The 144,179-nt window shown below is 40.6% G+C and overlaps 2 protein-coding genes, 2 long non-coding RNA genes and 6 pseudogenes across 6 annotated transcripts; 4 read left to right on the top strand and 6 right to left on the bottom strand.

The window, feature by feature from the left end:
• The first annotated feature begins 11,268 nt into the window (after nucleotides 1–11,268).
• Nucleotides 11,269–14,762, top strand: LOC143570156 (serine/threonine-protein kinase SAPK1-like). 2 transcript variants are annotated; one of them, XM_077055887.1, is made up of 9 exons: nucleotides 11,269–11,660; nucleotides 12,259–12,333; nucleotides 12,854–12,955; nucleotides 13,325–13,378; nucleotides 13,465–13,557; nucleotides 13,643–13,735; nucleotides 13,953–14,057; nucleotides 14,148–14,246; nucleotides 14,486–14,762. In XM_077055887.1, the coding sequence occupies exons 1-9, from the start codon at nucleotides 11,541–11,543 to the stop codon at nucleotides 14,759–14,761; spliced, it is 1,017 nt and encodes a 338-aa protein (XP_076912002.1). In that variant the 5' UTR covers nucleotides 11,269–11,540; the 3' UTR covers nucleotide 14,762. The 2 variants fall into 2 exon arrangements, with proteins under 2 accessions (XP_076912002.1, XP_076912003.1); XM_077055888.1 differs by lacking the exon at nucleotides 11,269–11,660 and adding an exon at nucleotides 11,693–11,912.
• Nucleotides 14,763–15,487: 725 nt separating this feature from the next.
• Nucleotides 15,488–18,425, bottom strand: LOC143570170 (putative wall-associated receptor kinase-like 16 pseudogene; annotated as a pseudogene).
• A 14,293-nt stretch (nucleotides 18,426–32,718) lies between these two features.
• On the bottom strand, nucleotides 32,719–35,379 carry LOC143570169 (putative wall-associated receptor kinase-like 16 pseudogene; annotated as a pseudogene).
• Nucleotides 35,380–35,766: 387 nt separating this feature from the next.
• LOC143570167 (putative wall-associated receptor kinase-like 16 pseudogene) lies at nucleotides 35,767–36,546 on the top strand (annotated as a pseudogene).
• Nucleotides 36,547–41,278: 4,732 nt separating this feature from the next.
• On the top strand, nucleotides 41,279–44,711 carry LOC143570155 (small ribosomal subunit protein eS6-like). The gene is made up of 6 exons (XM_077055886.1): nucleotides 41,279–41,350; nucleotides 41,456–41,520; nucleotides 43,131–43,188; nucleotides 43,277–43,385; nucleotides 43,464–43,736; nucleotides 44,276–44,711. Exons 1-6 carry the CDS (start codon nucleotides 41,345–41,347, stop codon nucleotides 44,512–44,514), a joined length of 750 nt encoding a protein of 249 aa, XP_076912001.1. The 5' UTR covers nucleotides 41,279–41,344; the 3' UTR covers nucleotides 44,515–44,711.
• A 1,780-nt stretch (nucleotides 44,712–46,491) lies between these two features.
• On the bottom strand, nucleotides 46,492–48,609 carry LOC143570166 (phospho-2-dehydro-3-deoxyheptonate aldolase 2, chloroplastic-like; annotated as a pseudogene).
• Nucleotides 48,610–48,664: 55 nt separating this feature from the next.
• LOC143570164 (uncharacterized) lies at nucleotides 48,665–53,501 on the top strand. The gene is made up of 2 exons (XR_013141881.1): nucleotides 48,665–48,841; nucleotides 53,131–53,501. It is a non-coding gene; the product is annotated as an uncharacterized LOC143570164 (long non-coding RNA).
• On the bottom strand, nucleotides 50,887–53,004 carry LOC143570160 (phospho-2-dehydro-3-deoxyheptonate aldolase 2, chloroplastic-like; annotated as a pseudogene).
• Nucleotides 53,502–55,278: 1,777 nt separating the features above from the next.
• LOC143570163 (phospho-2-dehydro-3-deoxyheptonate aldolase 1, chloroplastic-like) lies at nucleotides 55,279–62,886 on the bottom strand (annotated as a pseudogene). Its single transcript, XR_013141880.1, has 5 exons — nucleotides 62,452–62,886; nucleotides 58,310–58,587; nucleotides 57,288–57,564; nucleotides 56,412–56,657; nucleotides 55,279–55,592 (listed from the first exon to the last, which is right to left on the bottom strand). The product of XR_013141880.1 is annotated as a phospho-2-dehydro-3-deoxyheptonate aldolase 1, chloroplastic-like (transcript).
• Nucleotides 62,887–65,799: 2,913 nt separating this feature from the next.
• Nucleotides 65,800–67,731, bottom strand: LOC143570162 (uncharacterized). Its single transcript, XR_013141879.1, has 3 exons — nucleotides 67,625–67,731; nucleotides 66,579–67,008; nucleotides 65,800–65,963 (listed from the first exon to the last, which is right to left on the bottom strand). It is a non-coding gene; the product is annotated as an uncharacterized LOC143570162 (long non-coding RNA).
• Nucleotides 67,732–144,179: the final 76,448 nt, after the last annotated feature.

The raw sequence follows: 144,179 nt of genomic DNA, 5'->3' as shown, positions 1-144,179 counted from the left end.
AAGGCTCAGACTCGTAATAATTCAGTAGTCACCTGAAGAAGGAATGAGCAAAGCCGGGAACATTCCCGCATAAAGGCGGGAGGGGGAAAACTCCCGCCTAAATGAGCCAGTCCGTATAATAATGGAGGATCTTTTGTGTGATACCTGACGAGGTATGGACAAAAGATCTGACCAACGATACGACAGCTCACTGACAGCAGCATGGCAGACAACACGCCACAGCACTGTGACCAATAGCCGCCGCCTGCTCACCAACTCCTGCCATACCACGTGCCTAGCCTGTAGTTGGTGGAAAAGGAAAAGTGAACAGCACGCCTGGTCACTGTCAGCCGCTGCCTATCCACCAATTACCAGCAGAGCACGTGCGTAGGCCACAGTTGGCAGAGTAGTAGGCCGGCTAAACCTCCTTGGAAACCCACCTTCGGCTATAAAAGACATCAAATGGTATTATCATTTCATCATCTAATATCTTGTATAATTTACCTGATAACTGCTCTAGTATTAATAATATACTTTTATATTCAAAGAGTAATATAGACTGATTCTCACGCCGGAGGGTGGTCACAAGGAGGAACCCCCCCCCCCTTTCTTAGTGACGAGCTCACGGTGTCTGTTTTGCAGGTTATCGGAAGAACCATCTTGCCGGAATTAACCCCTCGTGGGAAACGTCTATCTAACCCTCAGGTTACTCGTAATCTGTCGGGGTTCGACTGGTGTTTCTTCATTGGCGCCATCCGTGCATAAAGCTAGAACTTTATTTTTCTCCAGTTTTTTCAAAACTTCTGGAAAGATGGTTAAGGATACTCCGGTCCCAAAACCGAGTAACCAAGAGACTCCGGTAATTATGACCCCAGCTACAAGGGGGAATACCGAGTACACAAACTTTACGAACACTACCCCAGCTACCCAAGCCGGGGCAAGTGAAGTAAATAATCAGACACTGGGATTCACCGATACCCAGTTAGAAAATCAACAGACGAGGCTCCCCTGCCAAACACTCGATGAGGTTAAAGCGTGGGCCGAAGCACGTCAAAAAGAGTTCCAAGCTGAGTTGGATGAACGTTTACGTTCACTCCAACAAGTGGAAGAATTCGAATACGACGATGATTCGGAGGAATCCGAGGAAGACGCGAACCCTCGTCATAGGGCGAAAGGGAAGCGTAAAGAAACGGATTCCCAACCGAGAAGGCGTTTTGGAGAAGCATTCAGTCCAATAAACGTGGGCAACAGCCCACGGGACTTCTCCAAAACATTCACGCCAACTGCGGCAAGGGCGGGAACGTCCAAATTCGCAAGGGACATTGCGGAAGCAATCGCCCCAAGAAGTGCCAAACAAATGTCCAACATAGGCACGTATGATGGTATTTCTGACCCTGACGATCACTTGAACAGATTCATCGCGGGGGCGACCGTCAGTAACTGGACGGAACCCACGTGGTGTTATATGTTCCAAATGACGCTGGTCGGGGCAGCTAGAGCGTGGTTCGACCGTCTGCCGGTCCACCACATCTACGATTGGGCAGACTTCCAACAGAAGTTCAGCCAACACTTTAGTCAGCAAAGAAAGTACACTGAGGAGCAGTGGACAATCCTCAAGTGCGTCCGAGAGGAGGAAGAATCTTTGCCTGACTTCATCACTCGCTTCAACTCGAAGAAGCTAAGCCTGGGCAACGTTAGCGAAGATCTCGTTCGCGCCGCTTTCATCCAGGGCGCAAACGACCCGGAACTCATCCGCACCCTGACGGGCAAAGATGGCATGCCATCCACATGGGATGCCATCATGACCGCAGCTAAACGCTTTGCGGAAACCGAGAGGCAACTGGGTAGAGATCTTCCACAGAGCACGAACCTCTACACCCAGAAGACGAGGGAAAACAACGTCCTTACCGCCCGATTAAACAAAAAGCGGAAGCTGGGCATTTGGCAGTCAAGGGTAAACTTTGACACCCCGTCCGGTTTCCAACATCGGTTGGGCGGAAGAGATAACGTGAAACCGGAGAAGAACTCCAGGTGGACGCCACTCACAAAGAGTGTGTCCGAGATATTCGCCACGGAGGAGCTCCCGTGGCCAAAGGCTCCGTTTATCCGGCATCGCCACAACGCTGATCGGAGAAAGTATTGTGATTTTCACAAAACCAAAGGCCACAACACTGAAGAATGCTTAGACGTAAAGGACTTGGTCGAAGCATTTGTCAAGGACGGGACACTGGCGCACCTTATGGCGAAGTGAGCGTCGAGCAGGCTGATGCGTGAACCCCAGCTGGGGAAACGCACGAATAAAAATCGCAGCTTCAACGGAGACTACATACTGCGTAAACAACGAGATCCCGAACAAGATACATGTCGGCTCGATGGTGCTCCCATCCAAGCCACGCCTAATGGGAGCTCAATTACACAGTTTGTATGTAGATCAATTCCAAATTTGTAAAGAAAAGGCCTAGAGCCACTTCTAATGGAAACGATTATCCTTCAAATTGAAGCTGATGATTTTACATTTATATTTTATGAACTTTGCACATGGAGATGCCGGTATCCGCCGCATCAAGTGAAGAATCGTTGCGCAGGGAAGGCGGCAAAACCCGCGCAAACCCAAAAGCATCAAACCTTCACGCAGGTCAGTTAAAGGGGAAAGGTTCAGCCATCCCACTATGTGAAAGTGCCGGTATATCCGCATGAATCCTGGTAGAGGAAGCTGAACACTAACCTATTAACAACCACACGTTGAACGGTCGATTCGAACACTAATGCCGGTAGTCATCGCATCAAGAAGAGTCATTGCGTGGAGAAGGCGGCAAAACCCGCATAAACCCAAAAAACGACAGAACCTTCACGCAGGTCAGTTAAAGGGGAAAGGTTCAGCCATCCCACTATGTGAAAGTGCCGGTATATCCGCATGAATCCTGGTAGAGGAAGCTGAACACTAACCTATTAACAACCACGCGTTGAACGGTCGATTCGAACACTAATGCCGGTAGTCATCGCATCAAGAAGAGTCATTGCGTGGGGAAGGCGGCAAAACCCGCATAAACCCAGAAAATGACAAGACCTTCATGCAGGATAGTTAAAGGGGAAGAGTTCAGCCATCCCACTATGTGAAAGTGCCGGTATACCCGCATGAATCCTGGTAGCGGAAGCTGAACACTAACTCATTAACAACCGCGCGTCGAACGGTTAAAAGTCATTCTGAAAGGATAAGGAAAAACCTACGTGCAGGTCAGACATAGGTAAAGTTTAGCCATCCTACCAAGTGCAAGTGCCGGTCCTATCCGCACACTCACAAAGGGGGAAGCAAAACTTCAACCTACTGTCAACCACATTCAAGGTTAACTTATTCTAAACACTTGGGAAATCGCTAATTTAAACTAAGTATGCAAGTCATATAAGGTTTATAAAGCAATGAACCCAAAGGAAATAACAGTCTTATCCACAAAAAGATTTGTATTTCACAAAAGATATATTACAAGAATGGCCGGGTAACTACCCGCCTACAAAACAAAATCTAGTCTATCCTAGCAGCGGGAAGGGATCTTCAGAATCAAGCTTCAGGACCACTTCCACTTGGACCCGCCCCATCAGTAGAGCGTGGCGGTTCAAGGAAAGCCTTGAGGATAGCAAGTCCATCATCAGCAGCAGCGACTTCCTTCACCTTCTCTACCACCGGATGCGGGAAGGCGGCATATTGGTTCACCGCTTGGTCATATGCAGCTTCGGTGTCCACATCGAACAAAGGGAAGTTGGAAGGCGGGACGCCTTTCTCAACGAACCCTAGACCAAGCAGGAAGCCGGTCTTTTCCCCATCCTCATGAGAAGCGTTGAGGGCTGCGCTCATGGCATCATCGTAAGTAGTCTCTGAGAAGACCCGATGCACAACCTACAAAGAAAATACAAGTGTCAAACACCTTTTCTATGTACAAAGGAAAGCGTGAAGACGTAAAGCTAAACATACCTGAGACAACGCTTCTCGAAGAAGCCATTCCTTGGCAACCAGAGCTTCTTGGAGGGCGGCTTGAGCTTGGGTGCGGGCGCGTTCGGCTTCGCTCTTGTTAAGGTTGGCAAGTAGCACTTCCTTTGCAGCAGCCTCTTCAACGCCCTTAAGCTTCCGCTCGGTGTGGTCAAGCACGCCCCTCTGGTCCAGGATCTCTTGGAGCTTCTTGGCATCTTCCATTGCCAAGGCATCATGAGCACGTTGAAGAGCCTCTAGTTTGGCCTTGAGCTCCTCGTTCTCCACGCGTAAAGGCTCAGCAACGGCTTCAGCCTTGGTGGCCCTCTCGGTTGCGTTCCTCGCAGTCTCCTTAGCCAGCCGAAGCTGTTCGTTAACAGCTTGGGCAGCCTTGGAGCGGGCCTCGAGTCGCGCTTGAACCTCAACCTCGAGGGCCTTGAAGGCCTTCTCCTTCTCCGCAGCAGCTGCGGCCAACTGTTGGTTCTCCTCCCGAAGAGCCCGCGCTTGAGATACTTCCTTGGCGCGAGCTGCTTTCAACTTGTCGTTTTCACGACAAAGCAGCTCGACGCGCGGCTGCATCCGGGCCTGGAGAACCCGAAGCTCATTGGTTAGCCTACCCTCCTGGTAGCTAGCCATGGCTTCCCCCAACGCACCATGGGGAGCAGCGTGGCGAGCCCATTCCACGCACTCCACAGGGGTACGAAGGGTTGTTCCTCGGCGGATGTTCCATCGCGGAACATACACTTCATTGGAATCCGACACTGCAAAAGAAACAAAGCAGTTAGGAAAAAGATGAAGAGATATATAAGGCCAAAAGAACCCTACGCACCTGTAGGGTCGATCACAGGCCGATAGCCACCAAACCCATCGCCTGAACCTAAGGGAAATCCATCCAAAAGGTCGGGCAGATGGGAAGGTGACAAAGATTGGCGAGAAGCCCCGCGCGTACCTGATGGGCCGGCCGTCGTTGCCGGTGGCGGAGGCATAGTAGCGGCCGCCTTGGTCGCCTCCGCGGTCGCCGCCGCAGAATCCGCAGCAATCGTAACCGCCGGCCCGGTGAAAGATGCTGTAAAAATCGCACTTACCACCGGCGGTGACGTCATCTCAGCTGGAACAGTCGGCTCAAGGGAGTGAGCAACTGATCCAGCGGAAGCAGGCGCAGGCGCCTGGGTCGACGCCTCAGGTAGGCTGACCGAGCCTACCGTCATTGGCGGAGAGGTACTCCTCTGCGCTCCACCCTGGAATGCGTCAACATCCACGCCTACACAAGAAGATAAGTGTTTCAATAAATTTATAAAGTGATAAATCTACAAGGATAAAGATGTTTGTACTTACGGGTTTTCTTGAGCCTGAACGTACGGACGGGCGGGGACGAGCCCGATGGAGCCGGTCTCTTGATGCCGGTCACCGCCGTCGTCGTTGGTTCTCCGGAGGTAACAGTCGTAGCCTCCGGAGCAGTGGTCTTCTCACCACCGGGATTCCCCGCCACCTCTTCACTATCTGACTCGGTGTCAGATAGAAGCACCGGATCAGCTGTGGAGGCCACCTTCTCCTTCCCTTTCCCGCCGGCAGCCCTCTTCTTCCGCACCAACGGAGGACCATCTGCGGATTCCTCAGAAGAAGACAGGATGTCAAGAATTCCAGCAGCGGGTACAGCATTGAGGGGTTGAGGATAGAGTATCGCCTTACCTGGCCGCCGGTGGCTTAGGATCTCGTGGCCCAGCGGATAGACCTCCACAAACCGACCCGCCGTTTGTTCCAGGATGGGCAACTCGTTCTCGTCTAGAGCACGAGTACCCACCCGCACGGGACCGTCAGCTTCCCGCGGGTATAGGAGCGACTCCAAATCGTTCCCCTCTGAAAGAAAAGAAACAGTTAGAAGACAAACTCATATCAGCAAGAAAGACAAGACATACCATAAGGAATAGAGTTCAAACCGTATTCGAGAAGGATGGGAAACCGAGACGCCTCCTTCCATACCCGGCTCATCCCCAGCATCACCATCCCGGACTCCGGAAACCGGTAAACCGGAGATTGGACCCGAGATATCTTCGCGAACCATTCCGCCTCCTGGTAGTTGGAAGCGTGAAGGCTCGGAAGCGCTTGCCCCTTCTTAAACTTCATGGCAATGGGGATGGCGCGGGCAGAAATGTAGAAGAACTCCTGCTTCCACGATCAGAGACTGCGCTCGGTCGCGCAAATCTTCAAACCCTTGATCCGGGTTGTCAGGGTGTACCACCCCTGGATGCACCTCCAAGTATAGAAGGTCATCAGGCGGTCCACATAGGGCTCAATGCCCAGAATTCGGCACACCCACTCGAAGTGCCGAATCTTGGCAATCGCCATCGGATGCACCTCGGTCAGGTGCACACCGTGCCTCTCCAGGACACGGTACACAAACTTTGTTAATGGGAACCTAAGGTTCCCATAAACAAAGAATGCAGCATATACCCCGATCTTGCCGCTGGGGGCATCGTACACAGTCTGCTGGGGTTCAGGAAACTCAGGCTCAAGAGACTCAAGCATGAATTTCCTGACGACGTACTGGTACAGATCGACAGGTAGAGCACACTGGCACTCGCCAGCAGTACTCCTATCGTCGGCTACAGCTTCAGCATCATGGGAAGATATATTGCAGAGGAAGAAGAAACGATTTCGGAGGAATGCTCAACTAAATAAGGGAGTATTCACCAGAAATCGCCTTAGAGATGAAGAGAAGAAGTGAAGGTGTGAATTACAAAGGACCCTCTTCCCCTTTATATAGTGATCGCAATTAATGCGATGAATTTAATGCGGAGGAGAGAGAAATTGAAGGTGCAATGAAACCGTGACATGTGGCACCAGGCAAGCTGGCAACAGCTGTTGAAAGGACGAGTGCCATTAATTTTGCGGCCACGCGCCCGAAAAATCGCGCCCACGCGCCGTAAAAAACGTCTGGAATGACCATATAATGTCACGTCACCATAACTTCCAGCACGTCCTGACACAGTCAGAAGAAACCGTCGCACGACGACTGTTCTTATCCTTTCACCAACTTTTCAAATTTCAGAGATTCAAAAAGATTCGAAAAGTAAGCGGGAAAAACCCCTTACCCTGGCTATCCAGTTGTCCGTAAGACGGCTGCGGGTACAGTGTTAAGGCAAAACCCTTCACATACCTAGCACCCGCAGGGAACAGAGGCCAAGAAAACCCAACTATGAAGTCGGGTGCGGGTACAGTGTTAAGGCAAAACCCTTCACATACCTAGCACCCGCAGGGCACGGAAACCGGAAAAACCCAACTATGAAGTCGGGTGCGGGTACAGTGTTAAGGCAAAACCCTTCACATACCTAGCACCCGCAGGGAACGGAAACCGGAAAAAACCCGACTATAAAGCCGGGTGCGGGTACAGTGTTAAGGCAAAACCCTTCACATACCTAGCACCCGTAGGGAAGTGAAGCCGAGAAAATCTTGGCATTCCACCCAACTACAAAACGGGCACAGGTACAGTGTTAAGGCAAAACCCTCCACATACCTAACACCCGTAAAAAGTCATACCTCGGCACCCAATTGTAAGTCGGGCGCGGGTACAGTGTTAAGGCAAAACCCTTCACATACCTAGCGCCCGCAGGGGATTAAACGCCAGGAACACCTCGGCAACCATAAGTCAGGTGCGGGTACAGTGTTAAGGCAAAACCCTTCACGCACCTAGCCCTGCAGGGATTTAACGCCAGGGATACCTTGGGAGTAAAGTAACTAATAAGACGAAGTGCGGGTACAGCGTCAAGGCAAAACCCTTCGCATACCGAGCACTCCATGGGAATTGAAACCAAGAAGGATCTTCTGGGCCATGCTTGCAGAAACGGGATTAACATCCCCGCATAGCGGGAACGTCAAGAACTAGATTGTTTGAAACTTCAGGATGGAATTGGTGGTTATAACATGATTGATCACTATGTTCAAAACCACCAAGACCTCATGGAGAATCTACACAAAAGGTTCTAAACGCTCCTGACTTGCGGGGAGGTTACAGACCTATCCGCATCATCCCAGAGATCAAGCAGAACATTGGGAAATTCTGCGTGACATTGGGAAACCCGTGGGTAAGACTTCCCGCGGAAAACCCATAAAACTAAACCCTTTTCAAAAACCCCTAGTTTAAGTCCAAAAGTTCACCTCACTTTATTAAACATTCATGAGAAGAACATTGGACTGGGGGGACTTGAAGAGGTAGGTCCCAGCAAAGGTGGTTAGGACCCGCAAGACTTCCTTAAAAGGAGACGTCTGCGCAGTTGAACACGCAAGACTCCTTAAACGGACGTCTGCGCAGTTGAACCCGCAGACTTCACCATAGGGACGTCTGCGCCGCGACCTACCAAACCCGCAGGACCCACCACGCTCAGAGTTGTGACGACCTCACATGCGGTACGCAAGCTGGTCCCGCAGGAAATGCCTCCCTATGGTTTCCAAGTATCCGCCTGTTCCCGCAGGTGCGGATACCCGCCATTAGGGACTGGCCACCCGCGCAGCATGGCTACACGCATAAGGCTCAGACTCGTAATAATTCAGTAGTCACCTGAAGAAGGAATGAGCAAAGCCGGGAACATTCCCGCATAAAGGCGGGAGGGGGAAAACTCCCGCCTAAATGAGCCAGTCCGTATAATAATGGAGGATCTTTTGTGTGATACCTGACGAGGTATGGACAAAAGATCTGACCAACGATACGACAGCTCACTGACAGCAGCATGGCAGACAACACGCCACAGCACTGTGACCAATAGCCGCCGCCTGCTCACCAACTCCTGCCATACCACGTGCCTAGCCTGTAGTTGGTGGAAAAGGAAAAGTGAACAGCACGCCTGGTCACTGTCAGCCGCTGCCTATCCACCAATTACCAGCAGAGCACGTGCGTAGGCCACAGTTGGCAGAGTAGTAGGCCGGCTAAACCTCCTTGGAAACCCACCTTCGGCTATAAAAGACATCAAATGGTATTATCATTTCATCATCTAATATCTTGTATAATTTACCTGATAACTGCTCTAGTATTAATAATATACTTTTATATTCAAAGAGTAATATAGACTGATTCTCACGCCGTAGGGTGGTCACAAGGAGGAACCCCCCCTTTCTTAGTGACGAGCTCACGGTGTCTGTTTTGCAGGTTATCGGAAGAACCATCTTGCCGGAATTAACCCCTCGTGGGAAACGTCTATCTAACCCTCAGGTTACTCGTAATCTGTCGGGGTTCGACTGGTGTTTCTTCATAAGTTATTAAAACACTGACCACAATCATTTAATAACTAACAAATCGACATATTCTTTAAAGCACTTGTATAGCTGGATGCAAAGAATAACATGTCAGATATGACAAGATTTTGTAACCATAGCTCATGAGTAACGACTAACAACGACCCGTTTTTCTACTTATTTGGTTTTCTATATTCTTAAGTCGAACATTTGGAATGCTTATTTAAGTTATTATTATTTCACATTTTTAGATAAATCAATTGATCATGACTCATAAGATAAACAATAGGCATATTTGTTTAGAGTATTTATTATATTTCCTACGCGTGTAACATAAATATCACAAAATGATTAAAATATGAAAAGACATCATATAATAAAACAAATTCCTCCATAATTGTAGGTTGTGTCATGTGTGCTCCTTCGTTCTTTCCAAAGAGTTTATTTTGTCCCCTTTATAACACTTTCCACATAATCTTTAGGCTACTCAAAAGGTTTTTTAAAATGAATTTATAGATTTATATACTAAAGTATACACATTTGTAGTCACATTTACAAGAGGAATGATATTGTAATAACAAATGTTTCTATAGAAATTACACTTTTATGTGTGTGTGACAATACCTCTGTAGTTTCCGGTTGGTCGTTGCTTTACAAAAAAACAATACCTCTATAGTCATGCTAGAGCATATTCACGAATATATCCATGCCTTGTGAGAATAAATAGTTGCCTATCAAATTTAGTTCACATGTTCACCTTACTCTCACATATTGACTTAAATCCATTTTGGCTCGCATTGACTTAATCATATTAAATTGTCATCTTATATCCTACTTTAATTACGTTATAGAAAAAGCGTATTGTTATTTGCGTGGTAATATATTGCTAAAGGTATGAGAACTAAAAATGTTAGATTATACATTCTTAAAGATTATGTTACCTATTTCGTTCATACTATTTTTATACATTGTTGAAAGTATAAAAACACCACTACATACAAGTCATGCAATGTTATGATCATATGGGAACTATTAACCATAACTTCACACATTTCACTATATGTGTATAATACATTGTGGTCAAGTAGCCAACTTTACAAGCTTTTATATATGCGTGCACACTATTATCATTCTAATGACTTGATTTTTAGTTTAGACATTTGAAAAATAAACGAATGATAATCTATGTGCTGCATTCCGAAAACCAATTTTAAAATGATATAATAATCCATGTGAGAAGTAAGAAAAAACACAAATACTTTGATTTTGAGAATTTAAGTAATTAAGTGATAATATTACGATTTAGTTTATATATATATCGTCAATGTTGACATAAGAAGGTTTAACAAAGACAATGACACGTCAAATAAACGAATTTCACAAATACCATAATCATCGCGTAAAATAAAAACTTAGACGGAACTAAAATCAAATCACACTATAAACTTGTCATAGTCAGCTCCTTGATATATATAACAAAGGTTATTCATCATCAGAAAAAAAAACTGAAAAGAAAAGAAAATTTTTTCTTTATATATGTAAGCACCAACTCTATCTTACCTAATCTGCTTTTAAGATAATGAAGTGAGTGACACTTCATACTTCCTTATTTAGTTATTAAACTATTAAAGTTTCTAGAAAAATCCTTTCATATAATATCCTAAACAAATCAACAAATCAGTTAGTGTGATGGATTACAAATTTTTTTTAAAAAGAACAACTTTCTTGTATTTAAGTTATTGCATTCTTCAAATTTAAATACCTGTTGACTCATTCTAGTCAGATTATATTGTCTTAACTGGGCCCACGCTGGCTTCAGATTTAGGCTTGGACGTTCCCCCGGGTCGTCGACTGCCACGTGACAGTCGTTGCGCCGCTACAAGAACAGAACTCTCTGGCGTAACACACTGTTTGACGAAAATCCAAGTAGGCTCGGGATTCGAATTGACAACCTTGTACAATGCCTAATTCAAATCCCGCATTTCTATAATCCACCAAAAATGATAAGTAATGAATTAAACTTAGCTTTTCATTGAAAACCCCAAACATCCTACTAGGAGATCACAAATGATAGATCATCAAATAATAGTTAACACACTGACTAGTTTAGTTTGTACCCCTAGTTTTATCATCCAATAATAGCAAGGTATGGGCCAATATATTAAGAAAAAAAATTCTGCTCAGAATTCTTTATGTCCATCTGCTTTCTATATATAGCAAGTCACCACTAAAGTCTACTCACACTAACCCATAAAACACTTCATCATCCACCACCTAACCTTAGCAAGTTCCATTTTTGCTTGCTCATATCTTACAAACAAGAAAACTTTGTGGGTCTTTATGATTTGAGTTTCTTGATTATATTAAGTCAAACATGGAGAGATATGAAATGGTTAAAGAGATAGGGTCTGGTAATTTTGGGGTAGCCAAGCTTGTTAAGGACAAGGGGACCAATGAGTTGTTTGCTGTCAAGTTTATTGAAAGAGGCCAAAAAGTTTGTCCATTTTTTGTTCTAACAAGTTGTGTTTTTTTTGTGTGGATATTTTGATGTTTTTATTGAGTTGAATCTTAACTAATGCAAAATAATTTGTGGGTTTGATCAAGATTTCTGAAATTTGGCATTTTTTTTTAGTTTCTTTGAATCTTTGTGATGTTTTTATGCAAAATACTTTGTGGGCTTGATCAATTTCTTCATAAAGTTTTGATTTTTCTGGGCACTTGAAGCTTGATTAATGCAAAATAATTTGTGGGTTTCATCAAGATTTCTGAACTTCTGCATTTGTTGATAAAGTTTTGTTTTTTATTGAATTTTTTGATGTTTTAATTCACTCCATGTCTTGATTAAAATAGAATATTTTTGTGGGCTTGATCAAGATTTTTGAAAATTTGTAATTTTTAGTATAGTTTGTTTTTTTTCTTGAAGCTTTTGTTGTATATCATGTATTGATGCCCTTGATGTCTTGATTAATGCATAATATATGGGTTTGACCAAGATTTTTGAAATTTTGCATTTTAATGTTTTTATGCAATTCATGTTATAAGCTTGATGCAAATATTTTCTGGGCTTGATCAAGATTTTTGAACATTTTCAGATTGATGAGCATGTAGAGAGGGAGATACTTAATCATAGATCTTTGAGGCATCCAAATATTATCAGATTCAAAGAGGTAAATATTTATTCTTTATAAGATACACACCTCTTTATTCGGGCTCCTAGCTACTGGATAGGAGGTTCCGTTTTTTTGTTTTAATATATTCGGCCTTTCAAAAAAAAAAACCTCTTTATTCACTTTGTGTGTTTGTGGATTTGAATCTACTGATTACATTATTATTGTTAAGTGGTTAAAATATAGCAATTTTCATACTATTTAAATTTCAGACAATTTTGCACCTATTCTGTCCCCTTGTTAAAGATAACACCCAAAAAATAAAGGTTCAGTTGATTTCTGATAATTGGTTCTATTAGTTACAGGTGTACACATCCTCAATCCCAAAAAGTCAAAGTTTGACTTTATATAAAAATCAAAAGCTCAAACAAGAGTTTTTCAAACTCAGAATCCAAATATGTACAAACATTTTTCTCTACATATATAAAAACAAATTCTTGTTGATTTTGAAGTTAAAATAGTAAATAAAATGTGCAATTATATATATATTTTATATAGGTTCACATATTTCCTTTTTCAGGTCTTACTAACTCCTACTCATTTAGCAATAGTCATGGAGTATGCTGCAGGAGGAGAGCTTTTCCAAAGAATATGCAATGCGGGCAAATTCAGCGAGAACGAGGCATGTTTTATAAGTTTTTAATAATTTTAGAGGTTATGGAATAAGGGGTAAGATCCGGTACAAATAAAATTAACATACTAAACATACAAATAACTATAGTAATTACAGTTGTAAACTAGAGTAATTTTGTAATATAAAATAAAATAGTGTAATAATTACTCTAGTTCAAAAGTTACAGTGTAATAATAATTACTGTAGTGTTAATATAATTACTCTAGTTATTTATATGTTTAGTATGTTAATTTTATTTGTATTTGTTCCAAACGCATGGAATAAACTTTATATATTATTCACCTATAAGTTGCTTATTAAAAGTCAAATGTCAAGATTTGTTATTTTGACTTTGTTTTTTCCTGTCATTTACACCAGGCAAGATTTTTCTTTCAGCAACTTATATCAGGAGTTAGCTATTGCCATTCAATGGTAAAAACTTTATTCATTCAATTTACCATTCTACCCTTTCCATTGACAACAATATCACCTCTAGTTTCAATTTTATTTTATTGCAGGAAATTTGTCATAGAGATCTTAAGCTTGAAAACACATTGCTAGACGAAAGCATAGCGCCACGTGTTAAAATATGTGATTTCGGGTACTCAAAGGTAACAAATTTACCACATTTTCATATTTAATTTCCATACCAGAGTTATAAGATTTAGTGATTAAGTTACTTCTAATTCAATCCAGTCGTCGGTTCTACATTCGCAACCGAAGTCAGCAGTTGGAACACCGGCGTACATTGCACCCGAAGTTCTTTCAAGAAAAGAATATGATGGAAAGGTGCTGCCTTTGAGCTTTTACTTGATTAATAATAAACGGGCCGTTGACCATTTTAGCAGTCATAGTTGACTTTTCTTTACAAACATCATTAAATTTTCTTTTTGCATAATAAAATCTTTTTAACTTTTAAAATCTCAATAAGAAGATTCTTTATATATATATATAGGGATTTAATACATATTTCTTTTATAATTTTAGTTTTTTTTTTCATTTGTAGCTTGCAGATGTATGGTCATGTGGGGTAACTTTATATGTGATGCTAGTTGGGGAGTATCCGTTTGGAGATCCGGATGATCCAAAGAACTTTAGAACAACTATTTGTGTGAGTAATATTAAAAATACTACAGATTTCCAAAAATCTCATATCATGATCTTTATTTAATTATTTAAACTTGTTTTCGGTTTATGACAGCGGATACTTAGTGCTCAATACGTTATACCGGACAGTGTAGAAATATCATTGGAATGCAAGCATCTTCTTTATCGGATATTCGTTGCCAACCCTGAAAAGGTAAGAATTTCATGCATTTCTTGTTCATTTCTTTTTTAACGTCATAAATAATTAATGTATCAAACATCATTAAATATAACCAAAATGAATATCATTTTTTTCTAAGTAAACGGGTCAGAATTGCCACTTTTGCGCAATAGAAACTTGCAAAGATTACTCTTATTGTAGTCATTTTGATAATGCAAGTAAATGTTGCAACTTTATGTGTATTTATTTATCTTTAATACTTTTTTATGCAGAGAATTACCATTCAGGAAATCCAAATGCACCCATGGTTCTTAAAAAACTTGCCTATAGATTTAACGGAAGGCGCAAGCTCTCACAGCACAAGTTCAAATTATGCAAGTCAAAACGCTGATGAAATATTGACGATAATACAAGAGGCAAGAACGCGTCCTGGGCTGCTAAATGATGGATCACCTCAACTTCTTGGTGATAGTGTGGACTTTGATGATTTGGATGATTCAGATGTTGAAGACATAGACATAAGTGATGATTATGATTGCTCATTGTGAAAGATCAACATTTAATTTCAACAATCATCAATAGAGGATAACTATTGAGCTTTTATATGAATTGTTATCAGGTTTATATAATATATGCTGTAATAAGATCCGGAATCATGTAAAGATTTATCATTCAGAAACTTTTGAACAGTATATGATGATATATTTAGCAGATTCTTATTACTGATAAATTTTAGACCCTTTTTACTTCTGATCTATGCAGTCGATATCGCTGATATATCAGTGATATATTGGTTATCGGTCCTTGGCGATATATAAATCAGAATATCGGTTCAAAATATCGGTACCGATAATATCAATGATATTGGACTTATATTTGACCGATATATCACCGATATTCCTGATATCAGTGTTTTAAGTCTCAATTATCAACTTTTAGTGTTCAATAATTTTAAGTCTTAATCAATTCTAACTTGCTACGATTGTTAGTGTTTTGCAATTTGCAAAAGGTTAATTTGTTAATGGTAGATTGGTAGGAGATTATACTAAGTTATCAATTTTAAAATTGCTATATATATATAAATTTTACATGATATTAAAACTACTGATATCTCACTGTGATAACCGATATTTTTCCGCATTAACTGCTTAGCTTCTGATACATAGTTTATAGGTTTTTAAAAAAATATCTATCATACAACCTCTTTTTATGTATTATATGGCATTCTAAACCAAGTAGACAGTAGTTAAATCAAAACAAACCAGATGGACAATTCACGGATAGAAATCATTATGAACGATCGATCGTCTTAGTTGTTCAAGCTCCTCTTTCACCGCCTTCATGTTCGGCCTTTTCTTTCCCTCTAGCTTGATACAGTCTTTTGCAAGCTTGGCGACGTATTTAATATGCTCATTAATCCCATCTTTCCTAACTTGATCATCAAGAATTTGTATCAAGCAACCCCTTTCCAACGACGAGACAAAAAACATTGCCAAACCCAAATCACTTTCACTTCCATCACACGAAAAGACTTTTCTACCCGTGAGCAACTCCACAAGAACCATGCCAAAGCTATAAACGTCACTCTTCTCCGTCAAAATTCCTGATCGAAAGTACTCGGGATCTATGTACCCAAGAGTCCCATGCACCATTGTTTGTATGTGAGTCTGATCCATAGGAATGAACCGCGAGATCCCAAAATCAGAAACTTTAGCAGTGTAATCATCGGATAAAAGTATGTTCAACGATTTAATATCTCTATGAATGATTTGTGTGGTTGAGTGTATATGAGCAATGGCTTCTGCCGTCTGTGTGGCTATATTAAGACGTCTTTCGAATGTCATGGAAGATGCATAGTCCTTTTCATGTAGGTGGTGAAAGACGGTTTTATTGGTTACAAAATCATAAACAAGAAGAGGAGTCGGTGTTTCTAGGCAACAACCCAAGAGCCTTACAATATTCGGATGGCTAGTTTCCGATAGCATGATCACCTCGTTAATAAATTGCTCGATTTGGTGGTTGTCAATGGACTTGGATTTTTTAATGGCAACCATTGTCTTATCTTCTAATATACCTTTATAAACCGTACCATAGCCTCCTTGACCTATGACATTGGTTTTATGAAAGTTATTCGTTGCTTTTTCAAGAACTCTTGCTGCAAAAATCTTGGCCATGTGGGAGGATTGTTTAGATTCGAAGAGTATTTTCTGCAAAATTAAGCCGCCGTTTTTCTTGAAACACATCTCCCTACTCTTCATGATCTTCCTTTGTTTGAGACTCCAATATAAGATAACAGTTAGCATAACTGAAGTTGCTGTGCCCGTGACGATGCCTACCAATGGATAGAACTTCCATTAAAAAATGTTAGATAACTTAGTATAATTGTATGACTTGTCAACCAATGTGAATCATAATACACATCAAACAAGTTAGGAGGTGCGTAATGCACCATTATTGAGTTTATTATGCTCTTCGGGGCAAAGCCCCTGAGCAAGGGGTTCCAACCCCCTTGTCAAGGGCTCGATGGTAGCACCCAAAACAATACGGTGTAATATTCAAAATTGTGACATACGAAATTGCGCCATCTCCTTCTCACACTTTAGGTACGTGGATGAGATTGACTTCTCTCCACCAATTAATCACATGCTAAACACAGACACTTTCATTTATTTATTTATTTATTTAAATATTGTTAAACCACAAGGCGATAGTTAAGATTGCGTTAGTTAATTAAAGCCTCACTGTATGTTTGCCATTTATGTGACGCTTTAACCAACACTTTATAGTTAACTCACTACACATAGCCATAGCCAGATGTTTAACCAATCAGACCCATTTCCGGTTCCAATGACACAAATTTTATGGATCGTGTAAGCTATATAAAAAATGCGTTTACACTCACCGATATATAAGGTCTTTCCAAGTGACCTAGCAGCTTGTATATAAGAACAACCACTTCCATGTTTACTGCCGTCACCACTCTTACCTAAGGGGCATGGACAATCGTAACTCCCATTCGTGTTAATACAGCCATATATGCAATCATGTAGATCTCCTTCACACTCATTGATATCTCAATAAACGAAAAAAACATTAAAAACCCGTCCTCAACATAAAGTGCATTTTTTCTTGAAATCTTGTTGTAGTATTAAACTACTAGGGTTGGAATCAGATACAAATGAAATTAACGTGTTAAACATGAGAATCAAGTAGAGTAATTATATATACAAGTAGAGTAATTATGTAATAATTTCTTTATACATAATTACTCTACTTGTATATATAATTACTCTACTTGATTCTCACGTTTAGCACGTTAATTTCATTTGTACGTTAACCTTCCCCTAAACTACTATTAACTAAATGCATACACGAATTACCTTGACAACCATTTGGGAGGTATGGGTTACCTTGGTACCCTGTAGCACAACGACAATTATACCCATTGTTGTATTCTTTTGAAATGCATACACTATTCTCTTTACAAACATGGCTCATTGTATTCTTTTGTGAATTTAGACAACCAGTAGTCCCAACTGCCCATTCAAGAACCGCAGGCAAAGACCGATTTAGCATGCTATCAAAATCTGTATGGTGAAACGTGTATTGATCTTTCTGAACAATAAACGCGTATGAGCAGTTATTGAAACTCCAATTCCCTAGTTTCCCTTTATTACTTTGCGAGCGGATAAGAAATCTTGACATAGTATATGGGAGTGGTAGCTGCCTGCAGCCATAGCCAAAACATGTTGCATCATATGAAGAGTGACATTTGCTCATTGATGCACCTCCTGTTATGTACTCTTCACCGTCGATGGTCATGATGTCAGCTCTAGTGTCGCAACCGACAGTAGTTAAGAGGTTCTTGTCTCTTGAGAGAGAGAACTTTCTCAACCATATTTGCAAGTCTGATCCGCTACGTTTATGAGTGCTATTGTAACATGAGTAGGTCATGACTGGAAAATCGCCACGCATAAAACCGTCTAGTGAGATGTCTAAAAGTGTGAAAGGGTTTCCATACAACCTTAGAGTTGTACAATTTACCCAATAGTCTTTGTTCAGATAGCAGTTCTCTTCTATCCCGAAAGGATATGGAATCGTAATATTCCCACATTTATCTGAGCAGCCAGGCAGTGATTGAACTACTTGAGATTCTGCTAATTTCACCCTTAATAGTATCACGATCAGTACTGCGAAATATTGCTGAAGCATTTTGTGCAACAAGGGGACAAAGGTGTTTTTATTCACCAAGAGAAATACGCCCACCAAATTATGAGTTCACCAGCTTTGGATCGTTTGTCGTTCCATGGCTAAAGACCAGTGCTAGCTCCTGATCCTACGGGGGAGTCCGATAATGTGTTGGAACGCTGAGAATTAGTAAAAGATCTGCCTATGCAAATAGTTCCGATTATGTTAGTACAACATGTACAGGTTCAGTACAGGTAGTGTGCAAGAATACCGTAAACAAGTTGTATCGAAACCAAAAAGAATAAAAAATAATGTTGATGGTGAGAGAGAGAACTCCATGATGGTGAACTCCTAAGAAGTGTCTACTTAGGCAACCAAAAACAAATCGACGAGCTACCCGTGAGCAAATTAATTAAGAGGACTATATTGGTGATATCAAGGCCGGACGGACAAATCTTTCACACATATATGCATATATTTTGAAAGAAACGATATAACCAATGTTGATTTGTTTTATTCTAGCTCTTAAACTCTTAAATTTAAGTGCCTACCTCGGAGGTTGCTAAAACAAATTAAGATGCATTTGACTGTTTGCTTTGTGTTTTTAAGATAAGAACATGAATCTTTTGTCCCAAAGTGCATTTAAGGTGAAAATTTGTCTGCTCATTCATCAATACTTAATTTTGTATTATTTTAAATTAATATTTCATTGTTATCATCAAGAAATGTTGACAGCCTTGTCATCACTATCCCAATGTTATCGATTAATTATATTATTAGGGATATTTTATTTTAGAAATTTCAAAAGTAATTGCGTGTAACCAATTTACATAGAAAAGCCCTATGTTTTCTAGTAGTGAAATGCGTATCCATGCAAATGAGTTAATCACAATGGGGGTATATTCTTGAAACTGTTTTACATCTATGGGTAATCACTATTTCAATCCGCGAAGAGTTTTCTCCCACATAGCCCTGTACATGTGTCAAAAACGGTCGTTACGAGGTTAAACTGATCGTCAAACCATTTCCCAATCAGCTTTAAGAATATACCACCTTTTGATTAACTCATCGCATGTATATAATGAAGGTATTAGAAACAGATTAACAAACTAAACACGAGATTGAACAAGGCTTTTTAATTATCAATAAACTGAAGCAAGATTGCATACATACGAATGAATAGAAACTCTCTTAAATAGAGAGATACATAACAGATCTACCCTTAGTGAAGAGGTATGTACCCGCCTTAACATCGAGCGGGGCGGGTCAACCCACAAGATATAGACAAAAGGCTTGAAATCAAGATATCATGAAGGCACAAAGCCAAAACCTATGCGCATGGCGCATATCACATATGCTCACGCATCACATATGCTCACGCATCATATATGCTCACGCATATCACATCTGCGCGTGGCGCATCTGCGCGTGGCGCATATCACATGCTCACGCATCATATATGCTCACGCATATCACATCTGCGCGTGGCGCATATTACATCTGCTTGCGCATATCACATCTGCGCATGAAACATCTGCGCGTGAGAATAAAGAGAAGACCTCGCGCATCCTCAGGATAGGCGCATATCACACATGCATATAATCAACCTCGTCCTTATCCAAATCAGGATAAGGACAACCTTGATTGTGCTCGTCAGACAACCTTCCAGAAGGTATCCTTTAAGGAATAAAGAATATGCTGATGTTGACAGCTGCCAATGAAAGGTGGACAACTCAGCAAAACCCATGTGCTACCACGTGATTGCACATGGGTCAGGTGAAATACCTGGGTCAGAGAATAATCAATGAAAAAGCACCAGGTGTCCTAAGGACACGTGGCGCAAAGCAATAGGAGGAGGCCAAAAAGGCCCTAATGGGATCTGAGCCCAATCATTGGAAACCCTAACACTATAAATACCACACCACCTCCACAAGGGGAGGTAAGTAAGAAAATACATTCCAATTCCTTACTCACTCTCAGATTGTTATTATCTTCTCCTACAATCTCTTATTCTCACACCGGAGGGTTACCCCAAAGAGGACCCCTCTGTCCCTTTCTGAGGGGTAAGTTCACGGTGCTGCTCGTTTTGTAGGTGGAAGAATTCATACTCCGGAGAACCATCGGTGAAATAGCATACTCATACCCGAGGAAAGTTGATCGTCTACCAGTGAGCCGATCCACGTTTCTTCATTGGCGCCATCACCTGTTACAACGGCAACAAAACCACTATCTCATCAGTTCTCTCTGAAAAACTTCACCATGGTTTCTGGTGTTCGAAACAGCGATCAAGTTCTGGAGGATAATGAGCTTGAGGATGTTAATGAGGGACAGCAGTTTCTGAGGGTGCCGCGTGATTCTGCGCGCACCACCAGTAACCATCCCTTCATCACAACTCCTCATAGCCAGACTGAAACTCCTCCAGACGATCTCACGTTCCAAAATCTGACTGGCGCGAAACAAAAAGGACCAATGGATCCAGAAGTTGAAACCAATGACCCTAAAGAATGGCTCATAAACGAACAACGACGTTTAATGGACAAATACAATGAGCTGGTCAAACACAAAAAGTTAGCCGACTTAACACAAAGGCTCGTATTTGATAAGCAAACCATTCAAGGAACAACAAAAAGGGCGCGCGCGCCGGAAGATGGTCACTCTGTTCACACTGAACACGCTAATTTTAGTGATGAAGAAGTGCACAGCATGAGGAAGACGCGAGATACTCATGCAGGAGGCTCACAGCTCCGCGCGCACATGAACATAGCGCCTGGAGCCAAAGCCGATATGGATCTGTACACACCGTACAACCCACCAGCGAGAGGGCAAGTGGACGTAACCACACCATACAGGCCAGCCATCTTGGTGAAGCATTCAAAATTCACTGAGCGCATCGCGAAGGCTCCCATTCAGCACAAAACCAAGATGCCAAGTGGTTTGGGCAAGTACGACGGCACAACAGATCCAGACGATTTCTTACAAGGTTTTTACAACACTGGAAACCTAGAAAGCTGGACGATGCCAACATGGTGTCACATGTTTGCTCGCTGCCTCACGGGCGCAGCGCGTGTCTGGTTGGAAAGCTTGCCGACTGGGCAAATCGATGGGTTCGAAGAGCTATTGGAGAAGTTCCAGGCTCACTTCGTACAGCAGCGCAGACACACGCGCGACCCCGATGACATCATGCACTGCGTGCGTAGGAATGATGAAACCATTGAAGACTACATAACCCGTTTCAATCAGGAATCTCTCGCAATTGGAGGTATCACTGAGCAACTCTTGCGCGTGGCCTTTATACAAGGTGCGCGCAGTGATCAACTCCGCAGAGCTCTCGTGAGCAGAGATGGCATGCCAACCACTTGGGCCAAGCTAATGGAAGCATCGCGAGTCTTCGCGCGAAATGAAAAACAAATTGCCCAAGATAGAGCAAGAGATAGAGGGCATCAAACAGAAGCACCGCGCAACAATGAAAGGAGGGGCAAACAAAACTCTGTATGGTCCAGGTTGCAACAAACCAGTTTTTCTCCCGCAGAAAAGCAGGCGCAACCAAGTTCACCCCAGCCCCAAAAAGACATTCGTAATCGCGGAGAAAGTGATAAGAGGGAAGGCGGCAGAGAGCCTAACAGACCTCTACCAAGAATATGGACTCCCCTCACTAAAACGCCTTCACAAGTGTTAAGCACAGAGAATGTCCAGTTTAAAAGCCCCAAGCCATTACTCCATAAGGGACCATCAAACAGTGGCAAGTATTGTGAGTTTCACAAGTCCACAGGGCACAACACTGATGCATGCCACCATTTGAAGGATGCGATTGAAAGAGATGTGAAATCAGGCAAGTTGGCTCACCTGGTGAAAAACCCAAGACCAGAGAATGAACAACCAGATGGAGCCTCAGCCAGCAAAAAGTTCAAAAGAATCTGTGTAGCCGAGGGAGGAAGGCAAGGGCAAAGATCGAGAAAGAGAAGCGCGCAAGTCCAAGGAGATTGGCGCGAGCAACAAGTAATCTTCCCAAGAATCAGGGGAGGCCCGTCTATCAGTAGTCCTCTAGTCATCACTACACACATTGCTCATTATGAAGTGTCAAAAGTCCTGGTGGACACTGGCAGTGAATCAGACATCATGTATGAGCAATGTTTCAGGAAGTTGGATCCAGCAGACCAAGCAAGGCTCGAAATTGTGAATGCACCAATCTCGGGTGTTTCAAATGAAATCATTCACCCCCTAGGTCAGATACAATTTGAACTAACTATGGGGGATGAGAAACACAAGCGAGCTGAAATTGTCAACTTCTTGGTCTTGCCCACCACTTCATGCCACAATATGATCTTGGGTAGATGAACGATTGCCCAATTCAACGCCATACCGTCACCAGCGCACGGCGCGTTGGGGTTCCCAACACCAACAGGTGTAACATTTGTATACCGAGATCATTTGTGCGCAGTGACAAGTATACCGCGGGAAGGGAGAATGAAACTTCCAATGGCAAACAACGCGCCAGAGGAATGGATTCTCAACCCAAAATTCCCAGAGCAAACAATCACAATTGGAGCTACGATATCGGACGACACAAGGTTGAGAATGAAAAGATTGCTCACAACGTATATGTCGGTCTTCGCGTGGCAACATTCTGATATGACTGGGGTTCCGCGAGACCTGGCGCAGCATTCTCTCAACACCTTCAAGTTTGTAGAGCCAATTGCTCAAAAGAAGAGAGTCATGGGGGATGAGAAGGCAAAGGCCATGAATGCGCAAGTAGAAGATCTACTGCGCGCAAATATCATCCGCCCAATACGATACCAAACATGGGTAGCCAATCCTGTGATGGTAAAGAAGAGCAACGGGTCATGGAGGATGTGCATTGATTTCAAGGACCTCAACAAAGCATGTCCAAAAGATTGTTACCCCCTCCCAAACATTGACGCGAAGGTGGACTCTGTGGCGCCATTTAAGCTCAAATGTTTCCTGGACGCCTACAAGGGCTATCACCAAATTCAAATGGCACCACAAGACGAGGACAAGACTGCCTTCAGAACTGACAAGGGTGTTTTTCGTTACACAAAAATGCTCTTTGGTTTGAAGAATGCAGGAGCCACTTACCAAAGACTCATGGATGCGGTTTTCAACGAGCAAATTGGAAGAAACCTAGAATTCTACGTGGATGATTTGGTGATTAAAAGCAGGGAGGAAAAACAAATGCTCAAAGACATCGAGGAAACCCTTTGGCGCCTAAAGGAAGTAAACATGAAGCTCAACCCGAGCAAATGCACATTCGGCGTAGAAGAAGGGAAATTTCTTGGTGTAATGGTCACCAAGGATGGTTTCAAGGTGAACCCAGAAAAGGTGGAGGCTATCCTTGACATGCCCTCACCATCCACCATGAAGGAAGTTCAAAAGTTGAATGGTAGATTGGTATCAATCAACAGGTTCCTAGCGAACCATGCAAGCAAATCTACCCCATTCGTTAACACATTGAGAAATTGCTTAAAGAAAAGCCAATTCAAGTGGACGCCCGAGGCCGAGCAAGCTTTCAATGAGATAAAAGAATGTCTGATAAATCTGCCTGCGCTCACAGCTCCACTTCCTGGCGAAACTCTAACATTGTACCTGTCAGCAGGAGAGCGCGCCATTGGCGCAGTGTTGTTGGTGGATCGCAAGGGAATCCAAACACTAATCTATTATGTAAGTCGGGTGCTGACAGATCCTGAGACGCGCTACTCCATCATGGAAAAGTTAGTTTTATCACTAACACATGCGTCGCGCAAGCTTCATAGATATTTCAATGGTCATCCCATTGAAGTCCTGACTGATTACAACATCCAGCAAGTCTTGCGACGTCCCGCGCTCTCAGGAAGGCTGACAAAATGGGCGCTGGAATTGGGAGAGCACACGATCGCCTATTAGCCCCGTCCAGCAATAAAGGGACAAGTCTTAGTTGATTTCATCGCAGAAATCCCTGAAGGAAAAATTGAAGAGGCTCAGCGCGAGGTAGACCCTCCGCAAGCCAATAATGAAGAAAATGTTTGGAGATTATTCACTGATGGAGCTTCAAACAACGAAGGGTCCGGCGCAGGCCTCAAACTGGTGGATCCAGAAAATCATGAGTATACTTACGCAATCAGGTTGGATTTCAAGAGCACCAACAATGAAGCTGAGTATGAAGCCCTGCTGGCTGGTCTGCGCATCGCGCACAAGTTCGGAGTTAAAAAGCTAGAGGCCCATGTTGATTCATACTTGGTAGCAGCACAGGTCAATGGCCTTTATGATGCCAAGGAGAACACCATGCCTCTGTATCTAGAGCAGGCGAAAAAACTCATCGAGCAATTTGACTTCTTCAGAATCATACATATTCCGCGCAGTCAAAACAAGTCTGCCGACGCGCTGAGTAAGATGGCATCAACCAGCTTCGATCACTTTGGCAAAGATGTCAGGGTGGAAGTAATGAGCAACCCGTCGGTGGGAGCGAAGTCTGTCCTTGTAATTCATACAACACCTTCATCATGGATAACTCCATTAATGGAATTCTTGAAGGAGGGAAAGATACCGGACGATCGCGCACAGGCGAGGAATATAAGACACAAGTCGCAAAACTACGAACTGCTTGATGGTACGTTATATCGACGCTCTTATCTTGGACCGCTCATGAAATGCCTAGATGCTGAGGAAGCAAGCTATGTGATCAGAGAGATACACGAAGGAATCTGTGGAATACATGCTGGCCCGCGCATGGTGGTTGCCAAGGCAATGAGCGCAGGTTACTATTGGCCAGGCATGTACTTGGACACGTTAAAAGAGATCCAAAAATGCAAAGCGTGTCAGAGCTATGCGCCAAACACCATGCGGCCAAAGAACAACTTGATTCCGGTGACCTCCGCATGGCCTTTCCACAAATGGGCAATCGATATTGTGGGTCCCTTACCGCAAGCGCAAGGGCGAGTAAAATTTTTGGTAGTGGCAGTAGACTATTTCACAAAATGGGTTGAAGCCAAGCCACTAGCAAAAATCACAGCCGAGGCGATGAAGCAATTTATTTGGAGCCACATCATATGCCGTTTTGGCCTGCCCATGGAAATTGTGAGCGACAATGGCAAACAATTCACCGACAGGAAGATATCCAGTTGGCTCAAGGAATTGCGCATCAACCAAATCTTCACTTCAGTATACCACCCTCAGGGGAATGGCCAAGTGGAGCGCGCGAACAAAAGCTTGCTGAATGGGCTGAAGAAAAGGTTGGAGGGAGAATCCCATTCATGGGTCGAGGAGCTACCTAATGTCCTGTGGGCGCACAGGACATTAAGCAAAACCAGCAATGGCGAATCCCCGTTCAGCCTAACCTATGGAACGGAGGCTATGATTCCAGCAGAAATTGGATGCCCATCCCATAGAGTGCTCATGATGAGTAAGATTGATAACGAGCGCGAAAGGAGGTTGGATCTCAACTTACTTGAAGGGCGCAGAGAGGCGGCTATCATCAGTGAAGCCAAATACAAGAAAAAACTAGAAAAATATTATAATCAGCGCGTGAAAGAATGCCACTTCAAGAAGAATGACTTTGTCCTTCGGAACAATGAAGCTAGCCGCGCGATACCCCCGGGAAAAATGTCCCCCAACTGGGAGGGACCTTATCAAGTCTCGGAAGAATTGGGAAAAGGCGCATACGCTTTAAAAGATTTGAATGGAAAGAAGATCCCGCGCGCATGGAACGCAGCACAGCTCAGAAAATGTTTCATGTAAAAATTGTCAAGTTTGTAATCAAGGCTTTTTAAGCCATTATGAATAATGATAAGCGCTATTTTCTCTTAATGTGTGTTCTATTACCTTTTGCATACATGTTTCACACTTCCCTTTATTAATTTTGAGCAATATGACAACATTGTAATGACATCAAAACTAAAAATAAAACGAAGTAAAACATACATGCGCGAGCTTCAAGCTCAAACGCGTTAACGAGTTTTAACTCTAAAACGTCAGGGCCTTAGCCCAATAATATGAGCCTTAGCTCAGGGCCTTAGCCCAATAATACGAGCCTTAGCTCAAATCACTCACAACATCCATCCTACATGATGCGCAGCTAGACCATAAAAATACCTAAGCACAACTAAGGCAAAGCACATGCCAAAACATAGTTGTTAAGGTCTCAGGTCGAGGTCGCGCATGGAATTGTAATGGATATCAGAGTAACACATACTGACACGTAAAGGCTAAAAAACTCATAATTCCCTATAATAAATGCGCGATAACGTCGCGCAAAAGAGGAATAATGAAATGCCAAGGCACGTGTCAGCATAGTCAGGATATTGCAAAATCACTTAAAATATAACAAGGATTAAGTAAAATAATTTCCTTACAACCTTGTTCAAATTTCAACGTGCAAGCATATCTTATATTCAACAAGCAAACATGCAATATAAAGAGATGAATGGGGAATGCGCAAGATGCGAATAAGGGAAAAACAAAATTTCATTCCAAAACATAGAAGTTTACAAATTTACAAAATGATGAGATACAAACTACAAATAAAAAAAAACATGAAGGGCTTCTCAAGGCTCTATATCAACGTCAGCCTCTTCATCGCCCTCATCATTACCTCCCTCAGCATCTGGCGCAGCCCGCTCCTCGTCATCTCCAAACTTGCCATAGTCAAGCTGTTCGTCTTGAATGGAGTCGTCTTCTATCACAATAGTGTCAGGAGCGGGTCCTTTGGCCACGCCAGAGCCGCTAGCAGAGGCAGCATTGCCCGCGCCATCATCGCCGCCACCAGCCCCTTCACACTCGTCAAGTAATTTCTTTAGAGCGCCGAGATCGGGCTGGTCAGCAAGCGAGGCTATCTGCAAATCATAAGGAAAAGTATGAGTACAAAAAGACTAGGAAAATAAGTCAAGGTAAACACATTAAGGTTAAAATACCTGCTCAAGGATGGGAATGGGAGTATTCAAATACTTCTCCCCCACCTCGGCCATGTCAGCGCAGACAACGTCGAGCTGATAAGGGTAGTCGGATGGGTTCTTCTTCAGCATGCTATATTCACAGCCATCCTTAAACCCCTCAGCTCGACCCACCAAGCGCGAGGCAGCGTTGCAATCCATCACAAGGGTCTGAAACTCGTCTGAGTATTTCATCGCATAAGCGCAACGAGTCATACCCTGTGAGACTAGCCATTGGCGATCCTGCGCGAGGGAAGAAACATACGTCTCAAGAGCAGGAATCTGAGAGTTTAACAACTCAACAGTTTCCTTGGTCTGTTTTAGCTCTTCTCTGTCGGACGCTGCTGCCGCCAAGGCCTCATTCCTTTCCGCTCGCGCAGCATCGAGCTCTTCTTGGCCAGACGCTGCCGTCGCCAGGGCTTCATCCTTCTCTGCCCGCGCGGCCTCAAGCTCTTTCTTCAGGCGCGCAACCTCACTCTCTAATAAAGATTTGTCAGTGATAGCCTGCACAAGAGTTTGGTCACGCGCCTCTGCATCTAGCTCCAGATCGCGCACTCGCCGCGCGTACCTGGCTGCATCCGCCTCTGCCGCCTGCAGCTTCTCCCGCGCAGCCTGCAGCTCATGCCCACGCTTCACAAAGGCAGCGTTGGCACTTGCTCAGTTCTCGCTGAGTTCTGCTTGGAGTTTCTCAGCTCTCTCTCGAGCGTCAGAAAGATTCCAAGCAGAAACCTTAGCCTCTTGCTTGGCCTCCACAAGAGCATCACGCACTTATATATAATCATTGCGAAGCTCTTGGAAGGCAGCAAAGAAACTCCAAGCAGAACTCAGCGAGAACTGAGCAAGTGCCAACGCTGCCTTTGTGAAGCGCGGGCATGAGCTGCAGGCTGCCTTTGTGAAGTGCCAACGCTGCCTTTGGAAGGCAGCAAAGACCCAGCAAAAAGATGGTCGTTGAGCAAGTCCACGCGGGCGCGGTCCTCCTGAAACCTCCTTTCAGCCGGAGGCACAGAGTGAGCCCAGAAGTCTTCACACACACCCATTGACTGAAATGAGCTATCCTCAGTAATATTCCATTTCGGGCGGTATATGTGATCGGCTTCCTGCAAACACAAAGCAACGTTTTAGTCATCTAAACACTAATATGGAAGTCCGCACAGCGGAGCAAAACGAACTTATACCTGCGGAGAGCAAGCAGAAAAGTCAGCGCCAGCCCCACGGGAAGGCTGCGCCACGAAATCTCGCGGCGCTACAGGGCTTGCGCGGCCGCCATCGGAGTCTTCAAAATTGACCTCCTCATCCTCCTTTGTAACAGGTCTTTTCTCCTGCGACTTGGAAAAATCAAAACCAGTCTCGCGAGGAGGGCTGCGCGCAGGAGGAGGTGAGGGAGGTCTCGACGCCGCTAGATCAGCGCGTAAAATAGTCTCCTGCTCCTTAGTAATCCCAATAAGAGGAGATTCAGTGCTTGTCGGAGCAGGAGCAGAGCTAACGGCGCCGGCGCCGGCGCCTGCAGTGCCGCCAGCAGCTTGTGTGCCAGCTATAATTCCTATGAAAAAACCGACAAAGAGAAATGATTCATGACTTGATCTAAATGAAAAAAGTCAGAAAATCAAAGCGCAATATATACCTTGGCGCACCGCCGTCCGCGAGTTGAACATCGCCATGAAGTCCATTTTCCCCCTTTTCGAGGGTAAAACAGGTGACTTCAAAGCAACCTTCGGCGCAGCCTCGGTACCTTGCTGCGCCTGATGTTGATCCACCAAGGTCGCCGGCTCTACAAACATTTGAGTGAGCAAAGATTCATTAATAACTCTATCGGAATCACGCTCATAAAACCACAAAATATAAACAAAGTATACCTGTTGGAGAAGAGGAAACAGCAGGCGCAGCGCCGCTTCCCTTGTCCGCCGCGCGAAGAGATGAGGTGGCGGCACCATACCTCGTGTGGACAGGAGGACTGCCCACACCTTGAGGCAAAGAAGACAAGGAAAACTTGGAGGTAAACCCCTTGGTTTTCTCAAGTCCCTTCGCTTGAGTAGGAGGATCCTGAGCAACAGGGGCATCATTTTTCTTCTGTTTTTTACTGGCCCCTGCGCCAGTTTTCCCTTTAGCTTTACGCTTGAGTTGTGGCACCTCAGCTTCCTCCTCCACCTCTTCTTCCGCGAGCTCCAACTCATAGTTCTCGAGCGCATCTACAATACGTGCAACAGAAATGTTAAACAAATTTGGTATTCTAAAGGCATAAGCATAAGTACAAAGGCCTACCAGGCGCATCGCTGTCAAAGCAAAATCCCAAATCAACAGGGATGAACATATCATCGAAGCGATCGGGGAAACCAACTTCCCCAGCGCCCAGCGCGACAGAGCCACCCTCCATATGCTCATCATAGGCGGCGTGGACGTACTCCTTGCTTACTGCATAAAACAAGACAAATGATATCAGCAAAACGAATTATATTCGCGCAGAAATAATGCAATGAGCTAATAACTCACATAAGCCATCAACTTGGATAACAGGCTCAGTCGCGCTGTCGGTCCACCTCCTGCTCATACCAACCCCCACCAGCGCCTCCTCGCAAATATTCTTGGCGGGGGATGGTTCAGCAGTCAACTTATTAACCCATGCGCCAGTTGGGTTTTTAAGAACATTCACATCCGCGGGCGCAGAAGTGATCGCGCGCATGGTCATCTGGATGGGAATCACACCAGCCTTAATATAAAAAAATTTCTCAGACCAGTCATGAAAGCTTTTGAAGGAAACAGTGCAGCACTTGACCTTCTGACTGCGAGGAATGAATGAGAACCAAGAATCTTGGATTTTTGGCTTATAAAAATATTGAAAGCGCCGAGGGGTGGGCTCCTCGCGCTGAGCTTTGCACATGAACTCAAAATGAGTCATGCGCACAAGCCCAAAAGGATGGACTTGGGATATGTGAATCCCATGAAATTGAAGCAGCGCACCCATAAACCTTGTCATCGGGAGACGAAGGTTACAGTGAGTGAAAAAATGGCAGTATAAGGAGATATAGCCGGTGGGCGGATCTGCCGCCGTTTGCCCGGCCGCCGGGAGCAGACAGTCGTACTCAGGGAGAAAACCCTGAGAGGCGATGAGACTGTCGAAATCAGACTGTCTCAATTTGCAGGGAATCTCATCCCACCTCTTCACGGTCTTGCCCTTCCCCACCTCCTCCGACGAGGCCTCGGCAGCCCGTTTTCCCTTGCCGGTCTTCTTCAAAGTGGACATGACTAATGATTTTACACGGCGTTTGCTGGGGGAAATTGTGGTGTCTGGGTTATCAGACATACAACTGTGAATCAAACAGAGGCTACTTCAAGAACGGAAATCGGGAAACAAAAGACAGGCTCTTAATCGGAATAAAAATGGAAGGAAAGAAAAAGCTCTGAAATAACAATGAAGATGAAGAATAACAACTCAAAAGGCTTGCTTTTATAGGCCCAGGAGAGAGAGAAACAGGTACTGATCAGAGTTCACGCGCCCCCACTCGCAGGTGCAGGCCAACGCGAGCGCGACACGTGTTCCTGACACTGTGTGAGGGGACATGAAAGGGAACGAAACAGGTACTGATCAGAGTTCACGCGCCCCCACTCGCAGGTGCAGGCCAACACAAGCGCGACACGTGTTCCTGACACTGTGTGAGGGGACAGGAAAGGCAACTGTAGCACCTCGAGCACACGAAAAGTCTGACACATGTCTCCATCTCTGACGCATGTCAGCACCAACCAACCACGTACATGGACGATTCATTTCAACCAAAAGGATAGAATTTCGCGCAACGATGAGAAATAAAAAAGGAAAAGACAAACCCTATTAAAAGAGAAAACTATTAAGTCTAATATCTATCTTACCTCGCTCGCGCGAGACAAGACACACATTAGACTGGGGGGGCTTGAAGAGGTATGTACCCGCCTTAACATCGAGCGGGGCGGGTCAACCCACAAGATATAGACAAGAGGCTTGAAATCAAGATATCATGAAGGCACAAAGCCAAAACCTATGCGCATGGCGCATATCACATATGCTCACGCATATCACATATGCTCACGCATCACATATGCTCACGCATATCACATATGCTCACGCATCATATATGCTCACGCATATCACATCTGCGCGTGGCGCATCTGCGCGTGGCGCATATCACATGCTCACGCATCATATATGCTCACGCATATCACATCTGCGCGTGGCGCATCTGCGCGTGGCGCATATTACATATGCTTGCGCATATCACATCTGCGCATGAAACATCTGCGCGTGAGAATAAAGAGAAGACCTCGTGCATCCTCAGGATAGGCGCATATCACACATGCACATAATCAACCTCGTCCTTATCCAAATCAGGATAAGGACAACCTTGATTGTGCTCGTCAGACAACCTTCCAGAAGGTATCCTTTAAGGAATAAAGAATATGCTGATGTTGACAGCTGCCAATGAAAGGTGGACAACTCAGCAAAACCCATGTGCTACCACGTGATTGCACATGGGTCAGGTGAAAAACCTGGGTCAGAGAATAATCAATGAAAAAGCACCAGGTGTCCTAAGGACACGTGGCGCAAAGCAATAGGAGGAGGCCAAAAAGGCCCTAATGGGATCTGAGCCCAATCATTGGAAACCCTAACACTATAAATACCACACCACCTCCACAAGGGGAGGTAAGCAAGAAAATACATTCCAATTCTTTACTCACTCTCGGATTGTTATTATCTTCTCCTACAATCTCTTATTCTCACACCGGAGGGTTACCCCAAAGAGGACCCCTCTGTCCCTTTCTGAGGGGTAAGTTCACGGTGCTGCTCGTTTTGTAGGTGGAAGAATTCATACTCTGGAGAACCATCGGTGAAATAGCATACTCATACCCGAGGAAAGTTGATCGTCTACCAGTGAGCCGATCCACGTTTCTTCACTTAGGATTCAGACTCAACTAGAAGACCGAGTTTACAACAGACTTATTCAAATGAAAAACAAACTTAACGTTACAAAGCCTTGTAAAATAAAAACGTGCATGGATCAATTTTCATCATATAAAAATGTATATTTGAAGTTATTAACAAACGAGAATCCTTCATGTAATAAGTTATATATATTAGACTAATCATAAACTAAACTTCAATAGAATTTATGTATTTGTTTATTTTATTATCAATGTTATGTATTTCTTTACTAGATAAGTGGTTGTGATGCGAATTTGACGGCCTAAGAATGAAAGACACTGAATTGGTTAAAGATCACTCTAACCGATTATAATTTTCAATCCATTACGTTTGAATGAAGAGAAAATTGATGCAAGTCATACTGTCGAAAAAAATTTAAATAATAAGAGTGGGAATCTAGGAATACAAATAACAAAGTGAAGACTTTGCCAATAGAAAAAGAATACAATGGTCACGGTAACGATTGTCTCAATCGTTCAAGCTCCTCTTTCACTGCCTTCATGTTCGGCCTTTTCTTTCCCTCTAGCTCGATACAGTCTTTTGCAAGCTTCGCAACGTATTTAATATGCCCATCGTTCTTAACTTGATCATCAAGAATTTGTATTAAGCTACCCCTTTCCAAAGATGAAACAAAAAACATTGCCAAACCCAAATCACTTTCAGTCCCATCACATGAAAAGACTTTTCTACCCGTGAGCAGCTCCACAAGAACCATGCCAAAGCTATAAACGTCACTCTTTTCTGTCAAAATTCCTGATCGAAAGTACTCGGGATCTATGTACCCAAGAGTCCCATGCACCATTGTTTGTATGTGAGTCTGGTCCATAGGAATGAACTGCGAGATCCCAAAATCAGAAACTTTAGCAGTATAATCATCGGATAAAAGTATGTTCAACGATTTAATGTCTCTATGAATGATTTGTGTGGTTGAGTGTATATGAGCAATGGCTTCTGCCGTCTGTGTGGCTATATTAAGACGCCTTTTGAATGCCATGGAAGATGCATTTTCTTTTTCATGTAGGTGGTGAAAGACGGTTTTATTGGTTACAAACTCATATACAAGAAGAGGAGTCTGTGTTTCTAGACAACAACCCAAGAGCCTTACAATATTCGGATGGCTAGTTTCCGATAGCATGATTACCTCATTAATAAATTGCTCGATTTGGTGGTTGTCAATGGACTTGGATTTTTTAATGGCAACCATTGTCTTATCTTCTAATATACCTTTATAAACCGTACCATAGCCTCCTTGACCTATGACATTGGTTTTATGAAAGTTATTCGTTGCTTTTTCAAGAACTCTTGCTGCAAAAATCTTGGCCATATGGGAGGAATGTTTAGACTCAAAGAGTATTTTCTGCAAAATTAAGCCGCTGTTTTTCTTGAAAAACATCTCCTTTGTCTTCGCGATCCTCCTTTGTTTGAGTCCCCAGTACAAGATAAGTGTTAACATAACCGAAGTAGCAGTACCCATGATGATGCCTGCAAATTGATAAACATTCTTATTAGAAACAGTTATTACATCACAATGTTGTTAAGTGATCATAAAAAGCTTCTGATACCCTTATTAATAAATTAGACCGAGTCCGATTTTTTCTACCTAAATAGTGAGCTAGTGTAACAGTATATTTTTAAGCCTCTAGTTTTGTTCATTTGCGTGTTGATCATGTATATGTATGCTTTTAGAAGTTATATGAAAAACAAAAATTAGACTCACCGGTATATAAGGTCTTTCCAAATGACTTAGCAGCTTCTAAATAAGAACAACCACTTCCATGCTCTCTACCGTCACCCCCTTTCCCGATGGGGCAAAAGCAATTGTAGCTCCCGTTTGTGTTAACACAACGATATGTCCCATATATGCAATCATTTAGAGCGCCTTCACACTCGTTTATATCTGAAAAAACATCAAAACCCATCCTAATGGTGCATTTGTTTATTGAAATCTTTTAATAATATTAACTAAACAGTAGAATCACGGTCTCAGTGGAAACAACCTATCTATCAGGGGAAATATATGCCATCATCCCACCTTCGCCTAACCCTACGAGTAGCTTATGTTATTAATGAGATTTTACTAGGCACGTTTGTTTGTTTGTTATGTTAATATCATGATCATCATTGTACTCAGTAAATCCCACCAATAGCTCCCCCCCCCGGTCTCGATAGTAGTTTTGCATCAAGCCTTGGACGTAAGGCACATAACACTCAACCATTGGGACACTGACTGATTGGTGCGTGTACCTTTGTCTTTCGGCCATCAACGCCACCACATGATGCCTGATTAACCTTCCATCACTTTTAACGTTATTTTCATGAAATTAGTAAAATAACGTCAAATTAATGTAATTTCACGAAATTTGTTATATTAATGCATATAACGCTTACCTTGGCAGCCATTTGGGAGGTAGGGGTTACCTTGGTACCCTTGAGCACAAACACAAGTATAACCCCTCTTCTTTTTGGAATAATAGTGATCAATACATACACTATTCTCTTTACACATATGGCTTGCTTTATTTTTTTGTGAATGTTCACAATCATTACTCCCAACTGACCATTCGAGAGCCACTGGGAGAGGCCGATTTAGCATGTTATCAAAATCGGTTTTGTAGAATGTGTATTGATGTCTCTGAACAATAAACGCGTATGAACACTTATTAAAACCCCAAGTCCCTACTTTCCCCGTGTTTCTTTGCGAGCGGATACGAAATTTTGACATTCTCGAAGGGAGTGGTACCTGCCTACACCCATATCCATTACACGAACCGTTATGTAACTTGTGACACCTGCCCCATGATGTACCTCCTGCTACATAGTCTTCACCTCTAAACGACATGATGTCGGCTCTAGTATCACAACCGACAGTAGTTAAGAGGTTCAATACTTTTGATATGAAGAACTTTTTCATCCATATTATCGAGTCTGATCCGTTGAGTTTATGAGTGTGATTGTAACACGAATAGGCCATTGGCAGAACACCATGTATAACACCATCTAGCGATATGTCTAAGAGTACAACGTTAGTGTCGTACAATTTACCTGGTAGTGTTTGTTCAGGTAGCAGCCCTCTTCTATCCCAAATGGATATGGAATAGTAATGTTCCCACATTTATCCGAACAGCCGGGCAGTGATTGAACTGCTTGGGATACCGCTTTCTTTCTTGATAGTATTGCGATCAGTATTGTTAAATGCTGAAGCAGCAACATCGTCGTCATCGCCATTAGTAACTCAAGAAAAACTAACTACTGTTCTAGATTCACATCAGTTGTATTTGTTATTTAAAGCCTATAGAAACGATATAACATATATAGATTGGCCTGTTTTTGTTTTGCTTCTTGGATATTAACAGTTAAGATTTAGTGGCTTGGAGTTACTAAACAAAGATGGATTTGGCTGTTGTGCATGTTCTTTTGTATGTTGGATGTATTATTGTTGCCGATCATCGGTCAAGGAGGCTACGGTACGGTTTATAAAGGTACATCAGAAGATAAGGCAATGGCTGCCATTAAAAAGTCCAAGTCTATTGACAACAACCAAATCGAGCAATTTATTAACGAGGTGATCATGCTATCGGAAACTAGCCACCCAAATATTGTAAGGCTCTTGGGTTGTTGCCTAGAAACACGGACTCCTCTTCTTGTTTACGAGTTTGTAACCAATAAAACCGTCTTTCACCACCTACATGAAAAAGACTATGCATCTACCATGACATTCGAAAGACGTCTTAATATAGCCACACAGACGGCAGAAGCCATCGCTCATATACACTCAACCACACAAATAATTCATAGAGACATTAAGTCGTCAAACATACTTTTATCCGATGACTACACTGCTAAAGTTTCTGATTTTGGGATCTCACGGTTCATTCCTATGGACCAGACTCACATACAAACAATGGTGCATGGGACTCTTGGGTACATAGATCCTGAGTACTTTCGATCAGGAATTTTGACAGAGAAGAGCGACGTTTATAGCTTTGGCATGGTTCTTGTGGAGCTGCTCACGGGTAGAAAAGTCTTTTCGTGTGATGGAACTGAAAGTGATTTGGGTTTGGCAATGTTTTTTGTCTCGTCGTTGGAAAGGGGTTGCTTGATACAAATTCTCGATGATCAAGTTAAAAAAGATGGGATCAATGAGCGTATTAAATACGTCGCTAAGCTTGCAAAAGACTGTATCGAGCTAGAGGGAAAGAAAAGGCCGAATATGAAGGCAGTGAAAGATGAGCTTGAACAACTAAGACGATCGATCGTTCATAATGATTTCCATCAATGAGCTGTGATATTGTATTTTTTTTATGTAACGTTCCTACAAGTAGCTAGATAAGTTTAAAGAGCAGTCATGACTCACGCAACCTTTTAACTAATAGTAAATTAAATTACAGGAAACTTATACTGTTAAAATCCGTGTTAGCATGAAATCGATTTAATAAAAAAAATCTGTTACAATGAATTAGATGAATAGTGTTTATATTAACTTCCTTAAGATATTAACTTGCTTTATATGAATAGAGTAAATAAAATTGATAATTAACTTGCTTTAAATAAAATCTTGGGTGTTGGTAAATCAAGAACAATCATACAACAAAGTGATATGAACAAGTGAAGAAGAACAAGAATTGAACAATAAACTTTCTGATATTGTATTGATGTATTGATCTGAAATTTTTACAATCGGTTTGATGAGTTTATATAGCCATCCAACGGACACAATGTTTCATTGAAACGTCGTGACTCTAACCCTAATAAACAGTTTCTAATTTTCAAATATACATACCAGACCATTCTACTTTTAACAAGTACATAAAATATACTACTAATGACACATGGACCCCTATATTTAGTTTAACTTTCAATATTGGGAAGTTAAACCGATATGCAATTGATAAAAAACAAGTAGCATAACGTGGATTAATGGCTATTTAAGAACCTTTCGGTTGCGGTTAACGAATCATACAAAAGAACCACGAGATCCATCAAGCGTGGTGTCTCGTTGATTACAAACTCGCAACCTAAGTTAGTAAAAGAACATTTGTTTATAGGCAGCATTCTACGAGCTTTGACTATAATAATTGTGACACAAATTTGATGGCCTAAGAATGTGATAGGAATCGTATGTTAGTTTTTCACTTAAATAGTATTTTGCAATTGTGGGAGGGGGTGTATGTAACTTTTATAGTTATAAATAAAGAGGACTAGTAGCTTGGGGAAGGGGGAATAGAATTGGTTAGTTGGGGAAGGGGGAATAGAATTGGTTAGTTGTTAGGCTCATTGCCATGTGCATGAGAAGGGCATAGCCCGAGACCACTTGTGGTTATTATCCTTGTAGATCCTTGTGATCAAATCTTTCAATTAAATACAATTATTATCTTTTGATTTTCATCATCGTTGTTATAAACATACCAAAACCCTATCATTGGTCCGACCTGCCTCACCACCTCTGCTCAGATTTCAATTTCCGTTTTCCTTTCCGATCTAGATCTGATTACTATTACCTGTTCAATCTCCAAATTCCTCCACCTATTTCTTCAATTTCTAATTTCATCATGGTGAGTCAATCCTCTCGATTAGATGCTCACGAACAACAAATTATTCAACTCCAATCTAATGTTACCGAGATCAAGGCATCTCTCGGTATTGAATGCCGATCGTGCAGAATCCGCTGAATTCCGCAAAGTTGTTTTAGCATGGATGAAATCACAGGAGAAGCAACCTCTTGATGATTCTTCTGGATCTGGATCATCAGGTATGGTATTCTCACCGTTCGGGCCCAAATTGGACCCTTCTGATCCTTCGTCTGGTTTACCCTGGACTGTGAAGAAAGTTAAATTACCCGAGTTTTCGGGTTTCGATCCTCAAGGCTGGATCCAAAAGGCGAACCTGTTTTTCGATCTCGATCAGACTCCGGATGCTTCTCGCCTCCAGCTCGCTCGAGTGAGTATGATTGGTGTTGCTCATCACTGGTTTACGGTCCTCACTCAGGTTCGACCATCTCTTTTGTGGATTGATTTTCAATCAGAACTGTTGCAACGGTTTAGTGGTCTCACGATTCAGAATCCGTATGAACAATTGGCAACTATTAAACAATTTGATTCCATTTTTGACTTTATTTATGATTTCGAGTATTTGTTGTCTTTGGTTCCTCGTTTACCCGAGCCTCAAGTTATTGGTTATTTTCTTGCGGGATTGAAGGATGATGTCAAACAGAGGGTTCGTTTACATCGCCCAACCTCATGTATTGATGCGATGTCGTTGGCTAAGTATGTTGAGTTGATGCTTCGGCCATTAGATTCTCATACGTTGTCGTCTCGTTTTCGCTATGTTCAACAGCCGGGATTATTGGGCTACGGGTTCGGGCACCGTTTGGATGGTACGTCGAAGTCTAAACCTACCGGAAACTCCCTTTTGTATTCTGCAAGTGGTCAAGCGGGTCAAAGTGATCGCGGTGTGCGTTTCTTATCTCGCACCGAGTGGGAGGAACGTCGGAAAAAGGGTCAATGCTACAAGTGGGGACAACTCTATAGTCCAACTCATAAATGTCCCGAGGGTAGACTTCGTGTGATGTTGCTCGACGATGATGAACCGGATGGATTCGAGGGGCTGCATTTTCAGTTGGAACATATGGACGATTTCCACCCGAATGGGGGTATTTTCTCCGCGTCGGGGTCTTCTACCAAGCCTTGAGGACAAGGCTTGTGTTATGGGGAGTATTGATAGGAATCGTATGGAAGTTTTTCACTTAAATAGTATTTTGCAATTGTGGGAGGGGGTATATGTAACTTTTATAGTTATAAATAAAGAGGACTAGTAGCTTGGGGAAGGGGGAATAGAATTGGTTAGTTGTTAGGCTCATTGCCATGTGCATGAGAAGGGCATAGCCCGAGACCACTTGTGGTTATTATCCTTGTAGATCCTTGTGATCAAATCTTTCAATTAAATACAATTATTATCTTTTGATTTTCATCATCGTTGTTATAAACATACCAAAACCCTATCAGAATGCAAGACACTGAATCAGTTGAAGACTATTTTATCGTGGTGATTGTAATTGTCAATCAATTATGATGAAGTGAAGAGAAAATTGATGACAGTCGTACTATCGAGATTTTTTTAATGATTCCTGCAAATTGATAACAATACATCACAATAGTGAGCTAGTGTAACTCATATATTTTTAACCCTCTGGTTTTGTTCATTTGTGCTTTGATCGCCTATCTGCATCCGTAACGAACAAATGACCATCGAAACGAACAAATGGCCTACGAAACGAACAAATGACCTCCGCAATGAACAAATGACATTCATTTATGCGTTTTGACGTCCCTTTATGCGTTTTGACGTCCATTTATGCGTTTTGACCTCCGTTAAGCGTTTTGAAATCCATTTATTCTCTTTAATATGAGTATAATATTGTTATAGATTTTTTTTTTTTTGTAAAAAACAACATTTTACGTAGGGGTGTTTGCAATCTGATATTGATAGTTTTAAATTAAACCATGAGCCAAACTGTCAATAACGGTTATATGTCAACGAAACCCGAAACCAAACCATTGAAAATTGAAATCAGCTAGCCAAAAGTTAAAGAAAAAAATCCACCGCGACATCTAACCAATGACTTGTCTAAACATGTTCAAACCAATGTCTATGTTTTCCGCCTCATATTATAATTATAATTATATTATAATTATAAATTATATTACAATTATAAATATATATAATTTACAACTTTGGTGCCGCTAAGCCCCTATTGGGCCAAGTGGCGGCACCAAAGCGGTCCATATCATCTTGGTTTTTTTACTAGATAACTAAAAGGTTATTCGTCTTGACTTAACGATGAAATGCCCAGGACATACAATCTTTGGTATTTACCAACATCTGAGTTGTATCAACCTTTTTGTTTACATGTATCGTAACAAACATAACCGACTGAATTCGTGTCGACTCATTGTCGTAACGCCTGGGACCGAAAACGCATACGATTTACTAATGCCTGATCTTTACAGACTCACATTCGCAACGCCCGAGACCGACAACACTTGGGTTTTACCGATCGAACATATGTCGTTCTTTTTATATTTTAGTGGTTTATATGTTGACCAATCAAACCCACATTAGTGCACAACTGACACGCAAAGGGTACATAAATATATCTGACCTACCCGGTGCGTTATCCAATATGCCCCGCGTGTTATTATATAAAACTAGTTATTATAAAAGAGGTGTTAGAATAACAAACAAATATAGCCTCCAAGGGGTCTAATAGTAATAAGAAACTAAAACAAGGACCTATACAGACTCTATATATACATATACAGAGAAATGATCAAATAAGAAGTTTGATTATCCTAAGAAGGCTAGGAAGGAGGGTATTTTTGTCTAATACCTTAATATTGAAAACCCACTTAATTTAATTTCAAAACCCACTTAATTAAAACCCACTTAATTAAAACACACTTAAATTTTCACTTATCTCCTACAACCACCACCGCCCACCGCCACCCACCGCCACCACCTTGCCGGAAAAGTCTTCGGAAATTTCGTCGGAAAACAAAACACCATGAAAAAGACACAACGCAAAAAACACAATTAAATTACACAATGTAAAAAACACTATGAAAAAATAAAACACACTTGTATAACACAATTTTGTAAAACACAATTTTGGTAAAACACACTATGTAAAAAACCCATGAATTTTTTTTATTTTTATATTGCAATATGGTACTCATATAAAAGATAAAAAAACACTCGTTATTATGATGAAATTGTTTTGAAAAAAAATGTCGTATAAAAAAGTTATGGGCATTTGAAAATGATGAGTGTATTTGACCTGTGCCTTGCATGTGGGGAGAGAAAGTCAACAAATGTGTTATCCCTATTATACCCGTAACATTGTTTTACACTTTATGATCCCTCTAATCTATTCTCAACCATTCAATTTTAATATGAGTGGACAAGGTTATTTCCTGTCCTTAAGACTAATTTTCTTATTACAACCAGACCTACATATATATCACTTTAACTGGTGAGAGCATAAAACCCTAATTCTCTTGGCCGCCATTTGAGTGAAGAAGATGAAGGTATGCATTATTATTAATATTAAAGATCTGCATCAATTAAGTTACTGTTTTCACTAATACATACGATTATTATGATTATTATTAATTTAATTTACGTAATTGCAGTTCAGTATTGCTAATCCGACCACTGGTTGCCAGAAGAAGCTCGAAATTGACGATGATCAGAAGCTGTAAGCCTAATTGGATATAATAATATTAAGCATTTGCATGTTAATGTTATTGAATTTATTAGTTTTAATATGTTTATTGTGTATTGCGTATTGTTTGAGAATAAAGGTTTTGTTTTTGTAGTTTAGATTCTATTTTTAGATCTTAGTTCAAAAAGCTCGGGCTTGTGGCTCGCTCGATAATGGCTCGAATAAAACAACCTGAGCTGAGTTTATTGTTAATTGTTTTTCATAGAGAACTTTTATAATTATTTACATTAACATATATGTTTGTAAAGTTTTATTTTTGAAGCTCATTTTGACTTGAGAGCTTGAGCTTGGCTCATGAGTTGTTTTTTCAAGCTTGAGCTTGGCTCGTTTATTATTATGTATTAAGTAATTTAGATTCTTGGGCTTGTGGCTTGCTCAATAAAAGCTTGAATAAAATTAGCTAAAAGAAACTTGATTTGAAACAACCCGAGCTGAGTTGGCTTGTTTTTGTAACCTGAACACGATCCTAGCTGATCTGCATCGTTTAATTTCGAGCTCGAGCTCAGACTCACCTTGGCTCGACTCGGTCTAGGGGTGTAAATGAGCTAATTCTAAGCTCGTTAAGGCTCGAGTTTGGCTTGTTTAAGTTTAAGATGGCTCGAGCTTGAGGTCGGCTCGTTTATTGTTAATTGTTTTTTTATGGATAATTTTTATAATTATTTACATGTATGTTTGTATAGTATTATTTTTAAAGTTCATTTTGACTTACGAGAGCTCGAGCTCAGCTCATGAGTTGTTTTTTCAAGCTTGAGCTTGGCTCGTTTATTATGCATTAAGTAATTTGGATTCTGTTTTGGTTTAGTTGTTGATATGTATAGTTTTTAGATGTTAGATTATATGCTTAGGGCTTTAAAATAATTGTCATAAGTTAGGGGTGTAAACGAGTTGAGTTCGAGTTTGGCTTGTTTATATTTAAATTGGCTCGAGGTCGAGGTCTACTCCTTTATTGTTAATTGTTTTCTAAATTTTATAATTATTTACATATATGTTTGTAAAGTATTATTTTTAAAGCTCGTTTTGACTTACGAGAGCTCGAGCTCGAGCTCGAGCTCGGCCTCTTTATTATGAATTAAGTAATTTTTGTACGTTTTTGTAATTATTTTGAGGAAAACCTTTAATGAGGCTAAGCGTGGCTTGAGCTTGTGTAGTACCTTAAACGAGCCAAAGCTTGGCTCGTGCAGCGTGACATTGATACATAGAAGGCCAAAGGAGGTAAAACTTAAAAATACACAAGGCACGAGCTCGGGTTTGATAACAAAACAAGCTTTGGATAAGGCTTGGCCCAAGCTTGAAAAAGCTTGGCTTATTTTGAGCTTTTCATATAGGTGCAAGCAGCTTGAGCTTGTTTGCACCTATATGCTGATATATAACAATAGCTATTATGTAACCAGTTTTTACTTCATATTTGTTTACTACATTTGATGAATCTGACTCTCAAATATCAGAATCAAATTAATTTGTTCATGAAGCTTGTACATAGCACAAATTGGTTTGTTTGCTGATAAAATCTGTATTTTCTTATTTCATTATAGTTTTATTATGTTAAACAACATATTTAAAGTTGTTTTTTTATTATTTTGTAGCCGAGCATTTTTCGACAAGAGGATCTCACAAGAAGTTAGCGGAGATGCTCTTGGCGAGGTAAAACAGTTTATTTCTAATATAATTAAATATTATTGGTCATTTTCTTAATTAATAACTAAAGTTTCATCATTTTTATATCTTCCAGGAATTCAAAGGTTATATTTTCAAGATCATGGGCGGCTGCGATAAGCAAGGCTTCCCAATGAAACAGGGAGTCTTAACTCCAGGGCGTGTTCGCCTTCTTCTTGTTCGAGGTTCATATTTTTATCATCATCATAAATATTTATTTTCATTTCTTCATCTAAATTACTAGATTTACGAACAAATTACAGGAACGCCCTGCTTCCGTGGGTACGGAAGAAGGAACGGTGAGAGGAGACGAAAGTCGGTTCGCGGTTGCATCGTAAGCCAAGACCTTTCGGTTTTGAACTTGGTGATTGTGAAGAAGGGTGAAAATGATCTTCCGGGGTTGACTGATGTTGAAAAGCCGAGGATGAGAGGTCCAAAACGGGCTTCCAAAATCCGCAAGCTTTTCAATCTTTCCAAAGAAGATGATGTTAGAAAGTATGTTAATACATACCGAAGAACCTTCACAAACAAAGCTGGTAACTTTTTGTTCATTTAGTGCCACATCAGCAAGTTAGTTTTCCGAAATGTTTTAAAAACCGGTTGAACCGGGTTATATCGGAAGGTCTAACCGGTTGAATAGTTTAACTTATACTTTTCTATAAATGTAACTTCAATTCAAAAATAACCCAAAAGTAAATGATTCCATAACAAAAAATAATAAAAAAATTAATCCATATTAAAAAAATAATGCAAAATCACTCAATTTTAAAAAAAAAGTTCTAAAGTAAAAAAAAAGTTCTAAAGTTTACACGTTTGAATGTTAATTGTTGGGTTAAAAGTAATTTTGAAAAAATGTGGGCCGCAAATATCAAAAATTTCTCGGACATAGAACCGGTGTTTTAGACAAAAACCGCCAGTACGATGTTCTAGCAAACTGGCCAAAAAAGCCGGACTCAAAATACCGTTCTGCTGTGCGAAATCTGGTTTAACCGGTTCAACCGCGGTTTGAACCCGTTTTTAAAACAACGAGTTTTCGCAAACTCGGTGATAAATTGTTGATTTTTTTATTTAACAGGAAAGGAAGTTAGCAAGGCACCGAAGATTCAAAGATTGGTGACTCCGTTGACTTTACAAAGGAAGCGTGCGAGAATTGCTGATAAGAAGAAGAGAATCGCGAAGGCGAAATCCGAGGCTGCGGAGTACCAGAAGCTTTTGGCTACAAGATTGAAGGAACAGAGAGAAAGGCGTAGCGAGAGCTTAGCTAAGAAAAGGTCTCGGCTTTCTGCTGCATCGAAGCCGTCTATTGCAGCGTAAGGTAACGAGTTTTGAATTGATAGTTTGATAATGATTTGGATATGAGAGGATTTGATTATGATTTTCTTGTGTTTTTTTTTTTGTGGTTGTAAGTTGGATTATTGTTTGGTTTTTGTTATTGATATGATTTTGTTATATGTTTTCTGGATCATTGATGTTTTATTGGTAAGATTTTATTATATGGTGATGTTTTTTTCTTTGTGATGTTGGTGTCAAAACATGTTAAGGCTATGTGTAGTTTTCATATAAAATTTAGTCTTTTTAAGAGAAAAGTGAGTTTATCAAAAAAATTATTAAATGGTTTCTAATGCTGTAATTTTTAAGGATCTGTTTATTTTTTTTTACTTTAAATGACTGACAAATAAAGTCTAGCTATATGGGTAATTCAATGACAAACTATAAGTTGGGATTGCATACAGACTACAACGCCGGGTAGGAAAAACCTACATCTCTTCTTCCGGGTAAAATTTGCCTCCCAAAAACCGACTGTGTGTAAGCCTGGTTGAGATCGAATTTAATCTCTAGCCTAAATTTTCGCTTCACTTTTAGGCTAAGGGTAGTGGGGCTTTATCCACCCACAAGTGATCCAATATATTTATGACACATAGGTGCTGACGTGACACAGGATCAAGCCCAAGAGGGTGTAGTGGTCCAGATGATCCGAGGCTTGATTGATTTTTTTTTGTTAAACCCTAAAAATACTAAATTAAAATATTTCACTAAAACATAAATAAAAAGGAAAATAAAAACATAAATTTAAAATACATAAAAATAGCGTTTTTATTTTTTTCCGCAATTCCTTCCGAATACGATCTTTTTCTTCCTCCATTATCGCTTGGTCTGATGGCGATAAGTGGCTAAAGTCTTTGGCTAGAAAAGCCAAACTCTTGAACTGGTTTTTTTATGTCAAGCTTTACCAATCGAGATGAGGCTACTTGACAATTCCTTAACTTGTATCTCGAGCTTCACCAATCCCGCTTCTCCGGTTTTTTTTTCCTTACCTTTGTGGGATTGTTCTGCGGGTTTAGCCGGCTCCGGTTGTGTGTTGATATTACCGTAACCCAAGCCCGACATGGTTTTAAATTTGAGAAACTTAAAAAGAGGTTTTTTAAATTAGTAGAGAGAAAGAGAGTGAGAATGGTGTGTTATTTTTATAAAATGAGGTTGTTATTTATAGTGAAAGTGGTAGAGTTTGTAATTAAAAAAAATGTTTTTACATTTTTGGCCTTTCAAACGGCTATTTTTTTAATTTTCCCCACACTCCAACGGCTACAAGCCCCGCGATCAACTCCACGGCGGCCGTCCGCGCCCGTCGTCCACGCAAGGGTGTAGTGGTGTGCGCGGCGGCTACGTCGTCCACGCCCGGCCAACCGCGCCCCCACTACCCTCAGTCTTAGAACTTGTTGAATTGAAGCTAATCTTTTCACTTGAATATATAATCTAAGGTAGCTTGTTTATTGATTTGAGTTGAGGTAATACAAAACTAGACTTTGAAATCACAGTTAGATCATACCTACTTAAAACACTTAATTTGAGATAAAGTTATTGTTACCTAACAATTGTATCATTTCAAGATCCATTTTGTCACTTAATATAGTCCATCTACTGCCATGTATAACCAAGAAACATGTTAACTTCCACGTGCCATTGTTTTCTTTTATTAATACGTTTGAATCTACCTCAATATCTAAATGAATCTGTCTAAAACAGGATGTCAATCATCTATACCGGTTTTAACGTTTCTGTCCCGATCATATCATATATGAAGTATTATATGTATAAACAAGACAAAAGCCTTGGATGATTAAATATATAATGTTATATTATTTTATATTTTTTATAAAATTTATAATGATTAATAACAAAAACCAGAAATGTAGTCAAACCAAAGTTAAACTCACTAACATGTAAACTTTTATATTATTGATGCATATAACTTTTGATATTACTATCTCATCACATACAAGATCATGATTCCTTTTTATTAGAAAAAACTTATATAACAAGAAACTTAACATAACAAAATGAACTAGAAAGGGGACAAAGATTGTGTAGCTCCCATTCTTCGCTTTCTGAGCCGCTCGGCTATGATGAAGGCGAGCTCCAAAGACTGGGATGCATTAAGCCGAGGGTCACAATGGGTGGTAACGTGAACTAAGGTCATCAAAAGTCACGGTTCTTGAACCGCCAATACATTCAGTCACGTTTTGACCCGTCATTTCAAGATGAACACCACCTGGGTGACTTCCTTCTTGCTCGTGCACGTCAAAGAACGCTCTCACTTCCGCCTGTTATAGTAAACTCGTTATTACACATTTATACTTCACATTAACGAAAAATTCATATACAGGTAAAACGGATATGACGCCCTGCTTGCGGTGCCCACATCTATACTCTCTAATAAAAGGCTACAAGTTTTGTCACTTGTTACTATTACATTAAACCTCACCCTTATTAACAAATTTTTAATAGTCTAATAATAGTTACCATTCTTAAAATTTGTGCTTCAAATTTGTTAATTTAATATTTACTTCCTATATTTTTTTTCAAACATTTGATATTTATAATTATCTTTTACTTTAAAATTGTTTTAAAGACTATTGTACAACAACTATATTAATAGTGTTTAGCGAGTTTATTGTTTCTTGTATACTGATTATTTATTAAATATTGTATTTTCAATAACTACTTGTGTAATACACGGCCTCAAACTAGTATATGTATATATGTGTGGGCCCTCGAGTGGGCAAAAGTGAAATTGCACTAATTTTGACGTTATTTTACTAATTTCATGAAAATAACATTAAAAGTGGCGGAATGTTAATCAGCCATCATGTGGTGGCGTTGATAGCCGAAAGACAAGGGTACATGCACCAATCGGTGGTGTCCCGATAGTTGAGTGTTATGTGCCTTATGTCCAAGGCTTGATGCAAAACTACTATCGAGTCGAGGGTCTCACCAGAAGCAGCCTCTCTATTCCTATGGGGTAGAGGTAAGGCTGCCTATATCTTACCCTCCTCAGATCCTATCATAACTTTGCTATTGGTGGGATTTATTGAGTATGATGATGATGATGCAAAACGGATATGAGTAATGACAAAAGTTACCCTAATAGCATCAAACGGGCGAGTTTTGAGGCCAGACGGAGCCTTGATGGTGTTGCCATGCATAGGATCACTAACCCATGTGACAATGTGACCCGCCCTTCTAACGGCTCTAATAAGATGAGGAAGTTTGACTCTCATGTTTTCGGCTCCCATTCTCGTTATGATCGTAATCCTCCCCGGCTTGTTTTGAGGGTTCAAGATATCAATGAGCTTGACCAACTCGTTCGGGTCCATCTTGTCACTCACCTACGTGGCCCAAAAAATATATATTTTAGCGACTCATTCATTAGGGGTGTGCACAAACCGAAAAAACCAAACCGAATTAGAAACCGGCGGTTCGGTTTTGAACTTCAGCAAAAATCGAAATATTGGTTTTGGCTCGGTTTTGTATTTTTGTTAAGAACCAAAAAAACCGAACCGGACCAAAATAACCAAAAAATCGAAATAACGATAGCATCTTAACCATAACTAATAATACTGGTACTTTTAGTTTTGATTTTGAATTCTGATTTTAATGTCTTTTATTTTCTTTTAATATTTAAGTCCAAATATTCGATATTCTATTAATCATTAGTTTAACGGAAAAAAAATATCTAGCCCAATTTCAATATGCTGGGTCAAGTTTTTTTATTTTTTTATTTTGCCTAAAAAGTTTTGGCTCGATTAGCCAAACCGAAAAAACCGCATCCAAATCCGAGCCGAACCCAAAAACCAGAAACCGAAACCGAACAGTTTTAAAATATCATAAAACGAAAGTTTGGTTTCGGTTCGGTTTTAGTCAAAAAGCGTACCGAACCGCACCACACACACCCTTAGTGTTGATGTTTTTCAAACCAAAGGGTGTAAGAAAAACGAATCAAAAAATAAAATTTACTTTAATCCCGAGTGGGTTGGCGATTCCTCTAAGGAACTCAACGTGTGCACCATCAAGTTGGCGAGTTCTCTGTGCGAAATCTGGTTTAACCGGTTCAACCGCGGTTTGAACCCGTTTTTAAAACAACGAGTTTTCGCAAACTCGGTGATAAATTGTTGATTTTTTTATTTAACAGGAAAGGAAGTTAGCAAGGCACCGAAGATTCAAAGATTGGTGACTCCGTTGACTTTACAAAGGAAGCGTGCGAGAATTGCTGATAAGAAGAAGAGAATCGCGAAGGCGAAATCCGAGGCTGCGGAGTACCAGAAGCTTTTGGCTACAAGATTGAAGGAACAGAGAGAAAGGCGTAGCGAGAGCTTAGCTAAGAAAAGGTCTCGGCTTTCTGCTGCATCGAAGCCGTCTATTGCAGCGTAAGGTAACGAGTTTTGAATTGATAGTTTGATAATGATTTGGATATGAGAGGATTTGATTATGATTTTCTTGTGTTTTTTTTTTTGTGGTTGTAAGTTGGATTATTGTTTGGTTTTTGTTATTGATATGATTTTGTTATATGTTTTCTGGATCATTGATGTTTTATTGGTAAGATTTTATTATATGGTGATGTTTTTTTCTTTGTGATGTTGGTGTCAAAACATGTTAAGGCTATGTGTAGTTTTCATATAAAATTTAGTCTTTTTAAGAGAAAAGTGAGTTTATCAAAAAAATTATTAAATGGTTTCTAATGCTGTAATTTTTAAGGATCTGTTTATTTTTTTTTACTTTAAATGACTGACAAATAAAGTCTAGCTATATGGGTAATTCAATGACAAACTATAAGTTGGGATTGCATACAGACTACAACGCCGGGTAGGAAAAACCTACATCTCTTCTTCCGGGTAAAATTTGCCTCCCAAAAACCGACTGTGTGTAAGCCTGGTTGAGATCGAATTTAATCTCTAGCCTAAATTTTCGCTTCACTTTTAGGCTAAGGGTAGTGGGGCTTTATCCACCCACAAGTGATCCAATATATTTATGACACATAGGTGCTGACGTGACACAGGATCAAGCCCAAGAGGGTGTAGTGGTCCAGATGATCCGAGGCTTGATTGATTTTTTTTTGTTAAACCCTAAAAATACTAAATTAAAATATTTCACTAAAACATAAATAAAAAGGAAAATAAAAACATAAATTTAAAATACATAAAAATAGCGTTTTTATTTTTTTCCGCAATTCCTTCCGAATACGATCTTTTTCTTCCTCCATTATCGCTTGGTCTGATGGCGATAAGTGGCTAAAGTCTTTGGCTAGAAAAGCCAAACTCTTGAACTGGTTTTTTTATGTCAAGCTTTACCAATCGAGATGAGGCTACTTGACAATTCCTTAACTTGTATCTCGAGCTTCACCAATCCCGCTTCTCCGGTTTTTTTTTCCTTACCTTTGTGGGATTGTTCTGCGGGTTTAGCCGGCTCCGGTTGTGTGTTGATATTACCGTAACCCAAGCCCGACATGGTTTTAAATTTGAGAAACTTAAAAAGAGGTTTTTTAAATTAGTAGAGAGAAAGAGAGTGAGAATGGTGTGTTATTTTTATAAAATGAGGTTGTTATTTATAGTGAAAGTGGTAGAGTTTGTAATTAAAAAAAATGTTTTTACATTTTTGGCCTTTCAAACGGCTATTTTTTTAATTTTCCCCACACTCCAACGGCTACAAGCCCCGCGATCAACTCCACGGCGGCCGTCCGCGCCCGTCGTCCACGCAAGGGTGTAGTGGTGTGCGCGGCGGCTACGTCGTCCACGCCCGGCCAACCGCGCCCCCACTACCCTCAGTCTTAGAACTTGTTGAATTGAAGCTAATCTTTTCACTTGAATATATAATCTAAGGTAGCTTGTTTATTGATTTGAGTTGAGGTAATACAAAACTAGACTTTGAAATCACAGTTAGATCATACCTACTTAAAACACTTAATTTGAGATAAAGTTATTGTTACCTAACAATTGTATCATTTCAAGATCCATTTTGTCACTTAATATAGTCCATCTACTGCCATGTATAACCAAGAAACATGTTAACTTCCACGTGCCATTGTTTTCTTTTATTAATACGTTTGAATCTACCTCAATATCTAAATGAATCTGTCTAAAACAGGATGTCAATCATCTATACCGGTTTTAACGTTTCTGTCCCGATCATATCATATATGAAGTATTATATGTATAAACAAGACAAAAGCCTTGGATGATTAAATATATAATGTTATATTATTTTATATTTTTTATAAAATTTATAATGATTAATAACAAAAACCAGAAATGTAGTCAAACCAAAGTTAAACTCACTAACATGTAAACTTTTATATTATTGATGCATATAACTTTTGATATTACTATCTCATCACATACAAGATCATGATTCCTTTTTATTAGAAAAAACTTATATAACAAGAAACTTAACATAACAAAATGAACTAGAAAGGGGACAAAGATTGTGTAGCTCCCATTCTTCGCTTTCTGAGCCGCTCGGCTATGATGAAGGCGAGCTCCAAAGACTGGGATGCATTAAGCCGAGGGTCACAATGGGTGGTAACGTGAACTAAGGTCATCAAAAGTCACGGTTCTTGAACCGCCAATACATTCAGTCACGTTTTGACCCGTCATTTCAAGATGAACACCACCTGGGTGACTTCCTTCTTGCTCGTGCACGTCAAAGAACGCTCTCACTTCCGCCTGTTATAGTAAACTCGTTATTACACATTTATACTTCACATTAACGAAAAATTCATATACAGGTAAAACGGATATGACGCCCTGCTTGCGGTGCCCACATCTATACTCTCTAATAAAAGGCTACAAGTTTTGTCACTTGTTACTATTACATTAAACCTCACCCTTATTAACAAATTTTTAATAGTCTAATAATAGTTACCATTCTTAAAATTTGTGCTTCAAATTTGTTAATTTAATATTTACTTCCTATATTTTTTTTCAAACATTTGATATTTATAATTATCTTTTACTTTAAAATTGTTTTAAAGACTATTGTACAACAACTATATTAATAGTGTTTAGCGAGTTTATTGTTTCTTGTATACTGATTATTTATTAAATATTGTATTTTCAATAACTACTTGTGTAATACACGGCCTCAAACTAGTATATGTATATATGTGTGGGCCCTCGAGTGGGCAAAAGTGAAATTGCACTAATTTTGACGTTATTTTACTAATTTCATGAAAATAACATTAAAAGTGGCGGAATGTTAATCAGCCATCATGTGGTGGCGTTGATAGCCGAAAGACAAGGGTACATGCACCAATCGGTGGTGTCGCGATAGTTGAGTGTTATGTGCCTTATGTCCAAGGCTTGATGCAAAACTACTATCGAGTCGAGGGTCTCACCAGAAGCAGCCTCTCTATTCCTATGGGGTAGAGGTAAGGCTGCCTATATCTTACCCTCCTCAGATCCTATCATAACTTTGCTATTGGTGGGATTTATTGAGTATGATGATGATGATGCAAAACGGATATGAGTAATGACAAAAGTTACCCTAATAGCATCAAACGGGCGAGTTTTGAGGCCAGACGGAGCCTTGATGGTGTTGCCATGCATAGGATCACTAACCCATGTGACAATGTGACCCGCCCTTCTAACGGCTCTAATAAGATGAGGAAGTTTGACTCTCATGTTTTCGGCTCCCATTCTCGTTATGATCGTAATCCTCCCCGGCTTGTTTTGAGGGTTCAAGATATCAATGAGCTTGACCAACTCGTTCGGGTCCATCTTGTCACTCACCTACGTGGCCCAAAAAATATATATTTTAGCGACTCATTCATTAGGGGTGTGCACAAACCGAAAAAACCAAACCGAATTAGAAACCGGCGGTTCGGTTTTGAACTTCAGCAAAAATCGAAATATTGGTTTTGGCTCGGTTTTGTATTTTTGTTAAGAACCAAAAAAACCGAACCGGACCAAAATAACCAAAAAATCGAAATAACGATAGCATCTTAACCATAACTAATAATACTGGTACTTTTAGTTTTGATTTTGAATTCTGATTTTAATGTCTTTTATTTTCTTTTAATATTTAAGTCCAAATATTCGATATTCTATTAATCATTAGTTTAACGGAAAAAAAATATCTAGCCCAATTTCAATATGCTGGGTCAAGTTTTTTTATTTTTTTATTTTGCCTAAAAAGTTTTGGCTCGATTAGCCAAACCGAAAAAACCGCATCCAAATCCGAGCCGAACCCAAAAACCAGAAACCGAAACCGAACAGTTTTAAAATATCATAAAACGAAAGTTTGGTTTCGGTTCGGTTTTAGTCAAAAAGCGTACCGAACCGCACCACACACACCCTTAGTGTTGATGTTTTTCAAACCAAAGGGTGTAAGAAAAACGAATCAAAAAATAAAATTTACTTTAATCCCGAGTGGGTTGGCGATTCCTCTAAGGAACTCAACGTGTGCACCATCAAGTTGGCGAGTTCTCTGTGCGAAATCTGGTTTAACCGGTTCAACCGCGGTTTGAACCCGTTTTTAAAACAACGAGTTTTCGCAAACTCGGTGATAAATTGTTGATTTTTTTATTTAACAGGAAAGGAAGTTAGCAAGGCACCGAAGATTCAAAGATTGGTGACTCCGTTGACTTTACAAAGGAAGCGTGCGAGAATTGCTGATAAGAAGAAGAGAATCGCGAAGGCGAAATCCGAGGCTGCGGAGTACCAGAAGCTTTTGGCTACAAGATTGAAGGAACAGAGAGAAAGGCGTAGCGAGAGCTTAGCTAAGAAAAGGTCTCGGCTTTCTGCTGCATCGAAGCCGTCTATTGCAGCGTAAGGTAACGAGTTTTGAATTGATAGTTTGATAATGATTTGGATATGAGAGGATTTGATTATGATTTTCTTGTGTTTTTTTTTTTGTGGTTGTAAGTTGGATTATTGTTTGGTTTTTGTTATTGATATGATTTTGTTATATGTTTTCTGGATCATTGATGTTTTATTGGTAAGATTTTATTATATGGTGATGTTTTTTTCTTTGTGATGTTGGTGTCAAAACATGTTAAGGCTATGTGTAGTTTTCATATAAAATTTAGTCTTTTTAAGAGAAAAGTGAGTTTATCAAAAAAATTATTAAATGGTTTCTAATGCTGTAATTTTTAAGGATCTGTTTATTTTTTTTTACTTTAAATGACTGACAAATAAAGTCTAGCTATATGGGTAATTCAATGACAAACTATAAGTTGGGATTGCATACAGACTACAACGCCGGGTAGGAAAAACCTACATCTCTTCTTCCGGGTAAAATTTGCCTCCCAAAAACCGACTGTGTGTAAGCCTGGTTGAGATCGAATTTAATCTCTAGCCTAAATTTTCGCTTCACTTTTAGGCTAAGGGTAGTGGGGCTTTATCCACCCACAAGTGATCCAATATATTTATGACACATAGGTGCTGACGTGACACAGGATCAAGCCCAAGAGGGTGTAGTGGTCCAGATGATCCGAGGCTTGATTGATTTTTTTTTGTTAAACCCTAAAAATACTAAATTAAAATATTTCACTAAAACATAAATAAAAAGGAAAATAAAAACATAAATTTAAAATACATAAAAATAGCGTTTTTATTTTTTTCCGCAATTCCTTCCGAATACGATCTTTTTCTTCCTCCATTATCGCTTGGTCTGATGGCGATAAGTGGCTAAAGTCTTTGGCTAGAAAAGCCAAACTCTTGAACTGGTTTTTTTATGTCAAGCTTTACCAATCGAGATGAGGCTACTTGACAATTCCTTAACTTGTATCTCGAGCTTCACCAATCCCGCTTCTCCGGTTTTTTTTTCCTTACCTTTGTGGGATTGTTCTGCGGGTTTAGCCGGCTCCGGTTGTGTGTTGATATTACCGTAACCCAAGCCCGACATGGTTTTAAATTTGAGAAACTTAAAAAGAGGTTTTTTAAATTAGTAGAGAGAAAGAGAGTGAGAATGGTGTGTTATTTTTATAAAATGAGGTTGTTATTTATAGTGAAAGTGGTAGAGTTTGTAATTAAAAAAAATGTTTTTACATTTTTGGCCTTTCAAACGGCTATTTTTTTAATTTTCCCCACACTCCAACGGCTACAAGCCCTGCGATCAACTCCACGGCGGCCGTCCGCGCCCGTCGTCCACGCAAGGGTGTAGTGGTGTGCGCGGCGGCTACGTCGTCCACGCCCGGCCAACCGCGCCCCCACTACCCTCAGTCTTAGAACTTGTTGAATTGAAGCTAATCTTTTCACTTGAATATATAATCTAAGGTAGCTTGTTTATTGATTTGAGTTGAGGTAATACAAAACTAGACTTTGAAATCACAGTTAGATCATACCTACTTAAAACACTTAATTTGAGATAAAGTTATTGTTACCTAACAATTGTATCATTTCAAGATCCATTTTGTCACTTAATATAGTCCATCTACTGCCATGTATAACCAAGAAACATGTTAACTTCCACGTGCCATTGTTTTCTTTTATTAATACGTTTGAATCTACCTCAATATCTAAATGAATCTGTCTAAAACAGGATGTCAATCATCTATACCGGTTTTAACGTTTCTGTCCCGATCATATCATATATGAAGTATTATATGTATAAACAAGACAAAAGCCTTGGATGATTAAATATATAATGTTATATTATTTTATATTTTTTATAAAATTTATAATGATTAATAACAAAAACCAGAAATGTAGTCAAACCAAAGTTAAACTCACTAACATGTTAACTTTTATATTATTGATGCATATAACTTTTGATATTACTATCTCATCACATACAAGATCATGATTCCTTTTTATTAGAAAAAACTTATATAACAAGAAACTTAACATAACAAAATGAACTAGAAAGGGGACAAAGATTGTGTAGCTCCCATTCTTCGCTTTCTGAGCCGCTCGGCTATGATGAAGGCGAGCTCCAAAGACTGGGATGCATTAAGCCGAGGGTCACAATGGGTGGTAACGTGAACTAAGGTCATCAAAAGTCACGGTTCTTGAACCGCCAATACATTCAGTCACGTTTTGACCCGTCATTTCAAGATGAACACCACCTGGGTGACTTCCTTCTTGCTCGTGCACGTCAAAGAACGCTCTCACTTCCGCCTGTTATAGTAAACTCGTTATTACACATTTATACTTCACATTAACGAAAAATTCATATACAGGTAAAACGGATATGACGCCCTGCTTGCGGTGCCCACATCTATACTCTCTAATAAAAGGCTACAAGTTTTGTCACTTGTTACTATTACATTAAACCTCACCCTTATTAACAAATTTTTAATAGTCTAATAATAGTTACCATTCTTAAAATTTGTGCTTCAAATTTGTTAATTTAATATTTACTTCCTATATTTTTTTTCAAACATTTGATATTTATAATTATCTTTTACTTTAAAATTGTTTTAAAGACTATTGTACAACAACTATATTAATAGTGTTTAGCGAGTTTATTGTTTCTTGTATACTGATTATTTATTAAATATTGTATTTTCAATAACTACTTGTGTAATACACGGCCTCAAACTAGTATATGTATATATGTGTGGGCCCTCGAGTGGGCAAAAGTGAAATTGCACTAATTTTGACGTTATTTTACTAATTTCATGAAAATAACATTAAAAGTGGCGGAATGTTAATCAGCCATCATGTGGTGGCGTTGATAGCCGAAAGACAAGGGTACATGCACCAATCGGTGGTGTCCCGATAGTTGAGTGTTATGTGCCTTATGTCCAAGGCTTGATGCAAAACTACTATCGAGTCGAGGGTCTCACCAGAAGCAGCCTCTCTATTCCTATGGGGTAGAGGTAAGGCTGCCTATATCTTACCCTCCTCAGATCCTATCATAACTTTGCTATTGGTGGGATTTATTGAGTATGATGATGATGATGCAAAACGGATATGAGTAATGACAAAAGTTACCCTAATAGCATCAAACGGGCGAGTTTTGAGGCCAGACGGAGCCTTGATGGTGTTGCCATGCATAGGATCACTAACCCATGTGACAATGTGACCCGCCCTTCTAACGGCTCTAATAAGATGAGGAAGTTTGACTCTCATGTTTTCGGCTCCCATTCTCGTTATGATCGTAATCCTCCCCGGCTTGTTTTGAGGGTTCAAGATATCAATGAGCTTGACCAACTCGTTCGGGTCCATCTTGTCACTCACCTACGTGGCCCAAAAAATATATATTTTAGCGACACATTCATTAGGGGTGTGCACAAACCGAAAAAACCAAACCGAATTAGAAACCGGCGGTTCGGTTTTGAACTTCAGCAAAAATCGAAATATTGGTTTTGGCTCGGTTTTGTATTTTTGTTAAGAACCAAAAAAACCGAACCGGACCAAAATAACCAAAAAATCGAAATAACGATAGCATCTTAACCATAACTAATAATACTGGTACTTTTAGTTTTGATTTTGAATTCTGATTTTAATGTCTTTTATTTTCTTTTAATATTTAAGTCCAAATATTCGATATTCTATTAATCATTAGTTTAACGGAAAAAAAAAATATCTAGCCCAATTTCAATATGCTGGGTCAAGTTTTTTTATTTTTTTATTTTGCCTAAAAAGTTTTGGCTCGATTAGCCAAACCGAAAAAACCGCATCCAAATCCGAGCCGAACCCAAAAACCAGAAACCGAAACCGAACAGTTTTAAAATATCATAAAACGAAAGTTTGGTTTCGGTTCGGTTTTAGTCAAAAAGCGTACCGAACCGCACCACACACACCCTTAGTGTTGATGTTTTTCAAACCAAAGGGTGTAAGAAAAACGAATCAAAAAATAAAATTTACTTTAATCCCGAGTGGGTTGGCGATTCCTCTAAGGAACTCAACGTGTGCACCATCAAGTTGGCGAGTTCTCTCACCGGCCCATAGGAAATGGGCCGAACAATCATAGTATAAGCTTGAAGTTGAATCCAATCTAGTGAGAGATTGTTCATAAGGCAAGTGTAAACATTCATGTGATGTCCAAAAATCGGTGGTGGTCATGATCGGGAAGTCTGTTGTAAGCCCGATAGCTGACATGAACCCTAGTGCCTCGTCAACTCGGCTAGCTAGCTCTTGATACCTATGACACCAAACCAAAACTTTTATCATCAATATGTCCAAATCATACACATAAGCAAAGAGACGAAAATCATATAGAGGTTGGCGGTTTATGTCACTCCATCACTTAAACGTCTATTATAATTATACCCTTCATCAATTTCAAATTTTGGGACTCCAAGATTCAATAAAGAGTAAATAGCGGTTTTTGTCCCTGTGGTTTGTCTAAATCTGCGGTTTTAGTCCAATTGTTTCAAATTTGCGATTTTCGTCCCTGTGGTTTCATTTCACTTGCAATCAAACCCGACTACACTAACCCCGTTAAGCCTTGTTCTTAAACCCATCAACATGCCCATCATGTGAGGGGCAGTTTTGTCTTTTTTCTCCCCGAATAATCCCCGGTCCTAATTCGCAAGCCCCCTCACGTGAGGGGTTAGGGTGTATTTGGGGAAAAAAGACAAAACTGCCCCAACGTGAGGGCACGCTGATGGGTTTAACGACCAGACTTAACGGGGTTAGTAGGGTCGGGTTTAATTGCAAGTAAATGAAACCACAGGGACGAAAATCGCAAATTTGAAACTATTGGACTAAAACCGTAGATTTAGACAAACCACGTGACGAAAACCGCAGTTTGCTCTTCGATAAAAGATCTTAACTGTCTATTCTACACTTAAAAGAATAACTATTTCAACTCAATTCACTTCCCATATGCTTATCCTTATTATCAAGGACTCGTATGCTTGAAATAACTTAATAAAGCAACATACCGATCACCGGCTTCGCTATGCTCGGTGAAATCAAGATTCCACTGAGTAACCCTTTGCATAGAAGCATAACCACCAGTGGCAAAAGCCCTCAAAAGATTAAGAGTGGCTGCAGATTGACAATATGCCCGAATTAACCTTTGCGGGTCCGGTGTTCTTGATTTCAAATCAAATGCATCACCATTTATATTATCCCCTCTATAACTTGGTAACTTCACACCATCTTTCTCCTCGAAAGCATCCGATCTTGGCTTCGCAAACTGACCCGCCATTCGTCCAACCTGTTTTCAACAAATCAAGATCATCCATAATATGATCAAATTCAAACAAGATTTTCATAAAGATTATAACTTTACAATCTTTTTATGTTCTTCATGACTCCCAATTATCATTAAACTGAATGAACCAACAAGAAAATTGTTAAGGGTCGGTTAAAAATCCGAAAAAGATTTGACCTTGATGACAGGAATCTGACCACCAAACATCAACACTAGGGGGTGGGGGGTGGGGGGGGGGGGGGTGCAAATGAGCTGAGCCACTCGAGCTCGAATCAGTAAAAAGCTCAAAATGGGCTGAGCTTTTTCGAGCTCGGGGCGAGCCTCAAATACAACTTGTTTAGTTATCTTATCGAGCCCGAGACTGAGCCTTGTGTATTTATAAGTTTGACCTCTTTTGGACTTCTATATACTAATTTCACACTGCACAACCGAGCTTGAGCTGAACTTTGTCTCGTTTAAGGCTTGTTTAATGTTTCTCTCAAAATATACAAAATAATTAAAAAGGTATACAAATTAATTAATAAATAATATACAAGCCAAGCTCAAGCTTTAAACGGTCCAACCTTGAGCCTAGTCAAGCTTGAGCTCAGCTCGTTTAGACCCCATATAGATAAAGATTTTAACTTATAATCCCTTCATGTTCTTTATGCCTCATTTATCATCAAACTTAACAAATTACCAATAAACTTGTTAAGGGCCAGTTCAAAATCATAAAAAGATTCCAACTTTACAATAAAACTAAAAAGGGTCAGTTCAAAATCATAAAAGGACTTAACCTTGATAACATGCATTTGACCACCAAACATCAAGACAGCATCCAAACATCAAGGCTACTCGAGCTCGGATCGATAAAAAGCTCGAAAGGAGCCAAAGCCTCAAATACAACTGTTTAGTTATGGAGCCCAACTGCCCAAGCTCGAGCCTAGTATGGGAAGCTCGTATAGGCTTGTCGAGCCTTGTGTAGTTTTAAATTTTACCTCTTTTGGACTTCTATGTGTTAATTTCACATTGCATAGCCGAGTGGCTTGTTTCAGTAGGTAAGCTCTCACTTATCTTCTTCATTTACGAAAATAGATAGATAAGAAAAGATGTCAGCCTCTCTTTTCTCGCGGAACACTCACTTAATGGGGCTCTTTGATTTGGAAGACAACGACAAAAGTGAAAGAAGGAGGTCTATTTCGTTGATCGATGTCAATGGACCAAGAAATCTGTCCTTTGCTGAAAGCTCCTAGGGTAAGAAGAAATGAAAGGTAGGTTTTGTCAGTGATTAAAGGGAAAGGTCAGCTAGAGCGAAAACCAATCAAACTCAGAAAGATAGGTAGATCGAGCGCGCTGAGGGAAATTCGAGAGATCCGGAGACATGGCCACTACTGGCCTACGGTCCTTGCATGCAGATTACGTAGCACATGCTAAGAGCTGCGATGCCTGCCAGAGGTTTGCAGGAATCCAGCACAAGCCGGCTTCCGAGTTATACCCGATTATAAAGCCTTGGCCGTTTCGAGGGTGGGCCATGGATATCATCGGAAAGATCTATCCCAGATCTTAAAGAGGTCATACTTTTCTCCTAGTATAGTAGCTACGGCCCAGCCTTCTCCACCTTCTGCCCTGTAAAACTTTCTCTGCCCAGAGATAAACCACTCCCCTGGCCTCCTGGTCTCGACTATTCAAAGTTCTGTCCATTTCACCGATACGCAGGCCGTACCATCGAAGAGTGTCATACTTTGCGTCCGTACCATCGAAGAGTGTCATACTTTGCGTGATGTCATCTAGATGAAAATCTTCTCAATTGGAACGAAGTTAAGGCATACCTTAAAGCCGCCAATGTCACTGAAGCTACTGGGGATCTATACTAATCCAATGCCACAACCTCAAGGGGGACAAGTCACCACTCAGGGACCTACACCGGTACAAACTAATCCAGGACTTTCTGCCAGCGCTAACACCATCCGAGCTTGCACTGCCGCTCGAAGAGAGATGCATGTGAGAACCTCTCAAGTTCTTTCATTCGAAGGAGGTTCTGAGAATTCAAAAGTCCGAAGTCAGTTTCTTTGTCCCTAGGAATCTAAGTTCCAAAAGCAGACGAAATCACTATGGAATCGGACCTCCTCGCTGCCGCTTAATTCATTACCAGGAATAGGCAAATTCGTTTTTTTAGTAAGCCCTATTAGCTAGTAAGGAATATCAGATCTATCCTATAAAGGTAGTCCAACACAAGTAATCGATACTACGCCTTCGCCCTTTGAGAAGTTACTTTGTGAAATAGGATTGCTCCCTTGTACAATTTCTTCATTTTAGATAGCTAGAGCTAAGCCTGTCCTAAGTATGAGTCAGGTAGGACCTTTCAGTCAAGTGCCTTGCCTTCCTTGCCTATTCATTTAGTCCAACAATTGAAATATCTATTCGCATTCCTTCCCAGTCCATTTCGAAAGTTACTTTGTTCAGTCGATAAATGCAATGCTGCGATGGAGAAATCTCATATGCTCTCCAACTTGAAAGACCTTCTCTTCCCCCTCTTGGAAACAGGCTAGCGATGAGGAGAAAAGATGATGACAAACGAACTGAAAACTACGAATGCTTCTAATTTATTGAATCTTATTTTAGAATCCAATTATATATATATATATATATATATATATATATATATAAAGCAGAGTGATGTCTTTATGACAATTCGTCAAGTCCGATCGAGAAACCTGCGCCCAAAGTGCTTACGTAGCCGGTCCCCGTTTGGCTAAGATCCTTGATGACTGATTCATAAACCACTCTAGCTTGATTTCAGTCTTGTGTTAAGTGTTCGCATAGCGACTCAGGTCCTAACAACTTGATGTCAGACTGTTCAACATGAGGGACATCTAACTCCTCTAACACAGAGAACATAAAGACTAGGATTAGATGCTTAACATAACGACTCGTATGCTTTCACGAAAGAAGAAGGAGCTCGCAGACATTTAACAAAGGATTGTGTTGGTGTTCCGCGCGCTATCTCAACTCAGGGACTAGACGAGCTCGTTTAATGTGTTTTTTAATATAATAATTAAAATCGTATATAAATTAATTAATAAATAATACGCGAGCCGAACCTAAGCTTGAAAATACAGCTCACCAGTTGAGCTCGAGCTTTACAAAAAGAACTTGAAACGATCTGACCTCGGGCTCGGCTCGTTTACACCCATAAATTACCATCAACACATGCATAAAGATTTTAACTTTACAATCCCCTTATGTTCTTTATGCCTCAATTATCATCAAATTAAACAAATTACCAAGAAAACTAAAAAAGGGTCAGTTCAAAATAAAAAGACTAAAAAAGGGTCAGCTTAATGTGTTTTTCTTTTAATATATAAAAATAATTTAAAACGTACATAAATTAATTAATAAATAACATATGAGCTCGAGCTTCGAGCTTTGGAAAAAGAGCTCGAAATGATCCGAGCTCGAGCCTAATCGAGCTCGGGCTCAATTTTCATCATGAATTGCCAATAAAAAAAAGTTTCTAACTTAACAATAAAATTGAAAAAGGGTTAGTTCAAAATCATAAAAAGAGCTAATGCTTTTTTTAAATATATAAAAATAATAAAAAAAACATATATAAACTATAATATAGTTTATATTTTATAAATAATATACGAGTTGAGCTCGATCTTAAAAAAACAACTCACGAACTGTGCTCGAGCACAGCTAGTCTATCATCAAATTGAATGAATTAACAAAAAAAAAAAAAAAAAAAAACTCAACTCAAAACTAAAAAGGGTCAGTTCAAAATTATAACAAGATTATAACTTTACAACAAAACTAAAAAAAGAGTCAGTCCAAAATCATTAATAATAATAATAATAATAATAATAATAATAATAATAATAACTCAACCTTGATAACAGGCATTTGACCAAACATCAAGACAACACCCATTTGCAGAACCACCCTAAAAGTATCTCTAATATTATTAGCATTAAACTCCTTAAAGCTCTCAGCACAATCACCACCTTGAAGCAAAAAAGCATTGCCCATGGCAGCCTCAGCTAGTCTATCCTCCAGGTGTCTTGCTTCTCCTGCAAACACAATTGGTGGGAAAGAATCAAGGGTTTGGAGGACAGAGTCAAGGTCTTTTTGGTCTGGGTATACCGGTAGTTGAAGTGCTTTCTTGGTTTTCCAACTGTCAACTGTCCAGTTTGGTTTGGTGGTGAGTTTTGAAGTGGTTGATGGGTTGGCTGAGTGCATGGCTGAGATGGGGTTGAATGATTTGAGATGGGTTTGGAAGGATTTGGTGGGTAATAGAGAGTTGGTGGTGGGTGAGAGTGCCATTGTTTTTTGTAAAGTTGTGTGATCAAATGGTGTAGCTTTGAAGAAGTGAAGAAGAAGTGAGGTGGTATATAATGAGGAGGTGGTGGTTTGGTAGGAAAAGAGAAAAAATCCAAATCTTTTTTTTTAAGGATGTAGCACTAAAAGTGGGAATGATTTGAGCCACGCGTTGTCCTGTTCATGTTTAAGTTTTAGCGTATGTTACGTTAGAGAGTTATGCTCTTATGGTGCCACACGAACCTTATAAGGTTGTTAGTTTCTATTTCTAGTCTACCCAGGTTTTAAATTCACCGTGTGTTGCGTTAGAAAGTTTTGTTCTTAAGGTGGCACAACGACTGTCAAGTGGCAGTCGACGATATGGATTCTTGGAGGAATGAATGTCAAGTGACAGTCGGCGGTATGGATTCTTGGAGGAACACTCAATCCAAACTCTGAAGAAGCGTGGGCCGGTTAAGATAACGTAGTCTGGCAAGAGTAGGGCAACAGGGTTCTCCGAATTAGATAGTGTGGTGGCCTAATATAAAAGAAAGAAAGAAAGAAAGAAAGTCGTTCTAAGAAAAGTAAAAGCGGTATCGATTGTTAGTTGATAATCGTATGATAGGGATTAATCAAGATTAATTGGTTTCTATTCGAGATGTAAAACAAATATTAGGCTCATTATTTAAACATACGGTGATTATTTTTTTTTATTTAAAGTTAAAACATTACTCATTGTTTATTTATCTCACATTAATGGAGAAACAAAAGTAGTACTCTATAAATGTAGTTAAACCCTTGCAAGATTAATAAACTGTGTAACTTATATACTTAGCCAAAGCTAAGTATTTTTATTTTTTAACACCTTGACAACAACAAATTATATATTTGGCTCTCATTACAAATAAGTTGTAATGCCGTGCTAATTGAGAAGAACGAGTCAAATCGAGTTTAATTTGGAGCCTAGCTAAGCCACATTGGAATGAAGTTCGAGTTAACCTTGGCTTAGCTTATTAACAACCTTTTTAAGGGTTGTTATCCGTCGTATCGCCGGACACCCCACTAGTAATGATTAAACAAATTGCATGGCAAACGTAATGTATGCTCTTAGACTATATATTTGATTATTGTGACGGGTTGTATTCATTTGTATATAGAAAGAAAAAAAAACTATCATACGATCGTTAAAAATGTATTTTTTTCAATAACCATGTATGTTGAACCTTTATCGCCTACTTTGTCGCCCCGGGACAGTGTTCACACCCCTTATCGCCCTTGTCGCCCCCTTTTAGTCGCCCACTACAGGTGGTCTTAGGTTTATCTCAAAACCCCTTCAATGAGTAGGTAGATACATCAAATGGAAAAGTTATAATACCCTAAACACATTATATAATTTAACATGCTGCCAATAAATATATTTTTTCTTTTAATAATCAAAATTTAAAAAATCTACTCTAAAAATTACAAAATACATAATAATATTTAAGAGACCATAGTCATTATATAATCACAAAGAAACAAGCATGATATAGAGTAGAGGGTTAGGTGGAAGGATAATTTATGGTAAATTACTAAAAATGAAAAGGACAACAATATGTGGTGGAATTAATAAGCATGACTATAATGTTTGTCAAGTCAACTGATTATTTGGTACTCCGGTTTGTGTCAAAGTGTACCTACTCCCCGTTTGGCTTCTATTTTAGAAGTATTTACTTATATCTTTATATTCATTAATAAAAGTAGTTGTTTTAAACTCACGCTTTGTGATGTAGTCGTGTCAAAAACTCAATCGGTATCGGCTCGGTTTGTAGTAATATCAGTCCGTAGTTCGTACCATATTTAAAACTTGTAGGGTTGTTTGTGTAACGTAATAGGACTTGAGGGTCGCCTTACTTAAAAGTTGTGAGGTTAATGGTTTAATTAATTGAAATTATCGAGCAATCAAACAAACTAAAGTGCGGAACATGAGGGGTTACCATAGTCCATAGCGGTACCATATATAATTAGGTGCGTGGTTAACTGTATAATCATTGAAATTTAAAGTCACCATATTAAAAACTTGTGGGGTTAATTGTGTAACTAATTGAAACTCGTAGAATATCGCTATTAAAAAAGACACGCGAGCTTACTTGTATAACTAATCAAAACTTGTGAGGTAAGATATGTAATTTAAAAAGTGTACAAATATTTCAAAATAGTTCTTTCTAAAACTTAGTAAAATATATTATTTATTTTTATTTAATTGTAGCCTAATCTTTTTAAAGCTTAAAATGATTTTTTTTCTATAACATAAAAAGAGAATCCGGTACATGGAGTATGTATTTTAAAGAGAACACCCGGACCCAGAACCGACTCAGATATGACCAATACTCGATTTTTCAACACCTAATCATATCCAAACCCGGTTCGAAAAAAACTTTCTGTCCCTTGCCCTTTCTTTTATAATTTGGAAGATAAAATAAAAGAAATACATATTTGATTGAAGAAAAGTATAAAATAAAATAAAAGAAATTATAATAATATTATAGAAAGGTCGGTTTAATTGAAGAATTAAAAAAGTAACGGCTCTCGCTAGACTGAGAAACCCAACGCCGTTCATCGAATTTCCGCTCAAATCCATTCTTATTTTCCGATTCGTTCGTCGATTACACGGTTCATCATCAGGTAAACTCAAACCTACACTCTGTTATTGCTATTATTATTACTTAGGGTTACAGTTCTATTTAGTGTTTTAAGTTAATTAGCTTTTGACCTACACTACACTCTGTTATTGCTATTATTACTTAGGGTTACAATTCTGTTTAGTGTTTTAACTTACTTGTTTTAGGTAATATAATAATATGATAGTCGACTTATGGTGGGCGTAATTACCGACTGCTGAATACTGAACTTGTGTTGTGCCTGAAAATCGAATCTCAAAAGTTACGTTACGTACAAGCACTACACTCTGTTATTGCTATTATACTTAGTGTCACAACTGTGTTGAGTGTGTTAAGTTAGTTGTTGAGATTAATGTAACAACGATTTCGTTAGTCATCATACATTCTGCCATTACTTAGGGTTACAACTGTTTTTCAATGTCAAATTATACTATGATGGTGGACCTATGGTAGGCAGTTAGGCGTAAGTACAAACCGGTACATACTGGACTTGTGTTTTTGGCTGAAATTTGAATGTTATAGACTACTTTAATGTTGTATATATATATGGCGATGTTAACTATACAACACTAAATTAATGCGAGAACGAAAAACCAAACTAGATTGTTTAGTTTTTAATCAGTGGCTTATGTTTTTCTGAAAGTTTTTTACTTCATACATGCAAATGTTAATGTTGTATATATCTTTAATCATTGAACTGATTTGTTTCATTTCACAATTTTTTGCAAGTTGGTTCAGTGATTTTTTTATGTATATGACATATGTGTTTGTATGTAAAATGCATAAGCTCAAAAGAAAAATATGAGTTATTAATGAAAATTAAACAATTTAGTTTTTTTTTTGTTTTCGCCATAACTTAGTGTTCTATAGTAACCTCCTATTATATGTATGCATCAAGTAGTTTAAAATGTTCATTTTTCAATGTAAAATGGTGATAAGGGAATTATGGTAGTAGTTAGGCATTAGTGCAGACCGATGATATATGGTAGTAGCTTTTAACTGGTTAATGATAGACGATACAATAAGTGCAAATATGATTCGATAATAATGATAGTGGACTTATGGTAGGCAGTTAGGCGTAAGTACGGATCGGTGAATACTGGACTTGTGATTTCCCTGAAATTTGAATGCTATAAACTACTTTAATGTTGTATATATATGGCGATGTTAACTATACATCACTAAATTAAAGCGAGAACGAAAAAGCAAACTAGATTGTTTAGTTTTTAATCAGTGGCTTATATTTTTCTGAAAGTATTTTACTTCATACATGGAAATGTTTATGTTATATATATTTTTAGTCGTTGAACTGATTTGTTTCATTTCACAATTTTTTGCAAGTTGGTTCAGTGATTTTTCTATGTATACGGCATAGTTGTTTGTATGTAAGATGTATAAGCTCAAAAGAAAAATATGAGTTATTAATGAAAAAGTAAACAATTTAGTTTTTTTCTTTGTTTTTGCCATAACTTAGTGTTCTAATAGTAACCTCCTATTATATATATGCATCAAGTAGTTTAAAATGTTCATTTTTCAATGTAAAATGGTGATAAGGGAACTATGGTAATAGTTTGGCATTAGTGCAGACCGATGATATATGGTAGTGGCTTTTAACTGGTTAATGATAGACGATACAATAAGTGCAAATGTGATTCGATAATAATGATAGTGGACTTATGGTAGGCAGTTAGGCGTAAGTACGGATCGGTGAATACTGGACTTGTGGTTTTCCTGAAATTTGAATGCTATAAACTACTTTAATGTTGTATATATGTACGGCGATGTTAACTATACAACACTAAATTAACTCGAGAACGAAAAAGCAAACTAGATTGTTTAGTTTTTAATCAGTGGCTTATATTTTTCTGAAAGTTTTTTACTTCATACATGCAAATGTTTATGTTATATATATTTTTAATCGTTGAACTGATTTGTTTCATTTCACAATTTTTTGCAAGTTGGTTCAGTGATTTTTTTATGTATATGACATATGTGTTTGTATGTAAGATGTATAAGCTCAAAAGAAAAATATTACTTACTAATGAAAAATTACACAATTTAGTTTTTTTATGGTTTTTGCCATAACTTAGTGTTCTAATAGTAACCTCCTATTATATATATATATGCATCAAGTAGTTTAAAATGTTCATTTTTCACTGTAAAATGGTGATAAGGGACTTATGGTAGTAGTTATGCGTAAGTATGGATAATCGCTTTTAGGTGGTTAATGATAGTCGATACAATTCTGTTTAGTGTTTTAAGTTAGTTGTTTAGGTTAGTTTAACAACGATTTGGTTAGTCATTCTTTCTAGGAGTTGTAATCATACATTCTGCCATTACTTAGGCTTACAACTGTTTTTGCAATGGAAAGTAATAATATGATAGTCGACTTATAGGCGTAATTACCGACCGCTGAATACTCGACTTGTGTTTTGCCTGAAAATCGAATATCAAACGTTACGTTACGTACAAGCACTGCACTTTGTTATTGTTATTATACTTAGTGTCACAACTGTGTTGAGTGTGTTAAGTCAGTTGTTGTGATTAATTTAACAACAATTGCATTAGTCGTCATACATTCTGCCATTACTTAGGCTTACAACTGTTTTTTCAATGTAAAATCATAATAATGATGGTGGACTTATGGAGTTATGGTAGGCAGTTAGGCGTAAGTACGGACCGGTGGATACTGGACTTGTGTTTTGCCTGAAAATCGAATCTCAAACGTTACGTTACGTACAAGCACTACACTCTGTTATTGTGATAATACTTAGGTTTACAATTGTGTTTAGTGTTTTAAGTTAGTCGTTGAGCTTAATTCAAAGCTACTTTCTAGGGTACTTACAGTTACAGGTTTCGAGAGTTGGAGTTGTAGTCATACATTCTGCTATTACTTAGGGTTACAACTGTTTTTTCAATGTCAAATTATAATATGATGGTGGACTTATGGTAGGCAGTTAGGCGTAAGTGCGGACCGGTGAATACTGTACTTGTGTTTTCCCGGAAATCTGAATGCTATAAACTACTTTAATGTTGTGTATATATATATGGCGATGTTAACTATACAACACTAAATTAATGTGAGAACGAAAAAGCAAACTAGATGGTTTGGTTTTTAATTAGTGGCTTATATTTTTCTGAAAGTTTTTTCCTTCATACATGCAAATGTTTGTGTTATATATATTTTTAATCGTTGAACTGATTTGTTTCATTTCACAATTTTTTGCAAGTTGGTTCAGTGTTTTTTTTTTTATGTATATGACATATGTGTTTGTATGTAAGATGTATAAGCTCAAAAGAAAAATATTACTTACTAATGAAAAATTACACAATTTAGTTTTTTTATGGTTTTTGCCATAACTTAGTGTTCTAATAGTAACCTCCTATTATATATATACATGCATCAAGTAGTTTAAAATGTTCATTTTTCAATGTAAAATGGTGATAAGGGACTTATGGTAGTAGTTAGGCGTAAGTACGGACCGATGATCTATGGTAATAGATTTTAGGTGGTTAATGATAGTCGATACAATAAGTGTAAATATGATTCGGTAATAGCGTGGAGTAAATGATCATGATGCTATGGTGATAAACTCATGCAAATAATGGTAGGGGACTTATGGTAAAAGCTTTTAAGTGGTTAATGATAGATGTAATTACCGACTAGCGAGCCATGGTAATAGCTTTTAATTGCTGGATTATTGTGCCTGATTTTGGAATAGTGAAAGCGTAGGATAATGATTGTATCTCCTTTTGTTCAATGCCCATCGTTGAAAAAACTAATAAAATAACAGAATAGTACTTGTTAGCTACTTATTTTGTGTCTAGATTGCTTTGTCATTATCTGCTTGAAACTATACGCTTGTGATATCAATAGCTAACAGATCAATATTTTTTATTTCGCCTGAAAATTGAATGCTATAAACTACTTTAATGTTGTGTGTATATATATATATGGTGATGTTCATTATTCAAAATGCGAGAACGAAAAAGCAAACCAGATTGTTTAGTTTTTGATCAGTGGTTTATATTTTTTTCCAAAGTTTTTACTTCATACATGTGAATGGTGTTGCTATATATATTTATAATCATTGAACTGATTTGTTTCATTTAACAATTTTTTGCAAGTTGGTTTAGTGATTTTTTTATATATATAACATATGTGTTTGTATCTAAGATGTATAAATTCAAATAAAAATATATGAAACACTAGTAGAAAATTAAACAATTTAGATTATTTTTTGTTCTCGCCATAACTTGTTCTATAGTAAACTTCTTATTTTATATATATATACATTAGCATCCATTGTTTTACTTTAATTATTTTTTTTTCAATCTTATTTTTATAACTTTTATACGCAGTTTAGTCAAATCTATGTTTAAGTGAAAGTCTTCTATCAAAATTAAACTTATGTTTATTTAACATAAAACAAAACAAGTTTAAGTTTGAAAAAAAAATATAAAACAAGTTTGAGAAATCAGTTCCTATTAGTTTACCTGCTAAGATAGAATAATTAATTAGCTCATTTTATTGTATTGATACGATACTAATCCATTTTCATTGTTTGTTTTTTTTTGGGTGTGACACATCGGAGATGGAGGTGCTAAACATCTTACTACTGTGGATGCATATGTTGCTGCATGCTAATGTTTGAAATATCTCCCTCTCTGTTAAGGTTTGTCGCTTTGAAATAATCAGTTTACCGTGGATTGTCTCTTTAAGAATTTATTGACTTTTTCAGTACTTGGGTGCAGGCCATTTTATGACATAAGCAGTTATTATTCTGCTGTATCAGCTTCAACCTCTGCTCAGGTACGTAATAACTTTAATTTGAGTTGACTTTTATGAGGGGCTTTACGGGTCATCGAATGTGTAATTAACCAGAAATATCTCTGAGTTAAATAGAATGCCCTTTGACCCGTATAACAAACTTGTTAAATAAACCAACCCGTATCCCAAATGCCTTGTGATTATGTGCTGGGAACTATATGCTTGTGATTGATGGCATAGACAGCTTGTGTTTTGTCTGTAGATTGAATATTATAGACTACTTAAAGGTTGTATATATATGGTTCATTATAGAACACTGACTTTATGCGAGAACGAAAAAGCAAACTAGATCGTTTAGTTTTTATTAGTGGTTTATATTTTTTTTAAAAGTTTTTTATTTCATACATGCAAATGTCTATGTTATATATATTTGTAATAACTAAACTGATTTGTTTCATTTAACAATTTTTTGCAAGTTGGTTTAGTGGTTTTTTTTATGTATATAGCGTATGTGTTTGTATGTAAGATGTATAAATTCAAAAAAGAAAATGAATCATTAATAGAAAATTAAAAAATTTAGATTTTTTTTGGTTCTCGCAATAACTTAGTATTCTATCGTAAACTTTTATTTTATATAAACATTAAAGTCCATTGTTCTACTTTAATTATTTTTGTTCTTATTATTAAAATTTTTATATACAGTTTAGTAAAATCTATATTTAAGCAAAAATCTATTATGAAATTAAATTTATGTTTATTCTAATATAAAACAAAAGTAATTTAAGTTTGAAAAAACAATATAAAACAAGTTAGTTTGAGAAAACTGTTCCTAATAGTTTACCTGCTAAGAAAGAATAATTAATTCGCATTTATCGTATTGATACGATACTAAACGAGTTTCATTGGTTTCATATTTGGGGTGTGACACACTGACACATCGGAGATGGAGGTGCTAGACATCGTAACTGAGACCCTGAGACACACTACTGTGGATGTGTGTGTGTCGCTGCTTGCATATGTTTGAATAATCTCTCCCTCGGTAAAGGTTTGTCCTCTATTGCAACTTTCATATTTGCTCTTATTGCAAACAGCAGCTGAACTTGAAAATTCTGGTTACAACTCAACTATCCTTGTATGTGTCTTTAATATCTTCATATTTGTAATCATGTCAGTTTTCCCATTCTTGCAGGTTCAGGGTAATGCATTACATCTCTACATGAAACATCTTCTGGTGACACTGATCATACACCAAATGTACATTTCCCTTTTGCCAGATATACCAAGTTTAAGTGCCGTTTTACCCCATCATTGAGTTGATAACCGACCCACTCGACCTGCATATTTGCTAGTTCAATATATTTCATCCCGTTACCTAATTATTTTTCTTTACAATTGGCTTATAACATTATTATTAAATTTCACTATTGGTTAATGTTTTTCTCTGTGCAACATCCCTTTGTTATTTTCGTGTTTTCTAATTTTCCATTCTTGCATGTTCAGGGCGGTCTACGGGGACCTGCTTCTAATCCTCCATTATTGAATTTTGAAGATCTCAGCTGAACATGGATGGTCACTTTCACGTTGATGGTTCTATCTCTAAGAACTGCTTGTTTTTGTAGTTTCACAGCTCCGTCGCACAAAGGAAGTCGACTGTTTCTCTTTCGGCAGTGACTCAAGGCCCGAAGCAGTTTCGGGTTTTTGCCTGCGTTACCAGGTTTAGAAACCCAACTGTCATCTCATGGTGTTCCAGCTTGTTACAGTTTCTACAAACCCGTAAGGTACAATTTTCTTACTTTTCTACGGTTGTGTATCCAAGTTTTATTGTATTCGCATCTGAACCGCCGATGGTCATTCGTACACAAGATTTCCAAGGTTGTTAATTTCAAAAATCTGTGTACGAATCCCAACGGTGGTATTTTGAGCCACTTTTGCGAATCTTTAAAATGACTCTCGGTTATACCGATTAAAGCAATTTAGATTTACTTTGCCAAAACTTTCTTTTGGCAAAAGGTTGCTTCCTTAACGTTTTTTAATGAATGATTTGTGTTGTTGGTTGCAAATCGAGCCCTAGACCCGTGGTTGTGTTTATATGGTTGTATGCATTTTATTTATTTTTGTATTTGTTTTATGCTGTATTTTTAGTTGTTTTAAAATACTTGTTGTAATAGTTAGGTTTTTTTTTTCTTCAAATTATGATAATTGTAATTAAATCAAACCAAGAGAAGACCAAATTTTAAGATGGAAACATGAAGATCGAGAAGCGGAGGAACAAAGATGATACAGAGAACGAGATGGACATCTTGAAGCAAGTGAGATCGGTTCAAATGTAGTTTTTTTAATGTGAAATGTCCCCTTGGCCCGTTTGATGTTGTTAATTGGCTCTAGCAATATCAAACATTATGTGGCTTGATTTGCAACCTGTGGTGGTTTAAACATAAGGTTTAAAATATACAAATATACATTAAAACAATGAAGATGTTTTAAAATGGTTTTAGAGCTAAACAATACATACTAAACCTGCGAGGTATTAAAATTAATTAATTTACCTCGTATACGGTTTTAATTAGTTTATAACTAAAAGAAGAGTTTTTGAAATGATAAAAAAATCGAGACTTTAATTATTTATAATTCACATAAATAAAATAGCTTTTTTTGTACGAACAACAAAAATAAGTATTATTAAAAACCTGCCGGTGTCAGCAAGAAGCTACAACCGCCAACCACCACACATTACAACTTTCGTACATACTTTACTCGTACGTTGAATTATGTAACCACCCAAAATTACAATAAAAATCAAACTTTCACCACGCCTCCCACGTCACGCCCGACTGTTTTCGCTCAATTACATACCCATAAAAAACTTAAAAGCCTTTACTTCGCCCACCACGACGTGGTGACCATGTTGCTTAAACTTATTGTTTTCTTCTCTTGTATCATCAAGTTTCCACCCTTCCAATACACAATAGGTGTGGCAAGGCAAATTGCATGGAAAATCATCCTTTCTCATGAGTGTATTGGGGCAAGATTTATATAGTTCCAGTATATCACGTATATCGATTCCAAGCGCTTGATCATCATCCACCTTATTTAAGAAGGATCCTAGCAAAAAGTTACGCATCAAAATAAAATCAAAGCCTGACCAAAACAAGCCAAAAATCCATTTTCTTCTTTAAACTCATTCCCTCAGTTTCGTGTTTTTCATACCTGTTACTAATCATCATGAACCAACTAAGTGTATTAGTTCTCATAATTCCAACCTTTCCCCCCTTGACTTGTATAATTAAAGCCGATAATAACTAAGATAATTCAACCTTACATTAATCAAAATAGGCCAAACCTACTAAACATTCATTTTACTACTAACGGCTCGTCTACTCACATCGTTATACCCACTCCTACTCAAGTAATTGTTTGCTAATCTTATGATACCAATGAATCATTAAAACATAATCATTAACAATACTTTTAAAAAAACTTATTTTTCTTTAACAAACTAAAATCTTACATTGTTTTTTATTTAATAACATTGTGTTTTATTTAATAACCGACATTACAAATAAAACATAATGTGTTTTATTTGTTAAGAATCATTAACAAACATTGTGTATTGTTTAATAACAGATATTACAAATAAAACATAATCATTAACAATACTTTTAAAAAATCTTGGAAAGAAATAACAATATTTAAAATCTTACAATTGCTTCTCAAATATATAACCATCTTGATTTAATCACAACTTCAAACAGCACGTGTTACGATCTATAGATAAACATTTCATCACTTAAATCACTTTACCATGTGGGCTTTTCGTATAATAATTCTAACATCTTAAGCATACAACGATCATATGAGCTAGATACACGATACATCTAAACTAGAGTACGTGACACACACACACCTTTGCCCGTTGAATGATATAAATCATGAAGTTTCTCCTCGACCCATCGGCTTCCATGCTTCAATTATATAACTATATTGAAAGCCAATAGACAACATTAAGCTCAAAAAGTTCATGAGCGTGTTATTTAAACTCCACATAAATTGTAAATCATACAAATATCTTGGCATCTCGCTTATCATTTCAATCTACATGCATAAATCTCAATTCAAGTTAAATACAAGTTTTAATGGCGTATACTAAGATCGTTAATTATAATCTAATTGTTACCAACATTAATTCCTTCAAATTTTGTCTAGCATTTCATCACACTTGGTGTGCACGTTATATTTCAATTTTGAGTTAACTATGTTATTATAAAAATTACATTCTTCAAGTTCAATTCCTTCTAATTGAGAAATATAAATCACAATCACGGATCTAGATGATAACTCTGATCAATACATAAATATAATCATTTTCATTATAAAATTATCATTATAAAATTAAAGTCGAGAGCATGCACTAGGCCTAAAATCCCAAATCATCATACACACGCTTATTATTCAACAATGGCGTGTAGATGTTCACTACACTTTTGAGGCATGAAAAGATCATTACTAACATATCTAAACAAAGGCTAACATCATTACTCACCAATTGTCATACATGAAATCTAAAACCCACAACCCAATTTACACCTATTCCATCATAATAATGTGGCTTAGGTAAATTCATAATCTTTTAATCATAGTAACTAAATGCTTAATCCTTTATGTTTTTATTTTTTATTTTCAACACTCTAAACTACAACTAAGACCATATCTTTATAAGATTGCATCTCAAATAATAAATATCAAATTTAAGAAAATCAAAATGTTACAAATCGTCCCCCCCCTCCCCTACACAGGTTTCGTCCTCGAAACCTAGTCGTACTTACTCCATATGCTAACGATTTCAAAAATTCATGGTTTTACGTGATGATATCATGCTTTCGATCATCAATAAAGTCAACACCCAATCTCCGTGCGTACTAGTTACAACTCAAAAAGTTCATCACATAAGTTTATAAATACTAAGTTTAATAGTTCAAAAATCTAGCATAGCACATCAATCATAATTTCACTATTGATTCCATCCAATTCTTATGAAGTCTAACAAATCTTCAATGTAATCATTAAGAAGTCTACTTGAATAAGTTAACCCATTTTCTATAGCAGCTTGATATCATGAAAACATAAAATTTGAGAAACTCTTATTAATCATCATAATAAATAATCCACCAATACAACAAATAAAATATTTTAACGATTAATCTTAGTACTTTCTTTGTATCTAAGAGATCTACAAATGTATCTGCTTAGGGCCTAAATCATTTAATGTATTGGAATACGTTAGTAAATACTAAACATGGTGATCTCATATCTAAAGGGAAACAAAATCAAAATTCCAAACAAGTGTAAAATACTCTCAACCTACAAAACTTTTAATCATTTGCATTTTTTTTGGCTTAATCGAGTCATTCCAATCTTGATCAATCTACGAATCCCTCTATCTTGACAACTTCGTTTCTAATATGTTTGTGAGGTTTATTTCATGAGTTTAAGCATGAATCTAAATTCCAATATTTGTATTATCATGGCTCTAAGTCTCCAACTGAATTTGACAAATCAAACCTTTTAACACTATTGGGTTTATTTCCTTTCCATAAAGCAACTTTCTCTATTCTATTTACCTTTTAGCTCATTTACATATCATGACCAAAAGATGATGATGAGTTAAGAATAAATGTAGTTATATAAATCCTTCAGCTCCCATATTTACATATTTACCTTTTGTAGTGGTAAAGCTCCCATCCTTTGCCTTGTGGCACTTGATGTCCCAGTCAGCAATAATGTTTTTTACAAATAAATGTAGTTACATAAATCTTCATAACCCCCTTGTAATCGTTAATTTTCTCTCTTTTTCTCTCACACAAACAAAACTATGGGTGTTTCCTACAAAACGACTTGAACAGAACACTGTCTTCAAACGCCCCCAATAAAGGTCCTAGGGACGGTTTTTTTTTTGGGGGGGGGGGGGACACTTTAGGTAGTCAAAAAGCCCCACTACGCGTGGTCTAAGTAATTTGAGGGTTGAGTAGAGACATCTGGTTGACTTAACAAATTTTGAAAGGGACATTAGTTACTAAGTTTGTTCAAGCATCGAATTTTGTAAATCTCTCTTATCTTCTGTACTAAATGTGTTTTAACTACAAACAATTTTCTACACTTCAGCCACTCGCTTTGGTCTCTTTTGTACATAGAGAAACCCAACTGCTGCCAAAGAGGACAAAAAATTTTATGTTCTATGAAACCTATTTGGGAACAAGTTGCTGCCAAAGGAGTTGTCAAAGAAGCTTGAAATGAACTCGTGGATGACTCATCTTGTCATTTGATGTGTCATGTTAACAACTCGTCAACCTGTTTTTCTTTTTTACTAATTCATCCTTTCTGATAGCTAATTGAGTAAGTGTTCCCTTTACTACTCTTTCAACGTTTTCTCTTTCTGTGCAAATTGTGGGCATCTTTCTACTACTTTATCAAGTCAACTTGAAAATCTAGTTGTATGGCACGAGTGCGAATTCATTTCACTCTTTCATTTCAACTAAAAGCATCATCAACTAAATTCGATCTCATAATCTTTAGCCACTTAAGATTTCCGTCTTATTTGTCTCATCTTTAGATCTTTCTAATAATTAAATTTATGCTTTAAATTCTTGGTACGCATAGACAATATCTCCATAATTTTAAGAAGATAACTGCTCGGAGTCGTGAGTTGTATATCATTTATAGAATTGATCGATTCGTGTCATAGCAAAACCACTTCTCGCGTGGAATGGTTCACATATAAGAAACCATTCATGTGTCATTACATGACGCGACTCAAAGACCTCCTGCCCCTTTTTAAGTCATTAACATTCTGTTCGCGTTTGATCAATGAAGCTGTTAAAAATAATCTTTAGCTCAATCCAAGTTTCTTTAACTCTTCCTTTTTAGCTTTTGGAGTCACAAGTTTCTTTAACTCTTCCCACTTCTTTCTCTAGATAGCTCTTTACTTATTTCCTTTTACTTTAGACCTTTACTTCACCCACCACGTTGCTAAAACTTATTGTTTTCCTCTCGTTTACCATCAAGTTTCTACCCTTCCAATTTCACCTGTGGTAATGACAATTGCATGGAAAACCTTCGTAACTTATGAGTGTATTGGGGCAAATTGTTATAGTTCCAGTATATCGCGTATTGAAAACACGAAAACTAACGGAATTCTACACAACCTCGCTTGAGCGAATCTACATGATACGAAAAGGTGTTCCACTGATTCTTCATAATGTCCATCAGAAGTACATAAAACCGACTCCACCACTAAATGTCGTCTGGCCAAAGGTATTAAGGAGGGGATTCGTTTAATTTCCGCTCTCCAAGCAAATATACCAACCTTGAGGATGGGTCGAACCACTGAATCAGATCATAAATTCGGTCTAGGAGAGTGTCATACAATATTTTATGACCATAAGAAAGAATCGGATCAATAATTATGCCCTCACCCCACCTCGTGGACCGTTCGAAATTTTGGTCGAATTGCCAAAGGGGGTAGTACACTAACCGGAGGAAAAACTTACGATGGGTCGAACCACTGAATCGACTGCCATACAATATTTTATGACCATATGAAAGAATGGGATCAATAATTATGACTCACGCCACCCCGTGGCCCGTTCGAAATTTTGGTCGTATTGCCAAAGGGTAGTACACGAGCCGGAGGAAAAACTGAGGATGGGTCTAACCACTGAATCGGATCATAAATTCGGTCTAGAAGACTGCCATACAAGATTTTATGATAATAAGAAAGAATCGAATCAATAATTATGCCCTTATGCCACCTCGTGGACCGTTCGAAATTTTTGTCGTATTACCAAAGGGGGTAGTACATGTGACGGAGCAAAACTGAGGATGGGTCGACAACTGAATCGGATCATAAATTCGGTCTAGGAGACTACCATACAATATTTTATGACCTTAAGAAAGAATCGGATCAATAATAATGCCCTCAATCCACCTCGTGGCCCGTTCGAAATTTTGGTCGTATTGCCAAAGGGGGTAGTACACGAGCCGGAGGAAAAACTGAGGATGGGTCGAACCACTGAATCGTATCATAAATTCGGTCTAGCAGACTGCCATACAAGATTTTATGACCATAAGAAAGAATCGGATCAATAATTATGCCCTGACGCCACCTTGTGGCCCATTCGAAATTTTGGTCGTATTGCCAAAGGGGGTAGTACACGAGCCGGAGGAAAAACTGAGGATGGGTAGAACCACTGAATCGGATCATAAATTCGGTCTAGAAGACTGCCATACAATATTTTATGACCATAAGAAAGAATGGGATCAATAATTATGCCCTTACGCCACCCCGTGGACTGTTCGAAATTTTTGTCGTATTACCAAAGGGGGTAGTACACGTGACGGAGCAAAACTGAGGATGGGTCGACAACTGAATCGGATCATAGATTCGGCCTACGAGACTGCCATACAATATTTTATGACCATCAGAAAGAATCGGATCAGTAATTATGCCCTCACTCCACCTCGTGGCCCGTTCGAAATTTTGGTCGTATTGCCAAAGGGGTAGTACACGAGCCGGAGGAAAAACTGAGGATGGGTCGAACCACTGAATCAGATCAAAAATTCGGTCTAGGAGAGTGTCATACAATATTTTATGACCATAAGAAAGAATCGGATCAATAATTATGCCCTCACGCCACCCCGTGGACCGTTCGAAATTTTGGTCGTATTGCCAGTACACGAACCGGAGGAAAAACTGACGTTGGGTCGAACCACTGAATCGGATTATAAATTCAGTCTAGGAGACTGCCATACAATATTTTATGACCATAAGAAAGAATGGGATCACTAATTATGACTCACGCCACCCCGTGGCCCGTACGAAATTTTTTGTAGTATTGCCAAAGGGGTAGTACACGAGTCGGAGGAAAAACTGAGGATGGGTCGAACCACTGAATCGGATCATAGATTCGGCCTACGAGACTGCCATACAATATTTTTTGACCATAAGAAAGAATCGGATCAATAATTATGCCCTGACGCCACTTCGTGGCCCGTTCGAAGTTTTGGTCGAATTGCCAAAGGGGGTGGTTCACGAGCCGGAGGAATAACTGACGATGGGTCGAACCACTGAATCGGATTATAAATTCGGTCTCGGAGACTGCCATACAATATTTTATGACCATAAAAAAAAATGGGATCAGTAATTATGACTCACGCCACCCCGTGGCCCGTTCGAAATTTTTGTCGTATTACCAAAGGGGTAGTACACGAGCCGGAGGAAAAACTGAGGATGGGTCGAACCACTGAATCGGATCATAGATTCGGCCTACGAGACTGCCATACAATATTTTATGACCATAAGAAAGAATCGGATCAATAATTATGCCCTGACGCCACTTCATGGCCCGTTCGAAATTTTGGTTGAATTGCCAAAGGGGGTAATACACGAGCCGGAGGAAAAACTTAAGATGGGTCGAATCACTGAATCAGATCATAAATTCGGTCTAGGAGAGTGCCATACAATATTTTATGACCATAAGAAAGAATCTGATCAATAATTATGCCCTCACGCCACCCTGTGGAGCGTTCTAAATTTTTTGTCGTATTGCCAGAGGGGGTAGTACACGTGCCGGAGGAAAACTGAGGATGGGTCAAACCACTGAATCAGATCTTAAATTCGGTCTAGGAGAGTGTCATACAATATTTTATGACCATAAGAAAGAATCGGATCAATAATTATGCCCTCACGCCACCCCGTGGACCATTCGAAATTTTGGTCGAATTGCCAAAGGAGGTAGTACACTAACCGGAGGAAAAACTTACGATGGGTCGAACCACTGAATCGGATCATAAATTCGGTCTAGGAGACTGCCATACAATATTTTATGACCATAAGAAAGAATGGGATTAATAATTATGACTCACGCCACCCCGTGGCCCGTTCGAAATTTTGGTCATATTGCCAAAGGGGTAGTACACGAGCCGGAGGAAAAACTGAGGATGGGTCGAACCACTGAATCAGATCATAAATTCGGTCTAGAAGACTGCCATACAAGATTTTATGATAATAAGAAAGAATCGAATCAATAATTATGCCCTGACGCCACCCCCGTGGACTGTTCAAAATTTTTGTCGTACTACCAAATGGGGTAGTACATGTGACGGAGCAAAACTGAGGATGGGTCGACAACTGAATCGGATCATAGATTCGGTCTAAGAGACTACCATACAATATTTTATGACCTTAAGAAAGAATCGGATCGATAATAATGCCCTCACTCCACCTCGTGGCCCGTTTCCAAATTTTGGTCGTATTGCCAAAGGGAGTAGTACACGAGCCGGAGGAAAAACTGAGGATGGGTCGAACCACTGAATCGGATCATAAATTTGGTCTAGGAGACTGCCATACAAGATTTTATGACCATAAGAGAGAATCGGATCAATAATTATGCCCTGACGCCACCTCGTGGCCCCTTCGAAATTTTGGTCGTATTGCAAAAGGGGGTAGTACACGTGCCGGAGGAAAAACTGAAGATGGGTAGAACCACTGAATCGGATCATAAATTTGGTCTAAGAGAGTGCCATACAATATTTTATGACCATAAGAAAGAATCAGATCAATAATTATGCCATCACGTCACCCCGTGGACCGATCGAAATTTTTATCGTATTGCCAAAGGGGGTAGTACACGAGCCGGAGGAAAAACTTAAAATGGGTCGAACCACTGAATCGGATCATAAATTCGGTCTAGGTGAGTGCCATACAATATTTTATAACCATAAGAAAGAATCGGATCAATAATTATGCCCTCACGCAACCCCGTGGAGCGTTCAAAATATTTTGTCGTATTGCCATAGGGGGTAGTACACGTGCCGGAGGAAAACTGAGGATGGGTCGAACCACTGAATCAGATCATAAATTCGGTCTAGGAGAGTGTCATACAATATTTTATGACCATAAGAAAGAATCGGATCAATAATTATGCCCTCACCCCACCTCGTGGACCGTTCGAAATTTTGGTCGAATTGCCAAAGGGGGTAGTACACTAACCGGAGGAAAAACTTACGATGGGTCGAACCACTGAATCGACTGCCGTACAATATTTTATGACCATAAGAAAGAATGGGATCAATAATTATGACTCACGCCACCCCGTGGCCCGTTCGAAATTTTGGTCGTATTGCCAAAGGGTAGTACACGAGCCGGAGGAAAAACTGAGGATGGGTCTAACCACTGAATCGGATCATAAATTCGGTCTAGAAAACTGCCATACAAGATTTTATGATAATAAGAAAGAATCGAATCAATAATTATGCCCTTATGCCACCTCGTGGACTGTTCGAAATTTTTGTCGTATTACCAAAGGGGGTAGTACATGTGACGGAGCAAAACTGAGGATGGGTCGACAACTGAATCGGATCATAAATTCGGTCTAGGAGACAACCATACAATATTTTATGACCTTAAGAAAGAATCGGATCAATAATAATGCCCTCAATCCACCTCGTGGCCCGTTCGAAATTTTGGTCGTATTGCCAAAGGGGGTAGTACACGAGCCGGAGGAAAAACTGAGGATGGGTCGAACCACTGAATCGTATCATAAATTCGGTCTAAGAGACTGCCATACAAGATTTTATGACCATAAGAAAGAATCGGATCAATAATTATGCCCTGACGCCACCTTGTGGCCCATTCGAAATTTTGGTCGTATTGCCAAAGGGGGTAGTACACGAGCCGGAGGAAAAACTGAGGATGGGTAGAACCACTGAATCGGATCATAAATTCGGTCTAGAAGACTGCCATACAATATTTTATGACCATAAGAAAGAATGGGATCAATAATTATGCCCTTACGCCACCCCGTGGACTGTTCGAAATTTTTGTCGTATTACCAAAGGGGGTAGTACACGTGACGGAGCAAAACTGAGGATGGGTCGACAACTGAATCGGATCATAGATTCGGCCTACGAGACTGCCATACAATATTTTATGACCATCAGAAAGAATCGGATCAGTAATTATGCCCTCACTCCACCTCGTGGCCCGTTCGAAATTTTGGTCGTATTGCCAAAGGGAGTAGTACACGAGCCGGCAGGAAAAACTGAGGATGGGTCGAACCACTGAATTGGATCATAAATTCGGTCTAGGAGACTGCCATACAAGATTTTATGACCATAAGAAAGAATCGGATCAATAATTATGACTCACGCCACCCCGTGGCCCGTTCGAAATTTTGGTCGTATTGCCAAAGGGGTAGTACACGAGCCGGAGGAAAAACTGAGGATGGGTCGAACCACTGAATCAGATCAAAAATTCGGTATAGGAGAGTGTCATACAATATTTTATGACCATAAGAAAGAATCGGATCAATAATTATGCCCTCACGCCACCCCGTGGACCGTTCGAAATTTTGGTCGTATTGCAAAAGGGGATAGTACACGAACCGGAGGAAAAACTGACGATGGGTCGAACCACTGAATCGGATTATAAATTCAGTCTAGGAGACTGCCATACAATATTTTATGACCATAAGAAAGAATGGGATCACTAATTATGACTCACGCCACCCCGTGGCCAGTTCGAAATTTTTGTCGTATTACCAAAGGGGTAGTACACGAGCCGGAGGAAAAACTGAGGATGGGTCGAACCACTGAATCGGATCATAGATTCGGCCTACGAGACTGCCATACAATATTTTATGACCATAAGAAAGAATCGGATCAATAATTATGCCCTGACGCCACTTCATGGCCCGTTCGAAATTTTGGTTGAATTGCCAAAGGGGGTAGTACACGAGCCGGAGGAAAAACTTAAGATGGGTCGAACCACTGAATCAGATCATAAATTCGGTCTAGGAGAGTGCCATACAATATTTTATGACCATAAGAAAGAATCTGATCAATAATTATGCCCTCACGCCACCCTGTGGAGCGTTCTAAATTTTTTGTCGTATTGCCAGAGGGGGTAGTACACGTGCCGGAGGAAAACTGAGGATGGGTCAAACCACTGAATCAGATCTTAAATTCGGTCTAGGAGAGTGTCATACCATATTTTATGACCATAAGAAAGAATCGGATCAATAATTATGCCCTCACGCCACCCCGTGGACCATTCGAAATTTTGGTCGAATTGCCAAAGGAGGTAGTACACTAACCGGAGGAAAAACTTACGATGGGTCGAACCACTGAATCGGATCATAAATTCGGTCTAGGAGACTGCCATACAATATTTTATGACCATAAGAAAGAATGGGATTAATAATTATGACTCACGCCACCCCGTGGCCCGTTCGAAATTTTGGTCATATTGCCAAAGGGGTAGTACACGAGCCGGAGGAAAAACTGAGGATGGGTCGAACCACTGAATCGGATCATAAATTCGGTCTAGAAGACTGCCACACAAGATTTTATGATAATAAGAAAGAATCGAATCAATAATTATGCCCTGACGCCACCCCGTGGACCGTTCAAAATTTTTGTCGTACTACCAAAGGGGGTAGTACACGTGACAGAGCAAAACTGAGGATGGGTCGACAACTGAATCGGATCATAGATTCGGTCTAAGAGACTACCATACAATATTTTATGACCTTAAGAAATAATCAGATCGATAATAATGCCCTCACTCCACCTCGTGGCCCGTTTCCAAATTTTGGTCGTATTGCCAAAACTGAGGATGGGTCGAACCACTGAATCGGATCATAAATTTGGTCTAGGAGACTGCCTTACAAGATTTTATGACCATAAGAGAGAATCGGATCAATAATTATGCCCTGACGCCACCTCGTGGCCCCTTCGAAATTTTGGTCGTATTGCAAAAGGGGGTAGTACACGTGCAAGAGGAAAAACTGAAGATGGGTAGAACCACTGAATCGGATCATAAATTTGGTCTAAGAGAGTGCCATACAATATTTTATGACCATAAGAAAGAATCAGATCAATAATTATGCCATAACGCCACCCCGTGGACCGATCGAAATTTTTATCGTATTGCCAAAGGGGGTAGTACACGAGCCGGAGGAAAAACTTAAAATGGGTCGAACCAATGAATCGGATCATAAATTCGGTCTAGGTGAGTGCCATACAATATTTTATAACCATAAGAAAGAATCAGATCAATAATTATGCCCTCACGCAACCCCGTGGAGCGTTCAAAATATTTTGTCGTATTGCCATAGGGGGTAGTACACGTGCCGGAGGAAAACTGAGGATGGGTCGAACCACTGAATCAGATCATAAATTCGGTCTAGGAGAGTGTCATACAATATTTTATGACCATAAGAAAGAATCGGATCAATAATTATGCCCTCACCCCACCTCGTGGACCGTTCGAAATTTTGGTCGAATTGCCAAAGGGGGTAGTACACTAACCGGAGGAAAAACTTACGATGGGTCGAACCACTGAATCGACTGCCATACAATATTTTATGACCATAAGAAAGAATGGGATCAATAATTATGACTCACGCCACCCCGTGGCCCGTTCGAAATTTTGGTCGTATTGCCAAAGGGTAGTACACGAGCCGGAGGAAAAACTGAGGATGGGTCTAACCACTGAATCGGATCATAAATTCGGTCTAGAAGACTGCCATACAAGATTTTATGATAATAAGAAAGAATCGAATCAATAATTATGCCCTTATGCCACCTCGTGGACCGTTCGAAATTTTGGTCGTATTGCCAAAGGGGGTGGTTCACGAGCCGAAGGAATAACTGACGATGGGTCGAACCACTGAATCGGATTATAAATTCGGTCTCGGAGACTGCCATACAATATTTTATGACCATAAGAAAGAATGGGATCACTAATTATGACTCACGCCACCCCGTGGCCCGTACGAAATTTTTTGTAGTATTGCCAAAGGGGTAGTACACGAGTCGGAGGAAAAACTGAGGATGGGTCGAACCACTGAATCGGATCATAGATTCGGCCTACGAGACTGCCATACAATATTTTTTGACTATAAGAAAGAATCGGATCAATAATTATGCCCTGACGCCACTTCGTGGCCCGTTCGAAGTTTTGGTCGAATTGCCAAAGGGGGTGGTTCACGAGCCGGAGGAATAACTGACGATGGGTCGAACCACTGAATCGGATTATAAATTCGGTCTCGGAGACTGCCATACAATATTTTATGACCATAAAAAAAATGGGATCAGTAATTATGACTCACGCCACCCCGTGGCTCGTTCGAAATTTTTGTCGTATTACCAAAGGGGTAGTACACGAGCCGGAGGAAAAACTGAGGATGGGTCGAACCACTGAATCGGATCATAGATTCGGCCTACGAGACTGCCATACAATATTTTATGACCATAAGAAAGAATCGGATCAATAATTATGCCCTGACGCCACTTCATGGTCCGTTCGAAATTTTGGTTGAATTGCCAAAGGGGGTAGTACACGAGCCGGAGGAAAAACTTAAGATGGGTCGAACCACTGAATCAGACCATAAATTCGGTCTAGGAGAGTGCCATACAATATTTTATGACCATAAGAAAGAATCTGATCAATAATTATGCCCTCACGCCACCCTGTGGAGCGTTCTAAATTTTTTGTCGTATTGCCAGAGGGGGTAGTACACGTGCCGGAGGAAAACTGAGGATGGGTCGAACCACTGAATCAGATCTTAAATTCAGTCTAGGAGAGTGTCATACAATATTTTATGACCATAAGAAAGAATCGGATCAATAATTATGCCCTCACGCCACCCCGTGGACCGTTCGAAATTTTGGTCGAATTGCCAAAGGAGGTAGTACACTAACCGGAGGAAAAACTTACGATGGGTCGAACCACTGAATCGGATCATAAATTCGGTCTAGGAGACTGCCATACAATATTTTATGACCATAAGAAAGAATGGGATTAATAATTATGACTCACGCCACCCCGTGGCCCGTTCGAAATTTTGGTCATATTGCCAAAGGGGTAGTACACGAGCCGGAGGAAAAACTGAAGATGGGTCGAACCACTGAATCGGATCATAAATTCGGTCTAGAAGACTGCCATACAAGATTTTATGATAATAAGAAAGAATCGAATCAATAATTATGCCCTGACGCCACCCGGTGGACCGTTCAAAATTTTTGTCGAATTGCCAAAGGGGGTAGTACACTAACCGGAGGAAAAACTTACGATGGGTCGAACCACTGAATCGACTGCCATACAATATTTTATGACCATAAGAAAGATTAGGACCATAAGAAAGAATGGGATTAATAATTATGACTCACGCCACCCCGTGGCCCGTTCGAAATTTTGGTCATATTGCCAAAGGGGTAGTACACGAGCCGGAGGAAAAACTGAGGATGGGTCGAACCACTGAATCGGATCATAAATTTGGTCTAGGAGACTGCCATACAAGATTTTATGACCATAAGAAAAAATCGGATCAATAATTATGCCCTGACGCCACCTCGTGACCCCTTCGAAATTTTGGTCGTATTGCCAAAGGGGGTAGTACACGTGCCGGAGGAAAAACTGAGGATGGGTAGAATCACTGAATCGGATCATAAATTTGGTCTAAGAGAGTGCCATACAATATTTTATGAACATAAGAAAGAATCATATCAATAATTATGCCATCACGCCACCCCGTGGACCGATCTAAATATTTATCGTATTGCCAAAGGGGGTAGTACACGAGCCGGAGGAAAAACTTAAAATGGGTCGAACCACTGAATCGGATCATAAATTCGGTCTAGGAGAGTGCCATACAATATTTTATAACCAAAAGAAAGAATCGGATCAATAATTATGCCCTCACGCCACCCCGTGGAGCGTTCAAAATATTTTGTCGTATTGCCATAAGGGGTAGTACACGTGCCGGAGGAAAACCGAGGATGGGTCGAACCACTGAATCAGATCATAAATTCGGTCTAGGAGAATGTCATACAATATTTTATGACCATAAGAAAGATTAGGATCAATAATTATGCCCTCAAGCCACCTCGTGGACCGTTCGAAATTTTGGTCGTATTGCCAAAGGGGGTAGTACACGAACCGGAGGAAAATTGACGATGGGTCGAACCACTGAATCGGTTCATAAGTTCGGTCTAGGAGACTGTCATACAAGGTTTTATGACCATAAGAAAGAATCGGATCAATAATTATGCCCTGACGCCACCTCGTGGCCCCTTCGAAATTTTGGTCGTATTGCCAAAGGGAGTAGTACACGAGCCGGAGGAAAAACTTAAGATGGGTCGAACCACTGAATCGGATCATAATTTCGGTCTAGGAGAGTGCCATACAATATTTTATAACCATAAGAAAGAATCGGATCAATATTTATGCCCTCACGCCACCCCGTGGAGCGTTCTAAATTTTTTGTCGTATTGCCATAGGGGGTAGTACACGAGTCGGAGGAAAACCTGAGGATGGGTCGAACCACTGAATCGGATCATAGATTCGGCCTACGAGACTGCCATACAATATTTTATGACCATAAGAAAGAATCGGATCAATAATTATGCCCTGACGCCACTTCGTGGCCCGTTCGAAGTTTTGGTCGAATTGCCAAAGGGGGTGGTACACGAGCCGGAGGAAAAACTGACGATGGGTCGAACCACTGAATCGGATTATAAATTCGGTCTAGGAGACTGCCATACAATATTTTATGACCATAAGAATGAATGGGATCAGTAATTATGACTCACGCCACCCTGTGGCCCGTTCGAAATTTTGGTCGTATTGCCAAAGGGGTAGTACACGAGCCGGAGAAAAAACTGAGGATGGGTCGAACCACTGAATCGGATCATAGATTCGGCCTACGAGACTGCCATACAATATTTTATGACCATAAGAAAGAATCGGATCAATAATTATGCCCTGACGCCACTTCGTGGCCCGTTCGAAATTTTTGTCGTATTGCCAAAGGGGGTAGTACACGAGCCGGAGCAAAAACTTAAGATGGGTCGAACCACTGAGTCAGATCATAAATTCGGTCTAGGAGAGTGCCATACAATATTTTATGACCATAAGAAAGAATCGGATCAATAATTACGCCCTCACGCCACCCCGTGGAGCGTTCTAAATTTTTTGACGTATTGCCATAGGGGGTAGTACACGTGCCGGAGGAAAACTTAGGATGGGTCGAACCACTGAATCAGATCATAAATTCGGTATATGAGAGTGTCATACAATATTTTATGACCATAAGAAAGAATCGGATCAATAATTATGCCTTCACGCCACCCCGTGGACAGTTCGAAATTTTGGGCGAATTGCCAATGGGGGTAGTACACGAACCGGAGGAAAAACTTACGATGGGTCGAACCACTGAATCGGATTATAAATTCGGTCTATGAGACTGCTATACAATATTTTATGACCATAAGAAAGAATGGGGTCAATAATTATGACTCACGCCACCCCGTGGCCCGTTCGAAATTTTGGTCGTATTGCCAAAGGGGTAGTACACGTGAAAGAGCAAAACTGAGGATGGGTCGAACAACTGAATCGGATCATAGATTCGGTCTAGGAGAGTACCATACAACATTTTATGACCTTAAGAAAGAATCGGATCAATAATAATGCCCTCACTCCATCTCGTGGCCCGTTCGAAATTTTGGTCGTATTGCCAGAGGGAGTAGTACACGAGCCGGAGGAAAAACTGAGGATGGGTCGAACCACTGAATCGGATCATAGATTCGGCCTACGAGACTGCCATACAATATTTTATGACCATAAGAAAGAATCTGATCAATAATTATGCCCTCACGCCACCCCGTGGAGCGTTCTAAATTTTTTGTCGTATTTCCATAAGGGGTAGTACACGTGCCGGAGGAAAACTGAGGATGGGTCGAACCACTGAATCAGATCATAAATTCGGTCTAGGAGAGTGTCATACAATATTTTATGACCATAAGAAAGAATCGGATCAATAATTATGCCCTCACGCCACCCCGTGGACCGTTCGAAATTTTGGTCGTATTGCCTAAGGGGGTAGTACACGAACCGGAGGAAAGACTGACGATGGGTCGAACCACTGAATGGGATTATAAATTCGGTCTAGGAGACTGCCATACAATATTTTATGACCATAAGAAAGAATGGGATCAATAATTATGACTCACGCCACCCCGTGGCCCGTTCGAAATTTTGGTCGTATTGTCAAAGGGGTAGTACACGAGCCGGAGAAAAAACTGAGGATGGGTCGAACCATTGAATCGGATCATAAATTCGGTCTAGAAGACTGCCATACAAGATTTTATGATAATAAGAAAGAATCGAATCAATAATTATGCCCTCACGCCACCCCGTGGACCGTTCGAAATTTTTGTCGTATTACCAAAGGGGGTAGTACACGAGCCGGAGGAAAAACTTAAGATGGGTCGAACCACTGAATCGGATCATAAATTCGGTCTAGGAGAGTGCCATACAATATTTTATGACCATAAGAAAGAATCGGATCAATAATTATGCCCTGACGCCACCCCGTGGAGCGTTCTAAATTTTGGTCGTATAGCCAAAGGGGGTAGTACACGAGCCGGAGGAAAAACTTAAAATGGGTCGAACCACTGAATCGGATCATAAATTCGGTCTAGGAGAGTGCCATACAATATTTTATGACCATAAGAAAGAATCGGATCAATAATTATGCCCTCACGCCACCCCGTGGAGCGTTCTAAATTTTGGTCGTATTGCCAAAGGGAGTAGTACACGAGCCGGTGGAAAAACTGAGGATGGGTCGAACCACTGAATCGGATCATAAATTCGGTCTAGGAGAGTGTCATACAATATTTTATGACCATAAGAAAGAATCGGATCAATAATTATGCCCTCACGCCGCCCCGTGGACCGTTCGAAATTTTGGTCGTATTGCCAAAGGGGGTAGTACACGAACCGGAGGAAAGACTGACGATGGGTCGAACCACTGAATCGGATTATAGATTCGGTCTAGGAGACTGCCATACAATATTTTATGACAATAAGAAAGAATGGGATCAATAATTATGACTCACGCCACCCCGTGGCCAGTTCGAAATTTTGGTCGTATTGCCAAAGGGGTAGTACACGAGCCGGAGGAAAAACTGAGGATGGGTCGAACCACTGAATCGGATCATAAATTCGGTTTAGAAGACTGCCATACAAGATTTTATGACCTTATTAAAGAATCGGATCAATAATAATGCCCTCACTCCGCCTCGTGGCCCGTTCGAAATTTTGGTCGTATTGCCAAAGGGAGTAGTACACGAGCCGGAGGAAAAACTAAGGATGGGTCGAACCACTGAATCGGATCATAAATTCGGTTTAGGAGACTTCCATACAAGATTTTATGACCATAACAAAGAATCAGATCAATAATTATGCCCTCACGCCACACCGTGGACCGTTCGAAATTTTTGTCGTATTACCAAAGAGGGTAGTACACGTGACGGAGCAAAACTGAGGATGGGTCGAACAAGTGAATCGGATCATAGATTCGGTCTAGGAGACTACCATACAATATTTTATGACCTTAAGAAAGAATCGGATCAATAATAATGCCCTCACTCCATCTCGTGGCCCGTTCGAAAATTTGGTCGTATTGCCAAAGGGTGTAGTACACGAGCCGGAGGAAAAACTGAGGATGGGTCGAACCACTGAATCGGATTATAAATTCGGTCTAGGAGACTACCAAACAATATTTTATGACCATAAGAAAGAATGGAATCAATAATTATGCCTCACCCACCCCGTGGCCCGTTCTAAATTTTGGTCGTATTGCCAAAGGGGATAGTACACGAACCGGAGGAAAAAAACTGAGGATGGGTCAATCCACTGAATCGGATTATAAATTAGGTCTAGGTGACTACCAAACTATATTTTATGACCATAAGATAGAATGGGATCAATAATTATGCCCACACGCCACCACGTGGCTCGTTCGAAATTTTGGTCGTATTGCCAAAGGGGGTAGTACACGAGCCGGAGGAAAAACTTAAGATGGGTCGAACCACTGAATCGGATCATAAATTCGGTCTAGGAGAGTGCCATACAATATTTTATGACCATAAGAAATAATCGGATCAATAATTATGCCCTCACGCCACCCCGTGGGGCGTTCTAAATTTTGGTCGTATTGCCAAAGGGAGTAGTACACGAGCCGGAGGAAAAACTGAGGATGGGTCGAACCACTGAATCGGATCATAAATTCGGTCTAGGAGAGTGTCATACAATATTTTATGACCATAAGAAAGAATCGGATCAATATTATGCCCTCACGCCGCCCCGTGGACCGTTCGAAATTTTGGTCGTATTGCCAAAGGGGGTAGTACACGAACCGGAGGAAAGACTGACGATGGGTCGAACCACTGAATCGGATTATAGATTCGGTCTAGGAGACTGCCATACAATATTTTATGACCATAAGAAAGAATGGGATCAATAATTATGACTCACGCCACCCCGTGGCCAGTTCGAAATTTTGGTCGTATTGCCAAAGGGGTAGTACACGAGCCGGAGGAAAAACTGAGGATGGGTCGAACCACTGAATGGGATCATAAATTCGGTTTAGAAGACTGCCATACAAGATTTTATAACCTTATTAAAGAATCGGATCAATAATAATGCCCTCACTCCGCCTCGTGGCCCGTTCGAAATTTTGGTCGTATTGCCAAAGGGAGTAGTACACGAGCCGGAGGAAAAACTAAGGATGGGTCGAACCACTGAATCGGATCATAAATTCGGTTTAGGAGACTGCCATACAAGATTTTATGACCATAACAAAGAATCAGATCAATAATTATGCCCTCACGCCACCCCGTGGACCGTTCGAAATTTTTGTCGTATTACCAAAGAGGGTATTACACGTGACGGAGCAAAACTGAGGATGGGTCGAACAAGTGAATCGGATCATAGATTCGGTCTAGGAGACTACCATACAATATTTTATGACCATAAAAAAGAATCGGATCAATAATAATGCCCTCACTCCATCGCGTGGCCCGTTCGAAATTTTGGTCGTATTGCCAAAGGGAGTAGTACACGAGCCGGAGGAAAAACTGAGGATGGGTCGAACCACTGATTCGGATCATAAATTCGATCTAGGAGATGGTCATACAAGATTTTATGACCCATAAGAAAGAATCGGATCAATAATTATGCCCTCACGCCACCCCGTGGACCGTTCGAAAATTTTGGTTGTATTGCCAAAGGGGGTAGTACACGAGCCGGAGGAAAAACCGAGGATGGGTCCAACCACTGAATAGGATCATAAATTCGGTCTAGGAGAGTGCCATACAATATTTTATGACCATAAAAAAGAATCGGATTAATAATTATGCCCTCACGCCACCCCGTGGACCGTTCGAAATTTTTGTCGTATTATCAAAGAGGGTAGTACACGTGACAGAGCAAAACTGAGGATGGGTCGAACAACTGAATCGGATCATAGATTCGGACTAGGAGACTACCATACAATATTTTATGACCTTAAGAAAGAATCGGATCAATAATAATGCCCTCACTCCACCTCGTGGCCCGTTCGAAATTTTGGTCGTATTGCCAAAGGGGGTAGTACACGAGCCGGAGGAAAAACCGAGGATGGGTCCAACCACCGAATCGGATCATAAATTCGGTCTAGGAGACTGCCATAAAAGATTTTATAACAATAAGAAAGAATCGGATCAATAATTATGCCCGCACGCCACCCCGTGGACCCTTCGTAATTTTTGTCGTATTGCCAAAGAGGGTAGTACACGTGCCGGAGGAAAAACTTAGGATGGGTCGAACCACTGAATCGGATCATAGATTCGGTCTAGCAGACTACCATACAATATTTTATGACCATCAGAAAAAATCGGATCACTAATTATGTCCACACGCCACCTCGTGGCCCGTTCGAAATTTTGGTCGTTCTGCCAAAGGGGTAGTACACGAGCCGGAGGAAAAACGGAGGATGGGTCGAAGCACTGAATCGGATCATAAATTCGGTCTAGGAGAGTGTCAAACAATATTTTATGACCATAAGAAAGAATCGAATCAATAATTATGCCCTCACGCCACTCCGTGGACCGTTCGAAATTTTGGTCGTATTGCCAAAAGGGGTAATACACGAGCCGGAGGATAAACTGAGGATGGGTCGAACCACTGAATCGGATTATAAATTCGGTCTAGGAGACTGCCATACAATATTTTAAGACCATAAGAAAGAATGAGATCAATAATTATGAATCACGCCACCCCGTGGCCCGTTCGAAATTTTGGTCGAATATCCAAAGGGGGTAGTACACGAGCTGGAGGAAAAACTGAGGATGTGTCGAACCACTGAATCGGATCAGAAATTCGGTCTAGAAGACTACCATACAATATTTTATGACCTTAAGAAAGAATCGGATCAATAATAATGCCCTCACGCCACCCCGTGAACCGTTCGAAATTTTTGTCGTATTGCCAAAGGGGGTAGTACACGTGACGTAGCAAAACTGAGGATGGGTCGAACAACTGAATCGGATCATAGATTCGGTCTAGGAGACTACCATACAATATTTTATGAACTTAAAAAAGAATCGGATCAATAATTATGCCCTCACGCCACCCCGTGGACCGTTCGAAATTTTGGTCGTATTGCCAAAAGGGATAGTACACGAGCCGGAAGATAAACTGAGGATGGGTCGAACCACTGAATCGGATTATAAATTCGGTCTAGGAGACTACCAAACAATATTTTATGACCATAAGAAAGAATGGAATCAATAATTATGCCTCACGCCACCCCGTGGCCCGTTCTAAATTTTGGTCGTATTGCCAAAGGGGATAGTACACGAACCGGAGGAAAAAAACTGAGGATCGGTCAATCCACTGAATCGGATTATAAATTAGGTCTAGGAGACTACCAAACAATATTTTATGACCATAAGAAAGAATGGGATCAATAATTATGCCCTCACGCCACCCCGTGGCCCGTTCGAAATTTTGGTCGTATTGCCAAAGGGGTAGTACACGAGCCGTTGGAAAAACTGAGAATGGGTCGAACCACTAAATCGGATCATAAATTCGGTCTAGAAGACTGCCATACAAGATTTTATGATAATAAGAAAGAATCGAATCAATAATTATGCCCTCACGCCACCCCGTGGACCGTTCGAAATTTTTTTCTTATTCCAAAAAGGGGTAGTACACGTGACGGAGCAAAACTGAGGATGGGTCGGACAACTGAATCGGATCATAGATTCGGTCTAGGAGACTACCATACAATATTTTATGACCTTAAGAAAGAATCGGATCAATAATAATGCCCTCACTCCACCTCGTGGCCCGTTCGAAATTTTGGTCGTATTGCCAAAGGGGGTAGTACACGAGCCGGAGGAAAAACCGAGGATGGGTCCAACCACCGAATCGGATCATAAATTCGGTCTAGGAGACTGCCATAAAAATTTTATAACCATAAGAAAGAATCGGATCAATAATTATGCCCGCACGCCACCCCGTGGACCATTCGTAATTTTTGTCGTTTTGCCAAAGAGGGTAGTACACGTGCCGGAGGAAAAACTGAGGACGGGTCGAACCACTGAATCGGATCATAGATTCGGTCTAGCAGACTACCATACAATATTTTATGACCATCAGAAAAAATCGGATCACTAATTATGTCCACACGCCACCTCGTGGCCCGTTCGAAATTTTGGTCGTTCTGCCAAAGGGGGTAGTACACGAGCCGGAGGAAAAACGGAGGATGGGTCGAAGCACTGAATCGGATCATAAATTCGGTCTAGGAGAGTGTCAAACAATATTTTATGACCATAAGAAAGAATCGAATCAATAATTATGCCCTCACGCCACCCCGTGGACCGTTCGAAATTTTGGTCGTATTGTTAAAAGGGGTAATACACGAGCCGGAGGATAAACTGAGGATGGGTCGAACCACTGAATCGGATTATAAATTCGGTCTAGGAGACTGCCATACAATATTTTAAGACCATAAGAAAGAATGAGATCAATAATTATGAATCACGCCACCCCGTGGCCCGTTCGAAATTTTGGTCGAATATCCAAAGGGGGTAGTACACGAGCTGGAGGAAAAACTGAGGATGTGTCGAACCACTGAATCGGATCATAAATTCGGTCTATAAGACTGCCATACAAGATTTTATGATAATAAGAAAGAATCGAATCAATAATTATGCCCTCACGCCACCCCGTGAACCGTTCGAAATTTTTGTCGTATTGCCAAAGGGGGTAGTACACGTGACGTAGCAAAACTGAGAATGGGTCGAACAACTGAATCGGATCATAGATTCGGTCTAGGAGACTACCATACAATATTTTATGACCTTAAAAAAGAATCGGATCAATAATTATGCCCTCACGCCACCCCGTGGACCGTTCGAAATTTTGGTCGTATTGCCAAAAGGGATAGTACACGAGCCGGAAGATAAACTGAGGATGGGTCGAACCACTGAATCGGATTATAAATTCGGCCTAGGAGACTACCAAACAATATTTTATGACCATAAGAAAGAATGAAATCAATAATTATGCCTCACGCCACCCCGTGGCCCGTTCTAAATTTTGGTCGTATTGCCAACGGGGATAGTACACGAACCGGAGGAAAAAAACTGAGGATGGGTCAATCCACTGAATCAGATTATAAATTAGGTCTAGGAGACTACCAAACAATATTTTATGACCATAAGAAAGAATGGGATCAATAATTATGCCCTCACGCCACCCCGTGGCCCGTTCGAAATTTTGGTCGTATTGCCAAAGGGGTAGTACACGAGCCGTTGGAAAAACTGAGGATGGGTCGAACCACTAAATCGGATCATAAATTCGGTCTAGAAGACTGCCATACAAGATTTTATGATAATAAGAAAGAATCGAATCAATAATTATGCCCTCAAGCCACCCCGTGGACCGTTCGAAATTTTTTTCTTATTCCCAAAAGGGGTAGTACACGTGACGGAGCAAAACTGAGGATGGGTCGGACAACTGAATCGGATCATAGATTCGGTCTAGGAGACTACCATACAATATTTTATGACCTTAAGAAAGAATCGGATCAATAATAATGCCCTCACTCCACCTCGTGGCCCGTTCGAAATTTTGGTCGTATTGCCAAAGGGGGTAGTACACGAGCCGGAGGAAAAACCGAGGATGGGTCCAACCACCGAATCGGATCATAAATTCGGTCTAGCAGACTGCCATAAAAATTTTATAACCATAAGAAAGAATCGGATCAATAATTATGCCCGCACGCCACCCCGTGGACCATTCGTAATTTTTGTCGTATTGCCAAAGAGGGTAGTACACGTGCCGGAGGAAAAACTGAGGATGGGTCGAACCACTGAATCGGATCATAGATTCGGTCTAGCAGACTACCATACAATATTTTATGACCATCAGAAAAAATCGGATCACTAATTATGTCCACACGCCACCTCGTGGCCCGTTCGAAATTTTGGTCGTTCTGCCAAAGGGGGTAATACACGAGCCGGAGGAAAAACGGAGGATGGGTCGAAGCACTGAATCGGATCATAAATTCGGTCTAGGAGAGTGTCAAACAATATTTTATGACCATAAGAAAGAATCGAATCAATAATTATGCCCTCACGCCAACCCGTGGACCGTTCGAAATTTTGGTCGTATTGTTAATAGGGGTAATACACGAGCCGGAGGATAAACTGAGGATGGGTCGAACCACTGAATCGGATTATAAATTCGGTCTAGGAGACTGCCATACAATATTTTAAGACCATAAGAAAGAATGAGATCAATAATTATGAATCACGCCACCCCGTGGCCCGTTCGAAATTTTGGTCGAATATCCAAAGGGGGTAGTACACGAGCTGGAGGAAAAACTGAGGATGGGTCGAACCACTGAATCGGATCATAAATTCGGTCTAGAAGACTGCCATACAAGATTTTATGATAATAAGAAAGAATCGAATCAATAATTATGCCCTCACGCCACCCCGTGAACCGTTCGAAATTTTTGTCGTATTGCCAAAGGGGGTAGTACATGTGACGTAGCAAAACTGAGGATGGGCCGAACAACTGAATCGGATCATAGATTCGGTTTAGGAGACTACCATACAATATTTTATGACCTTAAAAAAGAATCGGATCAATAATTATGCCCTCACGCCACCCCGTGGACCGTTCGAAATTTTGGTCGTATTGCCAAAAGGGATAGTACACGAGCCGGAAGATAAACTGAGGATGGGTCGAACCACTGAATCGGATTATAAATTCGGTCTAGGAGACTACCAAACAATATTTTATGACCATAAGAAAGAATGAAATCAATAATTATGCCTCACGCCACCCCGTGGCCCGTTCTAAATTTTGGTCGTATTGCCAAAGGGGATAGTACACGAACCGGAGGAAAAAAACTGAGGATGGGTCAATCCACTGAATCGGATTTTAAATTAGGTCTAGGAGACTACCAAACAATATTTTATGACCATAAGAAAGAATGGGATCAATAATTATGCCCTCACGCCACCCCGTGGCCCGTTCGAAATTTTGGTCGTATTGCCAAAGGGGGTAGTACACGAGCCGGAGGAAAAACTTAAGATGGGTCGAACCAATGAATCGGATCATAAATTCGGTCTAGGAGAGTGCCATACAATATTTTATGACCATAAGAAAGAATCGGATCAATAATTATGCTCTTACGCCACCCCGTGGAGCGTTCTTAATTTTGGTCGTATTGCCAAAGGGGGTAGTACACGAGCCGGAGGAAAAACTTAAAATGGGTCGAACCACTGAATCGGATCATAAATTTTGTCTAGGTGAGTGCCATACAATATTTTATGATCATAAGAAAGAATCGGATCAATAATTATGCCCTCACGCCACCCCGTGGAACGTTCTAAATTTTGGTCGTATTGCCAAATGGAGTAGTACACGAGCCGGAGGAAAAACTGAGGATGGGTCGAACCACTGAATCGGATCATAAATTCGGTCTAGGAGAGTGTCATACAATATTTTAAGACCGTAAGAAAGAATCGGATCAATATTATGCCCTCACGCCGCCCCGTGGACCGTTCGAAAATTTGGTCGTATTGCCAAAGGGGGTAGTACACGAACCGGAGGAAAGACTGACGATGGGTCGAACCACTGAATCGGATTATAGATTCGGTCTAGGAGACTGCCATACAATATTTTATGACCATAAGAAAGAATGGGATCAATAATTATGACTCACGCCACCCCGTGGCCAGTTCGAAATTTTGGTCGTATTGCCAAAGGGGTAGTACACGAGCCGGAGGAAAAACTGAGGATGGGTCGAACCACTTAATCGGATCATAAATTCGGTTTAGAAGACTGCCATACAAGATTTTATGACCTTATTAAAGAATCGGATCAATAATAATGCCCTCACTCCGCCTCGTGGCCCGTTCGAAATTTTGGTCGTATTGCCAAAGGGAGTAGTACACGAGCCGGAGGAAAAACTAAGGATGGGTCGAACCACTGAATCGGATCATAAATTCGGTTTAGGAGACTGCCATACAAGATTTTATGACCATAACAAAGAATCAGATCAATAATTATGCCCTCACGCCACCCCGTGGACCGTTCGAAATTTTTGTCGTATTACCAAAGAGGGTAGTACACGTGACGGTGCAAAACTGAGGATGGGTCGAACAAGTGAATCGGATCATAGATTCGGGCTAGGAGACTACCATACAATATTTTATGACCTTAAGAAAGAATCGGATCAATAATAATGCCCTCACTCCATTTCGTGGCCCGTTCGAAATTTTGGTCGTATTGCCAAAGGGAGTAGTACACGAGCCGGAGGAAAAACTAAGGATGGGTCGAACCACTGATTCGGATCATAAATTCGGTCTAGGAGATGGTCATACAAGATTTTATGACCCATAAGAAAGAATCGGATCAATAATTATGCCCTCACGCCACCCCGTGGACCGTTCGAAAATTTTGGTTGTATTGCCAAAGGGGGTAGTACACGAGCCGGAGGAAAAACCGAGGATGGGTCCAACCACTGAATAGGATCATAAATTCGGTCTAGGAGAGTGCCGTACAATATTTTATGACCATAAAAAAGAATCGGATCAATAATTATGCCCTCACGCCACCCCGTGGACCGTTCGAAATTTTTGTCGTATTATCAAAGAGGGTAGTACACGTGACGGAGCAAAACTGAGGATGGGTCGAACAACTGAATCGGATCATAGATTCGGACTAGGAGACTACCATACAATATTTTATGACCTTAAGAAAGAATCGGATCAATAATAATGCCCTCACTCCACCTCGTGGCCCGTTCGAAATTTTGGTCGTATTGCCAAAGGGGGTAGTAAACGAGCCGGAGGAAAAACCGAGGATGGGTCTAACCACCGAATCGGATCATAAATTCGGTCTAGGAGACTGCCATAAAAGATTTTATAACCATAAGAAAGAATCGGATCAATAATTATGCCCGCACGCCACCCCGTGGACCCTTCGTAATTTTTGTCGTATTGCCAAAGAGGGTAGTACACGTGCCGGAGGAAAAACTGAGGATGGGTCGAACCACTGAATCGGATCATAGATTCTGTCTAGCAGACTACCATACAATATTTTATGACCATCAGAAAAAATCGGATCACTAATTATGTCCACACGCCACCTCGTGGCCCGTTCTAAATTTTGGTCGTTCTGCCAAAGGGGGTAGTACACGAGCCGGAGGAAAAACGGAAGATGGGTCGAAGCACTGAATCGGATCATAAATTCGGTCTAGGAGAGTGTCAAACAATATTTTATGACCATAAGAAAGAATCGAATCAATAATTATGCCCTCACGCCACCCCGTGGACCGTTCGAAATTTTGGTCGTATTTCCAAAAGGGGTAATACACGAGCCGGAGGATAAACTGAGGATGAGTCGAACCACTGAATCGGATTATAAATTCGGTCTAAGAGACTGCCATACAATATTTTAAGACCATAAGAAAGAATGAGATCAATAATTATGAATCACGCCACCCCGTGGCCCGTTCGAAATTTTGGTCGAATATCCAAATGGGGTAGTACACGAGCTGGAGGAAAAACTGAGGATGGGTCGAACCACTGAATCGGATCATAAATTCGGTCTAGAAGACTGCCATACAAGATTTTATGATAATAAGAAAGAATCGAATCAATAATTATGCCCTCACGCCACCCCGTGAACCGTTCGAAATTTTTGTCGTATTGCCAAAGGGGGTAGTACACGTGACGTAGCAAAACTGAGGATGGGTCGAACAACTGAATCGGATCATAGATTCGGTCTAGGAGACTACCATACAATATTTTATGAACTTAAAAAAGAATCGGATCAATAATTATGCCCTCACGCCACCCCGTGGACCGTTCGAAATTTTGGTCGTATTGCCAAAAGGGATAGTACACGAGCCGGAAGATAAACTGAGGATGGGTCGAACCACTGAATCGGATTATAAATTCGGTCTAGGAGACTACCAAACAATATTTTATGACCATAAGAAAGAATGGAATCAATAATTATGCCTCACGCCACCCCGTGGCCCGTTCTAAATTTTGGTCGTATTTCCAAAGGGGATAGTACACGAACCGGAGGAAAAAAACTGAGGATGGGTCAATCCACTGAATCGGATTATAAATTAGGTCTAGGAGACTACCAAACAATATTTTATGACCATAAGAAAGAATGGGATCAATAATTATGCCCTCATGCCACCCCGTGGCCCGTTCGAAATTTTGGTCGTATTGCCAAAGGGGTAGTACACGAGCCGTTGGAAAAACTGAGGATGGGTCGAACCACTAAATCGGATCATAAATTCGGTCTAGAAGACTGCCATACAAGATTTTATGATAATAAGAAAGAATCGAATCAATAATTATGCCCTCACGCCACCCCGTGGACCGTTCGAAATTTTTTTCTTATTCCCAAAAGGGGTAGTACACGTGACGGAGCAAAACTGAGGATGGGTCGGACAACTGAATCGGATCATAGATTCGGTCTAGGAGACTACCATACAATATTTTATGACCTTAAGAAAGAATCGGATCAATAATAATGCCCTCACTCCACCTCGTGGCCCGTTCGAAATTTTGGTCGTATTGCCAAAGGGGGTAGTACACGAGCCGGAGGAAAAACCGAGGATGGGTCCAACCACCGAATCGGATCATAAATTCGGTCTAGGAGACTGCCATAAAAATTTTATAACCATAAGAAAGAATCGGATCAATAATTATGCCCGCACGCCACCCCGTGGACCCTTCGTAATTTTTGTCGTATTGCCAAAGAGGGTAGTACACGTGCCTGAGGAAAAACTGAGGATGGGTCGAACCACTGAATCGGATCATAGATTCGGTCTAGCAGACTACCATACAATATTTTATGACCATCAGAAAAAATCGGATCACTAATTATGTCCACACGCCACCTCGTGGCCCGTTCGAAATTTTGGTCGTTCTGCCAAAGGGGGTAGTACACGAGCCGGAGGAAAAACGGAGGATGGGTCGAAGCACTGAATCGGATCATAAATTCGGTCTAGGAGAGTGTCAAACAATATTTTATGACCATAAGAAAGAATCGAATCAATAATTATGCCCTCACGCCACCCCGTGGACCGTTCGAAATTTTGGTCGTATTGTTAAAAGGGGTAATACACGAGCCGGAGGATAAACTGAGGATGGGTCGAACCACTGAATCGGATTATAAATTCGGTCTAGGAGACTGCCATACAATATTTTAAGACCATAAGAAAGAATGAGATCAATAATTATGAATCACGCCACCCCGTGGCTCGTTCGAAATTTTGGTCGAATATCCAAAGGGGGTAGTACACGAGCTGGAGGAAAAACTGAGGATTGGTCGAACCACTGAATCGGATCATAGATTCGGTCTAGCAAACTACCATACAATATTTTATGACCATAAGAAAGAATCGTATCAATAATTACGTCCTCAAGCCACCTCGTGGCCCGTTCGAAATTTTGGTAGTCTGCCAAAGGGGGTAGTACACGAGCCGGAGGAAAAACTGAGGATGGGTCGAACCACTGAATCGGATCATAAATTCGGTCTAGGAGAGTGCCATACAATATTTTATGTCCATAAGAAAGAATCAGATCAATAATTATGCCCTCACGCCACCCCGTGGACCGTTAGAAATTTTGGTCGTATTGCCAAACACGACCAGTAGGAAAAAAATTGAGGATGGGTCGAACCACTGAATCGGATTATAAATTCGGTCTAGGAGACTACCAAACAATATTTTATGACCATAAGAAAGAATCGGAGCAATAATTATGCCCTGACGCCACATCGTGGCCCGTTCGAAATTTTGGTCGTATTGCCAAAGGGGGTATTACACGTGCCGTAGGAAAAAAACTGAGGATGGGTCAAACCACTGAATCGGATTATAAATTAGGTCTAGGAGACTACCAAACAATATTTATGACCATAATTAAGAATGGGATCAATATTTATGCCTCACGCCACCCCGTGGCCCGTTCTGAATTTTGGTCGTATTGCCAAAGGGGATAGTACACGAACCGGAGGAAAAACTAAGGATGGGTGGAACCACTGAATCGGATCATAAATTCGGTCTAGGAGAGTGTCATACAAAATTTTATGACCATAAGAAAGAATCAGATCAATAATTATGCTATCACCCCACCCCGTGCCCCGTTCGAAATTTTAGTCGTATTTCCAAAGAGGATGGTACACGAGCCAGAGGAAAAACTGAGGATTGGTCGAACCTTTGAATCGGATCATAAATTCGGTCTAGAAGACTGCCTTACAAGATTTTATGACCATATGAAAGAATCGGATCAATAATTATGCCTCACGCAACCCCGTGGCCCTTTCGAAATTTTGTTCGTATTCCCAAAAGAGGTAGTACACGAGCCGGAGGAAAAATTGAGGATGAGTCGAACCACTGAATCGGATCGTAAATTCGGTCTAGGAGTGTGCCATACAATATTTTATGACCATAAGAAAGAATCGGATCAAAAATTATGCCCTCACGCCACCCCGTGGACCGTTAGAAATTTTCTTCGTATTGCCAAAGGGGGTAGTACACGTGACGGAGCAAAACTAAGGATGGGTCGAACAACTGAATCAGATCATAAATTCGGTCTAGGAGACTACCATACAATATTTTATGACCATAAGAAAGAATCGGACCAATAATTATGCTCTCACGCCACCTCGTGGCCCGTTCGAAATTTTGGTCGTTCTGCCAAAGGGAGTAGTACACGAGCCGGAGGAAAAACTGAGGATGGGTCGAACCATTGAATCGGATCATAGATTCGGTCTAGAAGACTGCCATACAATATTTTATGACCATAAGAAAGAATCGGATCAATAATTATGCCCTGACGCCACCTCGTGGCCCGTTCGAAATTTTGGTCGTATTGCCAAAGGGGGTAGTACACGAGCCGGAGGAAAAACTGAGGATGGTTCGAACCACTGACTCGGATCATAAATTCGGTCTTGGAGACTGCCAAACTAGATTTTATGACCATATGAAAGAATCGGATCAATAATTATGCCCTCACGCCACCCCGTGGACTGTTAGAAATATTGGTCGTATTGCCAAAGAGGGTAGTACACGAGCCGGAGGAAAAACTGAGGATGGGTCGAACCACTGAATCGGAATATAAATTCGGTCTAGGAGACTACCAAACAATATTTTATGACCATAAGAAAGAATCGGATCAATAATTATGCCCTGACGCCACTTCGTGGCCCGTTCGAAATTTTGGTCGTATTGCCAAAGGGGATAGTACACGAACCGGAGGAAAAACTAAGGATGGGTGGAACCACTGAATCAGATCATAAATTCGGTCTAGAAGACTGCCATACAATATTTTATGATCATAAAAAAGAATCTGATCAATAATTATGCCCTCACGTCACACCGTGCCCCGTTCGAAATTTTGGTCGTATTGCCAAAGGGGGTATTACACGAGCTGTATGAAAAAAACTGAGGATGGGTCAAACCACTGAATCGGATTATAAATTAGGTCTAGGAGACTACCAAACAATATTTTCGACCATAAGAAAGAATGGGATCAATAATTATGCCTCACGCCACCCCGTGGCCCGTTCTAAATTTTGGTCGTATTGCCAAAGGGGATAGTACAGAACCGGAGGAAAAACTAAGGATGGGTGGAACCACTGAATCGGATCATAAATTCGGTCTAGGAGAGTGTCATACAAAATTTTATGACCATAAGAAAGAATCAGATCAATAATTATGCTCTCACCCCACCCCGTGGCCCGTTCGAAATTTTAGTCGTATTTCCAAAGAGGATGGTACACGAGCCAGAAGAAAAACTGAGGATTGGTCGAACCTTTGAATCGGATCATAAATTCCGTCTAGGAGACTGCCATACAAGATTTTATGACCATATGAAAGAATCGGATCATTAATTATGCCTCACGCAAACCCGTGGCCCTTTCGAAATTTTGTTCGTATTCCCAAAAGAGGTAGTACACGAGCCGGAGGAAAAATTGAGGATGAGTCGAACCACTGAATCGGATCGTAAATTCGGTCTAGGAGTGTGCCATACAATATTTTATGACCATAAGAAAGAATCGGATCAATAATTATGCCCTCACGCCACCCCGTGGACCGTTAGAAATTTTGGTCGTATTGCCAAAGGGGGTAGTACACGTGACGGAGCAAAACTAAGGATGGGTCGAACAACTGAATCAGATCATAAATTCGGTCTAGGAAACTACCATACAATATTTTATGACCATAAGAAAGAATCGGACCAATAATTATGCTCTCACGCCACCTCGTGGCCCGTTCGAAATTTTGGTCGTTCTGCCAAAGGGAGTAGTACACGAGCCGGAGGAAAAACTGAGGATGGGTCGAACCATTGAATCGGATCATAGATTCGGTCTAGAAGACTGCCATACAATATTTTATGACCATAAGAAAGAATCGGATCAATAATTATGCCCTGACGCCACCTCGTGGCCCGTTCGAAATTTTGGTCGTATTGCCAAAGGGGGTAGTACACGAGCCGGAGGAAAAACTGAGGATGGTTCGAACCACTGACTCGGATCATAAATTCGGTCTTGGAGACTACCAAACTAGATTTTATGACCATATGAAAGAATCAGATCAATAATTATGCCCTCACGCCACCCCGTGGACTGTTAGAAATTTTGGTCGTATTGCCAAAGAGGGTAGTACACGAGCCGGAGGAAAAACTGAGGATGGGTCGAACCACTGAATCGGATTATAAATTCGGTCTAGGAGACTACCAAACAATATTTTATGACCATAAGAAAGAATCGGATCAATAATTATGCCTTGATGCCACTTCGTGGCCCGTTCGAAATTTTGGTCGTATTGCCAAAGGGGATAGTACACGAACCGGAGGAAAAACTAAGGATGGGTGGAACCACTGAATCAGATCATAAATTCGGTCGAGAAGACTGCCATACAATATTTTATGACCATAAAAAAGAATCTGATCAATAATTATGCCCTCACGTCACCCCGTGCCCCGTTCGAAATTTTGGTCGTATTGCCAAAGGGGGTATTACACGAGCCGTAAGAAAAAATCTGAGGATGGGTCATACCAATGAATCGGATTATAAATTTGATCTAGGAGACTACCAAACAATATTTTATGACCATAAGAAAGAATGGGATCAATAATTATGCCTCACGCCACCCCGTGGCCCGTTCTAAATTTTGGTCGTATTGCCAAAGGGGATAGTACACGAACCGGAGGAAAAACTAAGGATGGGTGGAACCACTGAATCGGATCATAAATTCGGTCTAAGAGAGTGTCATACAAAATTTTATGACCATAAGAAAGAATCAGATCATTAATTATGCTCTCACCCCACCCCGTGGCCCGTTCGAAATTTTAGTCGTATTTTCAAAGAGGATGGTACACGAGCCAGAGGAAAAACTGAGGATTGGTCGAACCTTTGAATCGGATCATAAATTCGGTCTAGGAGACTGCCATACAAGATTTTATGACCATATAAAAGAATCGGATCAATAATTATGCCTCACGCAACCCCGTGGCCCTTTCGAAATTTTGTTCGTATTCCCAAAAGAGGTAGTACACGAGCCGGAGGAAAAATTGAGGATGAGTCGAACCACTGAATCGGATCGTAAATTCGGTCTAGGAGTGTGCCATACAATATTTTATGACCATAAGAAAGAATCGGATCAATAATTTTGCCCTCACGCCACCCCGTGGACCGTTAGAAATTTTTGCCGTATTGCCAAAGGGGGTAGTACACGTGACGGAGCAAAACTAAGGATGGGTTGAACAACTGAATCAGATCATAAATTCGGTCTAGGGGACTACCATACAATATTTTATAACCATAAGAAAGAATCGGACCAATAATTATGCTCTCACGCCACCTCGTGGCCCGTTCGAAATTTTGGTCGTTCTGCCAAAGGGAGTAGTACACGAGCCGGAGGAAATACTGAGGATGAGTCGAACCATTGAATCGGATCATAGATTCGGTCTAGAAGACTGCCATACAATATTTTATGACCATAAGAAAGAATCGGATCAATAATTATGCCCTGACGCCACCTCGTGGCCCGTTCGAAATTTTGGTCGTATTGCCAAAGGGGGTAGTACACGAGCCGGAGGAAAAACTGAGGATGGTTCGAACCACTGAATCGGATCATAAATTCGGTATAGGAGACTGCCATACAATATTTTATGACCATAAGAAAGAATCGGATCAATATTTATGCCCTGACACCACCCCGTGGACCGTTCGAAATTTTTTGTCGTATTGCCAAAGGGGGTAGTACACGTGCCGGAGGAAAAACTGAGGATGGGTTGAACCACTGAATCGGATCATAGATTCGGTCTAGCAAACTACCATACAATATTTTATGACCATAAGAAAAAATCGGATCAATAATTATTCCCTCACGCCACCTCGTGGCCCGTTCTAAATTTTGGTCGTTCTGCCAAAGGGAGTAGTACACGAGCCGGAGGAAAAACTGAGGATGGGTCGAACCATTGAATCGGATCATAGGTTCGGTCTAGGAGACTGCCATACAATATTTTATGACCATAATAAAGAATGAGATCAATAATTATGCCCTCACCCCACCCCGTGGCCCGTTCGAAATTTTGGTCGTATTTCCAAAGAGGATGGAACACGAGCTAGAGGAAAAACTGAGGATCGGTCGAACCACTGAATCGGATCATAAATTCGGTCTAGGAGACTGCCATACAAGAAAACCCTAGGTATTATGCAGATGGCAGGTTTGTACCAGCAAGATCAGCAAATACAGTGGAGATGGCAAAGATGTTAAATGAGCTTCACAAGCATGGGGTGAATGTGAGAGAGCTTGAAAATTTACCAACTGAAATGGTGGAGGCCACATACAGAAAATTCTTTAATTTGGGTCCTGAAAAGCCAAGAAAGTCAATTCCTATTAGACCTCCATTTCATCAGAGATTCCCTAGAGGAAGAGGTCATGGTGGAAGAGGTGAGTCAAGTAGCTCTGCACAACAAAGATCATATGGACCACAGTCTGATGTGGATCTACCAAGAGAGCTTTACTATGACTCAGTTACTGATTCTTTGAAAGTCATAATGGAAAGTAGGCAGTTAAGGGAGATTGTTGTAAGAAGTGATTTCAGAGAATACAAAGAAGAACAACTAAGAAGAACGGAGTCACTTCACTTATATGATTTCAGGGACAGAGACAGATCAGCAGGAAGACAAATGAATGACTTATCTAAGTATCTGCAAGAACAGGCGGCTGATGGCTTCAAATTTTTAAAAGAAAAGAGAAGTTGGAGACTGATCCAACTTCACAAGTCAAGGAGGTCAGAAAAACTGAAGAAAATGGACAGGGCTGAGCTGAACTTCCAGATGAGAGTCCGAGATCAAAATCCTCTGTCCAACATGGAGACTTGTATAAGCTTGGGAAGAAGGATGAGAAGGCCGAATTACACAGTGCAGAAAAATGGTGTCATTACAGAAGTTGAATACAGAGAAGACACTGGCCACTATGTGCTGAGGAATTCAGATGGGAAGGCCTTGGCAACAATTAAGAAGGATGCAGATCTGACATGCCTACATAATGATGATCTTGCTGATATAAGAGACTTGGTGATACAAAAAGGACACATTCACTACCAAGTGCTCAATATATTCAGAGAAAGGGCAGCATCTGTGATCCAGCTGAGAAGACAAGCAGCCTACAACGAGAGGAAAAGACAAATGAGATAGAATAGGCTTTGCTTTGTAATGTCTTCGGACAAACCTTTGATTATGTAATTTTTTACTTATGTAATTCAATTACGAAATTTGATGTGTATTTTGCTAAGTGTAAGTAACCATAGAGTGTTTTGGGTCAGCTGAGGTGTTCCAATCTAGGGGGAGATTGTTGGGTTAAAAGTTTGACCCAAATGAGAAGATTTGACCTAATTGAAGAATATTGAAGATTGGAATCTTCTCAACCTCCTCAGAAACTGCTAAGTATTGAATCCGGGTACACCTTGGACCTTCGAGTAAGCTTTTACTTAGCCGAGTACGAGATTTTGCCTTCCGGGCACGGTTTACTTCAAAGAATCTTCTTAAGTGGATATCCGAGCAAGGTATGCTTTTTGGTGATTTCCGAGTAAGGTTCATCTATTTGGCATAACCGAGTAAGGTTCACTTTGTCAAGCAGGGTTGTTCTTCAAGACCAAGTATTTTACTCTTTCGAGTAAGGTATGGTCAACCAAGTCCAAGAAGCCAAGTAATTGGAAGACCGGGCAAGGTATTATTTAATAATTATGGTCCGAGTATACTTGATGAGTTGATGGAATATCTCTAAGTTATATCGAGTAAGGTTCTGCTCGAGTATGGTATATACTCCCGAGTACGCCTTATCAATTAAGTTATTCAACTAACAAAGAGCCGAACAGGATCATAGAAGAACAAGGTTGCTCGTGAGGATTTGTCGAGCAAAGTTTGATAAGTCCAAGAAGATTGAAGTCTACTCGGTGAATATTTTACTTGGTAAAATATTCTCTAAGTAAAGTCTACCCGGAAACTGATTCCGAGTACACTTCTATGTTTACCAAGTCTGAAGGAAGGCCGAGTACACTGCGTACTCGGAGACTGAAGTTTAATGAAAAGCTTACCCGGAAGACTTGTTTTACACTTAGTATATTTTTGAATATTTAAATTGAGTATGTACTATCGGATAGGGTTTCTAGAAGGAATGACAGCCTGTCTTAGGTTGGCAGGGCTATAAATAGAATAATTAGGGCACGCCGCCAGATACACGAAATAGACAGAATATACGAGTGGATAAGACCGACACATTAATTAAGAGAATATTGTGTGTGTGACGGCTGTCCTAGGATTCCTCCTAAACCCTAAATCGATTATCCTTTTGTATGATTAACGTTATATAAATGGAAATCTTTTGAGTGAATCCTTCGTGTGTCCTCGTATTTTGAATATTCATTGCAACCGTATGTTTGTTATTGATTCCGCCTTTAACAAACGGTCATCTTTCTAAACTTAGTAACCCGTCATTAACTCTCTTGTCAACACGATTAATTTTGTGTGAGTTATGACATGATTGATTAAGATCCGATTCTAAGCGCGACCTGACAAGTGGTATCAGAGCTTGTTGCTGCTATTTTTAGAAAGATTGTTGCTGATTAAGTTTTGAAGAAGAATGATGTAAGCAGAGCACTGTTCGATTGATTTGTGACGTCAGAGGCTCTGTTCTTCATTTTTCTTCCAGATCTACAAATTTTAGGTGTTTTCTTTTCCTTATTTCACTTAAAGCTTTGATTTTTATTGTTGAATCTTGTCCTATTCATATCAGACACCTCAGATCTAAGAATTTATTCTCAGATCTGATTATTTTACTTTATTTTTGATAAAAGCTTAACTTTTGTTTTAAGAAAATGTCTGGATATGAGGAACAAGAGGTGTCTATTAATAAGATACCTAGATTGTATGGTCAGGAGAACTTTACCAAGTGGAAAGTGCTTTTTGAGGCTTCCGTTTGTTATAATGATGTGGATATGTGGAATTCTATCAAGAATGGACCACAAGCTGCATTTGAAGAAGGTGCTAATGCAAACACTATTGCTGCTGTTAGAGAGAGAATGAGAAAGGTTGATGACAGGGCATTGGCTATGCTTAAACTTGGTATGTCTTGGGAAATCCTCACAAAGGTTGCACATCATCAAACTGCTAAGGCAATGTATGATGCAATCCTTGAGATGTATGAAGGGAACACTGAATTGAAGAACATTAAGAAGCAAAGACTGAAGCAACAGTTAGAAAGATTCAAGTATAGAGATGGTGAAAGGTTGAAGTCAATACTAGAACGTTTTCTAAGTATTGTGAATGAGTTGAGAACAACTGACTATGTAATGACTGACTTTGATTTAAATACAAAGTTGCTCAACTCAATGCCAAAAGAATGGTATACTGCTTGCAAATTCATACTTCAAAAGCAAAATTTCAATGAATTGAAATTGGATGATGTAGTATGTTTTCTTCAAGCTGCTGAACTTGAAATGATTGAGAATGAAATGATCAAGGAAGATAAACCAAGTTTCAATGTGTCAAATGCTTTAATTGCTCCAATGGGGAATCTTACAACAAAGAATCAACAACAAATTCCCATCATTGAAGAACCAAGTGATCACAACAATGAGACTGCTAGGTCTTTCATTGGAGGTGGTTCAAGCAATCAAAGTGGTCAACAGAGATTTAATGTTCAATTGATTGATGATGATTCAGTTTCTGTGGGAAATGGAAATGCTCAAAGTGCTGGTGCAGGGCATGTTCAAGGGAGTGAGGCACAAGCCCTAATGTCTATGTTCACTGAGTCCTACAATGCATTTGTGGCCAAAAACATGATTCACACAAGTGTAGTGCAGGATGATTTGGAACAAATAGATGCTGATGACCTTGAAGACATGGATCTCAAATGGCAAGCTGCAATGTAGGCATTAAGAAGCAAGAGACTGTACAACAGAACTGGTAGATCACTAGTTTCTGGTCCAAATGAGAGAATAGGATTTGATAAGTCCAAGGCTATCTGCTACAACTGTCAACAGCCTGGACACTTTGCAAGAGAGTGTAATTTGCCAAGGAACTTTCAAGTCAATCAGTTCCAACAGCCTAGAAACCAACAACAATACCAGCAGAATGTGCATAGAAACAACAACCAGCAGAACTTCAACAATAACCAAGGATTCAATCCCAACAACAGCAACTTCCATCCAAACAACAACTTCAATCCCAATTTTAATAACCACTATCAGCCTCAGATGAACAACCAGCAGGGATGAATCAGAATCAAGTATATCAAATGAACAACAATCAGAATCAAGCTGTTCAAATCCCTGCAACTCAAAACATTCCAGCAAACCAAAATCAACCAAGAAATCAAGGCAATGTGGCAGTAACTACTCAGCATGAGGGAAGCTTTGACTGGAGTAACCATAAGGAAGATATAGCAGATGATATCAGAAGAGCTAATGTGGCATTCATGGCCATAGACTCTGCATCTTCATCTAAGGTACATTCTAATCCTAATGCTGATTTACCTAAACTTGTCAATGAATTAAAAGAAAAGATTGGTAAGTTAGAAAGTGAGTGTTTTAAGAAGCAAAGCATTATCAATGCTTATGAGGCAAGTGAGATTGTTAGTGAGGAAAGAATGAAAAGTTTGGAAGAGGATTGTATGAATAGCTATAGAGCTCAGACAAGATTCACAACAGAAATTAGTGGGTTGAAGAAGATGGTGATTGATGAAAAGGTGCTGAATACAAAGCTGCAAACTGAAAATGAATTCCTAAAGAACTTAGTTTCAACTGGAAACAATTGTGGAATTCTGAATAAAGTAAAAGAAGATGAAAAGTACAAGGCTGTTCCACCACCATTCAACAACAACTTTATGCCTAAAGTTGACAAAGAAAAGAGAAGTGCTTATCTACAACAATTCAAAGATGTGTTTCAAGACAAAGAAGATGTTGCAGATTTGTACAAAAATGTTGAGGTGAGTGAAGATGGTGAATTTGTTATGAAGAAAGAAATGAAAGAAGAAAAGTCAATTGGAGTTCAAGTCTCTGAAGATGACTTTGATTCAGATAAATTAGATCAAGATGATCTAAGTGATTTGAGTGATCAAATCACTGAAAAAGAAATTCAAGCTGCTGAAAAAGGAATAAAATATAAAAAGCCTGAATCTGTTGATCAACTTCCAAAGTATCCTCCAGTTACACATAAAATGAAAAGGATGAATGAGCAATTTAAGAGAGAACATGTTTCGTTTGACATTGGTGAAAAGAAGAATGTGAGTTACAATGCTGTCAGACCTCCAAGCAAAAAGTTTTTGGAGAAGTTAGAAAAGAACAAGAAAAGGAAGGTAAATAAGAAAGAAATGGATATAGAATATTTTACTCCTATTTATCCTATCTTTTCAAGTGTTGAAGACTTTGATGTGGGAGAGGTAGAGACTGTTGAGGAATATGAAAGAAGGAAGTCAAGATATAGAGAGAATGAAGATGATCAACCACTAAACTTGAAAAAGGTTGTCTTTATTAAAGGGAATGTGGAAAGAAATGACATCAGAATGGCTGAGTTTGTACCATTCTCAATTGATTATGACAATCTGAAAAACAAAAAGGCAATTGGTGTAAGAGAGCCCAAACCAAGTGAAAGATTCAGGAAACCACAAGAACATGAGATGTTCAAAAGAAAGGTGTGGTGTAGAAAGTGTGATGAATATGGACACCATACTGATTCATGTAATGAGAGACTCAAGTTTCAGCCTTTCCATGTCTCAAATGGAACAAAGTTTGGTCAAGACTTTGTTTTGTACAAAGAGAAGTATGCAATGTATTTGGGAAAGGGAAATGTTAATAGAAAAGAGATAAGAGTTGAAGTAAAGGGTGAGACAAAGAAGAAGATGCATATGACTGAAAATGTGAAAAGAAGTAATTCACCTCAGAAGCAAAAGCAGGTGATTGTGGGTAAAGAGATATTGACAAATGGGAAGGTGTCTTTTGACAATGTCTTTCATGTTGAGGGACTACAATACAATTTGTTAAGTATATCTCAAATGTGTGATAAGGGTTACAAAGTCAGTTTTGATGATTCTCATTGTTTCATCTTAAAACCTGAGTTTGTGATCCCACCTGACATGATTATGATGATGGCACCAAGAAATGGCAACTTGTATGAGTTGAATATGAAAGATGCTATTTCAAGAGGTGGTGCATGTTTTGTGTCCAAAGCCACTGAAAATGAGTCTAAATTGTGGCATAGGAAGTTGTGTCATGTGAACTTAAAGAATATGAATAGACTGGTCAAGGGTGAACATGTGATTGGTTTACCTACAAGAGAATTTAAGTCAGATGATCATTGTGACTCATGTCAGAAGGGAAAACAACACAAGTCTACTCATAAGACAAAGCTCATCAACTCAATTGATCAACCACTTGAGTTACTTCACATGGATCTTTTTGGTCCTGTGAGTATACCAAGTATTGGAAAGAAAAGATACTGTTTGGTAATCATTGATGACTATTCAAGATATACTTGGGTTTATTTCCTAAGTACCAAAGATGAGACTGCTGAGTTGATTAAAGGCTGTGTCACAATGATTGAAAACAAGCTGAATAAGAAAGTGAAGATGCTGAGAAGTGACAATGGTACTGAGTTCAAGAATGGAGTTATGGAAGAATTTTATGCTATGAAAGGGATACTTCAACAATTTTCAGCTCCAAGAACTCCTGAACAAAATGGTGTTGCAGAAAGGAGAAACAGAACACTAATAGAAGCTGCAAGAACCATGTTGGCTGATGCTAACTTACTTGTCACATTCTGGGCTGAAGCAATCAATACTACTTGTTATGTTCAGAACAGAGTGCTTGTGAACAAAAGGCATGATAAAACTCCATATGAGATTTTCAACAATAGAAAGCCTTACATCAAGTCCTTCAAGCCCTTTGCTGCAAATGTTTCTTATTGAACACCAGAGACTATTTGAACAAGTTTCAAACCAAGTTACTAGACTGTTTCTTTGTTGGATATTCTACTCACTCAATGGCTTACAGAGTTTATGTGAAAGATCACATGAGTGTGATAGAGTCATCTGACATTATTTTTAATGAGAATCAATTCAACACAGTCAGTGGTGCAACATGGCTGTTTGATCATGAAAAATTGATAAAGTCATTCAAGATTTATTCTGAAGACTTTGATGAAACATTCTACAAGACCAGTGTACTTGAAGAAAATAAGAAGAAAGAACTGGACTTGGAAGAATTGTGGAAGAAAGTTGCTAGAACAGAAAAAGAATACACTTTTGTGAATAGCTCCACAAACAATGACATTGAACAAGATCAGGAAATGACAAGTCAAGATAGTACTGATGTACAAAATGATCATGTTCATAATGGGAGTGTCACAGGCAACAAAACAAATGATGAAGAAGCTGCAACAACAGCAAGATTCCAAGTCTTGTTTCAAAGTTTGAATCTGGGAAACAATGGTGCATCCACTTCAAGACAAACCAATGATGAAGCACCAGAGATTCATGATGCAGAAGCTGATTTGATCATTGAAGAACCTGAAATCTATGAAACAAATCTTGACATAAATTTGTCTACAAATATGATAATACAAACTCCTACTGTTGAAAAGAATCATCCTGCTGGAAATATCATTGGTGACCTGCATGAAAGAGTAACAAGGAGTCATTCTGAGATAGCTAACATCTGTCTGTACTCTTGCTTTCTATCCCAATTAGAACCAAAGAATATTGCTCAAGCTTTAAAAGACAATAGTTGGGTAGAGGCAATGCAAGAGGAATTGACCCAGTTCAGAGATTTACATGTATGGGATCTTGTAGACAAGCCACATGACAGATATGCAATAGGAACCAAATGGGTGTTCAGAAATAAAAGGGATGAAAGGGGTTTGGTGATTAAGAACAAAGCAAGACTTGTAGCACTAGGATGTCTTCAAAAGGAAGGGATAGATTTTGAGGAAGTGTTTGCACCAGTTGCAAGACTGGAAGCCATAAGGATTTTTCTTGCATATGCTGCCTCAAAGAACATTAAAGTATTCCAGCTTGATGTCAAATCTGCATTCCTTAATGGGAAGATTGATGAAGAAGTGTATGTGACTCAACCACCAGGCTTCGAGGATCCCATGTATCCAAACAGGGTGTATAAGCTAAACAAAGCCCTTTATGGTTTACATCAGGCTCCTAGAGCATGGTATGATGAGTTATCAACTCATTTACTTGAAAATGGCTTCACAAGGGGAGCCATAGACAAGACACTCTTCTACAAAAGACAAGGGTCAGATTTGCTGCTTGTACAAGTCTATGTTGACGATATCATCTTTGGATCTACAAATGAAAATATGTGTTTGAAGTTTGAAGAGGTGATGAAGTCCAAATACAGCATGAGTTCCATGGGTGAAATGAATTTCTTTCTGGGACTACAAGTTCAACAAAAGGATGAAGGAATCTTCATTCACCAAGCTAAGTATGTGCAGGACATTCTAAATAAGTTCAACTGTCATGATTACAAGGCTGCTTCAACTCCAATGGACACCAAAGAAAAGATGATAGCTGATGAAAAGGGGGAGCCAGTTGATGAACATGAATACAGAGCCAAGATTGGATCACTGATGTATCTGACTGCAACAAGACCAGATATCATGTTTGCTGTGTGTGTATGTGCTAGGTTCCAATCAAATCCAAAAGTCTCCCACATGAATGCTGTGAAAAGAATATTCAGATATTTGAAGGGAAGATCAGACTTAGGGATTTGGTATCCAAAGAACCAATCCTTTGATCTGATTGCGTACACAGACAGTGATTATGATGGATGCAATATGAGTAGAAAGTCAACATCAGGGGGATGCCAGTTTTTAGGTGAAAGGCTAGTGTCATGGCAATGCAAGAAACAGACAACAGTGTCAATCTCCACTGCAGAAACTGAATATGTTGCTGCATCTGCCTGCTGTGCACAAGTTCTTTGGATTCAGAATCAGATGCTGGACTATGGTTTGAACTTTCTAAACACCCCTATTCTGATTGATAATACAGCTGCATATTTTACTGTTAAGAATCATGTGCAACATTCTAAGACTAAGCATATTGAAATCAGACATCACTTCATCAGAGATTGTAGTGAAAAGGGTTTGATTGAAATGCAAAGAGTTGATACAAGTGATAATCTGGCTGACCTATTCACCAAACCACTTGATAGAACCAGGTTCAACTTTCTGTTGAAAGCCCTGGGGATGATCAACTCTGATGAAATCTGATTAAGGTTGTGTGCTTAGTTGTGTACCTCTATGAGCTACTTGAATATTTTAAAAGAGGTCACACATGCTGAATATGTTGCTGAATATGTTGCTGAATATGTTTTGATTATGTCACTGCTTTGATGTTAACTGATAGGTACTTGAGTGACTACTTGTGCAATTTGGTTGATTTTGATGATAATACTTGGAACCACCAATTGGAACCACCCACAAACTGCAAGATCCCGATTCATACAAGAGAATAAAGAATCCTGGTGTTTCTAACAATTTTGATGCAAGTATTCCATTGGAAATTCTGCCATGGTTGTTAAACCATGATTTGGCTGTTATGCCTGTACCTGAGCTGAGCTCAGAGGAGGAAGAAGGGAGTGATAATGAGAGTGCTGGAGGAGACTATGATGATGAAGATGGAAATGATGGGGGAGATGGTCTGGATATGGAGATTATGGCACAAGTACAGGGGAGGCAACATGAAGAACTTGAACAACCTATCCCTACACTACCACAATCACCACCACATACTTCACCACATCAAACACCACCTCAATCTTTCAACTTAGAACAACCAGAAACCTCCACACAACACACACAATCCCCATCCATCACTGAACAACCCACTTATGAACCATTACCTACAACCCCACCTTCAAGCCAACAAGAAAACACACTTCAAAGAAATATTGAACTAATGTTGGAGAATGATGAGCTAAAGAGGAGAGTTGAGGAGGTTAGGGATGAAACTGTTGAGTTGAGTAGAAAGAATGAAGAGCTGACAAATGAAAATGAAATATTGTTGAAAAAGCTAGCTGAGGCTGAACTGATGATTCAAACCCTGGTGCAGGAGGTTGAGAAGACCTCAGCTGCCCCAAAACAGGGGGAGAATATGGATCAAGAGACTGATGCTGAAAGTGCTGAAAATATTGATGGTTTGATGAGGATCATGAATGAATATGATGAAAGTGATGAATCTGTAATGAATGTGAATGATGATGTTGAGAATGTGCTGACAGAAGAGTTGACTGAGATTATTGATGAAGAACTGACTGTTGAGAATGTGAAAGTGAATGCTGCTACTGAGGAACTAGAATACACTGAGCCAATTGATGATCAAGAAGCTAGTTCCAAGAGGGTAGAGCATGACTCTGAATTGGAAGACTTATTCAAAGAGATTGATGAGTTTGAAAGTGATGAACAAGAGGATGAAGAACAGGTGATGAGAAGAAAAGAAAAGGGTAAAATGATAGCAACAGAGGATGAGCCTGCTGTATATGTTGAGAAAGATGTATCCTTTGTTGATACTGATGCTGCTGCTGCTCTTGCTGAGAGAGAGACTGATTAAAGAGTCAATGGAAAGAGAAGCAATTGCCCATTCCTTGACTGAAGAAGAGTTGGCACAACAGGACCTATTGATCAATGAAGCCAACGTAGCAAAAGAAATATTTCAAGATGTGGCAGATTAAGAGGTTATTGAAATACTGGTGAATATGAACAAAACTCAAGAGGTTGATGACTCTTTGAGAAAGGTGGTTAACAAGTTTCAAGAGCAACAAGAGCAGACTGCTGAACCATCAACCAATCTTCACACTGACATGATTATACCTGAAGAGATTGGGGAGTCAATTGCATCTGAAGCTGCTAAGAAATGGGTTGATCAAGTAAAAGAAGACATGAAAAAGAACCCTGCTAGTAACTGGGGAGAAAGAAGATATGAAAAGACCTATCAAAGAAGAAAGAAATCTGCTGAACAGATTGTTGATGAACCAATCAGGGCAATCCCCTTGAAAACACTGAAACCAGGAGAAAAATTACCAGGGGTTCCTGATGTTGATGTCCCTGAGGTTGAGGTTCATGATATTGATATTGCTGAACCAGAGCATCCTGCCTCTGATGAACCAAAGATAGATGCCATGAATGATCTATCAGATGATGGGGAGGATGACTCTGAGGAGTCTGATGGAAAGGGTGATGATCACCCTGATCAAGGAGGTGAGAAAGTTGACACAAGCTCTAATGCTGAGACCCCTCAAGCTGAAATGACTTATATTCAAAGGGGCATAATTGAAATAAATGCAGAGGAAGTCCTAAAGAAGGTTGAGAAAAGAAAGAAAAACACTGAGCACTATAAAATCTTTTTGAAGGTTAGAGGGTATCCTGAAGCTGCTTTAGAAAGATACACTGTTGATCAAATTGAAGATCTGTACAAAAGTGAGAAAGAGATAGTGTCAGAAAAATTTGTTAAAAAGGATGACAGGGTTGAGCTGGAAGAATTAAAGAAAAAGTATGATGGAATGTGTGGCTATCTGATTGAGAAAGGGATAAAGCCTGAAGTTGTGAGAAACTAAAGCAAAGAGGCAGTATTTGACCAATATTCCAAATTGAAACAGAAAGAGATGAAAAGGGTCTATACTGAGAGCTCAATTATGAAAGAAACTGATGATGAGCCACCTGTGAAAAGAAGAAGAATCAGGACTGTGAGTGAGAAAGAGAAGGAACTAGAGAAAATTGCTGAAACTCCTATCCCTCAGCCAGAACAGCCTGAGCCTGAGTCTGATGAAGAGAAGTTCTTGCCATGGGAAAAATGAGGAAATGATAAACATCCTCAGGAACATAATGATACATCAAAGAGGCATGACTGAAGCTGATTTCAATGCCCTGGAAAAGGTTGATCTGAAAGACTTATTTTATATCCAGAAGGCAGAATGGAAAAAGGCCTTAAAGGAGGGTGAAAACCCTAGGTATTATGCAGATGGCAGGTTTGTACCAGCAAGATCAGCAAATACAGTGGAGATGGCAAAGATGTTAAATGAGCTTCACAAGCATGGGGTGAATGTGAGAGAGCTTGAAAATTTACCAACTGAAATGGTGGAGGCCACATACAGAAAATTCTTTAATTTGGGTCCTGAAAAGCCAAGAAAGTCAATTCCTATTAGACCTCCATTTCATCAGAGATTCCCTAGAGGAAGAGGTCATGGTGGAAGAGGTGAGTCAAGTAGCTCTGCACAACAAAGATCATATGGACCACAGTCTGATGTGGATCTACCAAGAGAGCTTTACTATGACTCAGTTACTGATTCTTTGAAAGTCATAATGGAAAGTAGGCAGTTAAGGGAGATTGTTGTAAGAAGTGATTTCAGAGAATACAAAGAAGAACAACTAAGAAGAACGGAGTCACTTCACTTATATGATTTCAGGGACAGAGACAGATCAGCAGGAAGACAAATGAATGACTTATCTAAGTATCTGCAAGAACAGGCGGCTGATGGCTTCAAATTTTTTAAAGAAAAGAGAAGTTGGAGACTGATCCAACTTCACAAGTCAAGGAGGTCAGAAAAACTGAAGAAAATGGACAGGGCTGAGCTGAACTTCCAGATGAGAGTCCGAGATCAAAATCCTCTGTCCAACATGGAGACTTGTATAAGCTTGGGAAGAAGGATGAGAAGGCCGAATTACACAGTGCAGAAAAATGGTGTCATTACAGAAGTTGAATACAGAGAAGACACTGGCCACTATGTGCTGAGGAATTCAGATGGGAAGGCCTTGGCAACAATTAAGAAGGATGCAGATCTGACATGCCTACATAATGATGATCTTGCTGATATAAGAGACTTGGTGATACAAAAAGGACACATTCACTACCAAGTGCTCAATATATTCAGAGAAAGGGCAGCATCTGTGATCCAGCTGAGAAGACAAGCAGCCTACAACGAGAGGAAAAGACAAATGAGATAGAATAGGCTTTGCTTTGTAATGTCTTCGGACAAACCTTTGATTATGTAATTTTTTACTTATGTAATTCAATTACGAAATTTGATGTGTATTTTGCTAAGTGTAAGTAACCATAGAGTGTTTTGGGTCAGCTGAGGTGTTCCAATCTAGGGGGAGATTGTTGGGTTAAAAGTTTGACCCAAATGAGAAGATTTGACCTAATTGAAGAATATTGAAGATTGGAATCTTCTCAACCTCCTCAGAAACTGCTAAGTATTGAATCCGGGTACACCTTGGACCTTCGAGTAAGCTTTTACTTAGCCGAGTACGAGATTTTGCCTTCCGGGCACGGTTTACTTCAAAGAATCTTCTTAAGTGGATATCCGAGCAAGGTATGCTTTTTGGTGATTTCCGAGTAAGGTTCATCTATTTGGCATATCCGAGTAAGGTTCACTTTGTCAAGCAGGGTTGTTCTTCAAGACCAAGTATTTTACTCTTCCGAGTAAGATATGGTCAACCAAGTCCAAGAAGCCAAGTAATTGGAAGACCGGGCAAGGTATTATTTAATAATTATGGTCCGAGTATACTTGATGAGTTGATGGAATATCTCTAAGTTATATCGAGTAAGGTTCTGCTCGAGTAAGGTATGTACTCCCAAGTACGCCTTATCAAATAAGTTATTCAACTAACAAAGAGCCGAACAGGATCATAGAAGAACAAGGTTGCTCGTGAGGATTTGTCGAGCAAAGTTTGATAAGTCCAAGAAGATTGAAGTCTACTCGGTGAATATTTTACTTGGTAAAATATTCTCTAAGTAAAGTCTACCCGGAAACTGATTCCGAGTACACTTCTATGTTTACCAAGTCTGAAGGAAGGCCGAGTACACTGCGTACTCGGAGACTGAAGTTTAATGAAAAGCTTACCCGGAAGACTTGTTTTACACTTAGTATATTTTTGAATATGTAAATTGAGTATGTACTATCGGATAGGGTTTCTAGAAGGAATGACAGCCTGTCTTAGGTTGGCAGGGCTATAAATAGAATAAATAGGGAACGCCGCCAGATACACGAAATAGACAGAATATACGAGTGGATAAGACCGACACATTAATTAAGAGAATATTGTGTGTGTGACGGCTGTCCTAGGATTTCTCCTAAACCCTAAATCGATTATCCTTTTGTATGATTAATGTAATATAAATGGAAATCTATTGAGTGAATCCTTCGTGTGTCCTCGTATTTTGAATATTCATTGCAACCGTATGTTTGTTATTGATTCCGCCTTTAACAAACGGTCATCTTTCTAAACTTAGTAACCCATCATTAACTCTCTTGTCAACACGATTAATTTTTGTGAATTATGACATGATTGATTAAGATCCGATTCTAAGCGCGACCTGACATGAAAGAATCGGTTCAATAATTATGCCTCACGCCACCCCGTGGCCCGTTCGAAATTTTGTTCGTATTTCCAAAGGAGGTAGTACACGAGCCGGAGGAAAAACTGAGGATGGGTCGAACCACTGAATCGGATTATAAATTCGGTCTAGGAATGTGCCATACAATATTTTATGACCATAAGAAAGAATCGGATCAATAATTATGCCCTCACGCCACCCCGTGGAGCGTTAGAAATTTTTGTCGTATTGCCAAAGGGGGTAGTACACGTGACGGAGCAAAACTAAGGATGGGTCGAACCACTGAATCGGATCATAAATTCGGTTTAAGAGACTGCCATACAATATTTTATGACCATAAGAAAGAATCGGATCAATAATTATGCTCTCACGCCACCTCGTGGCCCGTTCGAAATTTTGGTCGTTGGCCAAAGGGAGTAGTACACGAGCAGGAGGAAAAACTGAGGATGGGTCGAACCATTGAATCGGATCATAGATTCGGTCTAGAAGACTGCCATACAATATTTTATGAGCATAAGAAAGAATCGAATCAATAATTATGCCCTGACGCCACCTCGTGGCCCTTTCGAAATTTTGGTCGTATTCCCAAAGGGGGTAGTACACGAGCCGGAGGAAAAACTGAGGATGGGTCGAACCACTGAATTGGGTCATAAATTTGGTCTAGGAGACTGCCATACAAGATTTTATGACTATAAGAAAGAATCGGATCAATAATTATGCCCTCACGCCACCCCGTGGACTGTTAGAAATTTTGGTCGGATTGCCAAAGAGGGTAGTACACGAGCCGGAGGAAAAACTGAGGATGGGTCGAACCACTGACTCGGATCATAAATTCGGTCTTGGAGACTGCTATACTAGATTTTATGACCATAAGAAAGAATCGGATCAATAATTATGCCCTCACGCCACCCCGTGGACTGTTAGAAATTTTGGTCGTATTGCCAAAGAGGGTAGTACACGAGCCGGAGGAAAAACTGAGGATGGGTCGAACCACTGAATCGGATCATAAATTCGGTATAGGAGACTGCCATACAATATTTTATGACCATAAGAAAGAATCGGATCAATATTTATGCCCTGACAACATCCCGTGGACCGTTCGAAATTTTTTGTCGTATTGCCAAAGGGGGTAGTACATGTGCCGGAGGAAAAACTGAGGATGGGTCGAACCACTGAATCGGATCATAGATTCGGTCTAGCAGACTACCATACAATATTTTATGACCATAAGAAAAAATCGGATCAATAATTATTCCCTCACGCCACCTCGTGGCCCGTTCTAAATTTTGGTCGTTCTGCCAAAGGGAGTAGTACACGAGCCGGAGGAAAAACTGAGGATGGGTCGAACCATTGAATCGGATCATAGATTCGGTCTAGGAGACTGCCATACAATAATTTATGACCATAAGAAAGAATCGGATCAATAATTATTCCCTCACGCCACCTCGTGGCCCGTTCTAAATTTTGGTCGTTCTGCCAAAGGGAGTAGTACACGAGCCGGAGGAAAAACTGAGGATGGGTCGAACCATTGAATCGGATCATAGATTCGGTCTAGGAGACTGCCATACAATATTTTATGACCATAAAAAAGAATCAGATCAATAATTATGCTCTCACCCCACCACGTGGCCCGTTCGAAATTTTGGTCGTATTTCCTAAGAGGATGGTACACGAGTAAGAGGAAAAACTGAGGATCGGTCGAACCACTGAATCGGATCATAAATTCGGTCTAGGAGAGTGTCATACAAAATTTTATGACCATAAGAAAGAATCAGATCAATAATTAGGCTCTCACCCCACCCCGTGGCCCGTTCGAAATTTTGGTCGTATTTCCAAAGAGGATGGTACACGAGCCAGTGGAAAAACTAAGGATCGGTCGAACCACTGAATCGGATCATAAATTCGGTCTAGGTGACTGCCATACAAGATTTTATGACCATATGAAAGAATCGGATCAATAATTATGCCTCACCCCACCCCGTGGCCCGTTCGAAATTTTGTTCGTATTTCCAAAGGAGGTAGTACACGAGCCGGAGGAAAAACTGAGGATGGGTCGAACCACTGAATCGGATCATAAATTCGGTCTAGGAATGTGCCATACAATATTTTATGACCATAAGAAAGAATCGGATCAATAATTATGCCCTCACGCCATCCCGTGGAGCGTTAGAAATTTTTGTCGTATTGCCAAAGGGGGTAGTACACGTGACGTAGCAAAACTAAGGATGGGTCGAACCACTAAATCGGATCATAAATTCGGTTTAAGAGACTGCCATACAAGATTTTATGACCATAAGAAATAATCGGATCAATAATTATGCCCTCACGCCACCCCGTGGACCCTTCGAAATTTTTGTCGTATTGCCAAATGAGGTAGTACACGTGCTTGAGGAAAAACTAAGGATGGGTCGAACCACTGAATCGGATCATAGATTCGGTCTGGGAGACTACCATACAATATTTTATGACCATAAGAAAGAATCGGATAAATAATTATGCCCTGACGCCACCTCGTGGCCCGTACGAAATTTTGGTCGTATTGCCAAAGGGGGTAGCACACGTGCCGGAGAAAAACTAAGGATGGTTCGAACCACTAAATCGGATTATAAATTCGGTCTAGGAGACTGCCATACAAGATTTTATGACCATAAGAAAGAATCGGATCAATAATTATGCCTCACGCCACCCCGTGGCCCGTTCGAAATTTTTGTCGTATTTCCAAATGGGATGGTACACGAGCCGTAGGAAAAAACTGAGGATCAGTCGAACCACAGATTCGGATCATAAATTCGGTCTAGGAGACTGCCATACAAGATTTTATGACCATAAGAAAGAATCCGATCAATAATTATGCCTCACGCCACCCCGTGGACCCTTCGAAATTTTTGTCGTATTGCCAAATGAGGTAGTACACGTGCCGGAGGAAAAACTAAGGATGGGTCGAACCACTGAATCGGATCATAGATTAGGTCTAGGAGACTACCATACAATATTTTATGACCATAAGAAAGAATCGGATAAATAATTATGCCCTGACGCCACCTCGTGGCCCGTACGAAATTTTGCTCGTATTGCCAAAGGGGGTAGCACACGTGCCGGAGAAAAACTGAGGATGGTTCGAACCACTAAATCGGATGATAAATTTGGTCTAGGAGACTGCCATACAAGATTTTATGACCATAAGAAAGAATCGGATCAATAATTATGCCTCACGCCACCCCGTGGCCCGTTCGAAATTTTGGTCGTATTTCCAAAGGGGATGGTACACGAGCCGTAGGAAAACACTGAGGATCGGTCGAACCACAGATTCGGATCATAAATTCGGTCTAGGAGACTGCCATACAAGATTTTATGACCATAAGAAAGAATCAGATCAATAATTATGCTTCACGCCACCCCGTAGCCCGTTCGAAATTTAGTTCGTATTGCCAAAGGAGGTAGTACACGAGCCGGAGGAAAAACTGAGGATGGGTCGAACCACTTAATCGGATCATAAATTCGGTCTAGGAGTGTGCCATACAATATTTTATGACCATAAGAAAGAATCGGATCAATAATTATGCCCTCACGCCACCCTGTGGACCGTTCGAACTTTTTTTCATACTGCCAAATGGGGTAGTACACGTGCCGGAGGAAAAAGTGAGGATGGGTCGAAACACTAAATCGGATCATAAATTCGGTCTAGGAGACTGCCATACAAGATTTTATGACCATAAGAAAGAATCGGATCAATAAATATGCCCTCACGCCACCCCGTTGACCCTTCGAAATTTAGTTCGTATTGCCAAAGGAGGTAGTTCACGGCCGGAGGAAAAACTGAGGATGGGTCGAACCACTGAATCGGATCATAAAATCGGTCTAGGAGTGTGCCATACAATATTTTATGACCATAAGAAAGAATCGGATCAATAATTATGCCCTCAAGCCGCCCGTGGACCGTTCGTAATTTTTGTCGTATTGCCAAAAGGGTAGTACACGTGCCGGAAGAAAAACTGAGGATGGGTCGAACCACTGAATCGGATCATAAATTCTGTCTAGGAAACTGCCATACAATATTTTATGACCATAAGAAAGAATCGGATCAATAATTATGCCCTCACGCCACCCCGTGGACCCATCGAAATTTTTGTCGTATTGCCAAATGCGGTAGTACACGTGCCGGAGGAAAAACTAAGGATGGGTCGAACCCCTGAATCGGATCATAGATTCGGTCTAGGAGACTACCATACAATATTTTATGACCATAAGAAAGAATCGGATCAATAATTATGCCCTGACGCCACCTCGTGGCCCGTTCGAAATTTTGGTCGTATTGCCAAAGGGGATAGAACACGTGCCGAAGGAAAAATTGAGGATGGGTCGAACAACTAAATCGGATCATAAATTCGGTCTAGGAGACTGCCATACAAGATTTTATGATCATAAGAAAGAATCGGATCAATAATTATGCATCCCGCCACCCCGTGGCCCGTTCGAAATTTTTGTCGTATTTCCAAAGGGGATGGTACACGAGCCGGAGGAAAAACTGTGGATCTGTCGAACCACTGAATCGGATCATAAATTCGGTCTAGGAGACTGCCATACAAGATTTTATGACCATAAGAAAGAATCGGATCAATAATTATGCCCTGACGCCACCTCGTGGCCCCTTCGAAATTTTGGTCGTATTGCCAAAGGGGGTAGTACACGAGCCGGAGAAAAAACTGAGGATGGGTCGAACCACTGAATCGGATCATAAATTCGGTCAAGGAGAGTGCCATACAATATTTTATGACCGTAAGAAAGAATCGGATCAATAATTATGCCCTCACGCCACCCCGTGGACCCTTCGAAATTTTTGTCGTATTGCCAAAGGGGGTAGTACACGTGTCGGAGGAAAAAGTAAGGATGGGTCGAAACACAAAATCGGATCATAATTTCGGTCTAGGAGACTGCCATACAAGATTTTATGACCATAAGAAAGAATTGGATCAATAAATATGCCCTCACGCCACCCCGTGGACGCTTCAAAATTTTGTTCGTATTGCCAAAGGAGGTAGTACAAGGCCGGAGGAAAAACTGAGGATCGGTCGAACCACTGAATCGGATCATAAATTCGGTTTAAGAGACTGCCATACAAGATTTTATGACCATAAGAAAGAATCGGATCAATAATTATGCCCTCACGCCACCCCGTGAACCCTTCGAAATTTTTGTCGTATTGCCAAATGAGGTAGTACACGAGCCGGAGGAAAAACTGAGGATGGGTCGAACCACTGAATCGGATCATAAATTCGGTCAAGGAGAGTGCCATACAATACTTAATGACCGTAAGAAAGAATCGGATCAATAATTATGCCATCACGCCACCCAGTGGACCGTTAGAAATTTTGGTCGTATTGCGAAAGGAGGTAGTACACGAGTCGGAGGAAAAACTGAGGATGGGTCGAACCACTAAATCGGATCATAGATTCGGTCTAAGAGACTGCCATACAATATTTTATGACCATAAGTAAGAATCGGATAAATAATTATGCCCTCACGCCACCCCGTGGACCGTTCGAAATTTTGGTCGTATTGAGGGGGTAGTACACGTGCAGGATGAAAAACTGAGGATGGGTCGAACCACTAAATCGGATCATAAATTCGGTCTAGGAGACTGCCATACAAGATTTTATTACCATAAGAAAGAATCGGACCAATAAATATGCCCTCACGCCACCCCGTGGACCCTTCGAAATTTAGTTCGTATTGCCAAAGGAGGTAGTGCACGGCCGGAGGAAAAACTGAGGATGGGTCGAACCACTGAATCGGATCATAGATTCGGTCAAGGAGACTACCATACAATATTTTATGACCATAAGAAAGAATCGGATCAATATTTATGCCCACACGCCACCCCGTGGACCGTTAGAAATTTTGGTCGTATTGCAAAAGGAGGTAGTACACGAGCCGGAGGAAAAACTGAGGATGGGTCGAACCACTGAATCGGATCATAGATTCGGTCTAGGAGACTGCCATACAATATTTTATAACCATAAGAAAGAATCGGATCAATAATTATGCCCTCACGCCACCCCGTGGACCCATCGAAATTTTTGTCGTATTGCCAAATGCGGTAGTACACGTGCCGGAGGAAAAACTAAGGATGGGTCGAACCCCTGAATCGGATCATTGATTCGGTCTAGGAGACTACCATACAATATTTTATGACCATAAGAAAGAATCGGATCAATAATTATGCCCTGACGCCACCTCGTGGCCCGTTCGAAATTTTGGTCGTATTGCCAAAGGGGGTAGTACACGAGCCGGAAGAAAAAACTGAGGATGGGTTGAACCACTGAATCGGATCAAAAATTCGGTCTAGGATACTGCCGTACATTATTTAATGATCCTAATAATAAATCGCATCAATAATTATGCCCTCACGCCACCCCGTGGCCCATTTGAAATTTTGGTCGTATTGCCAAAGGGGGTAGTACACGAGCCGGAGGAAAAAACTGAGGATGGGTCGAACCACTGAATCGGATTATAAGTTCGGTCGAGGAGACTTCCGTACAATATATTATGACCATCAGAAAGAATCGGATCAATAATTATGTCTTCACGCCACCCCGTGGCCCGTTCGAAACTTTGGTCGTGTTGCCAAAGGGGGTAGTACACGAGCCCGAGGAAAAACTGAGGATGGGTCGAACCACTGAATCGGATCATAAATTCGGTCGAGGAGAATACCATACAATATTTTATGACTATTAGAAAGAATCAGATCAATAATTATGCTCTCACGCCACCCCGTGGCGCGTTCGAAATTTTTGTCGTATTACTAAAGGGAGTAGTACACGAGCCAGAGGAAAAAACTTCGGATGGGTCGAACCACTGAATCGGATCATAAATTCGGTCGAGTAGTCTGCCATACAATATTTTATGACCCTAAGAAAGAATCGGATCAACAATTATGCCCTCACGCCACCCCGTGCCCCGTTCGATATTTTTGTCGTATTGCCAAAAGGGGTAGTACACGTGCCGGAGAAAGACTGAGGATGGGTCGAACCGCAGAATCTGTAAGTCCTCCCAGGTGCGTCGCCGATCGATACGAGGTCCGCACGAGGTCTAGGAGTGCGGAATCCTCCTAGACTCGTTTATGGTGTAGAAGACGAAGAACACGATTATACACGTACATAAACACACACACGAACAAACACACGAACGGGATAAACAAATCTGCAGATTCTTTATATTATTAATTACACAAACACGTTACATACCGTAACATAAACAGAAACACGTCCGACCCGAGGTGAGCTCTACCTCGGGTCGTCCCTAACGACACTCTCTCTCTGTTTGTTCTCTCTCGACACTCAAACTGTAACACACAACTTTCTGAATTACTGGATACAAACCTAAACAAGACACATAAATATATAGATAAAAACTTCACGGGCTTGGGATTGGGCCAGTAGGCGAAGTTGTTCTTAACTTCGCCTAAGGCGAAGTTGTTATAACTTCGCCTCAGGTGAAGTTGTTCCAACTTCACCGTTGGCGAAGTTGTTCTTAACTTCGCCTAAGACGAAGTTGTTCTAACTTCGCCTATTGCGTCTCCGCTGGTCAGAATTGCATAGCGACGGTCACAAAATGCACCAACAGACTCCTCTTTGACCGTTGCTCTCAATTCTAACAAACACAAAAGATCATCTGTTACAAAACATGCACCAACAGACTCCCTCTTAACTGATGATCTTCTGTTTGCTCATCAACCAGCCGTGTCAGAAACTGTCCTGTAGCTTCACAAATCTACCAATCACCCAGCGTCTTCCATATCAGATCTCCCCTTCAGTGTAAGCTTTTCCGACTATAATGATTGAGGTCTTTGAAATGCATGCATCCCCGTGCCAAATTGATCATCTCAACCAATCACGTGAAGTCCATCTGACTTCACCAACACGTGAAGTTGGGCTCCCTCCACAACTTCACCAACTCATCGGCATACGATAAGGTTTAATCTTCAACTACTCAACATCAAGTGATCAATTTCATCACAAAACCACCTTGACAGAATCTAACACATGACCATTAATTAATCTGAAGCATCTTCAATCACCAGGGATAACGATCAAGAACATAAACACTTTAATTCCCGATTAAATCCAACTTGTTCCAGAATTTTCACTCTAATAAATAAGCATCACGTTTCAGGATCCAATTCTCGAACGCCTTGAAAATAACATAAATAATATGCTCTGACCGCAATCCAGTAATGACGAAAACCTTCAGTTCAATTTGACTTTCTTCAGTTGGTCAACCTCGAACAACAACAATTTCATTGCCCACAAACACCCGAATATGTGTCAATATCCAGTTTCAAACAATATCCCATTCACAACCTCAACTCCAAATCCAGAGTTGACACGTATTTGTTCACACGTAAGACCAAGAGATAACAAGATCACTCGTTGATGGAACAACATCTACGGTCTCACAATAATCGTGTACACCGGGCCATACAGACGAAAACTCCAAACACTCTTTTTTTTTTTTTAAACTTCGCCTGAAAGTCAACTTCGCCTAAAAGTCAACTTCGCCCCTCATTAACTTCGCCTGGCCATAACTTCGCTTGGCTGCTAACTTCGCCTGGCCAATAACATCGCCGAAACCCTACGAACAGTGACGGCAACTTCGCCTGAATCCCATAACTTCGCCTGCGGCGCTGTTCAGCCAAGAACGCATCAGATTCGTGCCAGAAACACCAAAACGCAGATCTCGAACCATAGCATAAGAGCCTAAGACTCGAGTAGTCTGCCATACAATATTTTATGACCCTAAGAAAGAATCGGATCAACAATTATGCCCTCACGCCACCCCGTGCCCCGTTCGATATTTTTGTCGTATTGCCAAAAGGGGTAGTACACGTGCCGGAGAAAGACTGAGGATGGGTCAAACCGCAGAATCTGTAAGTCCCCCCGGGTGCGTCGCCGATCGATACGAGGTCCGCACGAGGTCTAGGAGTGCGGAATCCTCCTAGACTCGTTTATGGTGTAGAAGACGAAGAACACGATTATACACGTACATAAACACACACACACGAACAAACACACGAACGGGATAAACAAATCTGCAGATTCTTTATAATATTAATTACACAAACACGTTACATACCGTAACATAAACAGAAACACGTCCGACCCGAGTTGAGCTCTACCTCGGGTCGTCCCTAACGACACTCTCTCTCTGTTTGTTCTCTCTCGACACTCAAACTGTAACACACAACTTTCTGAATTACTGGATACAAACCTAAACAAGACACATAAATATATAGATAAAAACTTCACGGGCTTGGGCTTGGGCCAGTAGGCGAAGTTGTTCTTAACTTCGCCTAAGGCGAAGTTGTTATAACTTCGCCTCAGGTGAAGTTGTTCCAACTTCACCGTTGGCGAAGTTGTTCTTAACGTCGCCTAAGGCGAAGTTGTTCTAACTTCGCCTATAGCGTCTCCGCTGGTCAGAATTGCATAGCGACGGTCACAAAATGCACCAACAGAATCGGATCATAAATTCGGTCTAAGAGACTGGCATACAATATTTTATGGCCATAAGAAAGAATAAGATTAATAATTATGCCCTCACGGCACCCCGTTGCCCGTTTGAAATTTTGGTCGTATTGCCAAAGGGGGTAGTACACGAGCCGGAGGAAAAAACTGAGGATGGGTCGAACCACTGAATCGGACCATAAGTTCGGTCGAGGAGACTGCCGTACAATATATTATGACCATAAGAAAGAATCGGATCAATAATTATGCCCTCACGCAACCCCGTGGCCTGTTCGAAATTTTAGTCGTATTGCCAAAGGGGGTAGTACACGAGCCAGAGGAAAAAACTGAGAATGGGTCGAACCACTGAATCGGATCATAAATTCGGTCTATGATACTTCCATACAATATTTTATGACCCTAAGAGAGAATCGGATCAATAATGATGCTCTCACGCCACCCCGTGGACCCTTCGAAATTTTTGTCGTATTGCCAAAGGGGGTAGTACACGTGTCGGAGGAAAAAGTAAGGATGGGTCGAAACACAAAATCGGATCATAAATTCGGTCTAGGAGACTGCCATACAAGATTTTATGACCATAAGAAAGAATCGGATCAATAAATATGCCCTCACGCCACCCCGTGGACGCTTCAAAATTTTGTTCGTATTGCCAAAGGAGGTAGTACAAGGCCGGAGGAAAAACTGAGGATCGGTCGAACCACTGAATCGGATCATAAATTCGGTTTAAGAGACTGCCATACAAGATTTTATGACCATAAGAAAGAATCGGATCAATAATTATGCCCTCACGCCACCCCGTGAACCCTTCGAAATTTTTGTCGTATTGCCAAATGAGGTAGTACACGAGCCGGAGGAAAAACTGAGGATGGGTCGAACCACTGAATCGGATCATAAATTCGGTCAAGGAGAGTGCCATACAATACTTAATGACCGTAAGAAAGAATCGGATCAATAATTATGCCATCACGCCACCCAGTGGACCGTTAGAAATTTTGGTCGTATTGCCAAAGGAGGTAGTACACGAGTCGGAGGAAAAACTGAGGATGGGTCGAACCACTAAATCGGATCATAGATTCGGTCTAAGAGACTGCCATACAATATTTTATGACCATAAGTAAGAATCGGATAAATAATTATGCCCTCACGTCACCCCGTGGACCGTTCGAAATTTTGGTCGTATTGAGGGGGTAGTACACGTGCAGGATGAAAAACTGAGGATGGGTCGAACCACTAAATCGGATCATAAATTCGGTCTAGGAGACTGCCATACAAGATTTTATTACCATAAGAAAGAGTCGGACCAATAAATATGCCCTCACGCCACCCCGTGGACCCTTCGAAATTTAGTTCGTATTGCCAAAGGAGGTAGTGCACGGCCGGAGGAAAAACTGAGGATGGGTCGAACCACTGAATCGGATCATAAAATCGGTCTAGGAGTGTGCCATACAATATTTTATGACCATAAGAAAGAATCGGATCAATAATTATGCCCTCACGCCACCCGTGGACCGTTCGTAATTTTTGTCATATTGCCAAAGTGGGTAGTACACGTGCCGGAGGAAAAACTGAGGATGGGTCGAACCACTGAATCGGATCATAAATTCGGTCTAAGAGACTGCCATACAATATTTTATGACCATAAGAAAGAATCGGATCAATAATTATGCCCTCACGTCACCCCGTGGTCCCTTCGAAATTTTTGTCGTATTGCCAAATGCGGTAGTACACGTGACGGAGGAAAAACTAAGGATGGGTTGAACCACTGAATCGGATCATAGATACGGTCTAGGAGACTACCATACAATATTTTATGACCATAAGAAAGAATCGGATCAATAATTATGCCCTGACGCCACCTCGTGGCCCGTTCGAAATTTTGGTCGTATTGCCAAAGGGGGTAGTACACGTGCCGGAGGAAAAACTGAGGATGGGTCGAACCACTGAATCGGATCATAAATTCGGTCTAGGAGACTACCATACAAGATTTTATGACCATAAGAAAGAATCGGATCAATAATTATGCCTCACGCCACCCAGTGGCCCGTTAGAAATTTTGGTCGTATTGCCAATGAGGTAGTACACGAGCCGGAGGAAAAACTGAGGATGGGTGGAACCACTGATTCGGATCATAAATTCGGTCTAGGAGAATGCCATACAATATTTTATGACCATATAATTATGCCCTCACGCCACCCCATGGACCGTTAGAAATTTTGGTCGTATTGCCAAAGGAGGTAGTACACGTGCCGGAGGAAAAACTGAGGAATTGTCGAACCACTGAATCGGATCATAGATTCGGTTTAGGAGACTGCCATACAATATTTTATAACCATAAGAAAGAATCGGATCAATAATTATGCCCTCACGCCACCCCGTGGACCGTTAGAAATTTTGGTCGTATTGCCAAAGGAGGTAGTACACGACCCGGACGAAAAACTGTGGATTGGTCGAACCACTAAATGGGATCATAGATTCGGTCTAAGAGACTGCCATACAATATTTTATGACCATAAGTAAGAATCGGATCAATAATTATGCCCTCACGACACCCCGTGGACCGTTTGAAATTTTGGTCGTATTGCCAAAGGGGGTAGTACACGTGCCGGAGGAAAAACTCAGGATGGGCCGAACCACTAAATCGGATCATAAATTCGGTTTAGGAGACTGCCATACAAGATTTTTTGACCATAAGAAAGAAACGAATCAATAAATATGCCCTCACGCCACCCCGTGGACCCTTCGAAATTTAGTTCGTATTGCCAAAGGAGATAGTACACGGCCGGAGGAAAAACTGAGGATGGGTCGAACCACAGAATCGGATCATAAAATCGGTCTAGGAGTGTGCCATACAATATTTTATAACCGTAAGAAAGAATCAGATCTATAATTATGCCCTCACGCCACCCGTGGACCGTTCGTAATTTTTGTCGTATTGCCAGAAGGGGTAGTACACGTGCCGGAGGAAAAACTGAGGATGGGTCGAACCACTGAATCGGATCATAAATTCGGTCTAGGAGACTGCCATACAATATTTTAGACCATAAAAAAGAATCGGATCAATAATTATGCCCTCACGTCACCCCGTGGACCCTTCAAAATTTTTGTCGCATTGCCAAATGCGGTAGTACAGGTGCCGGAGGAAAAACTAAGGATGGGTCGAACCACTGAATCGGATCATAGATTCGGTCTAGGATACCACCATACAATATTTTTTGACCATAAGAAAGAATCGGACCAATAATTATGCCTTGACACCACCTCGTGGCCCGTTCGAAATTTTGGTCGTATTGCCAAAGGGGGTAGTACACGTGCCGGAGGAAAAACTGAGGATTGGTCGAACCACTAAATCGGATCATAAATTCGGTCTAGGAGACTGCCATACAATATTTTATTACCATAAGAAAGAATCGGATCAATAATTATGCGCTCACGCCACCCCGTGGCCCGTTCGAAATTTTGATCGTATTGCCAAATGAGGAAGTACACGAGCCGGAGGAAAAACTGAGGATGGGTCGAACCACTGAATCGGATCATAAATTCGGTCTAGGAGTGTGCCATAGAATATATTATGACCATAAGAAAGAATCGGATCAATAATTATGCCCTCACGCCACCCCATGGACTGTTAGAAATTTGTGTCGTATTGCCAAAGGAGGTAGTACACGTGCCGGAGGAAAAACTGAGGATGGGTCGAACCACTGAATCGGATCATAAATTCGGTCTAAGAGACTGCCATACAATATTTTATAACCATAAGAAAGAATCGGATCAATAATTATGCCCTCACGCCACCCTTTAGACCGTTCGAAATTTTTGTCGTATTGCCAAAGAGGGTAGTACACGTGCCGGAGGAAAAACTGAGGATGGTTCGTACCACTAAATCGGATCATAAATTCGGTCTAGGAGACTGCCATACAATATTTTATGACCATAGGAAAGAATCAGATCAATAATTATGCCCTCATGCCACCCCATGGACCATTAGAAATTTTGGTCGTATTGCCAAAGAAGATAGTACACGTGCCGGAGGAAAAACTGAGGATGGGTCGAACCACTGAATCGGATCATAGATTCGGTCTAGGAGACTGCCATACAATATTTTATGACCATAAGAAAGAATCGGATCAATAATTATGCCGTCACGCCACCCCGTGGACCGTTAGAAATTTTGGTCGTATTGCCAAATGAGGTAGTACACGAGCCGGAGGAAAAACTGAGGAAGGGTCGAACCACTGAATCGGATCATAGATTCTGTCTAGGAGACTGCCATACAATATTTTATGACCATAAGAAAGAATCGGATCAATAAATATGCCCTCACGCCACCCCGTGGACCGTTCGAAATTTTGGTCGTATTGCCAAAAAGGGTAGTACACGTGCCGGAAGAAAAACTGGATCATAAATTCGGTCTAGGAGACTACCATACAATATTTTATGACCATAAGAAAGAATCAGATCAATAATTATGCCCTGACGCCACCTCGTGGCACGTTCGAAATTTGGGTCGTGTTGTCAAAGGGGTAGTACACGTGCCGGAGGAAAAACTGAGGATGGGTCGAACCACTAAATCGGATCATAATTTCGGTCTAGGAGACTGCCATACAAGATTTTATGACCATGAGAAAGAATCGGATCAATAATTATGTCCTCACTCCGTGGACCGTTCGAAATTTTGGTCGTATTGCCAAAGGGGGTAGTACACGTGCCGGAGGAAAAACTGAGGATGGGTCGAACCACTAAATCGGATCATAAATTCGGTCTAGGAGACTACCTTACAATATTTTATGACCATAAGAAAGAATCGGATCAATAATTATGCCCTGACGCCACCTCGTGGCCCGTTCGAAATTTGGGTCGTATTGCCAAAGGGGGTAGTACACGTGCCGGAGGAAAAACTAAGGATGGGTCGAACCACTAAATCGGATCATAAATTCGATCTAGGAGACTGCCATACAAGATTTTATGACCATAAGAAAGAATCGGATCAATAATTATGCCTCACGCCACCCCGTGGCCCGTTCGAAATTTTGGTAGTATTTCAAAAGGGGATGGTACACGAGCCGGAGGAAAAATTGAGAATCGGTCGAACCACTGAATCGGATAATAAGTTCGGTCTAGGAGACTTCCATACAAGATTTTATGACCATAAGAAAGAATCGGATCAATAATTATGACTCACGCCACCCCATGGCCCGTTCGAAATTTAGTTCGTATTGCCAAAGGAGGTAGTACACGAGCCGGAGGAAAAACTGAGGATGCGTCGAACCACTGAATCGGATCATAAATTCGGTCTAAGAGACTGCCATACAATATTTTATGACCGTAAGAAAGAATCGGATCAATAATTATGCCTTGACGCCACCTCGTGGCCCGTTCGAAATTTTGGTCGTATTTCCAAAGAGGGTAGTACACGTGCCGGAGGAAAAACTGAGGATGGTTCGAACCACTAAATCGGATCACAAATTCGGTCTAGTAGACTGCCATACAATATTTTATGACCATAGGATAGAATCAGATCAATAATTATGCCCTCATGTCACCCCATGGACCGTTAGAAATTTTGGTCGTATAGTCAAAGAAGGTAGTACAAGTGCCGGAGGAAAAACTGAGGATGGGTCAAACCACTGAATCGGATCATAGATTCGGTCTAGGAGACTGCCATACAATATTTTATGACAATAAGAAAGAATCGGATCAATAATTATTACCTCACGCCACCCCGTCGACCGTTAGAAATTTTGGTCGTATTGCCAAAGGAGGTAGTACACGTGCCGGAGGAAAAACTGAGGATGGGTCGAACCAATGAATCGGATAATAGATTCGGTCAAGGAGACTACCATACAATATTTTATGACCATAAGAAAGAATCGGATCAATATTTATGCCCTCACGCCACCCCGTGGACCGTTAGAAATTTTGGTCGTATTGCAAAAGGAGGTAGTACACGAGCCGGAGGAAAAACTGAGGATGGGTCGAACCACTGAATCGGATCATAGATTCGGTCTAGGAGACTGCCATACAATATTTTATAACCATAAGAAAGAATCGGATCAATAATTATGCCCTCACGCCACCCCGTGGACCGTTAGAAATTTTGGTCGTATTGCAAAAGGAGGTAGTACACGAGCCGGAGGAAAAACTGAGGATGGGTCGAACCACTGAATCGGATCATAAATTCGGTCTACGAGACTGCCATACAATATTTTATTAATATAACAAAGAATCGGATCAATAAATATGCCCTCACGCCACCCCGTGGACCGTTCGAAATTTTGGTCGTATTGCCAAAGGGGGTAGTACACGTGCCGGACGAAAAACTGAGGATGGGTCGAACCACTAAATCGGATCATAAATTCGGTCTAGGAGACTACCATACAATATTTTATGACCATAAGAAAGAATCGGATCAATAATTATGTCCTGACGCCACCTCGTGGCCCGTTCGAAATTTGGGTCGTATTGCTATGGGGAGTAGTACACGTGCGGGAGGAAAAACTGAGGATGGGTCGAACTACTAAATCGGATCATAAATTCGGTCTAGAAGACTGCCATACAAGATTTTATGACCATAAGAAAGAATCGGATCAATAATTATGCCTCACGCCACCCCGTGGCCCGTTCGAAATTTTGGTCGTATTTCCAAAGGGGATGGTACACGAGCCGGAGGAAAAATTGAGGATCTGTCGAACCACTGAATCAGATCATAAATTCGGTCTAGGAGATTGCCATTCAAGATTTTATGGCCATAAGAAAGAATCGGATCAATAATTATGCCTCACGCCACCCCATGGCCCGTTCGAAATTTACTTCGTATTACCAAAGGAGGTAGTACACGAGTCGGAGGAAAAACTGAGGATGGGTCGAATCACTGAATCGGATCATAAATTCGGTCTAGGAGACTGCCATACAATATTTTATGACCATAGGAAAGAATCGGATCATTAATTATGCCCACATGCCACCCCATGGACCGTTAGAAATTTTGGTCGTATTGCCAAAGGAGGTAGCACACGTGCCGGAGGAAAAACTGAGGATGGGTCGAACCACTGAATCGGATCATAGATTCGGTCTAGGAGACTGTCATACAATATTTTACGACCATAAGAAAGAATCGGATCAACAATTATGCCCTCACGCCACCCCGTGGACCGTTAGAAATTTTGGTCGTATTGCCAAAGAAGGTAGTACACGAGCCGGAGGAAAAACTGAGGATGGGTCGAACCACTGAATCGGATCATAAATTCGGTCTAGGAGACTGCCATACAATATTTTATGACCATAAGAAAGAATCGGATCAATAAATATGCCCTCACGCCACCCTGTGGACCGTTCGAAATTTTGGTCGTATTGCCAAAGGGGGTAGTACACGTGCCGGAGGAAAAACTTAGGATAGGTCGAACCACTAAATCGGATCATAAATTCGGTCTAGGAGACTACCATACAATATTTTATGACCATAAGAAAGAATCGGATCGATAATTATGCCCTGACGCCACCTCGTGGCCCGTTCGAAATTTGGGTCGTACTGCCAAAGGGGGTAGTACACGTGCCGGAGGAAAAACTGAGGATGGGTCGAACCACTGAATCGGATCATAAAATCGGTCTAGGAGTGTGCCATACAATATTTTATGACCATAAGAAAGAATCGGATCAATAATTATGCCCTGACGCCACCCGTGGACCGTTCGAAATTTTGGTCGTACTGCCAAAGGGGGTAGTACACGTGCCGGAGGAAAAACTGAGGATGGGTCGAATCACTGAATCGGATCATAAATTCGGTCTAGGAGACTGCCCTACAATATTTTATGACCATAGGAAAGAATCAGATCAATAATTATGCCCTCATGCCACCCCATGGACCGTTAGAAATTTTGGTCGTATTGCCAAAGAAGATAGTACACGTGCCGGAGGAAAAACTGAGGATGGGTCGAACCACTGAATCGGATCATAGATTCGGTCTAGGAGACTGCCATACAATATTTTATGACCATAAGAAAGAATCGGATCAATAATTATGCCGTCACGCCACCCCGTGGACCGTTAGAAATTTTGGTCGTATTGCCAAAGGAGGTAGTACACGAGCCGGAGGAAAAACAGAGGAAGGGTCGAACCACTGAATCGGATCATAGATTCTGTCTAGGAGACTGCCATACAATATTTTATGACCATAAGAAAGAATCGGATCAATAAATATGCCCTCACGCCACCCCGTGGACCGTTCGAAATTTTGGTCGTATTGCCAAAAATGGTAGTACACGTGCCGGAAGAAAAACTGGATCATAAATTCGGTCTAGGAGACTACCATACAATATTTTATGACCATAAGAAAGAATCGGATCAATAATTATGCCCTGACGCCACCTCGTGGCACGTTCGAAATTTGGGTCGTGTTGTCAAAGGGGGTAGTACACGTGCCGGAGGAAAAACTGAGGATGGGTCGAACCACTAAATCGGATCATAATTTCGGTCTAGGAGACTGCCATACAAGATTTTATGACCATGAGAAAGAATCGGATCAATAATTATGTCCTCACCCCGTGGACCGTTCAAAATTTTGGTCGTATTGCCAAAGGGGGTAGTACACGTGCCGGAGGAAAAACTGAGGATGGGTCGAACCACTAAATCGGATCATAAATTCGGTCTAGGAGACTACCATACAATATTTTATGACCATAAGAAAGAATCGGATCAATAATTATGCCCTGACGCCACCTCGTGGCCCGTTCGAAATTTGGGTCGTATTGCCAAAGGGGGTAGTACACGTGCCGGAGGAAAAACTAAGGATGGGTCGAACCACTAAATCGGATCGTAAATTCGATCTAGGAGACTGCCATACAAGATTTTATGACCATAAGAAAGAATCGGATCAATAATTATGCCTCACGCCACCCCGTGGCCCGTTCGAAATTTTGGTAGTATTTCAAAAGGGGATGGTACACGAGCCGGAGGAAAAATTGAGGATCGGTCGAACCACTGAATCGGATAATACGTTCGGTCTAGGAGACTTCCATACAAGATTTTATGACCATAAGAAAGAATCGGATCAATAATTATGACTCACGCCACCCCATGGCCCGTTCGAAATTTAGTTCGTATTGCCAAAGGAGGTAGTACACGAGCCGGAGGAAAAACTGAGGATGCGTCGAACCACTGAATCGGATCATAAATTCGGTCTAAGAGACTGCCATACAATATTTTATGACCGTAAGAAAGAATCGGATCAATAATTATGCCTTGACGCCACCTCGTGGCCCGTTCGAAATTTTGGTCGTATTTCCAAAGAGGGTAGTACACGTGCCGGAGGAAAAACTGAGGATGGTTCGAACCACTAAATCGGATCACAAATTCGGTCTAGTAGACTGCCATACAATATTTTATGACCATAGGATAGAATCAGATCAATAATTATGCCCTCATGTCACCCCATGGACCGTTAGAAATTTTGGTCGTATTGTCAAAGAAGGTAGTACAAGTGCCGGAGGAAAAACTGAGGATGGGTCAAACCACTGAATCGGATCATAGATTCGGTCTAGGAGACTGCCATACAATATTTTATAACCATTAGAAAGAATCGGATCAATAATTATTACCTCACGCCACCCCGTGGACCGTTAGAAATTTTGGTCGTATTGCCAAAGGAGGTAGTACACGTGCCGGAGGAAAAACTGAGGATGGGTCGAACCAATGAATCGGATCATAGATTCGGTCAAGGAGACTACCATACAATATTTTATGACCATAAGAAAGAATCGGATCAATATTTATGCCCTCACGCCACCCCGTGGACCGTTAGAAATTTTGGTCGTATTGCAAAAGGAGGTAGTACACGAGCCGGAGGAAAAACTGAGGATGGGTCGAACCACTGAATCGGATCATAGATTCGGTCTAGGAGACTGCCATACAATATTTTATAACCATAAGAAAGAATCGGATCAATAATTATGCCCTCACGCCACCCCGTGGACCGTTAGAAATTTTGGTCGTATTGCAAAAGGAGGTAGTACACGAGCCGGAGGAAAAACTGAGGATGGGTCGAACCACTGAATCGGATCATAAATTCGGTCTACGAGACTGCCATACAATATTTTATGACCATAAGAAAGAATCGGATCAATAAATATGCCCTCACGCCACCCCGTGGACCGTTCGAAATTTTGGTCGTATTGCCAAAGGGGGTAGTACACGTGCCGGAGGAAAAACTGAGGATGGGTCGAACCACTAAATCGGATCATAAATTCGGTCTAGGAGGCTACCATACAATATTTTATGACCATAAGAAAGAATCGGATCAATAATTATGCCCTGACGCCACCTCGTGGCCCGTTCGAAATTTGGGTCGTATTGCTATGGGGAGTAGTACACGTGCCGGAGGAAAAACTGAGGATGGGTCGAACTACTAAATCGGATCATAAATTCGGTCTAGAAGACTGCCATACAAGATTTTATGACCATAAGAAAGAATCGGATCAATAATTATGCCTCACGCCACCCCGTGGCCCGTTCGAAATTTTGGTCGTATTTCCAAAGGGGATGGTACACGAGCCGGAGGAAAAATTGAGGATCTGTCGAACCACTGAATCAGATCATAAATTCGGTCTAGGAGATTGCCATTCAAGATTTTATGGCCATAAGAAAGAATCGGATCAATAATTATGCCTCACGCCACCCCATGGCCCGTTCGAAATTTACTTCGTATTACCAAAGGAGGTAGTACACGAGTCGGAGGAAAAACTGAGGATGGGTCGAATCACTGAATCGGATCATAAATTCGGTCTAGGAGACTGCCATACAATATTTTATGACCATAGGAAAGAATCGGATCATTAATTATGCCCACATGCCACCCCATGGACCGTTAGAAATTTTGGTCGTATTGCCAAAGGAGGTAGCACACGTGCCGGAGGAAAAACTGAGGATGGGTCGAACCACTGAATCGGATCATAGATTCGGTCTAGGAGACTGTCATACAATATTTTACGACCATAAGAAAGAATCGGATCAACAATTATGCCCTCACGCCACCCCGTGGACCGTTAGAAATTTTGGTCGTATTGCCAAAGAAGGTAGTACACGAGCCGGAGGAAAAACTGAGGATGGGTCGAACCACTGAATCGGATCATAAATTCGGTCTAGGAGACTGCCATACAATATTTTATGACCATAAGAAAGAATCGGATCAATAAATATGCCCTCACGCCACCCCGTGGACCGTTCGAAATTTTGGTCGTATTGCCAAAGGGGGTAGTACACGTGCCGGAGGAAAAACTTAGGATAGGTCGAACCACTAAATCGGATCATAAATTCGGTCTAGGAGACTACCATACAATATTTTATGACCATAAGAAAGAATCGGATCGATAATTATGCCCTGACGCCACCTCGTGGCCCGTTCGAAATTTGGGTCGTACTGCCAAAGGGGGTAGTACACGTGCCGGAGGAAAAACTGAGGATGGGTCGAACCACTGAATCGGATCATAAAATCGGTCTAGGAGTGTGCCATACAATATTTTATGACCATAAGAAAGAATCGGATCAATAATTATGCCCTGACGCCACCCGTGGACCGTTCGAAATTTTGGTCGTATTGCCAAAGGGGGTACTACACGTGCCGGAGGAAAAACTGAGGATGGGTCGAACCACTAAGTCGGATCATAAATTTGGTCTAGGAGACTACCATACAATATTTTATGACCATAAGAAAGAATCGGATCAATAATTATGCCCTGACGCCACCTCGTGGCCCGTTCGAAATTTGGGTCGTATTGCCAAAGGGGGTAGTACACGTGCCGGAGGAAAAACAGAGGATGGGTCGAAACACTGAATCGGATCATAAATTCGGTCTAGGAGACTGCCATACAATATTCTATGACCATAGGAAAGAATCGGATCAATAATTATGCCCTCACGCAACCCCATGGACCGTTAGAAATTTAGGTCGGATTGCCAAAGGAGGTAGTACACGTGCCGGAGGAAAAACTGAGGATGGGTCGAACCAATGAATCGGATCATAGATTCGGTGTAGGAGACTGCCATACAATATTTTATGACCATAAGAAAGAATCAGATCAATATTTATGCCCTCACGCCACCCCGTGGACCGTTAGAAATTTTTGTCGTATTGCAAAAGGAGATAGTACACGAGCCGGAGGAAAAACTGAGGATGGGTCGAACCATTGAATCGGATCATAGATTCGGTCTAGGAGACTGCCATACAATATTTTATAACCATAAGAAAGAATCGGATCAATAATTATGCCCTCACGCCACCCCGTGGACCGTTAGAAATTTTGGTCGTATTGCAAAACGAGGTTGTACACGAGCCAGAGGGAAAACTGAAGATGGGTCGAACCACTGAATAGGATCATAAATTCAGTCTACGAGACTGCCATACAATATTTTATGAATATAACAAAGAACCGGATCAATAAATATGCCATCACGCCACCCCGTGGACCGTTCGAAATTTTGGTCGTATTGCCAAAGGGGGTAGTACACGTGCCGGAGGAAAAACTGAAGATGGGTCGAACCACTAAATCGGATCATAAATTCGGTCTAGGAGACTGCCATACAAGATTTTATGACCATAAGAAAGAATCGGATCAATAATTATGCCTCACGCCACCCCGTGGCCCGTTCGAAATTTTGGTCGTATTTCCAAAGGGGATGGTACACGAGCAGGAGGAAAAATTGAGGATCGGTCGAACCACTGAATCGGATCATAAATTCGGTCTAGGAGACTGCCATACAAGATTTTACGTCCATAAGAAAGAATCGGATCAATAATTATGCCTCACGCCACCCCGTGGCCCGTTCGAAATTTTGGTCGTATTTCCAAAGGGGATGGTACACGAGCCGGAGGAAAAATTGAGAATCGGTCGAACCACTGAATCGGATCATAAATTCGGTCTTGGAGACTTCCATACAAGATTTTATGACCATAAGAAAGAATCGGATCAATAATTATGCCTCACGCCACCCCATGGCCCGTTCGAAATTTTGTTCGTATTGCCAAAAGAGGTAGTAA

The sequence above is a fragment of the Bidens hawaiensis genome, unplaced genomic scaffold, assembly GCF_021521415.1.
Source record: "Bidens hawaiensis isolate Kalapana, Puna unplaced genomic scaffold, B.hawaiensis_p1.1 tig00024841_1, whole genome shotgun sequence".
Taxonomy (NCBI): Eukaryota; Viridiplantae; Streptophyta; class Magnoliopsida; order Asterales; family Asteraceae; genus Bidens; species Bidens hawaiensis.
The sequence above is the reverse complement of the archived record's forward strand: the minus strand, read 5'-3'. Positions and strand labels throughout refer to the sequence as shown.

What these genes read in the sequence shown, in the direction of transcription:
- LOC143570155 (XM_077055886.1), top strand. An exon ending in TCGCCTTCTTCTTGTTCGAG is followed by an intron (nt 43,386 to 43,463) that starts GTTCATATTTTT and finishes AACAAATTACAG; the next exon opens with GAACGCCCTGCTTCCGTGGG. An exon ending in AACCTTCACAAACAAAGCTG is followed by an intron (nt 43,737 to 44,275) that starts GTAACTTTTTGT and finishes TTTATTTAACAG; the next exon opens with GAAAGGAAGTTAGCAAGGCA.
- LOC143570156 (XM_077055887.1), top strand. Translation starts at nt 11,541, where the DNA reads ATGGAGAGATATGAAATGGTTAAAGAGATAGGGTCTGGTAATTTTGGG. An exon ending in TTATTGAAAGAGGCCAAAAA is followed by an intron (nt 11,661 to 12,258) that starts GTTTGTCCATTT and finishes GAACATTTTCAG; the next exon opens with ATTGATGAGCATGTAGAGAG. An exon ending in TTAGCTATTGCCATTCAATG is followed by an intron (nt 13,379 to 13,464) that starts GTAAAAACTTTA and finishes ATTTTATTGCAG; the next exon opens with GAAATTTGTCATAGAGATCT.